Below are 142,312 nucleotides of genomic sequence, written 5' to 3'. Positions count from 1 at the left end.
CCATGCATTCCTTTCCTGTCTTGGAACATAATACCACATCACCCTCTGAAAAAAAAAACCTTAGTAAATTATTTTCAGTATGCTCATCCTTTTTCATCTCCTTATATATGTGTGTGGTGGTCCTCAATTTTCTCTCCGGGTATTTCTCACAAAGTAACTAGGTTTTGTTTTTGATTAACAATACATTTGTGTACCTGGCAACAACTTGATTTGTGATTTCTGTTGTAATATTGATTTGAAAGTCCGTTTGTAAAGGTGACAGTCTTACTTTTAATGTGACCTTATTGACCAAATTAGTTAGGGTGGTAGAGTGGAAATATTTAATTCCATGCCCTATTAAAGCACAAAGTTTTTACAGATTGTATTGGTTTGGATTTTAGGGGCATTTGATTTTAGGGAATGGGACAGATTGTGTATATACTGGACACAGTTTAGTAATTGGCATGAAGTCACATCTTTTTTTTTCTGATTACCCAGGTATAACCTGCCTGGGTAATTCGCAATGTTAATTCACAGTGGTAACAAAACATTTCATAAGATTCATGAATATCAATATGAATCCATGAGTTCTGATATCACTTAGTATGAAATAATGACTTCTATTCCCTTGAATGCCATTTCATTTCACTCTGCATGTACTGAAGGACACACTTTAATTTGTCGACAGTAATGGATGTGGAATTGGCATTTCTCTCTCGGTATAGGTCAAGTGGGTAGGATCCTGATGACCCACAACCACTCCCTGACAGATGGAGGCCTCCACTCTCATGTCCTTAATTGCAATCCACCATCCATCTTTACGAGGTCTCTTTGGATGCTGAGAATAAAAGACTTCACACACAGCTGGTTGTTTCCTCTTCCGATTCCCGGCAGTGTCCTGGAAATCTGTTGAGAGATCCCCCAGGCCCCTCAAAACCAATGGTCCAGGGCTCAGTACATCATTCCTTGCATTCCAACCTTCTCTTCTTCCTTTGCTTCCTGTTTCAGTCAATGAAGCCACCATCTGCCCAAATGCACATGCCAGAAACCTGGGGGTTTCTACAACCACCCCTGCTTCCCATAAATGCCATACAACCCACCTCAGGTTCTGTTGATTCTCCAAAATCATTCTTGCCATTTGACTTGTCTACCTCAGTTTTCTCCATAGTTAAAGCCCAGGCTACTGTTGTTTTCATACCTGGATATCCTAATAACACCTGGTCATGTATCTTTTTGTATATTTCTTTTTTTCCTTTTCCCCTTCCCACGTATATCTATATGCAAATATAGATATTTGCTATCTATAGCAAATATGTACCACAAAGAATGGAAAAGCTGAGTCTAAAGAATTTCAAAACCAGCTGTAGAGTTTTCCTAGCTCATGAAATGTGCGATGGGGGCTGGCAGGGAGAGGTTGTCTGTAGGATTCTGCTAGACAGCAATACTCTAGGCCTGGGTAGTAGTGCCTGGAGTATGAGGGTGATGGCAGAGATTTCCAGGCTTGTTGGTAGAACTATATTCACTCATCTCTCTGCCCTCTGACTTTAGGTTGTCTGTCAGCCATCCATTCAGTTCACCATTCATTCTGTGTCATTCCCACCCTCTCACATCATGATTAACCCATCTCTGTTGGGCCATGTAGACATGAAGTTCAGAGCCATCATGAGATGACTAAAGTACATCACAGGGCCCATTTTCATGGATTTTTGTTTAGTGCTCATTGCTTCAAGGGAAAGACACTGAGATAAGAGAACAGTAATTATTGATTTGGCTTGCAAATCTTTTTCAGAAGATTGTGGAAGTGGATAATGGAAAGGATAATTTTTTAAGTCAGAAGTAGTAGATGAGACTTTACTCCATAAAAAAATATGATCTCCTATCCCTCCCCCCATTTTTTAATCCACAATGTTCGGGAAAGAGAGAAGGGGAAAGAGCTGTGTGAATGGAATAGAGTGGTCTATTCAGCCTCCTGCGCCCAGCAGGCCACAGGGCTGCAGAATGGCACTGTTCCAGGTTTATATCAAGGGAGAAGGTACTTGTGGAAGACACCTGAGCCCAAGTGATCTTGACAAGCACTTGATAAACACAGTTTCATAAGGTATGAATGACAGAAGACTCGAAGTGATTTTCATTATGCTGTTAAGGAAATCAGTGTGTCCTCATGGAATTGTGGGAGATGGAGTGGGAGAGGAGGGGCAGCTATAGGGATTTTCCTGGCTCTCCCAGGTCCACTAATTCAGCCCATGTTGTCAGCATGCAGGAACAGTTGGTGCAGCTACAGGCTACAGGCTTTGCCTTAGCTCCCAGCCTCTCTTCTGATGTGTAATCCCTAGGGAGCTGTGGATTCTTCAGTAAAAATCACTGCTGAAATGAGTCACTATTACTGGTGGGAAGGTGTGAATTTTGCCCGCGTGTCAGAAGAAACAAGTATGCAGCCGTTACTATTGTGTTTATAAAGAATTAAGAATTATCTGATTCAAGTTTATCACCACTACAGAGTCAACATGGCTCTTTATACTCTTTAGTGGGGCTGCATTATATTGATTTTGCTATGGGAGAACCCGAGTATTTATTTTCAGTTAGTGTGTGTCAAATCATGAAAATACTGAATAAAAACAAAACTCGAGTCTTTTTATGCTTTGTGACCTGACCACACCCTGACTACTCTTGAATCTATATATCTGACTTAAATACTTACTGCATTATGAGAACACAGTGGGTAACTTATAGCAGATAATTGCATACCCCAAAAGTGTGAAATTAATTACTTAGTAATAATTATTGCTAAGTGATTCTTGCTTTTGAACTACTTGCTTATATATAACATTCATATGTGTATGCCTAAATATAACTTATATAACAATTATTTTAGATATATTTTGCTTTTGTATGCATGAAAAAACTAAGAGAATTATAAACTAAATATGTGTATGCAAATTGTAAACATTTCCTTCCAAACTACTTCCTTTTTTTTTTTTTTTTGGTCTGGGGCTTGAACTCAGGGCCTAAGCACTGTCCTTGGGCTTTCTCAAGGCTAGAGCTCTACTTCTTGAGCCACAGCATGACTTCTGGTTTTTTCTGTATATGTGGTACCAAGGAATTGAACCCAGGTCTTTGTGCATGCTAGGCAAGCATTCTACCTCTAGGCCAAACTCCCAGCCCCAAACCATTTCCTTTTATTGTGGATCCCAAATACTATAATACCCCTTCTCTGTGTAAAGTCCTAATTTTAGCAGTGCATCGTAAGTGAGTAGCAAGGTAGTTTGCCAGCCTTTGCCTGATGACGGAGACTCTGAGTCCCGGTGACTGTGCACCGCATCCACTATCTAGTATCGCTAGAGATAAACAGCCATTTAGTATAGAGACTTACTGTATATAATGTATGTCTATAGGGCTCTTTGTCGCTCTCTTTTTCTTTATCTGCCTTTCTAGGAGGAATATAGGGATAGTTCTTTTTTAAAAAAAATGTAATTTCATGAAGGTTCTTTTAAAAAAAAGAAGAAGAAGAAGAGCCAAGTCAAGATCTTTTTGGTAATTTGAGTGAAATGTGGATGTGTGGAAGTACAAATTACCAAAAACCCATGCCTAACATGAAAGCCAGCGGGATTCCTGGAGACAGTGAACACTACGTGGTGGCATTTAAAGACACAAGTCTGGTATTTGCAAGAAGTACAATTTAAGCAAAATTAGTCATGCAACTCTGCACCCATTTTTGCTAATGATATCCTGAAGAAGGCACACAAACTTAGTTTGCCTACGTACGTGGCTGGGAAATGAAGATATTAGCAGGGAGTTATGAGAAGCAAGCAGCACTAAAAGCAATTGTGTTGTTAATTGCCTTTGTTATAGTTCTGTGGTGAAAAGAGCAATGCTTTGAAAGCATAGCCTCAACTCAAAGAAGGTTTATTCTGAGTGGCTTTGACTCTGTAGTTTCTTTTTTTCCAATGGCTTATAACTACTCTTCAAGAAATGACTTTTGAAAGTGAGCCCTTTCTAAACATGTTCTCTGGGTCATTAATTACACCATAGATTCAAGGGATGAATCTCAATCTATTACTGTTTTGAACAGAGTCAAAAGAGATGAGAGAGAAGTTTCTGGTATTTTCATGAAATTTTCAAGAAATGATTTGAGTGTGTGAAGTTTTACAATGCACTCATTTCCATCATTCAGTGTCTTAGGTCAGAACCCTCAGAGCCTGAGCTGAGGCAGTAAAGCCTAACAAAGCCAGTGAGCTGCTCTCCCTACATCAGTCATAGGCTGTGGGTTGGTCATGGGAAATGTAAATACCAACATACTCCAGGTCTCTATACAAGGTAGAAAAAGGCTCCAGCAGCCCCAGAGCAGTTGGCTAGGTAGAGCCTTTGGAACAGCAGGTTTAGAAACACTACAAGGGTAACAAAAGGTCAAACTGAGGATATCTGCTATTCTCATAAACTACCATCAGTCCCCATTATCTGGGTTCTTCATCCTAAGGTGTAACCACCCATGGATCAAAATCCTAGCTGCTCAGGAGGCTGAGATCATGTTGAAGTCAGCCCCGGCAGGAAGTATGTGAGACTCCTATCTCCTGTTAACCACCGTCACAACCCAGAAGTGGAGCTGGGGCTCTAGTGGTAGAGTGCTGGCGTAGAACACAGTGCACAGACCTGAGTTCAAGGTCTAGAACTGACACACAAAGAAACTGGAAAAAATTGCATTAGTATTGAACACCTACTGATATTTTTTTTCTTGTCATTATTCCCTAAAGTGTACAGGAGAAAAAATATTTGCATACCATTCATATCATATTTGATATTATAAATAATCGAGAAATAGTTAGAGGGGCTGAAGTACTTAGATTATATGGAAATATCTTGCCCCTTTATAAGGGACTTGAGCATCATCAGATTTGAGTCTGGTTCAATCCCATGGACACTGAGGGGTGATTTTGTCCAACACCTATGGTATGTTGCACACTGCATATACTGCTGCAGATTCAATGGAGCTTATGGTTGTGAGGCATCCATTATAACGTAGGAAGCTAGATAATATAATAGGTACACTATCCATGCATAGTATGATAACAGAAATCCATGCTGTGAAGACTAGAAAGCAGGGCACAGAATTGAGAACGCATAGGGTTGCTATGTTAGATGGGGTAGTCAGGGAAAATTGCATAAACAAAATCTATAAAAAGTATATCCAGGTTTCCTTGGGACTCTTCCACCAGGAAGGACTGGCATTGTGCATTGTTTCTCTCAAACACTGGGAACTTGTTTCACATGAAGTTCATAGGAGGGAAGTAAATCTCTTATTTGAATAAGACCATCACAATAGGTATTCATGACATAGAAACAATAAATAAAACATATATTCTTCTCCCTAAATGTTACAAAGTCAACTATTTGAGAAAGGCAAAGAAATTTTTAAAAAAATGGCCTTATACATTAAGAATTCTGATAATGTAAATTGGCAATCATCTCAAATCTGATTAAGAAAATTTTTTAAAATGTAGTCTTTAGGGACAATAGATAGATTGTTCTTAGAACATCTAATTATGTCTAAAATTTAAAAATGGAAGTTTGTGTAAAATTGCAATTACATTGTGTAAAGCTTCAGTTAAGTTAAAAATCCCAGCCTGGCAGTGGCACCTTTAGTCCTACTACTCAGGAAGCTGAGGTCTGAGGATTTTAGTTTAAAGTCATCCCAGAAAAGAGGCCTGTGAGGTTCTTGTCTTTAATTAACCACCAGGAAAATGGAAACTGTGCTTTGGATTAAGTGGTAGAGCCCCAGTCTTGCACAAAGAAGCTAAGGGAGAATGTTCAGACTCTGAGCTTGACAAGTACTACCTCCCAAAATAAAAGTCCAAAATCCAAGACATTCTAAAGGACAAAGTAGACTTTAAGAAAAATGCGATGTGGGCCAGGAGTTTGGCCTAGTGGTAGAGTGCTTGCCTAGCATGCATGAAGACCCGGGTTCGATTCCTCGGTACCACATCCATAGAAAACGCCGGAAGTGGTTCTGAGGCTCAAGCGATAGAGCTCTAGCCTTGAGAAAGCCAAGAATAGTGCTCAGGCCCTGAGCTCAAGCCCAGGGAAAGAAAAATGCGACGGGGACCGAATGTTGTGGACAGTCAAGGTCCCGCTGGATCTATTTTCAGAGGTGATGCAACTCTTGTCACTGGGTCCTGCTGGAGTCATGTTTGTGGGGGATCTTTCTGGGACTTGCTTATTTAGAAATTCTTTTGGTTTAATCTGAAGCAACTTCTGGTAAATTTAAACTTTTTACTTCTTTATTTCTCTGATCTTTTGGGCCAGAGAGATGAGCAAGAGGCAGTGGCAGTGGGAACCAGACAGAATTTGTTAGTAGGAATAGATAGTAACTCATTTTCTCCTGGCCACTTCCTCCTCCCCCTCCCCCTCCCCCTCCGACTCCCCCTCCTCCTTCTCCTACCCCCCCCCTCCTCCTCCTCCTCCTCTTCCTCCTCCATCTCCTTCTTTTTTTATGGCTAGCACTGTACTACTTGAACCACAGCTACACTTCAAGCTTTTTGGTGAGTAATTGGAGATAAGAATCTCACTGACTTTCCTGTCCCACTTGGCTTTGAACCATGATCCTTGGATTGCAGCCTCCTGAGTAGCTAGGATTAAGACATGAGCCACAAGCACTTGGCTTCTCTTGAAGCAATGACAAATGGTTCAGGAATTTCCTAGTAGGAAAGAGAGAAAATAGGACATAGTCATAATGGTGTCACAATGTAATTTTTTTCATAAGGGCTACTTCCCATCTTCGTTTCATTTGAAAATATACTTTCCAGGTTAATAAATTAACTGGGTTGTAGATTTTGAAATGTCATCAATGAACACCACTTATCATAATGATTTTAAAACTATAAACAGTATCTAATCAATTGAATCGAATTGATTCTTAATAACATTCAGACAAATTGTGAGGCAATGCTCTACATTGCTAGCAGCCAGTACCGTGCTTCATTCTGTGCTGACAAAGAGACGGATTTGGAAAAAGTCAAAATTTCATTTCTCACAGTTCTGGAGCTGAAGAATCCAAGATCAAGTTCAATTGTCTAAGGGAGGCTTCTTTCTGCTTCCAAGGAAAGGCAGAGGGTATGTACGCTTCAAACTAGAAGTGAGGTCTTTTTCATAAGGGATAGAATCTCATTCCCAAGAAATTCCCCACTCAGGATTCTAACTTCTTAACACAGGGACCATAGCTGACTTTTAGAGAGGTCACAGAACATCACAAGCCATAAAAGCAAAGAAAATCAGGTACACACACTCACAGTCAGCCTAACTAAAAAGAGAAAGCTATCTGGGGGTTATGAAATCAGAGTGAAGCCAAGAATATGACTACTCAGTAGATATTTATTGATCATCTGCTGACCTAGGTGCTTGAGACTATATAGTAGTAAAAACCACAGTCAACACTGTGAGAGAAATGTGAAGGATGTCAGCATCAAAATGGAGTTGTCTGTGTCACCCCATCAACACCAACAACCTTTATCACCACCACTGCAAAAGTAAATCAAGTCAGAATGTTCTTATGCATGATTGCTAGAGAGTAACTGCCACAAAAGACTGCCAGCATCACAGCTCCTGCAGAGGCTACCACACCTTCTTTCTCCAAAACCATCTGCCCTATTCAATTTTGGCCTGATGTCACACTTCTTAGTAATCACTGTATCAAATGAACTGAGATGACTTTTGTCTTTAAAAAGTTCCTCTTGCTTTTAATACCTTCTCAGTTCATTATGGCATGTGTATTCCCACTGGAATATTCTCTTATTCTTACTTAAATAACTGTATCCTTTGGAAATAATTTCTGATTTTCTTTTATGTAGACTGACAACATTCTGCTCAACATTCTGGAACTTATATGCTAAGATATAGCAAGATATAGACACATGCAAATAATGAAAGTATTGTGGAAAATAAACAGCAATATAGTAAGGATTGACAATCTATTTCTGTAAGAGGCAACAAAATCAGTATTTTTGACTTCCTTATCCTACAAAATCTGTCTCGTGACTCAACTCTGTAATCAGCAAGCAAACAGATTGGAACAATATATGACCATGGGTGTTTTTCAGTAAAACTTTATTTATAAAACCAAAGTAAGCCCAAATCCCTCAGATTTGGTGTTTTAATTTGCTGACTCTGAGTGCATTTCAACCCAAATTCACCATGTCCTAGTACTGAGCATGAGAACGCAAAAGGTAGGACGTAGTAAATTTAAGTGAAGTATAATTGTTCGATAATGAGGTTCCTTGAATTTTAATTTATGAGATGAAAGATTTATTGATAGAAGACTGTCATCCTGGTGACATTTGAACATTTGCTAAGACAACAGGCAAGAAAGGATTTCATTGAGAGGTAGGAAAGCTGGCTGTACCTCTGGAATTCTGTCGGCCGGGCCATTGCTCACTTCATCAGCCAGCTCTGGGAGGCGTCGGTGGGGGAGAACTTGCCACATGACACCCCATAAGGCAGGCGCATCACTGGCCTGTGTGGTAGACGTCAGGAAAGCATGGCTGCTGTGAAGCATGCATTTCTGCCTGTCCTCCCAAAGGAATAAGATTTCTCCAAAATCATTTGACTGCATTTTACAGAATGAGATGCATTTAGAGATAATTACAAGCATCAGAGATGCAGATTGCAAAACCCATCAACAAAAAAAGTGCTCTGTAAAGTATATGAGTGTTTCCACCTTGATAGCCGCAGCCTCTATTTCTGTAGACTGGATGTGATATCAGTCCCCACCCATTACAGTGTATCTTGAAAATTACAATTACCATGGTCAGTCATCACAAGTACTGCTTGCCATACCTCTCACGATTCACACTACCTTCCCAGCAGTGCCACAGCCCTGGATAAACCCAGGTGATTGTGCAGGTGAATAACACCACCACCCCACAGCAGTGGAATAAATGACCATTCGCACCTCTATTTCCAGAGCGAATTTGCTCCTTTTCCTCCTCTTTTACGTGTGTTCTCGTTGGTTTTGAATTGAGGTATAACTGACATGTACTGAATTTCATTAAAAAGTTTGATGATGTTGAAATGTGTAGCCCACACGACCATCACTTCTAGAAAGTTCTCTTAAGTCAATTCCTATGGAGCCGCTTCCTATCCCTTCCTCCAGGCAACTATGGCTAGCATTTTTATCCTGGGTGCCTAATCACAATTTTTCCTTTCTCCTCCTACCTCCAAGAAAGCTTCCAGTCTTACTTCTGGGTGATGATCTTGTTTCAACTTCACAGCACAAATGAAGCAGCAAGAAGAGAATGTCCACGCTCCTGTCTCCATTTCTACACAAATCAGACAACTGGCTTCCACTTGGTCCCTATCCATTGTCCATAGCAGGACTCTCCTATCAATCTGTGTAGTCTAGGATCATGTACCAGCAATCCTTTCCTTCCCTCCCTCCCTCCCTGTCTTCCTGTCTTCCTTGTCTGTCTGTCTTCCTTGTCTGTCTGTCTGTCTCTTTCTTTCTGTGCCAGTCCTGGGGTCTGGCCAGGGCCTGGGTCCTGTCCCTGAACTTTTATGCTCAAATTCACAGCTCCACTTAAGACTTTTTGGTAGTTAATTGGAGATAAGATTCTCATGGACTTTCCTTTCCAGGCTGACTTTGTTTGGTGATCCTTAGAGCTCAGCCTCCTGAGTAGCTAGGATTACAGGCATGAGCCCCAGGCACCCAGCCTTTCCTATTTCCTTTATGTAGTTTTTTTCATACACCCATAACCCTTTATGTGTAAGTTATCGTATATCCAAGCTTAAAGGATGGACTTCCCCTGACCTCACTCCAATTATTCGCAATTCTTTGCTCCTCTTTGTTGCAAATCTCAAAGTATTTATACCTTCCCATTTTAATTCTCCTTCCCTATTTTATCCTAAGTCATCTAACCCAGGCTTTCCCTTCTGCCACTCTGTTAAAACTACTCAAGATCACCAAGTAACCTCATATTGTAAATTCAATGGGAAACTTCTCAATCTTACATAGTATTTACTTCTTTTCTCTTTCTTTTGCAAAGTGTTACTACTCGGCCTTCATAAATCTCCGGGGCTACCTCAATGTCTTTCACAGTCTCATTTTCTGGGGATACTTTATATTCCTTAACTCTGTGTTGGTGCCTCAGGGTCAGCCCTTGCTCTGCTACTTTTTATTCATGCTTAATCTTACTATTCACATCTTGTTCCATTTAAATAGCAACCTTATGACCAGGTTTTCCAGTCCAGATAGCTTATACCAAATCCCACCTTGTATCATTCATTTCCCTGCTTGACCTTTCTCTCAGATATCTGTAGATGGCATGATTAGAACATGGCCCATACTGAACCTCTAATCTCCTGTGACAAATTATTCCACTTGAAGCTTTAGCATTTGGGCAAATGACCAATACCATCTTTAAGGCATTCTTTTATTTATTTATTTATTTTGGTCGGTTGTGGGACTTGAATTCTGGGCCTGGGCATTGTCCTTGAGCTCTTTAGCTCAAGGCTACAGTCCTATCCCTTGAGACACAGCACCACTTCCAGTTTTCTGGTAATTAATTAGATATAAGTCTCACAGACTTTAGTGCCCAGGTTGGATATGAACCCCAATCCTTAGATCTCAGCCTCCTGAGTAGCTAGGATTGCAGATATGAGACACTGCACCCGGCTAAGGCATTCTTATTTATTTTCTAAATTATGCCTAGTAAATGTTCTAAAAATTGGAATAAGAATTATGTCTAAGTTAATAAACAGCTTTGCTGAAAGGATCTAGATGAGTAAGTAGAATGGGGTGAAGGGAAGTTAGCAGATACCACTGATCTTGGAACATCATGGCACATGGGAGAATTGGGGGGAGAAATAAGAGAGAGTGGGGTGCTCTGAAAACCTCAGGTCATTTGGAAGAGTAAAAAATAAAATCAGGACACCAGAAAAAGTTGCAGCTGACAAACAAACAGCATCTAAGCATATACTTTCACAATAGTGTTAGATACTAAGCCAATATTACAGTGACTGTGGTCAGGTCAGTGTCTTCCAATCCTGTCTAAGTATGCAGCGTAGAGAAGTTAGACTCAAGTGTGCCATCCTCTGCTTTTGGAGAGAAGAGATCTTAGAAAATCACCGTGTAGTAGTTCTCAAAGGATTCTTTCGCCTATGCTAAGTGCATCAGGAATATCAGAGTTGATGTAAAAAATGTAGACCCAAGGCCTGTCTGTCCATTCCCACTGAATCAGAACGGTGCGAGATAAGGCAAGATCAGATCTTCCTTTTAGTCAAACTCTTCAAGTAATTTTTATAAACAATGTAAATTGTGTCTAAGGACCTCACTGCTATTGTGGTACATCTCAAATGAATAAAAAGAAGTGTTCATTTTTACTGCTGGTTAAGGGGATGAATAGTTACACTGGAAATTTATTGTGTTTTGTGTGTGCGTGTATGTGTGTGTGCATGTTGCTTTCATTTATTTATAATTACAATTAAAAGAATTATCTTTAAGTAGTTGGTACAAAGGGGCTTAAAAATTCAACATGTCATTTTATGAGTACAGTGCATCTTGTTCTGTCTCAACCCTTTTATCATTCTCCTCCATCTCTCCCAATCTCACCATTTCCTCAAGTCACCTGATTCCATTTTCACACATGTACATTATGACTGCTTTCTCCCACCCTTCCTCTCTCCATTTGTCAGCTCTCCCTCCCCCTCCCCACCCCACACAACCCATACTCCAGCTTCCTGGTATTTATTTGCTTAAAACATAAGTTAGTTGTTCATAACATCATTGTTATGAGGGGAATTTGAATGGAGGATTTAGCTGAGTTTTATTAGCGGGAAAAATGAGGAGGTGGCATTCCAGGAGTAATGTGTAATGTACAGAGGCCCATGGCTGTAGCTTAGAGAAGAGACAGCTGTCCCCAGGCTTCAGTCACACTGCGAGACCACCCAGGAGCCAAGTCTTACATCCACATAGCCACCCTCAACCTCCCTTCCATGCCTAGGGTGACATTATTGAGGAAGGTACCACACAAAGCCAGTTCTGCTGTGAGCTTAACTGGCTGGCTTCCTGTCTTCTGTCAATTTGACTATTCTCTGAATTTAAGCAGAAGTATGAGATTTTATTTGCTCGTCATTCAGGGTTGATGTTTGCTCTTCTCATTATGAGATAACCACAAGTGAACTTCATCTTCAAATGGAAAGTGACACTCCCCACGCTACGGCTACCTTCACTCATGGCAGGGAACTGCAACTAGCGAGGCCAGAAGTTGGCCCTGGGGTGTCTCTGGGACTGTAAGTCATACAGCAGATCAGCTGTCAGAAATAACCCAAGTTCTGGGAACCAACTGTTGGGTGGGATGCCTCCCTTTCTAGGCCACCTGGAAGCGGTCAGTCAAGTAACAGCAAGCATTCAAAGGCTGACTGTGTGTTCCTCTCTGCCCTGTCAGTCTCCAGCCTTTATTTCTAGCTGATGCTATTTGAGACATTCGTGTCCCTGTGCATTCTGGGCTCTGGACTCCGTGCTCATCACCCAACTCCTTTATCCCTCCCCACCCCAGAAGTCCACTAAGGACTGACTCTAGCCTCCCTCACAGCCCTCCATCTGTGTGGTGTAGTAGTCAGAGCAAGGTGAGCTTGGGCAGACTGTGATTCAGACACAGTACAATGGACACCATAACCAGAACCCTCACAAGAGGTTATCGGTTAGAGGGCCCACCTACCCCAAGGCCAAGACCTTCTGGGGTGATCCATAACCAATGAACAGTTGAGGCAGATGTAGAAAAACCTGTCTCTTTGGTTTAAGATTGGCCAGTTTAGATGAGTCTTCTGATCTTGGTTTCACTCTTGTTCTTCACAGGTTATTAATCCTAAGGACTAAGCCGAAAAAGCACCTATAACCATCATCTCCCAAGATATTACCCCTGAATTTAAGCTTACGCCTCATGACTATGAGCCCTGTGACCTAGGAAGTAGTAATAAATATGGAGTAACTATATGCAAATATAGTTTGCATATAGTTTACAATATCTTGATATGAGAGAACATAGCTTAATGCTGGGTATAGAATAATAATTCATAAAATATTAGATATTACAGTTCTTGGGCAAGTAACATAACTTCTGTGAGCCTCAGACCCTTTCTTCAAAACTCCAAGAAGAAATACCACTTATATCTCAGGATTTTGGTAAGGTGGTGTGGCATAAGATATGTGTTATATACTAAATAGACAAGTCTCCTCTTTATAATTCCTTTAAAATATAGTACAGTGAATTTTTAAAAATCTATTTATTTTCTTTCTCCTCTATGTTTGTATCTGAAGGAAAAAAGCTGAATGCACAGCAGAAATGCGGGCCAGAGTGAAGCCCTGGTTTGGTGGCTCTGTGTTCTTCTTTCATGGACAACATGAATAACTTAGTTCCCAAAGAACTAAGAATAACTGGGTGTGTTGACTAAGTCAATACAGTTCACAAAGTACTCATGCAAACTTTGAGTCTCCTCTTGCCTTCCCTAATTTATTTTTGTGGCCCTTAAAGTGATATGTTTATGTGAGTTACACAATTTCTGTTTTGTATTTAAGCAGGCAAGGATGATGTCTTTTTTTTTTAAGAGAATGAGCTTAGCCAAATCATTCTATGTATGCTCCTTGGGAAGTGTCACTGGTTACTGCACAGGCACACAGTATTCTTGAGGAATTGGTTCTGTATCCCACCCCCCATAATTAAAATGCTGTGATAGTTATATACAACCTGCGAACATCCTCTTGTATACATTAAATGATCTCTAGACTACTGAACACCTAATACAATACATGTGCTTGTGTATGCATCTATTACCTCCATGCAACGCAGTATTGTACATAGTTGTCACACTGTGTTGCTTCAAGAACGCAATTGCAACTCCCCTTCACTATTTTTGATCTGGAACCTGAGCATGGGAAACTCACAGATACTGAGGCGAGGCAACCACTCTGCAACATGTCAGCAAGGGACAGTTAATCACTCTGAGGATCCCTGCTGGAACTGTTCCAGGAGGTCCTACGAAAGTGGCAATGGCCAAGAGCACCAGATGGGAGTCTTCTGAGTCTCTGGGGTTAGTTCAAAGCTATCATGTCACTGGCGTGGAAACTTAATGAAGACAAGCTTTCTCTATAGAGAATGATATTGCAGTGCTTATTTGGAAAATTTGTAGCTTCGTCTTTATTACATCTTTTCTTTTATAATTTGATGCTCTTTTTATATAGAAGCTTGGCCGATTCTAGGAACCTTGTCTTTTGCTGACACCTGCTGGGCAGGTGGAAAATAACAGATACCTTTAGCATAGCAGACTGTGTGTGTGTGTGTGTGTGTGTGTGTGTGTGTGTGTGTGTGTGTGTGTGTGTGTGTGTGTGTGTGTGATGTGCAACTAGAAGCAACTACATCTTTTCTTCTATTTTTTTTTTTTTGCCAGTCCTGGGCTTTGAGCTCAGGGCCTGAGCACTGTCCTTGGACTTTCTCAAGGCTAGAGCTCTACCACTTGAGCCTCAGCACCACTTCCGGCTTTTTTCTATATGTGGTACCAAGGAATCGAACCCGGGTCTTCATGCATGCTAGACAAGCACTTTAACCACTAGGCCAAACTCCTGGCCCCATACATCTTTTCTTTATTACAATTATCTTTAAAAAGCTTATCTTTGTTCTAAGCATTCCTTTCACTGTTTTTTTTCAGATTTTATATGTTCGAGAATAGTGTTTGTATTGCTAAATGCCCATAGTGTTTTACTGAAGAGTCATGGCAAGAATACTGAATATTGAATGATGAATAACCCACATTCTTCAACATGACTGTGGTTCAGTACTTCCCCATGAACTACTGACCTCGTCCTGAAAAAGCCATGGAGTCCTTATTAAACCTGGATTCCTCCAGTTGGAAGTTATTGTGATGTGGAACAATCTTTTTTAGGATGGAAGTAAGAACCATCCAAAATGAGTGACTTCTCCAGGGATTATAACGTTCATGAAATTCACTGGAATGCTTCATTATCCTAACGAGACTTTTGTTACAAAACCTTACACTGCTTCTTTTTTAAAAAATTCCCTTTTATTTATTCTTTTAAGGTTTAAAAATGGCTGGTCAGTATTCTGTTTACTAAAACTAAGAAATATTTTTAAATACATGAGTAGTTGTATTATATAATGACTCCTTTACCACCTCCTTTTTACTATACCTTTGTAGGGTTTTTTTTTAAATAATTTTTATTGTGATTAATAGAAGGGTTACATTATATTCACCAGATAGAAGGTGCATTACTTCACATACATTGATATTCTTTCTCATGACGTGGTCCCCATTTCCCGCCCCCCCAGCCCCTGCTTATCTTGATTTCCCCCTTCCCTATCCAATTTCAAATAACCAATTACGCACATATAAATATATCAGATAACAAGGTGAAATATTGTAACAATATGAGATAACCAAGGGATGGCAAAAGAGATGAGAGATAACATAGTACATTAAGGACAACAATCACTCATTATATGGCTTTTGTTTCCTTATCCTGGAGGTCCTTACATTTAGTGTCATACTATTTGGCCTAATGTCTCTAGATTTTGTTCTATTGTAAATCTCTGCTAGGAGAGCCCAAGGTTTCTACTGATTATAACAAATGAGGCAGACTATTGAGCCTATGTTCTTTTGAGTCTGGCTTACTTCACTTGATATTCTTTTTTTCTAAGTCTTTCCATTTCCTTACAAATGAGGCGATGTCATTCTTTCTGACAGCAGCATAGAATTCCATTGTGTATAAATACCACATCTTGTTGATCCACTCATCAACTGAAGGGCATCTAGGTTGGTTCCATATCTTTGCTATGGTAAATAGTGCTGCAATGAACATCATTGTGCTAGTGGATTTAGTATGTCCTTGTTTCTTGATGGTTGGGTAAATGCCAAGTAGTGGAATTGCTGGGTCATAGGGGAGCTCTATGTTTAGTCTTTTGGGGGAGCTGCCATACTGCTTTCCATAGTGGTTGGACGAGTTTGCACTCCCACCAACAGTGTAGTAGTGATCCCTCCTGGCCACATCCCCGCCAGCATCTGTTGTTGGATTTCTTGATCCTGGCCATTCTAACTGGAGTGAGGTGGAACTTTAGATTTGTTTTGATTTGCATTTCTTTTATGGCCAGAGATGTTGAGCATTTCTTCATGTGTCTATAGGCCATTCTTATTTCTTCTTCAGAGAAGACTCTCTTTAAGTCTTTGGCCCATCTTTTAATGGGATGGTTGTTTCTTTGGAGATTAGTTTTGGAGTGATTCAATTTTTTGAGCTGTTGACATATTTTAGATATGAGGCCTTTGTCCGTTGTATGGTTGGTGAAGATCTTCTCCCATTCTGTAGGCTTTCTAGTTAATTTACTAGCTATGTCCTTTGCCATACAGAAGCTCTGCAGTTTAATGCAGTCCCACTTATCCAGACTTTCTCTGATTTGTTGTGTTTCTTGGTCCTTATTGAGAAAGTTTCGACCTGTGCCAAGGAGGCCTACTGTGTCTCCTATTCCTTCTTGTAAAGTTTTCAGTGTGTTGGCTTTTACCTCAAGGTCTTTGATCTATTTAGAGTTAATTCTAGTGCAGGGTGACAAAGAAGGACCCAACTTTAGTTTTCTGCAGGTGCTTAACCAGTTCTGTCAGCACCACTTGTGGAAGAGGCTATCTTTCTTCCATTCTATTTTTTTGGTTCCCTTGTTAAAGATTAGGTGGCCATAGGTCTGTGGTTTAATATCTGGGTCCTCAGTTCTATTCCATTGGTCTTCAGGCCTGTTCTTGGGCCAGTACCAAGCTGTTTTGATTATTATAGCTCTGTAATAGAGTCTAAAGTTTGGTATTGAAATTCCTCCTCTGTGATTCTTTCTGCTAAGAAGTGTTTTTGCTATATGAGGTCTTTTATTATTGCATAGGAAATTTTGGATTGCCTCTTCTATTTCTTTAAAGAATGACATTGGAATATTGATGGGTATTGCATTGAATTTGTAGATAGCCCTTGGCAAGACTGCCATTTTCACGATGTTGATTCTTCCAATCCAGGAGCATGGGAGGTTTTTCCATTTCCTCAGTTCTGCTTTAATTTCCTTTTTCAGGGTTTTAAAGTTTTCATCAAAAAGGTCCTTTACATTCTTAGTTAAGATAATTCCTAGGTACTTTATTTTCTTTGAGGCTATTGCAAAAGAAGTTGCTTTCCTGATTATTGCCTCGCTCCTCTCACTGTTGACCTAGAGGAAGGCAGTTGCTTTTTGAGGGTTAATTTTATACCCTGCTACCTTTCCAAAGTTTTAAATCAGCTCAAGGAGCTTGGGAGTAGAGTCGATAGGGTTCTTTAAATACAGAATCAGGTCATCTGCAAAGATGGAAAGTTTCACTTCCTCTTTTGGAGGGTTTTTTTGTTTCATGTTTAAGTAGTTGTACAGTTTCAATTCAACCTTTCAGTTTATGAGAACAAGATTCCCTAAACAATGTCATCCCTTCTGTTGGTCTCCTGTATCTATTTTATTTTATAATTTAAACATAAAAATTCTTGCTACAGGGTTCCATACCTTTTTTCCTGGAAAAACATTTGTTTGGAGATGAAGCTAGCACCTAGAATTTGAGTGTTGTGTTTGTTAATTTATGAATGAGAGCTAAATAATCCTGTTGCTTCTCTGGGGCCTGGAGAAGGAGTCTGGGACTTGATACCTGGTTAGATAGGTCAGGCAGGAAATGACCTGGAGTTTGGATCGAGTTAGACCTAGATCTCACAAGCCCTTCCATTTACTAACTATGGTCTCAGCAGTTAACTCTGCTTTGCTACTTCTGAATATAGGATAAATAGCAATGCTACCTCCTATAGTGCTTTTGATAATTTTAATAGATAAATGATATGCTACTGGGCACATAGTAGGTACACAGTTACTCTTATTCTTGTTTATTTTTAAGTTTCTTTTTATTGTAAAGGTAATATACAGATCGGTTGCAGTGACAAACATCAGGTAATGAGTGCGTTTCTTTTTGAACAGTGCCACCTCTTCCCTCGTTTTCTCCCATTTTTCCCCTGCCAAACCTCTGCTCCCCTTACCCAGTTGTAAAATTCATCTTCAACATAGTGTGTAGTGAGTTTCACTGCTGCATTAGCTCACCCCTCCCCCACCATTGCCATGCAGAAAACAGAGAAACTTACAGAACAAGCTCAAAAGTATAGAACTCAGAGCAGCAACAGAAGGGGGAAAGCAAAAAACAAACAAAACCCAAAATCACAGAAAGTGGAAGAAAACTCTCTTGTTTCCATTTTGGGGGGGAGTTGATTTTGATAACCATTTTATATAATCATATGCAAACAGCTACAAAGCCTTTGGGATCCTCTCCCAAGACTGTCTTGTTTTGGTCTCACTGTGTGAAAATTTAGAGTCCTGCTTGATTTACCATGTCCAAGTGTAACTGTTTTGTCTTTTTCCATCCATTGTGTTTACTTGTAGATTTATAGGCCCAAGCTAATTGCTACAAATGAGGGAAACCATGCACCCCGTGTTTCTTTGGCTTACTTCACTTAATACAATTTTTTCCAGATCTTTCCATTTCCCTATAAATGGGGAAATATCATTCTTTTGGATGGCAGTATAGAATTCCATTGTGTATATAGACTATCCTTTTCTATTCTTGGCTTCAAAAGTAATACTCTTTCTTGTGTCTGGCCCTGAGTAGTTAGCTCACTGTAAATGTGATAATAAATGCATCTCTAGGTTTCTGAAAGACTCAAAACTTTCCTTCTTTAAGTTTTCTGGTTGTCATAAATGATCTATGCTTTATTTTTACACATCTCAGATATCCTTTAGTCTTCCACATTGTCTATATTCAGATTTACCGGTCGTGGGATTTATTGGTTTAACAAAGGTTTATTGGACTCTTTACAAAGCACTAGCACTAGAGTGAATACCACAAACAAATCCTGTTCTCACAGGTTTTCATTCCATGAGATGACAGAAAAGCAAGAAGATAGAACATGATTTGTCAAATGATTATAAATGCTGGGAGGAAAATAGGGCAGAAAGGATGATAGGGATTATGCGTGCATGCATGTATGAATGCATGTGTGTGTATATCTGTGTGTGTGTGTGTGTGCACACGTGCACACATGGTATGTATTTGAGGACGTACTTGATTGCGAGGCTGACCTGGGAACCTTGAGCTCTTGTGGTCACATAAATAGGTAAAAACTATGCTAAGGCCAGGTGCTCAAGTTATTCCTATCAAAGGTGTCACAGTAAATGAAATGGAGGGTTCTTTGATCGTGTATGGATAAGATTTTATCTTATCTGCTGAGCCTCTCTCAAGTTCCTGGTGGCAAGGCAGTAAGTAGTGACTTTTAAAATGTCCACAGCTTAATACTCAGGCCTGATAACATGGAGAAAGAGGAAAGGTAAGAGGAAAAGAAAAGATATAGAAGTATGAAGATATGCTACAGCCCATCAGCTGCTCTCCCTTGAGCAACTATTCTAAGATCTGATACCAACAAATATTGCAAGGAAATTAGTACACATTACTATGTGGCCTGACTAAGTGTGGAAAGTTTTCCCCTCAGCTTCCTGACTCCAACACGAGGAGCTGAACCTCTGAGTCTATTTCTTATTCATTTCTGTCATGAGAAGTCTTCCCTGTAAGATTCATTGAGAGAGAGAGAGAGAGAGAGACAGAGAGAGAGAGAGACAGAGAGAGAGAGAGACAGAGAGAGAGAGAGACAGAGAGAGAGAGACAGAGAGAGAGAGACAGAGAGAGAGAGACAGAGAGACAGAGAGACAGAGAGAGACAGAGAGAGAGAGTCCCTCAAGGTTTTAAGAACACATTATAATTATATCCCTGTTGGAATTTTGAATAAAAAAGAATATTTTAGAGTTTAGAGTTTTTATTTTTTTTTCTTTTCAGTTGACAGTTGACTTTGGAAGCAAAGAACTCGGGAAGGAAAGAGCAGGCTTTATTGATTGTTGATTTAGGAGTGAGATTGGATTTCTTGTATATGATCCAAAAACACCAGACTGGAAGGGGTGGATCTTACAGAGTTTGGGAAGAATGTGTTTGGCGGGAAATTTGCTGACCTGATCAAAAAGGTTCTCCCATTTTTCCCAAGGAGAGGAGGAAAAGAAAAGATGCTGGCAAGACCAATTCAAATCATCCCTTTGGGAAGACCCTGGGTCCCTCTAGAATGAACTAGTTGCTCCCTTCTCCGTTTCCATGTAAAGATAAAGAGCAGGCCAGAGCCAGGGGGCAGAAGGCCAATGACCTTTGGAAGGAGCCTCGATGTACACATGATTAACCTTTACTGAGTGTGTGATGGATGGATAAATGCAAGGATAAAAGAGGGGAAGACACATAGATGGCTGAGAAGAAGTGGAGGACCATCAGGGAGCCTGACTTGAGCTTTGGATTAACCTCACACCAGGGTCAAGACTGGATTCCTAATGAGGTTTACAAGCACTATGAAAAGAAACGTTCAGCAACATCCAACATGGTGTCACCCAGGCCTGATCTTGTCAGATGTCTCTTGTAGAGTCTCTAGACTTGTTGTATGGGGGAAGATACTGTGGACATAATTTATATGAATTTCAGAAAAGCAAACAAAGTCCCTCTTGATCTTTTTTGTTGTTGTTTAAAATGGTGAAATGACTTGGTAGTTTATAGAGTGAGGATCATTTTCAATGGATAGAAAGCTTTAATCAGATAGTGTTGGTGGGGATTATGGTGCTTTTCTATGAATAATGAGGGTTGTCTTGACCTACTAACATTGAAAAAGAAAATTTTGTTTTGAAATAATTATAGGTTCACAACAAATGGTTTTATATACAGTTTGTGCATATCTTGCTTAGGTTCTTAAAATTAGTGAGCTGGCTTTGGTATAATGTACAGTTTGTGCAGATATTGCCAATTTTATGGGTACTCAAGGTGTATGTATGAGTTTATGTATAGCTCGATACAACTTTGTTATGTGTGGAGGCTCATGTAGTCAACACCACAGGCAAGATTAGGACTCATTCCACCACAATGCTCCATCTTTCCATCTTCTATAGACACATCTACTTCTCCCCATCACTAGCCCAACTGCCAGTGATCTGTTCTTTGTCTCTAATTTCATTTTTTAAAATATTATATAATAGATTACATTATACTAAACTTTTTTTTTCTTGCCAGTCCTGGGGCCTGAAATCAGGGTCTGGGCACTGTCTTTGGACACTTTTTGCTCAAAGCTATCCCTCTGCCACTTGAGCCACGCACTACTCCCAGTTTTTTCTGTGTATGTGGTACCTAAGACTCGTACCCAGGGCTACATGCATGATAGTTGAGCACTCTATCCTTAGGCTACATTAGTGGCCCCAGATCTATTATTTTTCTGCAAAAAACCCACAGATTTATTAACCTCCTTTGGAGAAGCAAATTCCATAAATGGGATCTGTATTTCCAACTGGTTCTGTTTCTCTGGAGAGCGCTAAGGAAGACACCTGGATATGACACACATATATCCTTGGGGTTGTATGTATCCTTGGGGTTGGGATCTTGATGATTAAAGTTAAACCTCAGTTGAAAAAATTAAAGCAAAGATAGGCCCTTTTTTATCCTCTCAAACCTGATCAATTACTCTAGAAAACCAAACTTCTGCAGAGTAGGCTTTCTGTTATGGGTTGACCAAAATCCTCTTTGTAGTTTCCAGTCCATGGCTTTCTGCTCTGCCTGCCTGGATGATCCTACCACATGGGTAGGCGTCAAGTGCTGGATGATAGGTAGAAGGAGAGGGCAACTGGGACTAAAGAGCATCCAGGCTTAATAATTTAAATAAGTATGTGCTTCAGTTGGGAAGTCATGTGCTTTCCAAGTGCCTGCTCTCGCTCTCTCTCTCTCTCAGACAGTGGCATTTCCAGGAAGCTGGCTGTGTGTGACTGGTGTGGGGAAACTACATCCTGCTCTACTGTCCTTCAGCTTGCCAGGAACTGAGTCATGATGTTCCTGGAATTGCAACGGCATGGGCATGGCGGTTCAGAGCTCATCTGACACTGTGGGAGGAGTCTGACCTAAGCTTGCAGAGGACCGATAGGCTGTCTGATCACACCATCTCTAGAATGGAGAGCACTTCCTCCAGGGGTTCAGATTTGGTGGGTCCTTCGTGAAACTGGAGCCCTCCATTCCAACTCCTGGCTTTCTGTGAGTAGCCTTCAATTTAGTGTGACTGTCAGTCATTTAGGACGATTGTTTAATAATGCAGATCCTTGAGATTGCCATCCAGACAATCTGATTGGTAGGTCTACATGGGAGCCTAGGATCACATGTTACAGGCTGCTCTTGGCGCATGCTTTACTTCACAGAGAGTAATTAGTGACACTGCTTACCTGAGACTTAGGCTGGAGGAGCTGCCCTACAGGAGAGTGTACAGGACCCTTCCTTGCCCCTCTTTTAGCTGTATCTGTCCTCATGGGATGAAGAGAAGAAGGGCTACAGGGCATATGGCAACATGGAGACTGTGTTCAGCCTTCCAGATCATGAGCCATGCTCCCTACTCAAGCATTTTTTTCCCTCTCTGCTTTCTATCCTAGTACCTTCTGGTCTCCTGGTCTCTGGTGTGCTCAGGGCTTGGGATATCTTGTCTATCTATACTCAGTTCTCTGAAGATATCCAGAGAGTGTCATGGATTTTAAATAGTAAGGTTAAGTTTGTAATCTAGCCTTGAACTTGTTCAAAAAGAGGCGGATGTGCACTCGCTTCCTCACCTTCTCCACTCAGATGTCTAGCATGTCCCACGTCAACGTACGCAAAACCGAACTCAACTTACCTGTCACACCTGTTCATTCCACCTTTCCACTTGCTCGGGCTAAATATTTTGGAGTCATCCTCTCTTTCTTTCATACCCTTACGTGTTTTCTGTTGACCCTCTCTCTCCCTCCTTCTGAAGAGCGGGTCTAGAGATTTGATTTCTTATTATTGTGATCCCGTGGTCCATTCACCCTCACCCTGATAACCACGGTGTCTGTTTCTGAGGTGGCAGCCAGAGTGATCTAAGTGCCAGGTCAAGCACAGCAGGCCCTCTTCTAGAACCCTACCCCCACCAAATGGTTCTTTGTTTCAAACAGAACAAAAGCCAAAGTCCTCAGGAGAAACTGTGGGAGGTGGGAAATAGCTTGACTCCTAGATCTTGCTTCCTATTTCCCTCTTCCCCTTCTCACATCTGATGGCCAGGATTTCTTCCGCAAGCCATCGTTTTTGATGCACGTATTTATTCTGTTGATTGGTTCTCTATTTTGTGTGTCATCCAAGCAGAATGCAAGATTCAAGATTCTATTTTTTTTTTAATTTTTGTTTTTGGTGTTTTGCTTTGTGCAGAAACTGGGGCTTGAACAAGGGCCTGGGTACTATTTTCCTTAGCTTTTTCATTTAAGGCTGGGACTCACCACTATCACAGTTCCACTTCTGGCTTTTTGGTGGTTAATTGGAGGTAGGAGTTTCATGAACTTTCTGGCTTCCTCTGGCTTTAAACCTTGATCTTCAGATCTCACCCTCCAGTTCTCATTGGTGTTTTTATTTCCACTCTGTGGATGCTCAGTACATATTTGATGAATAAACGAATGGAGGGTAAACCAAAACTAGACAACAAAAGAAATTTGTTTGCTTGGCTAGGAGTATTGCTGCAGGAAAATATCACGAGGAAACTACAGAACCGTCCCATCCTCCTATCCTCAAGATTTATCTGGACATTATTTGAAACCTCTGGTGTGAAGGATGATGTGTAGGTTGATTGTTCAAGGGACTGAGTATGATTTATTACTAAATCTATTCAGTGACTAATCCTTGGATGCTTTTATAAAGCACTGAATGGAGGTACCCTTTCTGCAGTGGAAACTCTATATAAGAGAAGAAACTAGGAGCTGGTGGGACATTACAATGCAGAGACTGCAGAGTGACCAGTGTCGTCACTCCCATAGCGTTTCATTTCCATGGCATTGCCTCAGTTGGCCTGTGCATGTCAAGATCTATCTGTATCAAAAGAGTCTTTAAAACCATGTCTTTCAGAGCACTTCCCAAAGCTTTTAACTATAGAAGATCTGAACATTTGCTCTCATTCAACTGTTCATTTACCTGGCTTCCTCACTGGTCTCAAGTATCTCTGAAAGCACGTAGGCCTGAATCCTGCTAGAATTCATCCTTTAAAAATCTACCCACTGGTATTTTCCTATATATTTTACCAATCTTACGTAACATACAAACTATACAAATCAAGAGCTTATAAATAATTGGCCATTTGAATCTTCTTAAGGCAGTGCATTTTGATGTCTCAACTTCTATCTATGTGGAAAAAACCTTTACTTTACTAGATTATGATATTCTGGAGGAGTTCCTAGGAAGGTCTTATTCTGGGGCTAGGAATGTGGCTTAATGGTAAAGTATTTGCCTAGCCTGCATGAGACCCTGGGTTCGATTTCTTGGTACCACATAAACAAAAAATACAATTAATTTTTTGAGGGGTCATGGGACTTGAACTCTGGGCATGGGCACTGTCCTTGAGCTCTTCAGTTCAAGGCTACTGCCCTACCCCTGGAGCCTCAGCCCCACTTCGGGTTCTCTGGTGGCTAATTGGAGATAAGCATCTCATGGGCTTTGGACCACAATTCTCAGATCTCAGCCTCCTGAATAGCTAGGATTACAGACATAAGCCACTGCACCTGGCTATAATTAAATTTTTAAAAAGCTACATGAGGGGCCAAAAGTTTGGTCTAGTGGTAGAGTGCTTGCCTAGCATCCATGAAGCCCTAGATTCGATTCCTCAGTACCATATACACAGAAAAAGCCTAAAGTGGTTCTGTGGCTCAAGTGGTAGAGCATTTTTGCCTTGAGAGAGCTCAAGGACAGTTCCCAGACCCTGAGTTTAAGCCCCAGGACTAGAAAAAATACAGCTATCTGCACTCTATGAAACATAAGAAAGAGCAGCATAAAATATTTTTAAATACTCTTATTAGAAAAAGATCATGTGCATGAAATAAATGTACTTTGGTTTGTTTTTCTGCTTCAAAAAACTTAACAGTTCAAGGCTACTAGTATGTACTCAGTGGTATACAGAGTTTATGATAGTCAAATATTCTTTGTTTATTCATCTGGATTTAATATACACACATAACTTTATATTACCACCCAGGAATTAACCCCTCTAGACACTTACCCATTTATTTGGTAGGCATTCTGAGCACACTGATGGCAATGAATATATGTGACACATTACCAACTGGTAGCCAAATATGCATGTATATTTTTATCAGATTGAAAAAGTGGACACGGTAAGTGCAAAAATATGACATTTGGGATTCAATTCCCCCTAACATGAGTCTCTAATATGACAACATATTCTAACAATTTTCTATTTGTGGGGGAGAAAAGTCTGTTGCTAAGCCAAAATACCAATTAATTGGGAAGTTGTATAGTTATATTCCTATTTCTGAAAATCTTTCCCCAAATCCTTTTAACAAAAATAATTGCACAGCTAAGCTTATTAGATTTAAAAAGTATTTCTAAAATCAGACTAAATATTCTTATGGGTTATTGCTGAGATGATCCAATTATAAAGAATTAAAAACCAACAGCATTCTAAACTAGCCCATGTTTTGAGCTATGCAAGAGAAAATGAGCACTACAAGCAAACTAGATTCCTGATAGGCCAATGATTTAGGGATGTTAAAAGTTGTAAGAAACAGTGGAGATCAGTATAGCCCAAGCCTATGTCAAGTTTTGGAAACCAAGAAATCAGGTGTAACATGGTTATTTGATTTGTCAGCATCACATGACTCACTAAAAGCAGAGCCACACTAGAATCTGACCCTGGTTCCCAGGGTAGAGGCTCTTTATTAGATTTCCCATCCCAGCACCCAAATCTCAGAACCCCCTTTACCAGCATTCTATTCAAATGTGACTCCTATTTACTAACTGCCATGACTTTGCATAAAAGCATATGGATGGAAATCAAAGTCATGTAATTAGATATTGGACATCAAGCTATTAAGTGATTGTAAGACTTAGATAACAGTTAACGTCCTACCTTTCTTTCATAGTTGAAACTCCCTTTAGGCTTTTCAATGTATTCCTCAACAAACATCATGTGTATACATAGTCAAAAGAGAAATATTTTCACTTAAAATGACTCAGCAATATCTGTTGAGCTAATTAAGCTGGAGAAATAGTGATGTTATACTAAGATTAGCAACTGCTAATCTTTCTCCCTTCTACCTGCCACCATGTTTTAGCTGTGGGATCACTTCACTGTCTAAGTCAAGTAAACAGGCACACTAGTGACTTCTTCACCTCTAAAAACCACACTGGGGATAAATGTGGTAAAATGCCCTGAGTGTGTCATACATTCCTGAAAGGGTTAGACTAGGAGAATTAACATTTAGGCAACAATTTATTTATTTACAGAGCTAATGACTTCATTTTCCTATAATTATGACTCAGTGATTTTTCAGGAATTTCTTTCCAAGCCATTTTACATTTAAACCATTCTCTTGTTTAAATCTTAAACTTTGGAGATTGGACAAGTCACCTACTGATTTCATGTACCCCTCCTCAGAAGAAGTGCTGGTAAGAATTTCACTGTTGTCCAAGGTGGCTTGAGCAGATGTTTATCCTACTGAACAAAGTCTTCTAAAAGCATTCAGATCTGCAATCTTAGGTTGTTTTGTTTTAACAAAAATCTTGCATTACATAGATATCACTTATTCTCCCCCACACCAACCCCTGCACCCCCCCCCCCGCCCCGCATGGGGCTTGATCTCTGGGCCTGGGCGCTGTCCCTGAGCTCTTCAGCTCAAGGTTACCACCCTTGTGCCACAGCACTACTTCCAGTTTTCTAGTGGTTAATTAGAGATAAGAGTCTCACATTTTTTAGTGCCTGGGCTGGCTTTGAACTGCGATCCTCAGATCTTAGCCTCCTGAGTGGCTAGGATTACAGCCGTGAGCTACCACACCAGTCTACACTTATTCTTAAGTATTTAAATTCAATTAGGGTTTTCTCAACTTTTTAATATTATAGGCAGAAGATAATGTTACTGAGTGGCTATTATGTAACATTAAATGCTTTTCCCTAGATGTTTACCCTTAGAACTAAGTCTGTATTACTGTACTTAATTCTTGTGTCAATAAGACTAGGTAGTTGATCAAAGCTACAAGGTCCTCAGATAGACTTGGTTTTAGGTCTTTGGCTCTTACTACTTACTAGCTGTAAGCCTTGCAAAAGGTCATTAGTGCTTTTATAGTCTTGGCCTCCTTGTTTGTGAATTACCATAGTTACGATTCTAATGTATGAAGAGGTAAAGAGTAGAATGCATTTTGCCAGGAACTGGTGGCTCACTGCTGTAATCCTAGCTAATCAGTAAGCTGAGATTGGAGAACTGTGGTTTGAAGCCAGCTCAGGCAGGAAAGACCACAAGACTCTTACCTCCATTCATTACAAAAAAGCCATAAGTGGAGCTTTGGCTCAAGTAGAGCATTGGCCTTGGGCACGAAGCTTAGAAATATCACCCAAAACCTGAGTTTAAGCCTGGTGACTGGCAAATACACACACACACACACACACACACACACACACACACACACACACACACACAGAATAAAATTCACTTGAATATAATGCATGCCAACTATTCAATAAATGTTAGATATGTATATTATTATTAATGGTTTTTTATTTTCTAGTATCAAGTATAAAATCACACATTTGTACAAAGCAATTTCTTTATTTTGTGCCTGGTTTTTGCCTGAAGATGTATTTTACCGTTGTCTCCTCCTGTATCAGCTCTCTTTGTCCCAAATATTCACAGACATATATTCTATGATCTTCTTATTTTTGACAGAAACATTGGACAAGAACAGGCAAATCATAAATCTTTGGAGTTGCCATTCAAAATGGAGGCCAGGTCCAAAACAGTTTTCTCCTCTCCCCAGAGCTGTCTGAGCTTAGGCAGTTTCTCTACCCAGCTATTTATCTTTTCAGTTCAAGCTCATGAGATTATTTACAGTCAGTTATGAGAAGTAATTTATCCCTACTCCATTTTTCTTCCCGGAAACTTACCTTCTTCCCCAACAGGATCATTTTAATAATGCTGAAGTAATGATGTATTTTAGAGTTCATATTTCTCTTGTAAACACATTCCCTTGGGAACTGTTTTATTTTTTTAACCTTTCAAAGTCCCCTTCCAGAAGACCTTTTACATGAAAGTAAAACACCAAGGCCATTTTATCCCAGGGTGTCCTTCTTTCTACTTATTTTGTGTGTGATGCTGGGGTTTGAACCCAAGGCCTCAGACTCTTCCCCTTGACCTACACCTGAAGTTCTTTTCAGAGAGGGCCTGGAACTTTTTGCACAGGCTGGCCTTGGTCTCAGATTGTAGCACTCCTACCTATGCCTCCCGCGTAGCTGAGAGGACAGGTATGTACCACTGTGTCTAGTTCGTTCATTGAGAGGGGGCCTTACTATTTTCTTGCCAGAGTTGGCCTCAAAGTCTGAGCCTCCTAATCTCTGATTCCTAAGTAGCTAGGGTTACAAGCATTCTCCATGGTCTGTTTCTGCATTTAGTACCCCTTTCCTGTTGGACAAACTGAAATTGAGGATAGAAATTTCCACATTTATTCCTTGACCTTCTGAGGGTAAAATTATTATCAACATCATTACAAATCACTTTTTCTTTTGAATAATGAGTGCAATACATTCCCCTGCCCCAAATCTGTGTCCACTTAGGAACTGTGAATGTGATCTTACAGGAAATCAAGTTAAATGGAAATCACACAGGATTAGGGTGGGCCCTAAAACCATATGTGAGGTGTATGGACCCCAGGACACACAGATCCCCACCATGTGAAGATGGAGATGGATAGCGAGGATGGATCTACCAGTCAAGGAACGCCAAGGATTACAAACAATCACTGAATGCTGAGACAAGATGAGAATTCCTCCCTAGAGACTGCAGAGGGAGCACTACCCACCAACATCCCAACTTCAGACTTTGAGCAGCCAAATACAGACACAATACATTGCTGTTGTTTACAGCCATCCCGTTGGTGGTAGCCATTAGGAATCCCTAGGAAACAAATATATGCTGTTAGTGTAAAACCACTGTTAGTTTCAGGTGGCTAATGGGGTGGCAGTTCTGCTGCCTGTATTAGAAGACGGAATGGGAAGGTGGCAAAAACATGAACTGAGAAGCAGAGGGTCCACCCTCCAGCCTGAGCGCTAGCGCTTATGATTTGAGTGATTTGGGGACATAGTTGGTCTATTGCTCGTGACTTCCATAAAGCAGTGACAATACATGATTCATCCAGTAGTCCTTGCTGTGAGGGTGAAGTCATGTACATGGTTAGATACATTGTTTTTCCTGTGCTCTATTCTCTGAAAGGTACTTGCATTTCTTTCTGAGTCTATGTTCCTATAAGTTCTTCTATATTGAGATGTGTGTGTGTGTGTGTGTGTGTGTGTGTGTGTGTGTGTGTGTGTGTGTGTACATTCTGGTACTGAGACTTGAACTCAAGGCCTCTCACTGTCACTGGTCTTTTCACTCAAGGCTCCATCACTTGTGAGCCATACCTTCATTTTGGGCATTTTTGCTGGTGAATTGGACATGAGATTCTCTCAGATGTGTCTGTCTGGGCTGGTTTACCCTCAAATGTCAGCCTTCTGAGTAACTAGGATTATAGGCATGAGCCATTGGAGGCTGGCTCACTGTGCTCAGATTTTGAAAAATTACAGAAAATTGGATGGAAGCATACATAGTTAAAAGTACATTTAGTTAATAACTGTGGTATCTTAGAAAGCAGCTGGCATCTTTTATATTATCTCTGGTGCCCATTTTGTTACTATGATTATTATTCTTTTGTTTTTTTTCTCTCACTCTCTCTGGTTTTATTTATCTCTGTCTTTATCCCTCCTTATTTGTTTGCAACTGATTTCTTCCTCCATTCCACACAATTCAACAAATCAGTTTCCCATATTTTCTAGCAAAGATAGAAAACATATATAATATATTCATTTTAACCTTTTTCAAACAAAGGTCATTTTTCCCTAAAGACATTACAATATTCAAAGCCCAAAGAAACATTATAGTATGCTGTTGCTTCTAATTTTGATGATGACACGTGGCTGGTGGTGTGGAGAGATGACTTGATGTTTCCCTGTCATGCGCATGTGCTTAACAGCTGGGTTTGTAATTTGCAGGGCCTGAGACAGAGAATGGAGAAAAGAGCATCACACTGTTCACATCATCCTGTTCCTTATTCCCTTCCATGTGAAATGGGGTTCTTTGGAAGAGTTGTGTTAGGAGGCAAATGATGCCTTTCTTTACGTCATTCATTGTGAGGTAGAGATGCTTGATGATGCGTCTGACTGTGGGCTTCACAAAGTTGTGTAAGGAAATAATTTTTCCACATGTTCCTTACAGTTCTGCACCTTTTGTGAGTGGAAGCACTGTACTGTCTTTTGGGAGGGATCATCTTATAAAGGACATTTGCATAGCTAACTGCCTTGGAAGCTAGTATTTCCCCATGAGGCAGAGGTCAGATTTGGTGACTGTCTAATATGGTAAAGATGATGTTTTTCATGGGTGAAGATAGATAGGACAGGTTGGATTTTAGTCCTTATAAGAGACCAGAGTTTCTCAGCTGTAACTGAATGTGCTACGTCCACCCAGTTTGCCCTTGGGATTTGGTGGGCAAGGGAACTTGACAGGAATCTAGTGCTTATGTTACCTCTGTGCTCTGGGGGACAAAGTCCTTTGTCCCTGACCTAGAAGTCTTGAGCATTTGGCCAGCCTCTGTGAGCAGTAATAGATCAGTTTGTCAGCTTGTAAGTAGAGTATAATCTTAGATTGTTCGCATTTCTGGTCAGGCTGACCATTTACCACAGAGGACTCATATTTCCCAGGGTCATTGTTTACCATCAGAGAAGAAAACATGTTCTTGTTTTCCAGAGAAATAAAAGAAGAAACTTTGATCTTTTTAACCATATGCTAAAGTTTATTATTAAAATGTTTATAAATCTTTGATATTCAAGGATGTCATAACTAATGACTAAAAGTATTTTAAGATAAAATTGGACTCAAAATGACCAAAGCAATCTTGAGTTGAAAAAAATAAAAACTACCAAAAAAACAAAGCAAGAAGCATTACACCACTGGCTTAAAAATGTATAACTAAGAGATGGTAATTGCAACAATATGGTTTGAGGATAAAGACACACACATGAAAAATAAACCTACACTTTTTTTGCCAGTCCTGGGCTTGAGCACAGGGCATGAGCCCTGTCCTTGGACTTTCTCAAGGCTAGAGCTCTACCACTTGAGCCTCAGCACCACTTCCAGCTTTTTTCTATATATGTGGAACCGAGAAATTGAACCCAGGTCTTTGTGCATGCTAGGCAAGCACTCTACCACTAGGTCAAACTCCTGGCCCTAAATCTACACTTTTATAGTCACCTGACTTTGTTTGCTACCAAGGTGATAAGAAAACACATTGGATCATTTGCCAATGGCTTATGCCTGTATTCTAACTACTCAGGAGGCTGTGATCTGAAGATCACTGTTCAAAGCAAGCCTAGGCTGGAAATTCTGTGAGACTCTTATTTCTAATTAACCACCAAAAAGCTGTAAGTGGAGCTGTCACTCCAGTGGTAGAGCACTAGCCTTGAGCACAAAATTTCAGGGACAGCACCCAGGCCCAGAATTCAAGCTTCAGGACCAGGAGCAAAAAAGAACATGCATTGGAGAAGGGACAGACTTTCCAATAAGTAGTGAGAGGAAACAAAACAATTTTTAAAGTCTTAGAAGACAAATAACAAATATTGATAAACAAATTGGCAGAGAAACCAGAGCAAAAAAAACTAGATCCAAAATGTAACGATAACACCTGCTCTTTCCAGGAAACAGGAGGATGGTTCTAAAGTCACAATCCATGAATATAAACAATGAGGATCATCTGAAGAGATGGGACTATACAGCTGATATAAAAAGAGCATTCAGAACATGAATGAGTCCAGTTCCGGCCTCCTTCGTCCAGAAGTATACATGGAATGGTTAGAACTATGGCTCATCCCCCAAGTATCCACTCAGAGACAGTGAAGTAGAGGAGAGTTGTAAAAGGATGATAAGGATGTTAGGTTAGGAAACTGAGCTTGGACATCAAGTATCCACAACAAAGACTAAGGAAATGGACAAGAATGAAAATGTTTTTCCCTAGTGATTTCCCAAGCTTGGCTTTTCTGAACCATCATCCTGTTCATCAGCAGAATGACCATCCCATTGCACAGACATAGTGAAGATGAATGCTTAGCTTTTTCCTTCAAACACTGATGTTGTTTGAAATTATTTCCATGAACAAATATGCTTGTCTTTGGGTTTTGTAGATAGACATTAAGATAATAATTTCACCCGAAACACATGGTTACACACACACACACACACACACACACACATACACACACACACACACACACACACACACCTGGAATGACAGATGTCAAACACTGATGTTGTTTGAAATTATTTCCATGAACAAATATGCTTGTCTTTGGGTCTTGTAGATAGACATTAAGATAATAATTTCACCTGAAACACATAGTTACACACACACACACACACACACACACACACACACACACACCTGGAATGACAGATGTAAATATGTCAGCAGTGCTTAGTCCTAAGACAGTAAAATTTACAGTATTGATTTTCTTTCTTTACACCATACTGCATTATCTAATTTTGAGGATTGTGGTCTCAGAGATAGATTTAGGGCACACAAACATTTGCAATCCCTTGTCAAGTATAAGGCTTAAAACAAACAGTGATAGCCAGGCTCAGTGTTTCAGGCCTGTAATCCTACCTATTCAGGAGGCTGAGATCTGAGGATTGTAGTTCAAAGCTAACCTAGGCACTAAAGAATGTGAGACTCATTTTTTCCCATATATTTTTATTGTAATTAATAGAAGGGTTACATTATATTCACTAGATAGAAGGTGCATTACTTCACAAACATTGATACCCTTTCTCATGTCTTGGTCTCCATTTCCCTCCCCCCACCCCCGCCCCTCGTCTTGTTTACCCCCTTCCCTATCCAATTTAAAATAACCAAATACACATATATGCAAGATATTAAATAACAAGGTGAAATACTGTAACAATATGAGATAACCAAGGGACAGCAAAAGAGATGAGAGATAACATAGTACATTAAGGACAACAATCACTCATTATATGGCTTTGCTTTCTATATCCTGGAGGTCCTTTCATTTAGTGTCATACTATATGGCCTTATGTATCTAAGTTTTTGCTCTATTGTAAATCTCTGCTAGGAGAGCCCAAGGTTTCTACTAATTATGACAAATGAGGGAAACCATTGAGCCTATGTTCCTTTGAGTCTGGCTTACTTCACTTAATATGATTTTTTCTAAGTCTTTCCATTTCCTTACAAAAGGGGGGATATTGTTCTTTCTGACAGCAGCATAGAATTTCATTGTGTATAAATACCACATCTTGTTGATCCACTCATCAACTGAGGGACATCTAGGTTGGTTCTGTATCTTTGCTATGGTAAATAGTGCTGCAATGAACATCATTGTGCTACTGGATTTAGTATGGCCTTGTTTCTGGACAATTGGGTAAATGCCAAGGTGTGGAACTGCTGGGTCATAGGAACTGCCATACTGCTTTCCATAGTGGTTGAACGAGTTTGCACTCCCACTAACAGTGTAGTAGTGATCCCTCCTGGCCCCACCAGCATCTGTTGTTATTAGATTTCTTGATCCTGGCCATTCTAACTGGAGTGAGGTGGAACTTTAGATTTGTTTTGATTTGCATTTCTTTTATGGCCAGAGATGTTGAGCATTTCTTCATGTATCTATAGACCATTCTTATTTCTTCTTCAGAGAAGGCGCTCTTTAAGTCTTTGGCCCATCTTTTAATGGGATGGTTGTTTCTTTAGAGATTAGTTTTGGAGTGATTCAATTGTTTGAGCTGTTGACATATTTTAAAGATGAGGCCTTTGTTGTTTGGTTGGTGAAGATCTTCTCCCACTCTGTAGGCTTCCTAATTAATTTACTAGCTATGTCCTTTGCCATACAGAAGCTCTACAGTTTAATGCAGTCCCACTTATCCAGACTTTCTCTGATTTGTTGTGTTTCTTGGTCCTTATTAAGAAAGTTTCGACTTGTGCCAAGGAGACCTAGTGTATCTCCTACTCCTTCTTGTGAAGTTTTCAGTGTAGAATGTGAGACTCTTACCTCCAATTAATCACTAGAAAAACGGGAAGTGGGGCTGTGGGTCCAGGAGTAGGGAGGTAGCTTAGAATTGAAGAGCTCAGGGACAGCTCCCATGCCCAGAGTTCAAGCCCCATGACACACAAACAACAACAACAATGACAACAACAAAAACAATGCAGTGCTTGTGTTAGCCCTGGGCTCCTCATAAAGAACAAGTCTTGTCACTTGTGGGCAGTGCTAGAGAGGGGTAAACCCACGTACTTGCACAAGGACCACTACCCTTGGACAAGGATGACCATCGAGCCAGAAGTGGTGCTGTGGCTCAAGTGGCAGAGTGCTAGCTTTGAGTAAAAAGTGTCCAAGGACAGTGCTCAGGCCCTGAGTTCAAGGCCCAGGACTGGCAAAAAAAAAAAAAAAGAAGAAGAAAAGAAAAGAAAGGATGACCTCCGAGCAACACAAATTAGCACCAAGATTTCTAATTTGTAATGCTCATTGATTTCAATATGGATAACCCCCCATCCCCCACTCACAGAAGATTTGTGATTTCAGTAGCCAAGCTGCGAAGATGGGTGTACACTGCCCTGTGTAAATGGTCTCTGCACTCGGTGGAGTTGGGTTTTCTTGATTTAGTTACCCTGGTTTAATTTTGGCCATTTAGAGAGTAGGCCTGAAGGAGTAAAGAGCTAGCTTTCAGTTCTGTTTTCACTGAGCTGTGGAGAGTCTGCTCTCAAGCCTCTCACAGAAAGACAGCCTCTATTTTTATTTTTTTTATTTTTGTCAGTTATGGGACTTTAACTCTGGGCATGGGCGTTGTTCCTGAGCTCTTCAGCTCAAGGCTACCGCCCTACCCCCTGGAGCCACAGTCCCACTTGCCATTTTCTAGTGATTAATTGGATAAAAGAGTCCCTAGTGCCAGGGCAGGCTTTGAACTTCTATCCTCCTGAGTAGCTAGGAATACAGGACACTGCACCTGGCTTGATTTGTTTAAAAAAGCAATTGGAGTGCTTCAAGACTTTAGCACTTTGAAGATACAAGTTTGTTGCAGACCCAGATTATCTGAAGGGACTTAATAGGTGGGCATGTGGGTCTGAGAGAAGATAGGTAAAGGAAAAATGATAGCACAAGCGCACCTGTACTGAATTCCAAGAAAGGCTGTTTGCTCAGAATAAGTGTCTTCATCTTCATCAATTTGATTATGACTACAATGTATTCTGATCCTGCTTATCTTGCTGGGCTGCCTTTGTTTGGAAGGAAAGGGAAAATGAACTAAGCCAGAAAGTCAGGTCATCTGTGCTCTTCAAATCTATGCAAGCGGGAAATAAAAAATTAGTCACAATTCCCCTCCTTGCATGACGGGGTCAGTCAATGTATTGCTCAATGCCCTGTGGAAATCTCCAGAATCCCACTGACCTTGCTTCCCATGTCATGCCCACAGGACCATTTATACCAGTGTATTGGTTCTCTTCAGGTGATCACCACGCGTTTGTCCCTCATCATCAGCATTCTCTTGTCTCTGTGCTTTCTTCAAAGCACCAAAAGATGTGAGAGAAAATGAAGCTTACTGCAAAGCAGAAGTGGTAGGGGAGGGGTAGGACCTTGATTATTTCCACAGAAGGAAACCACAGGATTGACTTCTGAGGAGTTGTGGCTCTAGTGTACTGTATTTAGGTATCATTAAAAAAAATCACACATTAAAATGATTTTGGATCAACAAGTATTGTGCTAATTTTTCAAGAATATATATTTTAGAAAGGGAAGCATGGACATAAAGTTGATGGATTGATAAATACATGAATATTTATATAAATGGAAACTTTAAAATCTAAACATATATTAATTATATATGAAATAGGAATGTGTTTATCAATCAAATAAAAATAAAACATTTTATTCCTAATTTTTACTTTAGATTTGGGAATATTTGTCATCACTAAATGATCTAGGGAAGGGAGGAGGGAGTCAAGAGGCTTTTGCAGATTAAAAGCAGAATTCTAGAGAATAGCCGTATTTCTTTGCCACAGTAGAGCATTTTAGAAATGTCACAGTGAAAATAGCAGTGTGAGTTCTGAGTCAGCAGTCTGCACCCAGTTTTGCTGCTGAGCATGCAAAAGAAGTACTCACCCTCCCCCCACCCGTTTCTCCCTTTTTTTTTTTTTTTTTCTTTTTCTTTTTTTATCCTGCCAGTCCTGGGCTTAGGCTCGGGCCTGATCATTCTCCTTGGGTTTTTTTTCTCAAGGTTAGAGCTCTACCACTTGAGCCACAGCACCATTTCTGGCTGTTATTTTTTTCTGTGTATGTGGTACCAAGGAATCAAACCGGGGTCTTCGTGCATGCTAGGCAAGCACTCTACCATTAGGCCAAACTCCCGGCCCCAAATAATTTGCTTTTTTTTTTTGCCAGTCCTGGGACTTGAACTCAGGGCCTGGGCACTGTCCTTGGGCTTTCCCAAGGCTAGAGCTCTATCACTTGAGTCACAGTATCACTTCTGGCATTTTTTATGTACATGGTACTGAGGAATTGAACATGGGTCTTCGTGCATGATAGGCAAGCACTGTACTACTAGGCCAAACTCCCAGCTCTCTCTTTCTCCCTTTTAAGGAAGTGAACAGAGGAAAGTGGGAGGAATGTGGAGAAATATTAGAACTCAACTCCATCCTAAATGACAGAAGCAAAGACATTTCTATTGTATATTCGGATTCATAGGTACATATGAAATCATTTGCACATGTGAATTCAAGGCATTTATTAGATTTACTAGGTAGCTTGTGGTAAAACCCAAGTGGATCAAACAGGCAAGAAGCTACACAAGAGCTTCTGTTCTAGTTGAGTGGAGGTGGGAGGAGAGAATAAAGCGTTCCTGTGGTGATAAGGTTGGGAAGATGTAGCAGGATGGAGAAGGGTGGTTGGTTGTTTTAGTGCAAGGCCCACAGAACAGCCTCATGAAGTCAAACTGAATTTGCATAGATGCAAATAAAGGGACCAAATCGTGGGGGAAGAGCCTTCCTGGCGCAGGAAATAGCAGAAGTGATACATGGGGTAAACGGAATATATTTTAGTATGAGCCGTAAGCCAGTGTAGCCTCAGGAAACAAGACATAGCAAGGACTTCAGCCTTTAAATTTGTACTAAACTTTTTAAATTAAATTTATTCTAGCTAGGTGCCAGTGACTCATACCTATAATCCTAGCAACTCAGGAGGTTGACTCATCCTCATCATTCTGATTGTTGCAGGGCCAAAAATTTGCATTTTTCATGAGTCGCTGTATTATTTTGAGACTTATTTCTGAGTCCTCCATCCATTTTTGTTTTACTTGTAGATACCCAACTCCTTTTATTAAATATCTCTATGTTCAGCTTAACTAGACTAGTTTCCAATTCTGTTCTTTTGTATCTTAGTAGAGAGGGACTAGTTTGAGGACAATGGAGTAAGAAATTATTCTGAAATTCAAAACATATTTGGAGACAGGCAACCCCAGCGATGAGAGAGAATAGTGGTTTCAGTGGAAAGGTCTTTTGGAACCTGAAAAAATCCTCTGGATTAGGAGTGGCGTGAGGGAAAGAGCCTTTGGGATCCCCAGAAATCCTCCTGAGTACGTGGATGTTTGGATTGCAAAGATGGTTCTTGGAGGTCATGTTCTTGAATCAGTAGAGAAAGGTGCTTAATATCTTACTTCTTGTTTTAGACATTCATCATTTTGTTTCTAAAGTTCTAGAAGTATGTACTCCTAAGTATTTTATATATTCTTAGTATAATTATAATGTATTTAAAAATATTTTTCTGTTTCTTTCCTTATGTCCTCCATAGTTAGTAAGGAACAAGTTTATATAGCAAGCTCCTTTCACAGTCACATACTTATTTCCGAGTTTAATGGAACAAAACTAAAAATTACCTAGGATGAAGACTGACAGTTTCTAAGATTTTGAGTGGTACTGATGTCTCAATGCGATCAGATACAGAACTAGCAAGGGAGGCAAATTCTTGGACACAGTGTTCATGTACAAGCATGTAATGTGTGATATGTTCAAGTGTGTGATTTCTTGTACCTGTGGTACCTTGCTCTCCACCTTAGCCACCCACTCACAAGTCACACCTTAGAAGCAGGAATTCCCTGGAACTGTACCACATCTGCAGAATTTGCAGACACATCAATATAGGATTATAAACTTCTTCCTGGAAAATGAGCTTGCCTTCTGTTTTCATGAGAAATTAGATGTTTTCAGTTGAGAATTTCCTCTGCTTTTTTTTTTTTTAATTTTAGAGGGTGGACCTATTTATACTGACTTTTTGCATGTCTTTTACTCAGTTAAAAAAAATACATCTTTTGGAGCCGGGTGTTTAGCCTAGTGGTAGGGTGCTTGCCCAGCACGCACAAAGACCCTGGTTCTATTCCTCGGTACCACATACATAGAAAAAAAGCCAGAAGTGGTGCTGAGGCTCTAGCCTTGAGAAAGTCCAAGGACAGTGCTCAGGCTCTGAGGTCAAGCTCAGGACTGGCAAAAAAAAAAATAGATCTTTTTTGAGATGTAATATACACATAGTTCATCCGTTCAAAGAGCCTCTTTCAGAGTTTTGCAACCAATATCACAGTTCAGAACATTTTCATCATCATTAAAAGAAACCCCTTAGCTATCATCCTGTACAATTCTGTTGCCCCCAACCTTAGGAAAATATTAATCTGCTTTTCCCTCGTTTGTAGAGTTGCTTGTTTTGGGCAGTCATGTAATGGAATTGTATACATTATGACCTTTTGTGACTGGCTGCTCTTAGCATGTTTTATTGATCTCTAATTTAACATTAATAAAGATAATACTTTTATTTCAGCCACACGAATGTGCTCTCTATTGGGAAGAAGCTATAAGTGATTAAGAGGAAAATAACTTAGCACCCTTAAACCTGAACATCTTGGAGGTACTTGGAGAAATCCCAGATTCAAAACAGAGAGGAAGTCTTGATTTCTTGTGTAGTAATGAAGTTGAAGTTACCTTATAACAAACTCACAGATGTGCCTTCCTATATCAAAGGTAAATTCCTTGAAATCACAGCCTTCTGTTTCTCAAATAAACTTTCCTTAACCATTTCATTAAAATTGCTCTTGCCAACAACGCTAGAGAATTTAGGTTTTGTTGTTGTTGTTGTTGTTTTGTTTGTTTGTACCAAGGATTGACCTCAGGGTTTCAAGCTTGCTAGGCATGTGCTCTACCACGTGAGCCACATGTCTCAACACTTTTGCTTCCAGTTTGTTGTCAGATAGCATGCTTCTCCTGCAAAGTTTGTCTGGGCTTGAACCATGATCCCCCTACCTCCGTCTCTCAAACAGTTGGGATTATAGGCATATGTCACTGTTTTTGGTAATTCTATCAGCTGGGGTTTTTTTTTTTTTTTTGGTTGTTTTTTGTTTTGTTTTTTCTTGGTAATTCTGTCAGACCTTATAGACCTTAAAGCTGTTCTCTGTTCAAACTTCTCACTGTTGAATATCTTCCTACAACGTTACCCACTCCTTTTTGCTTGTTTTGTTTTCCATTAATACTACTATGGAAAATTTTGTTTTTTGAGCATGAATAGTGACCAATATACAACTTCATTGCTTAGATTTGGTTTTGTTTTTAATTCAATGGACTGTTGATGAATAGACAGATGTGTCTTTTGCTATCTTCCAAAGAGTCAACCCTTCTAAGCCTCAGGTTATACAGACACATGTACCTCAGACCCCAGATATCAGATGAAACTGTAACATTCAGTATATCTAGAATTGAACTTCCTTCTCTATCTGCTTTCCTTGTTTCCTATTTAGATACATGATCTAGAATCTTTAGTGTTATACTGTGTTTCTTTAATATCCCATTCTTAGCCTTCTATCAGTATGAATACCTCCTGATACCAGTTTTTAAATTTGTGTTTGTTTACTTTCTTGTTTATGTATTTACGTATTTATTTATTCATTGCTGGTACTGGAGCTTGAACTCAGGGCCTGGACCCTGTCCTTTAGCTTTTTCTGTCAAAATGATGCCGGAAGACTTGAACCACACCCTATTTCTTGCCCTTGGTGGTTAACTAGAGTTAAGATCTTCTAGCATTTTCGGCTTGGGTTACTTTAGGAAGGGCAGTCATTAGATCTCTGCTTCCTGAGTGGCTAGGATTACAAGTGTGAGTCACCAGCACTCAGTTACTAATTTCCACATGTATCTCATAGACAACCTGTCTATTTTGGCCCAGATGCTAGAGCCATAGTCCTCATCTGAATCATTAAAACACTCGTAATGCCTCATTTTTCACGTCATTCTTCTCTTCACTTAGATTTTAAACTACATAGGGAAGATAGATTTTAAAATCTTTCAACATACTTGAAATTGAAATATATCTTATTGATGGTGGCTTTTACTTATCTAGGAATCTGTTGTAACATAGTGATTATTGTCTGCTTGTATAAACTTGGTAGCTATTTAGACAACTTGAATAAACAATTGCAGCGCCTTGATTTTTTTTTTAATTTATCACTGAAGGCCATTGCCCTTTTAGTTTTATTTATTTTTGAGATAAAGTCTTGATTTATGTCCCAGCCAGTCTGGATTTTGATCCTCCTAACTTCCTGTCTATCTCTGTCTGTCTCTGTCTCTCTTTGTCTCTGTCTCTGTCTCTGCCTGTCTCTGTCTGTCTCTCTGTCTCTGTCTGTCTGCCTGTCTGCCTGTCTGTCTGTCTGTCTCTCTCTCTCTGGCCTGGAATGGCCTCAAACCACAATTCCCAGATTTCTGCCTCTCAAACATCTAGAAGTATAAGCTTGAGGCAGAAACACCCAACTCCGTATCTTAACAATTCATAAAATTTTAGATATTAAATAAAGTTAATGAGTTAACTTTGGCCTTTACTTGTATAGGGTAAAAAGAGGTATGTAAGAATGATCTCAAGGGCCAGGAGTGTGGCCTAGTGGTTGATTGCTTGCCTAGCATGCATGAAGCCCTGGGTTCGATTCCTCCATACCGCATACTCAGAAAAGGCCACGAGTGTTGCTGTGGCTCAAGAGGCAGCGCTAGCCTTAAGCAAAAGGCTAGCCTTAAGACAGTGCCCAGGCCCTGAATTTAAGCCCTAGGACTAGCAAAAAGAAAAAAAAAAGGAATGATCTCAAATATTTAGAAAGCATGCAAGTTGTTTCCAAATAGATGAACATCAACTTGATTGAAAAATTTCAATAATGATGGCTTGATTTTTCTTCATCTCTAGTGGACAGATATTGCAACTTGACTATTTGAATAATAACATCTGAAACATGATAATGGCATGGTACATAGTATGTGTTGACAACAAAGGTAGTGGTGTTATTTTTAAATGACTCGAAAGAATCTTTAATTGTCAATAGTCATGCATAGTAATTTTCTCCCTGCCCTTGCTCTGCTCAGATATCTTTGGCAGACTGTCTAAACTTTGTAAATCATCATGAAACTGAACATAATAAGCATATTAAAATAAATACTATTTTTGAACCATAGAAGAAAAGTTTATTTAAAAATATGCCGCTTTAAAATATTTTCTTACTACTTTTTATCTCCTGACAAGTTCCTTGTCCTATTAACTATGTCTATTAACTAAGTCGAGTGAATCCTCCCACAGGTGAATCAACACTTCCGGAATCCATGACTAATGAAAGCCCAGCCCTTGTGTATGCTTGACTTTCCAAAATCATGAGTAGCTCTAAGGACATAATTATAAGTACCACTGCTTCCAGAATGAGTAAGTTTGCTTGAGCTATGTTTATAAATTACACCAAAAAAGAAAAACCATACAAACCTATAAAATATAAACATATAAAGCATACATCAGACTTCAGTAATGATTGATTGGCTTTTTAAAAATTGTATTGACTGATTGGGTACCATGGCTCATAGCTGTAATCCTAGCTTCTTGGGAGGCTGAGATCTGAGGATCATGACTTGAAGCCAGCCCACACAGAAAAGTCTGTGAGCTTATTATTTCCAATTCACCACCAAAAAGCCAGAAGTAGACTCAAGTGTTAAGAGTTCTAGCCTTGAGTGAAAAGATCTCAGAAAACAGTGCCCAGGCCCTGAATTCAAGTCTCCAGGACCTACACAAAAAGGATTGTGTTGGCGGGGAGTTTGGCCTAGTGGTAGAGTGTTTTCCTCGCATGCTCGAAGACGGGTTCAATTCTTCCGTACCACATACATAGAAAAAGCCAGAAATGGCGCTGTGGTTCAAGTGGTAGAGCTCTAGCCTTGAGAAAGCCCAAGGACATGCTCAGGTCCTGAGTTCAAGCCCCAGGACTGTCCCCAACCCCCCAAAAAAGATTGTGGGGCCGGGAGCTTGGCCTAGTGGTAGAGTGCTTGCCTAGCATGCACGAAGGCCCAGTTTCAATTCCTCAGTACCACATACATAGAAAAAAGCTGGAAATGGTGCTGTGACTCAAGTGGTGGAGCTCTAGCCTTGAGAAAAGTCCAAGGACAGCACTCAGGCCCTGAATTTAAGCCCCACCACGACTGGCAAAAAAAAAAAAAAGATTGTGTTATCTGATTACTTGAGATTATAATGATGTAGTCTAAAAGATTAGATATATAGAAACCTTAATAGTTCTTTTCTTTCCTACTTATGTCTAAAAATAATGAGAAATATAGAAAAGGAAAGTGAGATGAAAAGGCAATGTCTCTGAGCATTACTTTGTCAGTTAACAATCTCCAAGCAGTGTTTGAAAACTCTAAAACCAAAGAGAAAGTTCTTCCAACAGCACATTTGTGTATATGTTATTGAATAATGAGTAGAAATCATGTTTTTCCAGCAGAGTTCCCAACTTAACTGATAGCTGTGTTCATAGAGTTCACTTACTCATCTCCTATTAGATAACAGTAGGCACAAAACTGAGAAGAGTAGTCCTGGAGCTTCACCTCAGAGCCTAGGTGCTTGCTTTTCCTTGTTACTATTTGCTCAAGTCTAACAGACTACCTCTGGAGCAATTGCTACACTTCTGTTTTTTGTGTGGTCAACTGGAACCTAAGAGTCTCATGGTCTTTCCTATCTGGGGAAGAACTATTCTCCTTAGATCTCGGCCTCCTGAGTAGCTAGGATTATAGATATGAGCTACCAGAGCCTGGCAAGTAGTGTTACCTTTAACTACCAGTCTTGTGCCAACTGATAAAGGAGTGAACAAGTAATGTTTCTCAGAGAAGCCTTCTTCACTGAGGCAAAATTTGCCTCAGTGAGTCTTTTCTCACATAAAAGCCATGACATTTTATGTGCATTTTTTTAGTCAGCTTCTGGAGCTTTTTCTCTTCTTTTAATGATGAACTTAGCTTTTTAAATAAAATCTTCCTAACTCTTTTCTAAGGTAAAGGAATACCAGACCTACAGGACTCCCTGCTTTGTTTCTTGGGTAGGTGTGTGAGGTGTAGGAGGAAGTATGTCTGTCAAACAAGATATTCTACCACCACTTCCTGTATCTCATTTCCATCATGTTAGTAAATATATCACCACCTAAACATGTGCTAGGATGATAGCCCATGCTCCTTGCTCTTCAACTCTCTCATCCTGCCAACACTGTTGATTCTTTTGTCCACATACCTCCCAAAACTGTCTTCTTCATTTGCCTTTGTTTTCACTGCCTCTGTTCAGGATCCATTGTTCTCTTTACTCTGTTATTTCTTCATGCTAGCAGTGCCTCTTTCAATTTGTCTTCTATACTGTTGTCAGAAGGAATACTTAACTCTATAGTCATTTCTTACTTTAAGGCACCCTAAACCACCCTTCTGGTGGTTTTATGAACAGTTAGTGTGTTGTACAACTCACACTCCTATTATTCTTCTCTTTGTGTACTCTCTTGCCCCATCTCTTGTCATTCTCTGTTTGTCCCATACACATTGTGACATGTAATATGTTCTTGTATATGTTGGTCCCTCTGTCTGTCTATAGTGTTTCCTTCTCCTTCCATCCTTCCCTTGCCATTATTGACATCTGTATAGCAGGAAACTTCATATTAAATCCACAGATATACTATTTTCTTGAATGACTAAAATTTAGAAAACTTATGAGAGCTAGAACATTTATATATTATTGGTAAGAAAATAAAATGGTTCAAGGTATTGGAAATTGTTATCTATGGGAGCTGAGCATATTTTAAGCCATTTATTATAAAATTCAGTTCTGGTTAGAAATAGGTGTTAATGTCATGCTCCCATAGTACTTAACTATGACATTTGTCATACTTTATTATACCTGTTTATTTTCTTTTTCATTTTCCTCTCCAGACTTTGACATTGTTCAGAAAGAAGGCTTTCCCCCTGGCTCATGTTTGTGCTGTGAGAGAACATAGAAGAAAAGTAACTACCAGTCCAATTCTGCACATAGTCAACATTTTAAGGAATTGCAAGTGTCTAGTAAGATAACACTCAAAAGGTTTTACTCACAAGCACCTTATTTCCAGAAACTAGTAAAGGATGTATTCCACTAAATAAAACAGGGACCAGAAAGATGATTCCTAATGATTGCAGTAGCCGGAGACACCAGACCTAAGAGAGAGAGGAAGGGAATTTCCTGGCTAGTGGTAACCAAATCATCCAGGATGACACCAGAGAAGCAGCACGAGAAGCTTGATGAGGCCAACTGGGAAGTTTCTAAGAAGTAATAGAACTGAAATTTTACCCAAAACATGCACAGTTTTCAGTATGTGCTGTTCCATGGAAAACTCTACATAAAAATGAAAGGTATACACAGAAAACTGAACAAGCAAGAAAGAAATTATAAATAACTCCAGGAAAACAAAATACAACCAAGTGAAAGAAAATAACAACCTTACATATTCAGCTGGAAATAATAGTCACAAAGTCATGTAACATCAATAGAAACTATTGCTTAAACCATAATTATGACATTGGTATTAGATATTGGTTTGTATTAGGGGATGTGTGTACATGCATGTTTGTGTATGTATGTGTTGTGTTTGTCGTGTGTGGTATAAGGATTAAATATCATTCTTGCATTGGAAAAAATCAATTGACAATAATTAAGTTTAAAGAATAATGAAGATTATAAGGATATTATTCAGAAATATGGTAGTGAGATTATAAGCATATTATTCAGAAATATGGTAGTGATTACCTAGATAATAACTCTAAGCAGAAAACGAATCTCCCTCACCACAAAATTAATATAAACTTCTACTACTTTCCATAGGGAGCAAAAATTTGGAAAGGAAAAGATAATATCTGCAATTTTGATATATTTTAATTTTTTGTTGGATGGTTTGAATCTTAAAATTGTGTCATCATTTGGTTGCTGAGCAACCAAAGGGGAAAGCTTGAGGGGAGTTAATTACTCTGCTTAGCAAGTGAAATGTGGACAAACTGAAAAAGAGATTGAGGTCATAGAGCAAATGTATGCCTTGCCCAAACCGCAAAGGCTGACAAGTGAATACAGACAGAAAAAACAATTACAACTTGCTTAAGCAGAAATATCAATACGAACCAGTGGTGGGGTAGGAAGTACTGGTGGAAGGTTAGAAAGGATGAATTAGTAGGATAAACCTCAGGACAGCCCAGTCATCAGGGGCTTTCATAGGTATGTGACTGTCAACATTTTGCTATTCTACCAGTTTGTCATAGGGAATGAAAAAAAATTCCCTCAATTTCCCACAAGAGGGTGGAGAAAGGGAATAATGATGAAATAGGCAGAGAATTTTGTTCTTCTTAACAGTGTTCTTGCAAGAGATACAACTACAGCTTAACATACTAGGCTATTATTACCACAGCCTAATTGAAAGGAAGACCCACTCTAGCTGCCTTTGGCTATCCTGATCTACCGAAGGGCAGGGGAGAAAATTTGAGCACCATGTGTGAAGTTCACAGTCTGAAAACCCAGAATCACCAAGACTGAGATATGATTAATCATGGCATTGGAAATGTGGCTTGATGGTAGAGTGCTTGCCTAGCATGTACAAGTTCCTGGGTTCAATTCCTCAGTACCACACCGACAGAAGAAGCCAGAAGTGACATGGCAGCTTAAATGGTAGAGTGCTAGCTTTGAGCAAAAGAAGCTCAGAGTTCAAGCCCCAGAACCAGCCAAAAAAATTAACCATAATGCTGCTAACATGCCTTCCTCCCCAGACCTTACTAAAGCCCTATTTGCATCCATTCCTTTAACATCATGTCTGCTATCAACAAGAGATTACAAGACACAGTAGAAGGAATTGGGGTGGGGGGAGAAGAGAGAAAGAGAGAGAGAGGGAGGGAGGGTGAGAGAGAGAGAGAGAGAGAGAGAGAGAGAGAGAGAGAGAGAGAGAGAGAGAGAGAGAATTTCAGAATTAGACTTAAATATGGGATTGTTGTTGGAGGTATAACATAAGACATCTAAAACAATTATGATTAAAATACTAAGGATTTTTATAGACTAATAGCAATGCAGAACAGAGAGGCAATGTAAATAGATAGAAATTCTTTCTTTTTTTTTGTCAGTGACTAAGATAAGGCACTGAAGGCCTTATCTTTTTTTCATTGTTGGGATAATGTGTAGAGGGGTTACAGTTACAGTTATATTCATCAGGTAGTAGGTATATTACTTCTGGAACATTGATACCCCTTCTCATGTTTTTGTCCCCATTTCCCTCCCCCCACTCCCTCCCAATCATCTTATTTCCCCACTTCCTTTCTCTATTTCAAATAAACCAGGTAACAAAGTCAGATACAGTAACAACATGAGATTGACCATAAAGGCAAAAAAAAAGAGAAGAGAAATAACATATAGAAATTCTAAGACGACAAAAAAGAAGTACTCCAGTAGAAATGAATAATGTCTTTCTAAAACATTATGGGCATCATCAACAGTTGTGCAATGGGGCTTTTTTGGACAATGACACATATACTACATAATACCTACATTCATATTATATATAAATACCAATTGATATAAATGTGTGTGAATATACCCATATATATATATATATATATATATTTCTTTAACCATGCCTACCCCCTTGTCACTCTCCCTCATCCCCTTCCTTTTCCGAACCAATTCTACAAGCTTCATTGTTCTATTTTCACACAGGTGTACATAAAGGAATTTGACTAAATTCACCTACCTTCTTCCTCTCCATTTGCCCTTCTCCCTCCCACTAGTACTCTCATCCCAGACAGGACTATTTCACATTTCTCTAATTCATTTTTACTATTGTTCAAAGGGTTTTGCCATGTTATTGTATACATATAGAGTATGTTAATCAGATGGACCCCATAGTGAGGTAAGCCAAGTTCAGAAGAACAAAGGTTACATGTTTTTCGTCATATGTGGATGCTAAACCTAAGAGATAAACATACATAAATGCATGAAATGTGCCTGTGTGTGTGTGTGTGTGTGTGTGTGTGTGTGTGTGTGTGTGTGTGTGTTAGGCTTGTAATCATGGTACTGTTAGGGGATGGGGTGGGAGATGAAATAATAGAGGCGAACATTGCATTGTGAATATTGAATCTTGAGGATAGCAAAATGAAAGTCACTGAAGGCTAATGAATTATCGGTAGTCTTCAATGGGCTCTTTATTAGACTGAACAGAGCCAGGCAAAGAACCTCAAGAGAAATAGAGAAAGGAGAAAAGGAGAGGAGAAAGAAGGGAAGGATATTATATCTAAAACCTTTACGACAGTTCCAGAAGTTATAATCCATGCATAATGTGAATGCCAGAAGAAGGAAATGTACAGAGGAAATACCTGAAGCATTAACTTACAATTTACTCCCAATTTAATTTGAGTTACCGAAAGATAATTAGAAAACTAAGGGACTATCATGCAGGCTGAGTGCAAAAAAATAAATAAATAAAACAGATATATCATTTTCAAACTACAGAAAAATTCCTGAAAGAAGCCTATGAGGTGGGATAGAGTATATGACTCATTTGTAGTGTCAGATAAAACTACATCTGACTTCTCAGAAACTAGGTGAGCAGAAAACAAATTGCATAATGTAGTTGAAATTTTATGTGGAAACAGAAACTCTATCAACCTAGAACTCTCTATCTGTGATATTATTTTTCAGAAGTGAAATAAAGTCTGTCTCAAACAAATAAAAATTGAAAGGATTTATTGTCAGGAGAGCTACCTTGCAAAAAAATGTTAAAAGAAAAATCTTTAGAAATAGGATGTGAAAAAATTCATTTTTAGAGGTACTGTTTAGAAATTTAGAGTTATCCAAAGAAAGGAAGAAGAATAGAGAATGAGTAATGTGAGGCAAAATTAAAACTTTTATTTTATTATTTCTCATGATTTTATTAGCAAATATTAGTTGTACAAAGGGAGGAGTTAATTGTGACTTTTTCATTCATCCATCCATCCATCCATCTGTCCGTCCATCCATCCAACATACCCTGATCAAATTCACCTACTCCATCTCTTTCCTTCTTTCCCGACTACTCCTTTCTTTCTGGTTGTTGTCATTCATGGGGCTTGAAGTAGGGCGTGGGCACTGTCTCTCAAACTCTTTTGCTCAATGCTAGTGCTCTACCATATAGAGCCACAGTACCACTTCTGGTTTTCTGATGGTTAACTGGAGATAAGAGATTCACATACTTTCCTGGCAGAGTTGGTTTTGAATCTCAGTCCTTAGACTCAGCCTATTTCTTTTCAAACACTGTTTATGTGTACATAACCATTATACCAGTGTTACTGTCCTTGGCATATAGCTAAGTTTTATGCTTTCAAAGATATATGCTCTTATTGAGGAAAGAGATCTATTAAGTGTTCTGTCACATTTTATGATTTTCAAATAAGTTCCTTTTCAAAATATAAACAAATATCTTTCAAAGAATGTTAAGAATTATTTTTCCAGAATTGTATTTTCAGAATATGTATCTTTGGGGATATTTAGATTTCAGGGATTTTGGAATTCAGGGGTTTTGATCTTTCGTGGTCTCTCCATCCAGAATTGTTTTGGGTTAACTTTCCTACAAGCTTACATCATGTCTATTCCCACTTGACTTGGTGGTGTGTACTGCCTTGCACTGGAAGGGTTCAGTGCTGAAAACAGTACTAATGTTCTACCATGGTCGCTGTTCTTTTCAAAGATCTTCATACATCATTGCTATTCAAGGGCATTCAACTTTATTCCCAAGGGCAAAGTCTGGCAGACCAGCCAGGCAGCCTTTTTTATTAAACATATCCAAAGGATGCACAGTTGAGAATGTCTTAATGGACTAGCTCCTCACAAAAGAACTTAGCATTTGAACATAGAAACACAGAAGCATGAAAGAGTTTGGCTGAATGAAAATAGGTTCCTGGAAACTTTACTCCATTTCCTTTCAGTCTCTTGATTGGCATTCTTCTACTACAACAAATAGAGGTTAAACTCAAAATGCTATGAAGATTAGACTTCCTCTGATTTTTTGTTTTTGTTTTTGTCAGTTGTGGGGTTAGAACTCTGGGCCTGAGTACTGTCCCTGAGCTCTTCAGCTCAAGGCTAGTGCTCTACCACTTGAGTCACAGCATCACTTCCGATTGTCTGCTGGTTAATTGATGATAAAAGTCTCACGGACTTTTTGTTCCTGGACTGGCTTTGAACCGCGATCCTCAGATCTCAGCCTGCTTAGTAACTAGAATTACTGTTGTTAGCCATCAGCTTTGGGCTAGACTTCCTCTGTTTGAGGAGACATAGTTACTAAACCTACAAGACTGACTGGAAATTTTTCTGCTGTTTGGTGAACCTAAGATTTAAAAATCTTAGCTGACTAAATCTTTGTCACTTATAGATTTTCTTGGATGTTTTGTGGAGAGCATCACTAGTCATAGTTCTTAAAGTTTTGTTTGTTTTGTTTTTAAGCTAAGAAGATATTCACAAATATATATTCTAAAATTGTTGCCCATTCTAGTGGTTTTCTGTTCCTTGATTTTCCTTTCAAGGTCATGGAGATCAAACATATTTTTATGCCTCCAAATAAAACACACATCAAAGGAAAAAATTCTATTCCTACTAACAATTTTTAAAATCACTGAAAAAAATCTTCATACAATCTTAAATTCATATGGAACACTTCACAAAAACTGTTGGCCAGGAGAAAAGCATATAAGGAGACTTTTTTTTTTTTTTGGGTGGATCATGGGGCTTGAGCTTGGCCTGGGTGCTGTCCCTGAGCTCTTTAGCTCAACGCTACCACCCTACACCTGAGCCAAGACCCACTTCCCATTTTCTAGGGATTAATTGGAGATAAGAGTCTCCAGTCCTTTTGTGCCCGAGCTGGCTTTGAACCTTGATCCTCAGATGTCAGCCTCCAGAGTAGCTTGGATTACAGGCGTGAGCCAGCACGCCCGGCTTAAAACAGAAGGGGAATAACTACAACTTTGTGGAGATTTTTACACAGAAAGCTGAGTTACAAACAGAGAAGCTCTGTGAAAGGTACGTGGAGATCTGAAATTTGGGAGAGAAAGATTACTAATGGGTTGATACCAATGAAAAGGTCTACATAACACATAATGGGATGTTTCTCAACATGTCAACCATGACCTGCTTCCTTAGAATCCCATGGGGTGCTTGCATTGAAGGCAACTGCTCATCCTAGACTTACTGACTGAGGGTATGTGAAAAGAGGGGTCCACTAGTATATGTTCCACAAGTTCCTCTAGAGATTCAAATGAACATGGAAGAAAAGAAACTCTGACAGTGAGACATGTGATGGTGGAAGGGAGAAGGAGGGTCAGGGAGAAGAGGGGAGAAAGAGCTAGAGAAACCTGACCACTATAAAAACAAGTTAATATTTGGTATTACTCTGGAAACCTGAGGGAGGAAAAAGTGATTGTTCTACATTTTTAAGAGAGAGGCCTATCTAAAAGATTTATATGGTGTATCTGAATCCCTTCCTTAGAATGCTTGAATTCTCTACAACTACTGAAATTGCTTCTTGATAATTCATAAACCATATTCCTTAACATGGTCTTTTGCACAATGCTGTGGATCACACCCAGATCCTTGTGCATGTTAGATATCCAGTTTTATCCTTTTGTTAGCCATAAAATTATTTTAATCTAAAGCTGGGTGATAGTAGCTCAGACATAGCTATTTAAGAAGCTGAGAGCTGAGAATTGCAATTCAGAGGTAGCCCTACGAGGACAAATCTAAGATACTCTTATCTCCAGATAATCGGCAAAAAGTAAAAGTTGCAGCATAGTTCAAGTGGTAGTGCATCAGCTGTGAGCACAAAAAGAAGAGAGGCCTTGAATTCAAACTCCAGTATTGGTGCGCACATGTGCATGCGCACGCACTCGTGTGTGGGCACACACACACACACACACACACACACACACACACACACACACAAGTGAGGAATTTTGAATTCCTCTCAGGCCTATTTAGTCTCATTCTGCAGTTGATCCCTGGTGCTCTTCCCCATCTCCAGTACAAGAGCCTTGTTTAACACATTTCTTTCATATATTTTTTATTGTAATTAATAGAAGGGTTACATTATATTCACCAGATAGAAGGTGCATTAATTCACATACATTGATACCCTTTCTCATGTCTTGGTCCCCATTTCCCTCCCCCCCACTCTCACCCCTCATCTTTGTTTAACACATTTTGAAATGAGAAGTCTTGGTTACTGACAGCAGCTAGCCTTTCCCATAAAGGAAAGGCACAGTCTGAAATATTAGAAGTAAAAATGCCAAACTGGTGGCCCTGAGCCTTTTGCGAACTCTGGGTCAACAACAAAACGATCAATGTGTCCAGATTGATTCTCCAAATTTTGCAAACCACCAATCCAGTTTAAAGCAATTTCCAGTAGAAAGCCCAAGTTTCTCAGCTCTGAGGCCCCCAATAGCCTTCAAATGCTTTTCTTTTTCTTTCCCTATCTCCTTTCTTTCTCATCTCCTTTTTTTGCCAATATCCCCTCTTCTCTCTGGTAAGAATTTAGAAAGAAGCAATGTAATTATTTCTTAATATACTACCATTAATACAAATTAAAAATAGATCAACACAAATATTGTATAAATCATAAAACGTAGAACATATCATTTTTTCTCCCACAGCAAAACAGAAATATATATTACAAATCTAATGAGGACAGTCCTCCATCTTATGGACTGGACATAAAGTCCATATGTAGACACCATCCTACAAGAACTGGTATATTCACGCATTTGTCATTGTCATGAAGTCAGCTGGCTTATATTAGATCAAGTCACATATTGCTCATCAGGTAGACCATAATAGCAGGAAGCCCTCTGTGGCATTAGTAAGAACAGGTATTAGTCATCTAAATGGAAGGTTGGGTGACCTAAAGCAGCCTTTTAAGGCAATTCTGCTGCAGCATCAGAGGGATGCCATTGGAGGAAATAGAGGCCCGACTGGTGCTCAGTGTTTCCTGCACTGAGAAAGAAAGGAGACGGGGAAAGCAAAAGGAAAAAACTGAAGGCTATAGAGAGAATCGGGGTGCCTCAGAGCTGAGAAATTTGGGCTCTCTACTGAGCCACTGGTGGAAATTGCTTTAAACTGTATGGATGGATAATTTGCAAAGTTTGGAGAATCTGTCTGGACATATGGATCATTTGTTGTTGACCTAGAGCTTGAAAAGAGCTCAGGGCCACCAGTTTGTCATTTTTACCTCTAATATTTCAGGCTGTGCCTTTCCTTTATGGGAAAGGTGAGACAAGAAAGCACATTGAAGTTTAGGTATTCTCAGATACTCTACCTTTTGTGATCATTGAACAAACTGTAACTTCATAGGCATTTTGTCAATCCTAAGACAGTTTTCCAGACTTAGAAATATTAGAGAATTTTAAGGAAGGTCTTTATTCTCCCCTCCCCCAATGTAGACAACTTACACATATCAATACATATGCATGTGAAGCTGAAGAAGAGATCAATTATTTGGATTGCTGTAGGATCCAAGTTTTTAAAATGTGAATATTATGAGTAGTGATATTGAATACTCCAAAAGTTACCTGTTAAATGGTTAGCAAATTTATATATTCATTCAACAAATATTTACTGAATGACTTATACCAAATGCTCTGTTAAGAGTTGAAGAGTTTGCCAGGTTTGCTGGATCATGCCTATAATACTAGCTACTCAGGAGACTGACATCTGAAGATTGCCGTTCAAAGCCAGCCCAGGCACTGAAGACTGAGAGACTCTTATCTCCAATTAATCACTAGAAAAATGGAAGTGGGGCTGTGGCTGGATTCGAATTCCCCAGTGGCTCAAGTGGTAGAGTGCCATCCATGAGCAAAAGAAGCTCAAGGACAGTGTCCAGGCCTTGAGTTCAAGCCCCACAACTGGCAAACTAACTAACTAATTAAATGCCTTGATTTGATGCTTATATACCATCATTTCAGAAAGAAATATTAACAGTGATTAGAACAGGGGAATTTTAACATTTGTGTTGCAATTTCAACTTTTTGTTCTGAGGCTGGATTAAGTACATGGCCTTACATGTCTGCAGTGTTTCTTCCTTCCCAGTGTCCTAAAAAACCCTTTCATTGTTTCTCTTCTGATTAGAGAATTTTCTTTAGCTATTTTTTTAGAGCTTGTTTGCTGACAGCAAATTATCTATTTTTTTCATGTCGAATACTTTGATCTCCTCTCTGTTCTTAAATATGCTTTTCACGGGATATGGGAATTTGAGCTGATAGTTCTTTTCTTTCAACACATGAGAAAGGTTGAGCAACTTTCTTCTGTCCCCATGGTTTCTGGTAGGAAGTATGTTGTCACATGAATTGTTTTTCTTTTAAAAGTCATACACATACACATACATTCTTGTGTGTGTGTATTTTTTTCCTGGAAATAGGAATTGAATAAAGCGCATTTTTATTCAAGCTGATTTTATTATTTTTCCTTTGTTTTTTGATGTTTAGAAGTTTGACTACAATGTATCTGATGTGTACTATTTAGGGTTTGTTTGCAATGGTTTTTGAATCTGTAAATAGAATGCCTTTAGCAATTTTAAACATTTTCAGTTCTATAAGTGCATTTTTCAGTCAATCTTATTTCTTTCAGATTTCTAATGATATATAAATCTTACACTCTCATTTGACAATTTGTTCGCTATTATTATTTTTTGTTCTTTTCTCATTTTTTATTGTAATTAATAGAAGGGTTACATTATATTCACCAGATAGAAGGTGCATTACTTCACAAACATTGATACCCTTTCTCATTTCTTGGTCCCCATTTCCCTTCCCCCAGCCCCACCGGTCATCTTGTTTCCCACCCTTCCCTACTATTTTAAATAGCCAAATAAGCATATATTCAATATATTAGATAACAAGGTGAAATACTGTAACAATACAAGATAGCCAAGGGACAGCAAAAGAGATGAGAGATAACATAGTACATTAAGGACAACAATCACTCATTATATGGCTTTTCTTTCTATATCCTGGAGGTCCTTTCCTTTAGTGTCATACTATATGGCCTAATGTATCTAGGTTTTGCTCCATTGTAAATCTCTGCTAGGAGAGCCCAAGGTTTTTACTAATTATGACAAATGAGGGAAACCATTGAGCCTATGTTCCTTTGAGTCTGGCTTACTTCATGTAATATGATTTTTTTCTAAGTCTTTCCACTTCTTTACAAAGGGGCGACATTGTTCTTTCTGACAGCAGCAGCATAGAATTCCACTGTGTATAAATACCACATCTTGTTGATCCACTCATCAACTGAGGGACATCTGGGTTGGTTCCATATCTTTGCTATGGTAAATAGTGCTGCAATGAACATCGTTGTACTAGTGGATGTAATATGTCCTTGTTTTTGGACAATTTGTTCACAATTATTCACCTTTTTTTTAGTTCAGTTTGAAAAATATCTATTGTTATTTATTTTACGATTCATCATTTTTTCCTTTCCTGTCTATTCTACCCACTCATCTTACTTTCATCTTCTACTTGCTACTGTCTCCTCATTCTCCTTTTGAAAGTAGTAGGGCTTAAACTTAGGGCCCTGTGCTCTTGCTCAGATTTTTGGTTTACAACTGGAGCTCAACAACTTGAACGACACTTCTATTTCTGGCTTTTTAATTTTTCTCACTTCTGGTTTCCTTGTATACAACTAAAGAAAACAAAATTTTGTTGGATCTTTTTATGTTTATATTTGTCAGAATTTCAGAGTCTGAGAAATGTGTGGAAAAGAATGAAAATATCAAACCCAGGGAATTCATTGCCATGCCCTTTTGGGGGTTATAATGTAACTTGCTTCTTCATTCTATTTTTCAGCATTCTGATGTCTTATAATTTATGCATAATGTCCTGAGTTTTAAAATTGTAATTTTCAGGAAGAATTGGGGAAAATACAAATATTCTATCTTTCTAGATGGAGAAATTCTGTTAGGTCTATACAGTTTTTATACATTTCACATTAACAGTTTTAGAGCATAGCAGAACTTTGAAATGACTTTTGGGTATAGTGAAGAAGTTGACCTGTTATTTGATATGTCATGCTATATTTAATATTATTTAAACTAGAAAGTAATGCTAGCTCACTGCACTAAATTGAAAATTTAGAATGCTGAAAATAACTGTGAATGACCATAAGACCTAGATGTTAGTTTTCCTGTATTCAACACTGTGATCTTGGACAAAGCTCTTGGTGTCTCAGTATTTTCATCTGAATGAAAAAATGGACTTTAAATATCTTTATATGACTTTCACAGTACAAAATATAATTTTATAGTATTTTGCATACTTTTATAGTATGAAACATATCTTTTATAGTATCCCTCTAGTTACCGTTTCTTTCTAATCATATTTTCTTTCACCAATTCTATTATTCTTTTCTGAAAAAAAATCTAGATTTTTCTGTAATATAGGGCTTGAAATATGTTGACTATGTAGGACAAACCAAATAAAGTACTCAAAATTAGGTAAGTCAAATAAGGATAGCTATAGTTTATTCCAGGTACTATAGTGTATTATGAATATTCTCTAACCTTCAAAAACATCCACTGAAGTGAGGTTACATCGATTTTTAAGATGAGAAAATTGGGACTCACAAAGGTAAAAGAGTGTCCAAAAAAACTTTGTTGTAAAGATGTGCCCAATTCCAAGTCTACTTGCTGTAAGAGCAGATGATCTATACCCATGCATTATTTTTTTTTACTCTTTTTGGTCACTACTTAAGTAAATTATAAGAATCTAGGACTACATTTATCCTAATTTCTTTTCTTTTTCTGTGAAGAATGACATCTATTTTAATTTCTTTTTAATTTTTTATTGTTGGGGTAATTTAAGGGTTACAGTTACATTCATCAGGTAATGGGTGCATTACTTCTCGAACATTGATATCCCTTCTCATGTTTTTGTTCCCCTTTCCCTCCCCCCAACCTTCCCAATCATCTTGTTTTCCCCCTCCCCTTCCCTATGTCAAATAAGCAAACAAACATAACAAAGTCAGATACAGCAACCATATGAGATTAACCATAAAGGGGAAAAAAATAGCTGCACATAATACATTGAGAATAATAATCACAAAGATAAATCTCTTGTTTCCATATCCTAGAGTTCATTTTGTATAGTCTTATCCTATATGGGCCATATGTGCATAGCTTAATTTCTTTTCTTTTTTGCTGAAGTCCAGTGAAGTCCTGGCTTACTTTGTGAGATTTTCTATGTCAGTCTGTAGGAGTATTCCAATAGAAGTTATTAAGATTTCATATTACTGTGTGTTCTCAGAATTATCAAAGGAACTGATTGTGAGGTAGTTGTTGCAATACAATTTTCTTTTTTCTTTTTTGCCAGTCCTGGGCTTGAGCTCAGGGCCTGAGTACTGTCCTTGGACTTTCTCAAGGCTAGAGCTCTACCACTTGAGCCTCAGCATCACTTCCGGCTTTTTTGTATGTATGTGGTACCGAGGAATCAAACCCGGGTCTTCATACATGCTAGGCAAGCACTTACCACTAGGCAAAACTCCCGGCCCTGCAATACAATTTTTATAAGGAGTTAGGCAACTTATAATTGGCTGAATAATCTTGTTCTGAGATCACAGTATGCTTTACTTGGAAAATAATTTTCTCTTCTGAAAGTGACAATGATTTTAGTAGCTAAAACACTGGCTTATGGTCAGGAGTTTTTGCCCGGACCTATTATGTGGAGAGGATGCTATGGTCTAGATAAACAATTGGCAAATTATTTTTGTTTTAATTTTTATTGAAACTAAACAAAATGTTATGTGGCTCAAGCAAATGTCATCAATGTTCAATTAAAGATTAAAACCTGCCCAATCCTGGGTAGAGAAAAAGTAAGAATAAAGGTACAGTTTTGCCCTTTGCCTTTTGCCTCACTGATGCATAATACATTTTCAAAGGAACTCTAAAGTCAGGGCAGCATGACTTGGAAAAACCACTGGTAAATTATATACAACCGTACAGTAAGTGTCCAAAGAGATAGCATGAACCTCTTTGGGTCTAAATTTCTTCATCTATGAAATGAGTAGATTTGATTAGGTCTTTTCCTGCACAAATATGCAAAACAACGATCAGCAACCGTAGCAACTGTAGGTAAACCTCAAAACTTCGGTACTGTATATTCTGCGGCAAAATAATATACTTACTGAAGAGTAAAGTTTTATGCCTACCTCAAAGTTCTGTCCTTTTTTAACCTTAAAAATGCCAGAAAAATTTTGGGTTGAGTGCTTGCCTAACACACGTGTGGGCCATGTACTTAATTCAGCCTCAGAACAAAAGGTTTAAGTTGCAATATAAATGTACAATTACCCTGTTCTAAGCAATGTTATTTCTTTCTCAAATGGTGGTATTCCATTGAGTCACCAGGCAAACATTAAGTACTTATTACTTGACAGGCACTTGAGTATGGAGAACGAAAGGATCACAAAACAATGTCTATAACCAATCTCCCTTTCCAATAAAAGGAAGTGAGTTCTTAACAAATAGGCTCTTAGCCTTATACTGGGAAGATGGTGCTTTCTTTCTAAATAATAGGGACAATAGGGAGGGTGCTACATAGGAACATTTGATAACCTTAAGTCAAATGTGAGGGGCACTACACAAGAACTATGCATTTAAAAATCGGGATTATTTTTCTAAGTACAATAGCTTTGTTGCAACTGATTTCTGATGTACTCAAGTACAGTATTTAATTTCATTGAGTACAAAAGGGCTTTGCTTTTCTAATTACCAAGTATCTCTTAAATAAGCAAAGCTGACATTGCCCGACTGTTTACTGTTTTTGCGGGATAGCTTTAGAGCCAAGAGGATTACCAAGATGCCGAAAGAGTTGGACTTGGTGAGGACGGGTGTGAGGCCCATCCCCTCTAGACTTAACACAAATCCTTTGCTGTTGATGCCTGGCAAGTCTGGGGGCTTCCTCCCTTTGTTACTTAGACCGGTAGATCTCCTGGCTCCATCCTCTACTGCACCCCACTCACAGTCCAAAACGGAGCCCACCTGCACCCCTTCCTTTAGCCTCCTGTACCCCACCCAACTGTTGATGGGTTCGAGGGCCCCAACCACCACACATGCCAACCAACCAACCAACCAAACCAACCAACCGACCAACCAACCAATCAACCAACCAACCAACCAACCAACATCATCTTCCAAGGAACTGGCCAGTCCCCCACGAGGCCACGCCCCTCTTCGGAACGTACCCAATGGGTGGAGCCTGCGCGGCGGGTGGGCGGGGACGGAGGCGGGCACCTTTAAAGAAAGGCGGAGGGCAAGAGGAAGCGAGAGAGGAGAAGAAAAGAGAGACTGGGGGAGGGGAGGTGCGAGGCGCCGTCCAATGACAAAGCCCCGGGGTGGGCGCCGGCCGCCATCTTGAGCCGGGCGGCAGGATATCCACCGCGTCCTCCGCCCTCGGAGGGAGGGGAGGGGCGGCGGCGGAGGCGAGGAAAGTAGTGAGTGAACGAGAGGCGCCCGCAGCGGCGGTTGCCGCGGAACTCGACGCGGACGCGGGGAGGGAGACGGCAGTGACGGCTCCGCGAGTGCGGCGGGCGGCTCGGAGCGGCCTCCGATGCGACGCAGCGTGAAGAGGCGGCGGCGGCGGCCCGGGGCCGCCTGGGGCGGCGGCGGCGGCGGCCCCGGGGCCGGCGGCGACGCGGGGCCCGAGGCGCGGGAGGAGAAGGTGGTGTACTCGCGCTCGCAACTGTCTCTGGCCGACAGCACCAAGGCGCTGGGCGACGCCTTCAAGCTGTTCATGCCCAGCAGCACGGAGTTCATGAGCTCCGAGGCGGAGCTCTGGAGCTTCCTGTGCAGCCTCAAGCACCAGTTCTCCCCGCACATCCTGCGCAGCAAGGACGTCTACGGCTACTCCTCGTGTCGGGCTCTGGTGCCGGACCCCGCCGACCCCCCGGCCGCCCGCAGCCGCCCGCGCCGGCCCGGCCCGCGCGCCGCGGCCAGGAGGAGGCGCCGCGGAGCCCGCGCGGCCCCCGTGACCGGGAGGAAGCCCCCGCCGCCGGCGCCCGGGGAGCCGGGCCCCGCCCGGCCCGAGGAGTCAGGACCCTGCAGCTTCGGGGGTCGCAGCCTGGAGGAGATCTGGAGGGCCGCCACCCCGACGCTGACCTCCTTCCCCACCATCCGCGTCGGCGACGACGTCTGGGGAGAACGCAGCCTGGCGGCGGCGCGGCGCCGAGCGCGCCAAGTCCTGCGCGTGGACCTGGAACCCGTGGTGAGACTGCGCCGCTTCCCGGTGCCCCGGACGTGAGGGGCCGCGGGGTCTCCCGCGCCGCCCCGGCCCCGCAGGGACGGACTAACGTCAGTCGAGTGTTTACAGAACGGGCCCCGCACCCGGTCTTCAGAGCACTTTACAAGACCCAGCTCCCCCCGGCCCCCCCCCCGCCCGCCGAGGGCGCCTCCCGCACGCCGGGCGCTCCGGGCCGCGGGCGGCGGGGGGGCCCGGGGCAGGTGTGTGCCCTCCGCCCCCCGCGGGCGCCGCGTCTGCGGGAGGAGGAGCCGGCCGGACCCCGGGGGAGGGCCCTCGGCTTCCCGACTCCAGCTTGAGACGTCTCCAGGACTACAGGGGCAGACCCGATTTCTCCCTCTTGGACTCTACCTCACTGGTCTGGAAGTCCTCCGAAGAAAGTCTTTTTTTTTTTTTTTTTTCTTTCCCCTCCCTTCCAAAGGCATCTGTTGTCGTGTGCTTGTGTTTAAAAAAAAAAAAAGCCACAATTTGACTTGCTCATTCTCCTCTCCTGACTGTCGCCACCCTTCTCGCCGGATGGAAGATCGGATATGTTTTGTGCTTGGTGGACTAGTTTGTGCTCAGGGTATTCTGAATTACACTCGTTTTTGCTAAATTTATTATTACTGTTGTTTTTTTGTTTTGTTTTTGTTTTTTCCTCTCTCTCTCTCCTGGATTCCAAAGCCTTGATCAAGGATATTTTCTAAGAGGTTCAAGTGTATGGCTGATAGGAGTGCAAGAATTTCTGTGAATTCAGTAACTTTTACAAAGAAACGCAGAAGTATAACTTTAAACATTTATATAAAGGTTTTCTCTTGAAGTTTTATGTTGTTACTGAGCTTCTAAACAAAATGGTAGAATACCATTCTCAGGCTTTGTTTGGGAAAAATTGACTTGTCAAATTCTTTAATTGAATAAAATTTTATGTGTTTGGAACCACATCGCTTGTGATAAAAAGTGAATTGTGAACAACTGGCGTTGGTGACAGGAATGAGTGGAATCCAGTTGGAGTTACTTGGGCCTCGTGTTTTGGTCTAATGTAAAAATCCAGGAATGTTCAAGGGAAGAATTGTAAAACAAGTTGCATTAGAGAGACCAATGTATATGAACATCGAATGAAGCGATAAACGGAATACCCATTAGAATTCTCAGAAGGGATAATGATCTACAGGAAAGGGTGGGGGCATTTTTTGGTATCACATAACTGGTTGAAGTTGTAGACAACATAAATATTTGTTGTTGTTGTTGTTGCTGGATACCAAGAAATGCCCAAACTACTATTCATTGCCTTTATGAACTTCATGACAATTCATTGTTTTTTGTCCTGTGACTTTTTTTTTTTAAATCATCTTTCTATTTTAATTAAGCTTGCAGTCTTTGACAACTAAAGGCCACAGGAATCAAATAGGGAGCAACACAGAGCACTGACCCTTCTTTACACTTTTGTAGTAGTGTGTATACCATACGGCCCAGTGTGGAATTCTTGATTAATCCAAGTGCCTTTGGTCGTTGGTGGCAGCAAGACTTAATAGTTTTCAGCCAGTGGTGCCACAGCCAGCTTTTACCGCAATACCTAAAGGGTCAAGTGCTTTTGTGTTAGTATTTCATATTTAAGTATTCTGCCATGGAATGACCATACTGGGCTGGAACTTGACATGTTAAATCCTCAATGCTAAACTTTGTCAGCATGACAACTTCTTGAGAGAATGAGTTCCTGTTTGACCCTTATGATACTAGAATTCAAATGTTATAGCTTTCTGAAATGATTATTTTAAACGTAGTAGTTCATAGAGTGTTGTGACTTTTAAGTTTAGTGTTGTTTTGTAAAAAGAACTATATATATATACACATATATAAGTACATACATATATAACTTTATGCCAGTTTCACAATAAGCCTAGTCTTTATACTCAATACATTGTTACAAATGCTGTCACATGAATAAATAAAAAGTGAATAATCAGGAGAGAGTTAAGTTATAGTTGTGTGATGGGAAGCTAAGACATACTCTATCAGTCTTTAGCCTCCTTGCCAAATGTATTTCAGATACAAAAGATTTTATTCCCAGAAAATATATTAACTTTCATAGCTAACCCAGCACCTGAGGAAAATGTATTTGTACCACTACACTATTGTACAGTTTTATAACAGTTGAAAACAAATCCAACGGCCATATTAAAATTTAATTTCAAGGTGTAGCTTATCTAGTTTTCTGGAGGATTTTGCAATTAGGCTTAGCTGAGAGAATTAACTTCTTTCTACACACAACTAAACAATCCAGTGACACCAGGCATTTCTTTTAACAGATTCTTGACAGTATTTTTCTTATGCCTTGTTACTTTAGTGCACTTGAACTCATGTAAGTGAATACTTGGCTTCTTTGTGCTGATGTCAGTTTGGATCTGATTGCCTGTCTGAATTCAATATGGCCCATCTGGGCTTCTAAAATGTCATGCCATTTCTAGTTTGTGGAGTAAGATGTAAACAAAACAAGAAAGTTTATTTTTGTCAAGTTTTCTTCAACAGAACATGTGAGACAACTCCTAAAATGTGAAGAAAAACATCTAATGCACTTGATTAATGTATTAATAGAGTGAAAGTTCTTTGTGGGTACATTTGGGCAGAATGTGAAAAGAAACTTGGCATAGTGGCCTTTATTGTGAGGCATCCATTGTTGTCCTATAAAGTGACTTTAGCTTAGTTAGTGTATAGTTTTTCAAAGAAATCTCATAACTTACTTGTTCTCTAGCTTTTATTATATCTTATATGGCACAAGTATAGAGAGGGACATCTAGGAAAAAATGCTTACTGCCTGCCAATGCTTTCATTTAACGTTTGATTTTTGAGTGCCTAAATGTGGTGACTGGCACCTGACATGACCTTTTGAGATCCTTGATGTCATTTTTACTTTCCTCTCTGTCAACCAGCAACTTTTACTTTGTTAATAACATGATAGCAAGCTTCATTGTTGATAGTGTGAGGTGTTGCTGTTGTGGTGTGTGTTTATTTTGTCTTAAGTTTGAATACATCATTGGACAAGTATAACAAGCTGGTGGCTCAAACCTACTGATTTGTTATGTGCAAATGATAGTGCTATTTTTCAGAAATCTCTTCGATAAAAATTTTTGAATACAAATCTGAACAATTTTGAATGCATATGTTTTTTGTTTTAAGGGTTGCCACAGCAGTCTTTAAATAGGTAATTTTTAATGAACATATATATATAGTTAACATTTACTTTATTGGTATGTTAAAATATTTTTTAATAAATGGTTATGTCTTAAGTGCATTAGAAAGCAATTGTAGTGGAACTGAAGTGTTTCTCTGGATGGTTTAATGTGCATATGATTGTATTTTGCTTTTTAACTTATTAATTGTAAATAAATTTTAGAGAATACAGTGTCTACTTTTTCTAATAATGCTGAAAGTTTTTGAAATGAATTTTTGTTTGCATGTGAATGAGAAAACACCTTAACTTACAGTTGGATAATTTTTTACTTTTTGTGAACTTTAAACTCTTAGATATCTATATTTGTGTTGGAAGTCTATATTTTGTCAGTTCTTAAATGACCCCATGAATCTCTATAATGGTGTTTCAAACCTTCATTACCCAGCAGTAATCCCTGTTAAGAATGCATCAGTATTCAGGGTTCTGATTCCTGACCCTCTTCCCCAAGCCCATATGTGGTGACAAAGATCTAAAACTCCCACTACTTTATGCAGTGATGGTCTATATGATTACTGAGATAGAATTAATTCGTATGAAGTTTCTGTGCCAGGTACCAAGGAAACAAAATGAGTAGAGGAGCAGTAAAGACTTATGCTGAATAAGGGTAAGGTCAACATTTTTACCACAATTTATAAGGCAGACATTTTCTTGATAGTAGCAAGCTGTAGCAAGGGCATAATTCGATGTACAGGGGCCGAATTCCCTGTGTTCCTGATCTTTGGTGGAGGTAGCTTGGCAGTAGTTATGGAGTCAAATGGGCTGGGATGGAATTGTCATGCCTGGCTTCATGATATGTAAATGTTGGGACTCTAGGTAAATAAAACTGTCTCAGCTGCCTCTACTATCAAATGTGGTAGATTGAAATGAATGAATGAAAGCTATAGAGAAGGGCTGTAAATAGAGCAATGTAGGCTGAAAATACCTATATATACACTGAGAGAGATCCCTCAGGCATTTAGGCCAGGGGATTTAGGCCTTTATCAGGCTCCCAGCTAAGAACTGACTGATCTTGGAAAAGTATGAAACAAACTTAAGTGAAAGCCAGTCAGAATGAAAAATGACAAATTGTTTTGTAGCTTTTGGAAAAACTATAAGGCATGAGATTCGATTTAAGTTAATCTATGACAATTTTCACTGTTAGAAATTTCTTTTAAAATCGTATCTCTGAAAGGCATTCCAGGTGTCAGAATTTGCAAAATTGTTATTCGCCTAACTACTTGTAAAAAGATTTGCACTTAACTTTCACTTGGAGTAATTTTGGCAGAGATAGTTCAAGAACCCTGTTTGGTTTACTTGTACCGAACCAAGATAGAAGTAGTTTGTATGAAGTTTTTACTTCAGGCACTAAGGAAAACAGCTATGTTTGAAACATGAAGTTGTCACAAAAAGTAATATCTTTATATCTGAAGCATTGACAGAGTTTTAAGTGTTCCATATAAAGCCAGTAATTTGTCTTTGAATTCTCTTAGCACAGAGACTAACAGACCATAGTCTTAAGTTTGTGAGCAAGTTAAAGTAGTAGTATCTAAAGCTGACAGAAAAGAATTTCCTGGAAAGGCCATTGGAAGTCACAGGTGCAGCAACTGTAAAACTGAGCCTGACTGCAGATTTCATCAAAAGTACTTCTTCCTGTCAGTACTTTTTTCTTGTAAATGTGCTAAGCCCCAACATAGTAAGCATACCCAGAGCTCAGGTTGGAGATGGATATTATAATGATACCAAACAATTGGATTAGCCCCACAAATTGCAATCAACATTCTCCTGGACTTATTTACTACCTTCTGGAATTATTTATAGACAAATTAAATTCTGCCTATAAATTGTCAATTAGTGAAATTAATGGTGCAAATGTATGTGTATGTTTCCTAAGATTTTTCTCAAGTACATATTTTTAAAGAATATAGGATTTCCATCATAGTCCCAGGCCCCCTGAGACCTCATATCGTCTCCCAAAGTCCCCCCTCAAATCCTGCCACATCAGAGACCCACTTAGCAGTCACCCCCAGCCTCCTTCTTCCTATTAGTATATGAGTATGCTACTATTAGAATATTTCTGGTCTGTGGGCTTATCATAAACAATTTCACACCAGTGGTTAGTGGAGCTGGGTGAGGCCAGAGGAGGTAGGTTGGTGCAGAGACTTCCTGTGGAGAGGCGATGGGAAGCCTACACAGGGAGGCAGAGAGGTCAGCTCTACAGATTCATAGCCCTCCCCAGTCGGGCTAGGTCCCAAAAGGTGTTTCTAGAAGTGTCCCACAGCTGTAGTCTGGAGGACATGTTGCCAAGGAGTTTTAGTATGATGCTTGAAGGAGTAGGATCTTCCCGAGAAAGACAGAGGTGTGAGGAGCTCTGGCCTCTGCAGCTGTATCAGGAGTGATGGTGTTGTCCAGGTGATGACTTTGTGAGGCAGATGCGTCCTTGCATCTTGCTCTGGGGCAGTGGTGAGCAGGTTTCCCTTGTCCTCCACGCACTCTAGCAGCCTCATCCCCACCACCTGCTGAGGACCATGCTTAGGTGCAAGTTTCCTGAATCCAATATGAGGCACAGTGGGATGCTGCGGCATAAGTACATGTTGTGCCATCACTGCTTCAGGAGAGATTATCCAACATCTGAAACATTTAGCAGATTTTCAATCTGTTCTTCTGTTTGGAGTTACAGAGTACAATAGGGTTGACTGTAAAGAGCCCTAGAACTCAATCCATTAATTTTGCTTCCATTAATTAGCCTCACTCTCGCTGGCCCTCTTCCCCCTTACTGGCATCTGGAGAGCACTATTTGCTTCCCACGTCTAGATGGGTATTTTCATGGAGATTCTGTATGATTGTCTATGTCTGGTGTGTTTTACTTCACATCATGTCCCAGTTCATCCATGATGCTAAAAATGACAATTCTGTTCTCTTATGACTGACTAGAACTGCTGCTTTGGATGTGTGCACCATATTTTCTTCTTCTACTCACTAACTGGTAGAGGGTTGATTCCATATCTCTGAACAATGCTACAGTGATATGGGTGTTTAGATATCTTGACACCTTTAACTTCCTTTCCTATGGCTATAAACCTGGGTATAGAATTTCAGTATTACACAATAGATCCATTTTTAGGTTTTGTTTGGTTGTTTGTTTTAAGGAATCCTTCACATCAACAGTGTGTAAACATTGTTCTTCTTTCACATTTTCATCAGTACCTGTCAGGTTTGCTTTGGTTATTATTAGTACTAGGGTTTGATAGGGAAAACAAGCTAGGGTCTTATTTTACGTCTGTGTTAGCCTAGACTATGATCCTACTATTTGTGCTTCTGGTGTTGCTGGGATACTGGGCCTAAGCCACTGCATCTGGCTAATTTTTCTCTTTTTGACCAGAAGGAATGCTACCTCACTATAGTTTTGGCTTACATTTCCCTGGTGGTTACTGGAGTATCTTTTCATGTTCCTGTTAGCCATTGGTATATCTTTTAAAAAATAGGTTTTCATATCCATTGCTTTTTCTCCCCTTCCAGTATTGGAGTGTGAACTCAGGCCTTGCACTTGCTTAACTGGTGCTCTCTCATTCAAATTGGCTTTTTGCTAGTTATTTTGGATATGGAGTCTCCTAGTTTTTTCTGCCCAGGCTGACTTCAAACCCTTAATCCTCGGGATCTCTGTCTCCAGAGCAGCTAATACTCCAGGCATGAGCTCCAGTCACTGGGCTCCCCTAGCAGGTTTGGTTTCCTTTTTCTTTTAAAATTTTATTGTTGGGGCTGTGAGTTTGGCCTAGTGATAGAGTGCTTGCCTAGCATACACGAAGGCCCGGGTTTGATTCCTTGGTACCACATACATAGAAAAAGCTGAAAGTGGTGATGTGGCTCAAATGGTAGAGCTTTCCTGAGTTCAAGGCCCACAACTGGCAATAAATAAATAAAATAAAATAAAATAAAATTTGATTGTATTGTCAGGGTGATGTATAGAGGGTTACAATTATGCAGTTTTCCCCCACTTTTCTTCCCCTGCCCCCTCCCAAGTTGTAAAGTTCATTCCCAACATATTGTCTTGTGAATATAATGACAATCTGAAAAATAAATAAGAAAATTCCACCAAGTAGCTTATCAGAAAGGACAAAATACGGGGCCAGGAATTTGGCCTAGTAGTAGAGTGCTTGCCTAGCATGCACGAAGACCCGGGTTGATTCCTCAGTACCACATATGTAGCAAAAAGCCAGAAGTGGTGCTATGGCTCAAGCAGTAGAGCCCTAGCCTTGAGAAAAAAATCCAGGGACCATGCTCAGGCCCTGAGCCCAAGCCCAGGACTGGCAAAAAAAAAAAAAAAAAAAAAAAAAAGAAAAGAAAAAAAGGACAAAATATGTAGGAATACACTAAATTTCTATATTGTTCCATGCACTCTAGAGATTCAATGTTATACCTATCAAAATCTCAGTGCTATTTTTGTGCATAAAGAAAAACACAAAAATTTCTATAGAATCTGAAGGGATCCTGAACAGTCATGAAAAGAAATACCAAAATTAGTGGCCTTACATTTCCTGGTTTAAAAAAATACCACAGGAAAAATAATAGTAATCAAGATGATGTGGTACTGATATAAAGACATATCTAGACCAATGAAAGACACAGGGATATGACCAATCTTTCTGTAGAATACATCTTCATAAGTACCGCTGTAGTCTTTCCACAAAAGTTAAGTGTCCACTGACGGGATTCAACTAGAACAGAGTACAATGCTAATAAAGAGTGCCAGATCCTGAGAGTGGGTTTAAATCCTGCGTTGTTATTTTATAGTGGTATCTCTTTAGCTAAGGTATTTATTGTTCTCAAGTCTCAGCTTCTCTAACTGTATAATGCATACAAAATGGTGCCACCATCTTGAGGATTATTGGAAATATTGAAACAGATTATAAGGTATATAAAGAATTGAGCAGTTGGGAAGGAGTAGGGGAAGGAAATGGGGACAAAAACATGAGAAGGGGTATCAATGTATGAGAAGTAATGCATCTGCCCTCTGGTAAATGTAATTGTAACCCCTCTATACATTACCCCAGCAATAAAAAATGAAATTTAATTTTTTTTTTAAAAAGGAGTTGAGCTATGTATGGCATAAAATGTAGTAAGAAAGCTGTTCAGTCTTTCATTGCCTTGTAGGACTCATTGCTTCCAAGTTCTTCTAGGTGCCTAATTTCTGCATGATCTTCATAAAACGATGCCATGTACAAGATAACTTTGAAAGAAGTAAAGGTTTGTACTTTTTTCAACCAGCAGGTCATACCCATTCCCTCCCTAAGCCTGCTGTGCTCTGCCCTGGGGAACTAGTTTTTCCTATCAGCCTTATGCTCCTACTTCCTGGTGGGAAGCCTTTGTGCATCAGAGCTGGGAACCAGTGGATCCTGGTCCTACATTCTCTTAGGACTTCCCTACTTCCTTCCCATTGTCTCCAAAGCTCTCGTTCCTATCAGGATCTTCACAGTTTTGGAGTTGTTCTAGCCTGGGTATTTTGCCTGTATCTTAATAGTGCCACTTATCAGGCAAGCCACTTGATCCTCTGAGCTTTCATTTCTTCCTCTGTGAAGTGGGGACATATAACAGCCAATTACTGTAAGGTCTCAAAGTGAATATTTTGCATAATAACTTAAAAAAAAGAGTAGAGAAAAATTGTGTGGTGGTTTCAAAATCTGTAGTTCTAAATCTCACAAATTCAAATAAGCATAGGAGCAAAATAGATGTACAAATCCTATATGCATTGTAAGTCTTGTAAGCATATAGTTTAATAAACTACAAAAATATTACTGATATTTCCCAAATGCTTTTGGTAGTCACTACTATCTGCTTATCTGGCCCCATTCAAGATAACCATTATTCCAGCTCTCATAGCACGGATAACTTTGGACTACTTTTAGATTTTTATAAAATAGATTTTGCATCCTATCTCTAGCTTCTTTCATCTAATTGTAGATCACTTACTGGCTTTTTGAATTCCGTGGTGTGACTATTCCAGAATACATTTATTCCACTCTCAATCAGCATTTGAGTAGGTTCCACTTAGGGGGAACTATGAATAAAACTTCAGCGAATATTCTAAGACATGCCTTCTGGAAAATGTATTCATGTATTCAGTGGTGTTTTTTTTTAAACATATAAAGGAGAAAATTTGCTAGGTCACATGAAATGACCAGCTTCAATATATATTGACAAATTGTTTTCCAAGATAGTTATACCAATTTACATAAAGTATCATGTTTTCTTTTAAAAAGTTGTTTTGTGCATTGCTATTTTTCCTTTCCACTTCAAGGATAAAAAGACATTGTATTCTACGTTTAGCATGAAATGAAAATATATATTTCCCCTTCTTACCATTTTAAAGCTGAGCTAAAAACCACCTCTATCATATATTACTTCTCTTCCTACCATCCTTTCCAAAAAACAGCTCCAAAAATGAGCGTAATGATTTTAGTTAATATAAGCCCTGAGAACTTAAATTGTAAGAAAATCAAGTGTTTAAGGATACTGAATTCACCGTTTACAGTGTTCCATTTCGATTCTTTGGGCAGGATTACATTGATTATATATCAATATATATGAATATATATTATACATATAATCCATATATTAAGATTGGTTTGAGAATAAGGGAAAGAGGAGGAGGTAGAGTAATGGAGGAATTGAATCTGATCAAGGTATATTGTATGCATTTATGGACATATCAAAATGAAACCCTTGTGTAAAACTAACTTATGCTATAATAAAAATATGAGAGAGTAAGAAAAGCCTCCTTAGCACAGTGTAGACCCTTTGGATGAACCTAACTGCATGAATCTCTTGTGTTGGTTTCTTAGGAAAGTAGGTTGAGAGGTTGGCAGTTGGGTGACAGGAGAGAGAGAGAGAGAGACACTTTGAAGAAGTACAGAATACATAGGTTTGCTTAGAAGAGACAAGTTCTGTCTTAGGTGAGATTGACTAAACCAGGGATAAGGTTTGAATTGTGGCATTAATGAAAAAACTGTGCTCTTCAGAACTCTTATGAAAGATACCCCCATAAATAAATTTGGTTCTTGTTCTTATTAAGCAAAAGATGTTGGAGGTTATCTCACTCTGGCACATCCATAGTATTTCTCCACATTTGTTTCTGCTAAGTCTTGATAGTCACCTTATGAATTTCTTTTAGATGGTAAGTTTCTATTGGCAGGATTCTTCTCTTCCATCTTTGTATCAATACAATGAAAATGATTAAATTTAGTGAGTAAATGAATTGGAACACTGGCTTTCTGAATGTCACATAAGTAATTATGTTGTTTTGTATCTGTTTGTCTAGTACCAAAATTATCAAATAAGCTTTTGTTGAATACCTACCATTTTGTTATCCAGCGAAGTGGCTAAAGCCTTGCATGCATCTAGTCTGTCATTGTACTTTTATTGCAATCCCACTTTGTCACCCCCACAATCCCCACGGACTCCCTCAGCCAGGTGTGCAGTGTTAGGAAGATGGCTCCATGAGCCATGCTGGAGCCACCCTCCCTACAGTCCTACCACCAGACCTTTAGTCAAGTTACACACCCTTTGTTCCTGAGTTTACTCAGCTGTATAAACAAGCACAGTATAGCACCTACCTCATAGAGCCCTCATGAAAATTAAATGAGGTAGCTCATGTAAAACTAGACTAATGCCTGGAACCTGGGCAGCCACAGTCAAGAAATATATTAGCTATTTATTGGTGGAAATGTAAACAACTTAAACAAATCTCCATTTGCTCACTTGAAATTTTTATATAGGGAAGTGTTGAAAGTAAAGAACAACAGGTGAGGTCTACAAAACATCCACTGAAGTCCAACTGGTGTAGGGGAATGAGGTCAAATCCACTAGCCAGGGATGTTACAGGTAATGGAGGACCACAACAGTAATGGAGGCACAGTTCAAACTGGCAGCCAATCATCAGATGTATGTAAGAGCAATAAACTGATCTTGATTTCAGTCCTGCCATGCTCCAGGTACTATTCCAGTCACTTTATGCTTGCTGTCCTTTCTAAAATAAAACATAAGCCACGCATAAAGCATAAGCAAGGCGTAAAGGATAAAGCAATGATTTTTTTTTTGTTTTTGGCTTACTGTTAAGCTACCTAAAATAAATTTCCCAAAGATATGTACATGAAATGCATTTATTTTTAACAAGAAGCGTTTTCAACCTGTGGAAAATTAGTAGGTCAAGAGACAGCCATTTATGCATCTACCAGGTAGCAAGCAAAATTCAACATCACATGAACCACATTGAATAGATGAATAAACTAAAGCTTTGGAGAGGTTAAGAAATGTGCCAAATATCATGTGTCTACACAGCAGAGCTAGGATTTAAAATCATAGCTGTCTTATCTCACTTCCCCCACTAATCCTTCTAAACATTTTTAAAAATTGAATCAATCAGTATAAGGGTCTATTCTAAGGTAGTGAAATTCCAAAGTGGGAAAAAAATGTAAATTTACAAATCTGATTTTGTTCACCATTGTGGTTTTTTTAGATACATTCAATATCAGGGAAACAAATAAGTCTATGTATAAATAAATAAAAGCATGAATTCATTTGTTCCTGTTATTAGATCATTTAGTTTGATGGAGGGTCTCAAGGCACTCTGGCTTATGGTTAGAGCCATTGTATGTGTCTCCTTTTCTAATTGTCACAAGCAGCTGGAGAAGGTTATTTAATATAACCATGTGTCACACATCATCCTCACATCCACTCATTGACTTCTTCCATGATTGATGTCTCTCTATTCCAATTAATGTGTAGCTTTTCTGGGCCTTGAATTGTGTGGCCTAGAGCAGCCTCTGAAATCAAGCCATAGCCTCCTCCTTTCCTTTACAGCAGAGAAAGCCAGTGGACTTTACCCAGAGTTGCTCAGCTAAGGAGAGCTAGAGCTAGAATGTGAGGCCACCACACCTTTGATTTTTTTGTTCAGTATTTTTGCTGTTGACTTATTTGCTGGATAGGCATTCTTAAACTGTAACTATATGTAGTGTTTTGGTTGTAGCAATCAAACACAAGGTAGGGTTTTCTGACAGCTGAAGCTGGAGAAGGCGAGAGACCTGGATCCTGCAAAGAGAGCAGACACCAGTGCCAAGAGTAGAGAGTGGGCCTCCAGAACATTTCTGCTTCTGTTAACTTTGCTTTAGGCTGACCTTATTAAAAATGTCTAAGGAGCCTGGTCTTGAGATAGTGTGTTTATCTGATTTATAGCAGACATAATGTGTTTGGGGGTAGAGCAGTACAGCCTTGGGAGAAAGGACATGGTTTTGTACCAAATTCAACAGTTGTCTGGTGGAAGTTAATGCACCAGCAATGGCATTGATGACACATGGTAGGTCCCTTGGTGATATGTCTATTAATAATCTATAAGAAGTGTGCATGTGTGTGTGTGTGTGTGTGTAAAATGAAGAGACAGAAGAAAAGAGGGTCCTAAAAATATTTCTTAGATTCTAGAAGTTGGCTTTGTTTGCTTATAAATCCTGGAAGATGTAACGGAATATTAAAGATGGTTTGGAATAGAACTTTTATTGGTATGATTCTGATTCATTTCACAGACTGAGTATTCTGGCAGGAGGAACCTGACATGCATAGTCAAATGTGTTACCCCAGCCAACGTGGAATGGAGAGCCAGGCAGACTAGGACAAGCCCAGAGAACTCAAGTTCATCACCACTACAGTTGCAACCTGCTGTGAAGTTTGGGCGTATCAAGGATCCTTCTGTCCTGAAATTGTATGAGGTGTGTGACTTTACAGGAATCTGTAAAGTCAAAATTCATATATACATGAATAATTCAGGAAAGAGTGCTTCAGAATGGAACTGTTCAGTCAGGCACTGACATCTTTCAAGTCTATAGTGGAGAAAATGGTGATTAAAACTACAGGATCACATGATCCAAGTTCAGGAATTTTATTTCTTCTCCATGATGATATAAAAGTAATTATAACATGGCTAAGATGAAGTTCATTTTCTATTTTGGTTACTTTCTGGCTAATTGTTAGATAAGCAAAGTGTTTATCTTAGTTCTGATAGAATTGTGTGAGTAGGGATGTTATTAGAAAATTAATGAGTTTTTTCTGTTTCTATTGTAAATGAGAATCTTTTATTAGTGTTAGTGATGTCTTTTAATAAAGAGATCAACATACAAAAGAATGTTGTAAGTTTAGGATTCTGATAACTTATATATAGCATTTGTAACATTGGATTTTAATGAAAATTCTAATATTCTTATTTGTTTCAGGCATTAATAAGAGATGGGGGCATCTTAGTTGAAATAAATGATTGCCCCTGAAAATAGAAGTGTAAATAGGAATCTGGTTATTGATTTGCTAATTGTTCACCTTCATGCAAAGTAATGTGTTATAAATGGAAAAACTAATCTTTCTCCTAAAGGAAAAATATGCAAGAAAAAAAAATGTTGAGACAGACACAGGTGGCTCATGCCTATACTCCTAGCTATTCAGGAAGCTAAGATTGAAAAAAAGAAGAAAGAAAAATGTTAATTATGGAGGGCCACTGGAAATTTTACAGGAGGCTGTCTTTCCTTAGATTTATTTTTCCAGTGACCCAGACCTTTCCCTGATATTTTAGCTTGGTGTACCAGATCTGAGAGTTAGGATGCTGCCCCTCTCAAACACTTTTAGTAAATCTCTTATGTTATTGCTTCATGTTAAAAAGTAAATTTAGATGTTCTGTTATAGGCTCACTGTTCAGATGAGAGGTATGTAAGCTGTGTCTACTTTTTGTAGGAAGCAAGTTGTAAGTAATCAGAAACTTTAGCTTCTGCTCATATCTTTGGCTCAATAATTTCATACCTGGGAGTTTGTTCTAATATTGAGATGAAAGACTTAGGTAGTATATGAAGATAATTTGTGTAAGAATATTTGTAAGAAAACTGAAACAAGACAATGTCCAATATTAGCATCATACTACAATATAGCCACAGTGTGAAAGGTCATCATTGAAGTCATATTTTCATGGCTTATTTAGTGTTCTCATGCTAAACAAAAAGAAAAGCAGTATATAAAATATTAGAGAAAACAGGATCCCAGTTTTATTTTATTTTCCTTTTTTATTTATTTATTTTTTTTGCCAGCACTGGGCTTGAGCTCAGGACCTGAGTACTGTCCTTGGGCTTTCTTAAGGCTAGAGCTCTACCACTTGAGACTCAGCACCACTTCTGACTTTTTTCTATGTATGTGGTACCAGGGAATCGAACCCAGGCCTTCATGCATGCTTGGCAAGCACTTTACCACTTTGCCAAACTCCAGGCCCACCCAGTTTTATTTTTAAAAAGTCTAGCATATCCATGTATTGTTTTATTTACCTATAGTAGACTTATTTAGTTTTTATAAATAAACAATTGTGGTCATCACCATCATCAAGATGGAGATTCTTTTCACTGCCAGGAAGGTTTCCTAAGTTTGTTTTTGGCAGTACTTACTTGCCTTCTGCTGCAAGCCCCTGGTATCAGGGGCTCCTGGGACACTATCATGGCTTAGACTGGGTCATTTATAAACAATAGAAATTTATTTCTTGCCGTTCTTGAGTCTGAAGATCAAGGTGCTGGCAGTTTTGAGGTTTGGAAGAAGCCTAGGCTTCATAAACAGCAACTTCTCACCGTGTTTTCATATGGTGGAAGCAATGAGCCAGCTCTCCTTTATAGAGACATTATTTCTCAAAGGCCCCCACATTCTAATAATATCATGTTAGGAATTAGATTTCAACATAAATTTGGGGAAAGGGGATCACAAGCATTCAAACTCTAGTATTGGCAAAATATAATTTTGTATTTTTCAGAATTTCAGACAATGGAAATTTTTTTAAAAAGTGGAATCGTACATGTGCTGTTTTTTGAATCTGGTTTCTCTCCCTGTTGAAGGTCACTGATATTTGTATTAGTTCTCCATTGCTTAGATTGCTGAGCAAGCAGTACATTGTAAGGATGTATCACAGTCTATCATTTAACCAGTTGCATCATTTACAGTTTCTGATGATCATGAACATTTATGCGCAGATTATAATTTGTATGTAATACATGATATATATATATATGTACACACAGAATATATATAGATAGGTGTTTTTGCAAAGCATGTGTCTCATTTTGCAGTCCTTCCAGCAATGTATGAGAATTTTAGGTGCTTTGCATTTTCTCATTGTTGTTAAAGGAAATATCAGGACTGCAACCTCCTCCCCTTTTTGCTTCCTGGCTGCCATAAGCTCCCTCCAGTATGTGCTCCCATCATGATATTCTGCCTTGCTTACCCAAAAGCAGTGGATCTAACTGACTATGAATTGTTATCTCTGAAGTTATGAGCCAAAAGAAACTTCCTCCTTGAAGGTGCTTTTGTCACAATGACCAACGGGGAACTAAGACAATGAAGCACAGTGTGTCATGGCTAAAAACTCTTGGGCTGATGATTTATAATGTTACACGTTACCTCTACGAGATGAGCTATGTGACCTTGGCAGATTACAAAACCTTATTAATTAAGCTTCCGAGTCTCCTTCTGAAACAAGGGTGACACTTTCATCAAGCAATGTGCCTGGAATGTGCCAAGCGCTGAATAGCCATGATGTTTTCTCATTGCTCATTTTTGTTCCTCAGCAATAGTATGGGGGCCTGAAGGCTTGTGCTCAGGCTTGAATTTCCTGCCTAATGGTTCGATTTGTGGCAAAGGCCTCATGTTTCCCTGAGCCCTCAAACCACCCCATCTGTTTAGCCATCTCTGTCTCCTTGTACTTTTTCCTTCCTTTTTTTTAAAACCCTTTAATTAGCTTTGGTGATAGAATGACCAGCACCACCTGAGTATCTGCTATTAGCAAAAAAATTGTGGGCCCTCTGGGTATCCATGGCATGCTAATGGTTTCTACACAAAGGGGATTTTCTTTTGCAAGTTTGATTAAATACTACATTATACCAGTGCATCATTTACAATTCTTTTTGTCTTGAATTTATTCAACTCATGGCCAGCTAATCAGTTCAATACCTGCAATAATATCAGAATAAAATTCCTTTCAACCTTTTCTCATTTGGTTTTAAACTTCTGTGAATTTTTCCCCCAGCCTCTTATTGAGAATATCTATAATATTCTCTGGCTCCTGTTTCCTAAATAGCCAATTGATTTTTTTATCAGCTGTTATCCCTGAAAAGTCGTGGCTCTCCAGGTAATAGTATTGTGCCAAGTATTGTGACATGTTAAATTGTTTCACTGTCTCTCTTTCTTGGGTCCCATGACAAAGGTGACAAGCCAAGGGAGCAAGTGAATTGAAAAAAGTCAGAAATCCAGTCCAACTAGAAGCAGTACAGCACCAGCTGGAACCTGTTGTCATAGAGGGTATGTCGAGAGATGCAACAAAGAGCCACAAATGAGTTAATCTGTGAACTTAAGAAAACCCCATTTCTAGTAGGATAGTGAAGGGTAAACTATGGCATGGATGTGTAGTGTAATACAAACAGTATCATTCTGAATACTTTTTTAATTTGTATGTCGAGTATTAGTTTGGAAAATATTATAGGGCATGATGCATACGTCCAAGAGAGCTATTCAGATCTGGTTTCGTATTTCTTTTGTTGTTGTTATTGTTGTTTTGTATGTATGAGGTACTGAGGAATCAAACTCCGATCTTCCTGCACACTAGGCAAGCACTCTACTGCTAGGCCAAACTCCCCATGCCAGATCTGGTTTCATATTTCTATGTAATAGAGATATTTCATAATTAATGAAAAGAAGGTTCAAAGATTGTAAGTGTAGGGAACAGCTGGAGATCAGTTACAGTCATCCAAGAGAAGTAAACATGGAGAGGAGGCAAATGGGAGAGGAAAGGGCTGCATAATAGAGTGATGGGAAAGACTTGAAAAAATTTTAAGTAAGTGTTTTTAAAAACATATGATAACATGCTGCAACATTAAGGTTTTTGGTAGCAGTGCTTTGAATGTGAGCATTGTATAAAGTTATATAAACACTTCTTCAATCCAAATATAGAACATTTCCAACACCTCCTCTGAGTTTCTCATGTTCTTCAGAGTGAACCCCTCCTCTACCTCATCTCTGATAGACACTAAGATATATTCTGTAGTTTTGCCTTTTCTGCAATATCATAGAAATGGAACTTTGTGATGGGTAACTTTTTGAGACCATGTTTTTTCATATAGCAGAATGTCTTTGAGATACACCTATATTATTCTTTTTGTAAAGAAAATTATTTTGTTATCTAATAGTTATACAGAGGGGTTACCATTAAAAAATCAGTTTATAAGTATAGTGCTTATTATTTCTATAATAATACTTTATTCCTTTGTGTGTGTGTGTGTGTGTGTGTGTGTGTGTATGTCTTCTGAGTAGCATTCCATTATATGAATGTTGCAATGTGTAATAATTTTACCTGTTGAAGAACATTCATAAAGAAACTATTTTTAAAATAGGTTCATTCTGAGATTGTGGGTAAACATAAATTTTGAGAGTTGGAACTCAATACATTTTATCAGTGAAAGGATGAAATAATCAGAGGATATTTGGCTAAAAAGTTTCAAAATGCATAGCTGAATAATGCTTCCCCAGCCCATCTGACAAATATCCCATTTTAATCACTAAAACGTGAATCTGTAGCCTTTGGTGGCAAAAGGGACTTTACTAGTATGACTGAGAATCTTGAAGGTGATTATCCTAGATAGTCTAGATGTATCCAATGTAGTTGCAAGAGGTTCTATAAATGGGAGATAGGAGAGGCAGAGGCAGAAAAACGCAATGGAATGATGGAAGCTGAAATTGGAATGATGCACTTTGGAAATGGAATAATAAGTAATGAGCCAAGGAATGCTGGCAGCTCTAAAGCTGGAAGAGACAAGGGAATAGCTTGTCCCTTGGTGCTTCCAGGACACATAGCCCAGCTGACAACTTGATTTTAGTTCCATAGAAACCACTTCAATGTCTGGTACCCAGAACTGTACAAGAATACAATGAGGTTTTCTTTCATTCACTAATTTGCCAAAATTTGTTACAGCAGCAATAAGAAGCTAGTACCTACTTTATGTGCAAAAGATTGCTTTTGTGACCCAGTGGATACCAAACTCTGGATGCTCAGGTTTCTTATGTTGAATGTTCTAGTGTTTGTGTATAATGTAAGCACATCCTCCTGTGTACTTTAATCTCTAGATCAGTGCTATATAATATTGCTTGGAGAATAACAACAAAGTATGCACAAAAGCATATTCTGTACAAATGCCATTAGTTGTTCAAGTATTTTTGATCCATGGTTGATTGGTTGAATTTTTTCCATAAAACATGTTCCTATTCCTACAACAAACGAGGAAAGACTTGGAGGATGAAGCCATGGATAAATGAGAGAAAAGACTGATGCAAGAAAGATCATGTTAGGATGAGCGCATGTATCTACTCTAAGCAAAAAAACCAGAGGAAAGTTGTGTGTGCCTGACTTTCTACTAGAGTATGTTGGATAGTTGATGATCTAAAAGTGCAGATACATTTTGTTTGGGGCAAAAAATTAAGTAAATATGATTTCAATTTGTAGAAATGAGATGTTTTTAAAAACCAGTGGTTGAATTTGACACATATGAACAATTACTCAGATGAGAAATACTGCCAAATCATCTCTTGCTTCTAGATGATCCCTCAAGACTCTCTCTTACACTATCCTCACAGTGTTTTGCATCTACTCCGAGTTTTACATCTGGGAGTAAAGCATTACAGATTCCCCGCTGGCTTGAGCGCTAAGAAATATTTGTAGCTAAACAAGTGTTCGATAGGCTGGGGTCTTTCCTGAAAAGAATTATTTGCCTGGGACCACAAAAAATTCTAGACCAGTATAAAAGAAATTGGGTGTAACAACTTATTATCAGCCTGGATCAGAATCTCTAGGCTAAAAATAAACTATTTGCTACTTAGCTCACTGGGTTGTGACCTTAAACTTCTCAGGAAACAGTAATGCTAGAACTATTTCTCACAGACCAGGCAAGTGGAGAAATCATGCTAAAGGGGATTTAAAAAACCTGATTCCCAGAAAAGGGCTTCAAAACGAGTTAAAAAGTATAAGCATAATCTTACACATTTACTTTAACATTTTATTTATTTAAAATGAGGGGAAAACTACTTGAGAGGGCTAGGGAGATTCTGGAAATATGTCCTTAGGTATTGTAAGAACAACAAGATAATGGCACCTCTATCTTTCTGGCATAGATATAGGAAGTTGCTGCTTACTCATAAGTGAGCAGTCTGGATTAGAGCATTTCAAAACTGGCTGCTCATGGTTTTGGAGTTCTTTACTCTAGCTACACAGCTGGTAAAAAACTAAAGAGTCCACTGTTGCTCAGGTCTCGAATTTTGGTACTCCATTTGTCTGAGACCTCATTAGATGTTAACTATAGTTTCCTTTTTTTTTTTTGCCAGTCCTGGGTTTGAGCTCAGGGTCTGAGCACCAGCCTTGCACTTCCTCAAGGTTAGACCTCTACCACTTGAGCCTCAGCACCACTTCTGGCTTTTTTCTATGCATGGGGTATTGAGGAATCGAACCTGGGTCTTCATGCGTGCTAGGCAAGCACTCTACCACTAGGCCAAACTCACGGCCCCTAACCATAGTTTCTTTCATTGACAAAAGTTTATATTTATCATCAAAGCTTTAGAAACTTTAGGGACTTGAATTTTTTTTTTTTTTGTGGGTCATGGGGCTTGAACTCTGGGCCTGGGCTCTGTCCCTGAGCTCTTCAGCTCAAGGCTACCACCCTATCCCTTGAGCCACAACCCCACTTTCCATTTTCTAGTGATTAATGGAGACAAGAGTCTCACATTCTTTAGTGCCCAGGCTGGCTTTGAACTGCTATCCTCAGATCTCAGCCTCCTGAGTAGCTAGGATTACAGGAGTGAGCCACCACGCCTGGCATGACTTGAATTCTTTAACAGAGTTCACTTAGTAAATTATTACTACATACACATGAAATGTGCACCCCTACTCTTTAGAAACTCCAATTCAGTAGGGCAATAAAATACATTAAAACAACAAAAAAATATTGCTGCATCACACATGTCAGCATAGAACTGAGTTTAGACAGGTAGCAAAGAGACAGGTTAAATGAATTCAGAGATTAAGCAAGGTGGATGTAAAAATAAGGGAAGGCCCTGGTCTCAGCTGAGATAGGAGAGTCAATCAAAGCTTGCCAGATTTGCAAGCATACATAGTAATTCTTCACCCAGTGCATAAGAAATATCATAGACAATGTGTCCAGAAGGTCACCATGAAAATATAGAGAAAAAGTGGGAGTAAGGAATTGGCAGAAATACCAGAAAGATGGGAGGGGAGACTGGAGAGTCAAGATGGCTCCAAGGAGTTGTGAAAGACCTTTTCTCTTTCAGGCTTTGGGAGGCGCATGTGAAACTGGACATTGGTGTCAACCGCATGTTTAGTCCCTGGGACAAATACTTGATTGAAACAACTAGAAGGAGGAACAATTCATTTCAGCTATATTTTCAGAGGAGGTCCACGGTGAATCAGAGAGCATGGCAGAGAGGGTATGTTGGAGCATATCTGTTCCCCTCATGGCAGCCAGGAAGTAGGGCCTGCTAGGAAGAGGCCACCACCAAGAAGTACCAGACAAAGCTATGCCCAATGCTATCCAATTCCTCTAGTGAGAGTTCATCTTCCACTGTTCCATCATCTTCACATAGTGTGAATGGATCAATGGACTCGACATTGATTAGGTCAGAAGTCATAAACTAATTGTCTCTGGAAATGCCCCTGCAGGCACACCTGTAGGACTGTTTTCCTGATCTCCTAGTTGTTGCTAAATTGAGTTAACTTGACAATCAGAATTAATCAATCATCTTGACACTTAATGGAGGGTTTCAGGAGATGAGCCATGATCAGATTCGCTTATTTGCAGGATTTCTCCAACAGCCCAGGGAAAATGTACCTAGTTAGGAAGCCAGATGAGTAAAGAGGCTGTTTCTAAATCCATAAGACAGGAAGGGATAGATGCAAAAGATGGAGGAGGCTGAATGAACCAATAGCTGGCCAGTGGATGCAAGATTAAGGATAGGGATCCTAAGCTGACTTCTGTTTCGTGTTTTTGTTGTTGTTGTTGTTGTTGTTGTTTTTTAATTTGGCTGGCCAGATGGCTTAGGACATTTGCTAAACATTGCAACACACTACACTAAACATTACGCCACAATATATTTTATAAAACCACTCATACAGGAACTGACATCTTGAAGCTTGGCTTGGAAACATAGAAAGCAACCATATTCTGTAGCTCACCCCCTACATACCCTTTGGCTATGTTATTGCAGAGTTCGAGCTTGTGGACATGTGGTATTCAGAGTAGAATATGATAACCAAGCAATGGCCCTTTGCTCTGAATTTCATTAAGTAAAGCTACCATAACCCTTGAATTATCCCCTTTGGTTAAGTGGCCTGTGAAGTATTCTAATATAATGTATAACAGTGCTCTTGCACTTGCCTTTTCCTGGTCTACATATCATTCCCAGACACTGCTGCTGCTTTATTGCTGTGTCCAGTATGGCTCTTCTTGCCCAGAATTGTGGTTTATTTTTGATCTGCTGCAACTGCCATTAAGTGAAAGTGATCAATGTCCTCTTCCCCTGGAAGCCTCTCCTTCACCAAGGTCCTTAATTAACCTCTGCCTTGCAATTAAAACTGTCACCGACTATTTGACACAGAGAGAGGGCCATAAAATAAGATGAAAGATAATAGAACTGGGCTACACTCCAGTACCCCTCTTTTCCACAAGAAGCCTGTCTTCTTACTCCTCTGCTGAAATAAATTCCTTCTACATATTGTCCTGGAGATGAAAGAGTAGTCCTTGGCCTTGCCCCCTCTCTCACCCCCCCCACACTTAAAAGACTGTGCCCTGGAAGGGGCTACCAACATCATACCATCCAGACTCTGCATGGGAAGCGAATTGGAATGTTTTTGTGAAAAAAAACCCTGGTGTGCTTACTCAGAAATCATGAATTCACAAGAATATAAGTGAATGCCATCCTTTTTTTCATATATTTTTATTGTAATTAATAGAAGGGTTACATTATATTTACCAGATAGAAGGTACACTACTTCACAAATATTGATACCCTTTCTCATGTCATGGTCCCCATTTCCCTCCCCCTCTCCCACTGCTCATCTTGATTTCTCCCTTTCCCTATCTGATTTCAAATAACCAATTAAGCATATATAAAATATATGAGATAACAAGGTGAGATATTATAACAATATGAGATAACCAAGGGACAGCAAAAGAGATGACAGATAATATAGTACATGAAGGACAACAATCACTCATTATATGGCTTTTGTTTCTATATCCTGGAGGTCCTTACATTTAGCATCATACTATATGGCCTTATGTACCTAGGTTTTGTTCTATTGTGAATCTCTGCTAGGAGAGCCCAAGGTTTCTACTGATTATGACAAATGAGGGAAACCATTGAGCCTATGTTCCTTTGAGTCTGAAAGCCATCCTTCTTAATCCACACTTTTATTTCATGAAACATTTAGGCAAGATTTTTATTAAATCTAATACAGAAAGGACACAGTTTTGAATGACATATAGGTCCTGGAAAAACATGTTTCTGTAGTAGGTCAAAGAACAACTTTCTGCATGCCAGTATTTTACTCCTTACATGCTCTAACTTAAGGTAGAGGGCTGTGTTGATTTCTTTTGCATATTGGTGGCTGCTGGTAACCTTTGGCACTTCAAGCTTATCTCAGTGGGATCCCAAAGGCTTCTTCCAACTTCTTATGGTAGTCTTGATGTCTCTGTATTAAATCTCTCTCTCCTTTTCCTTAAAAATACAACAATCCAATTTTGGACCTGACTAAATCCAGGATCATCTCAGCATGAGTTCTATTCAGGGAATAAGTACCTATGCTTGTATTTTCCTAAGTTTTCCCATAATAGTTTTATATTTTCAGGCCTTATATTGAAGTCTTTGATCCATTTGGAATTGATTATTGAACAGGTAGAGGTCTAGTTTCAGACTTTTGCATGAAGATAGTCAGCTTTTCCGCTCCATTTGTTGAAGTTCTTTTCTCCAGGGTAGGTTTTTGGCTCCCTTGTCAAAGAACAGATGGCTATAGCTATGTATAATTATTTCTGCATCATCTTCTATTTTGTTTCATTAGTCTTTGTATCTGTTTTGTGCCAGTACCATGCTGTTTTTGTTACTATGCCTCTGTAGTATCATTCAAAGTCTAACATAATGAAGTTTAACATCGCTCTTTTGCTCAGGATTACTTTAGCTATTTGAGGACATTAGATTGACATCTCTAATTCTGTGGAGAATGAATGTATATTGGGATTTTTTTTCTTTTTTTCTCTTTTTTTTTTGCCATTCCTGGGCTGGGCTCAGGGCCTGAGCACTGTTCTTGGTCTTTCTCAAGGCTAGAGCTCTACCTCTTGAGCCACAACACCATTTCTGGCTTTTTTCTATGTATGTGGTACCAAGGAATTGAACCCGGGTCTTTGTGCATGGTAGGCAAGCACTCTATCACTAGGCCAAACTCCTGACCCCCATTGGGATTTTGATTGGGGATTTACAATGAATCTGTAGATTGCTTTAGTAGGGAGGCCATTTTCATGATATTAATCCTATCAATCCACGAGTATGGGGCGTTTTTCCATTTTCTGATGTCTTCTTCCATTTCATTCTTCACATATTTATAGTTTTTATTCTAGAAATCATTTACCTTCTTGAATAAGTTTATACCTAGGTGTTTTACTTTTTTTGAGGCTATTGTGAATGGAATTGCTTTCCTTATTTCGTAGTCTGTTTATTGTTTATATATAGAAAAGTCACTGTTTTGTGTATACTGATCTGTTGCCTGAAGTATTTATCAGATATGATTTTTGGTGGAATCTTTAGGGTTATTTAAGCACTGGAATCGTTGTTCCTTCCTCACCCCTCCCCTCTCTTTTGTACTGGGACTTGAATTTGGTTCCTTGTATCCTTGCTTGGCTTTTTTGCTCAAAACTGGTATTCTACTATTTGAGCTATACCTCCACTTCCAGCTTTTTTTCTGGTTAATTGGAGATAAGAGTCTCATAGAACTTTCTGCCCAATCTGACTTCAAACCATGATCCTCACATCTCAGCCTTAAGAGTAGCTAGGATTAGAGGTGTGAACCACCAACATCCAGGTTGAAATTTCTTTGGATTAAAAAAATTCATTAAGACTGACGTCACAGGTGTGGCCGGGCCCTGTGCGGAGCCATCTGGCCTTGAGCTGTTGTCCCTGATTAAGGAAATGACCACCCAGTACCGTATTCTCTTCAAACAGGAGCAAGCTCATGATGATGCCATCTGGTCTGTTGCCTGGGGGACAAACAAGAAGGACAACTTAGCAACCGTGGTCACTGGGTCGCTGGATGACCTGGTGAAGATTTGGAAATGGCACGATGATAGGCTGGACCTGCAGTGGAGCCTGGAGGGCCACCAGCTGGGCGTGGTGTCGGTGGGTATCAGCCACACGCTGCCCGTCGCAGCCTCCAGCTCCCTGGACGCGCACATCCGCCTCTGGGACCTGGAGAACGGCAAGCAGATCAAGTCTATAGATGCCGGGCCTGTGGACGCCTGGACTCTGGGCTTCTCTCCTGATTCTCAGTATCTGGCCACGGGCACTCACGTGGGAAAAGTGAACATCTTTGGCGTGGAGAGTGGGAAGAAGGAGTATTCCTTGGACACTCGAGGGAAATTCATTCTTAGCATCGCATATAGCCCCGATGGGAAAGACCTGGCCAGCGGCGTCATCGATGGAATCATCAATATTTTTGATATCGCCACGGGGAAACTTCTTCACACACTTGAAGGCCACGCCATGCCCATCCGCGGCTTGACCTTCTCCCCTGACTCTCAGCTCCTTGTCACAGCCTCTGATGACGGCTCTATCAAGATCTACGAGGTGCAACACGCCAACCTGGGCGGCACACTGAGCGGCCACGCCTCCTGGGTGCTCAACGTTGCCTTCTGTCCTGATGACACACACTTGGTCTCCAGCTCCTCAGACAAGAGCGTGAAGGTGTGGGACCTGGGCACGGGGACGTGTGTCCATACCTTCTTCGATCACCAGGACCAGGTTTGGGGAGTGAAATACAATGGCAGTGGCTTGAAAATTGTGTCTATGGGGGACGACCAGGAAATTCACAGCTATGACTGTCCGACCTGAGTGGGGACCCGGCCCAGCGCAGGCCCAGCGCAGGCCCAGAGCTCTCCTCGCTCTCCAAGACCAGCCATGAAGAAATGCAGAATCTGTGTGAAGATTTAACTTTTGTACATACGGTATAAACACGTTCCTGTTTCATTGGAAATGCCCATCATACTTTTCACATAAAACATGAATGCACATGCAAAAAAAAAAAATCATTAACTGGTGCTGAGGCTCAAGTGGTAGAGCTCTAGCCTTGAGAAAGTCCAAGGACAGTGCTCAGGCCCTGAGCTCAAGCCCAGCACTGGCAAAAAAAAAAAAAAATTCATTACCTGTAGTGAAAGTCATATTTAATAAATCCACAAACAATATAGGATTATTGTATATCTTTTTTAGGCTCTTCTTTGACCCATTCTTGGGCTTTTCTTTTTCTTCTTAGAAATGTTTCAACATATAGCATATGCTGGCCTGGATCTAGTGACTGTTCTGCCTCAGCTTACTAAATTATGCAGACATCTGCCACTGTGCCTGTTGAAAATTTATTAAATTTTATCTTTGGAATTTGCTTAGAATAGATGGCATGGTATTAACCCATGGTATTTCTGTCAGCTGTCCTCTAGAATACAGTGATTCAATATAGAAAATGTGGTCAATTTGAGTAGCTTAAGGTTCAGGGAATTCATTTATCTATCCATCTATTCTTCCATCCGTGTACTCATCCATTTGATCCTTCACAATTCTATAAACACATTGAGTGTCTGTGATGTGTTCGGGTCTTTCGAAAATGTGAAGATGAGTGTGAGGTGTTGTAGAAGTCACATGCCTTTCAACTTCAGGGTCCTGTGAGTGTAGAGTTTTCCTTTTAGCCATGCTTAAGTGTTGACTACTGTAGAAAAAGGATCTGACATCAAGACAACTGAGTTCAAAGCACAGCCTCATCACAGACTGGATGACTGAACAAAAAGGTTTCTGGGCCATGGTTTCCTTATCTTTAAGTAAGCCATAAGCCCATGTTTAGGCGGTTAGTGAGTAGATTAAGTAAAACACGACTTCTAAATATATTTTTTTCTTAATTCTTACAAGACTGTTACGACTGTTTTCTTAATTCTTATATGACTGTTACTTCCCTGTAACAGTCATATGACTCTCTAAGATAGTCTATGATGTTTGTAATTTTATTTTAATGACCATAAAGAAAGGTATTTAACTTGCAATCTTAGCTACTCAGGACACTGAGATCTGAGGATCAAGGTTCAAAGCTAGACTGGACAAAACAAATCTGAGAGACTCTTTTCTCCAATTAGCCAGCAAAATGCTGGAGGCCTATGTGCTAGAATTTTTCTTGAGCTAAAAGCTATGTGGGATTGTAAGACCCTGAGTTCAAAACCTTCTACCAGTAGAGAGAGAGAGGGGGGGGGAGAGGGGGAGAGAGAGAGAGAATATATTCCAAACAAGGTGAACCGGGAGCAGCACCCCCCCCCCCCCCCCCCCCCCCCCCCCCCCCGCCCCCTACTAATAACTACATTGTACCGTTCTCGAAAGACCAAGTTTGAGGAGGTTTTGAAGCTCCCAGGAAGTGTCCTGCTTCATGGCTGCTGAAGTTCTCAACCATGCTGCATCCCCGGTCAATGCCTACAGTTTTTTGTTTTTGTTTTTGTTTTTGTTTCCAGTCCTGCGCTTGGGCTCAGGGCCTGAGCACTGTCCCTGGATTTTCTCAAGGCTAGAGCTCTACCACTTGAGCCTCAGCACCACTTCTGGCTTTTTGCTACGTATGTGGTACCGAGGAATTGAACCCAGGTCTTCGTGCATGCTAGGCAAGCACTCTACCACTAGGCCAAACTCCTGGCCCCAATGCTTACAGTTTAGCCTACCCCAGTGTGTTGCGATTTCCAGAGGAACACCGCTGCTCCTGCTCACGCTTAAGCCTGTGTTCACCAGCCTGTAAAGTCAACTAAGTGACTCATAGCGAGGAGTCATGCGTTTCCCAAGAATGTGGGTCAAAGGCTATTCTTAGCATTTGGGCCAGACACATACTATTTACAAACTTGTTTAAATTTGTTTATAGGTTGTTTAAAATTCTAAAATCTCTCTAACCAACATTTGAGATCAGAAAACGTTTACTTCTGAATAAAATTCATTATTATCAACTTGATTTTTTTGTTTGTTGGTTGGTTGGTTTTGACATCAGATCTCATTATGCAGCCAAGGCTGGCCTTCAACTCAGTTCTTTTGTCTCCACCTCCCAAGTACTGGATTACAGGCCTGTCATTACCATGTCTGTCATTCATACATCTTTATTATGCTGCATAGTTCTTAAAAAAATAAAATGAGCATTGATTATTGGGAGATAACAATAAAGGTAGAAGTCCATAATGTTTTGATAATTTCAGAGGTTACATTGGGCAACCTAGGTTTTTTTAAGTACTTATTCTCATATTATTTTAGAGTTTTATTTATTTTAGGATAAAAATATTCCATTCCTAAAAAAAATTCCATTCCTACTTAGTGGGTACTGAATAGTACTTGCATTCAGGATTATTGTGAGGGAATGGATGCTTATAAAAGATGTGGCAGAAAACCAGGTACATCACACTGAATAAACACTATGTTGTTACAACTTTGTCCCTAGACTGGTTTTTCACTACTTTTGTATGTTACTGTGTCTCAAAGTTGAGGTCTCTTAAAGATCATAATGCCACTTGTATTGGATGTAAACTATCTAAACAGCCCTAATGGCATTAACAAACCAAATCCAAATGATGCTAAAGATCAAATATAAGGAAACTCCTGTATTTTCCTTTCTATCTAATATGTACTTTGCTTCCTTTTGTTTGTAGAATACAAATATTGTCCCAAAAGCTGAGCCATCACCTAACCCAAACCCTAACCTGAACTGGAGAACTACCCCTAACCCTAACCCTAACCCTAACGTCCTATAAGTCTCTTCAGAAAACATCTGCTTCCCTTTCTTGCACCATTGTTCTTCTCCTGTCTGAAAAGTCCTCCTACTTCTTGCATCTGCCTACTGGTGAGAAACCTTTGCAGATAACTTGCTCTACTGAGCTTCTGATCATGCTTGGCCTTGCAATCAAATCCCCAAATACCATGATAGAGTCTTACGGAAACAAAATAATTTGTAAAAAGCCAGTCATTTGGTCAAAGTTTCAATATTATTTCTTGGTCAGAGGGCCTAAGTTCCTGTCAAATCAAGTTGAGTAGGAGGAAGAACTATGTATTTGGGGATCAGGTGAGGACCTCAAAACAGTTTCCCGTTGAAGGCATTTGACAACATGACTATATAAAAATGATAATAACTTTATAACATTCTTCATGTGTGACAAAAGAATCGTGTTTATGGCCTCTGGTTTTGCCTATCTACCAAATGTGTTTTGGTAGATTTGCAATTGAAAGCAAAATGAATTTTTAGAGCTTTGTGATATTCCTATGCTATTTGTTGCTATACTTTCTAGAGCCAAATTGCCATCTTTTTCCCTTTTATTTTCCGAAATACATTTATCAAGACAGGTCCTGGGCATGGGTCCAAAAAACAGTTTCAAGAAGCCAGAGAATTGAATAGTACCAAGCAAATGTTCAATGCAACAATTAAATGGATCTCATTTCATTCCAGGCTGTGATCTGGACCATGGAGAATTAACTCTTTCCTTTTGAAGTCTTAACACTTATACTATCAAACTAATAGCTGTCTAAAAGTCTGATAGCCTTATCTCCTACCAGATTATGCTAAATCATACAACATATATTTTCAAACATGTCCACAGAAATTTTCCTTTGAGGAATTTTTTGAGGTCAGATACAACATCAGAAAATCAGTATACATAATATTTCCCTTTAGGAAAGCGAAGTTAAAAAAAATGAAAGAAACTGGGCATGATGTCACATGCCTGTAATTCTAGCTACTCAGGAGGCTGAAATCTGAGAATCCTGGTTCAAAACCAGCCCAAGCACTAAAGGCTCAGAGATTATTACCAATTAATGACCAGAAAACCAGAAGCGGCATTGTGGCTCATGGGGTAGGGTGATAGCCTTGAGCTGAGGAGCTCAAGGACAGCGTCCAAGCCCAGAGTTCAAGCCCCACCACCGACAAAAAAAAAACAAAGAACAAACAAGTTAATAAGGACATAACCTTTTCATTTATTTCCTTCCTTCCTTCTTTCCTTCCTTCCTTCCTTCCATCTGTTTGTCTTTTTCTATTACTATTAATACTAGGGATTGAACCTAAGGACTCAATGTGTTTGGGGAGTACTCTTAAACCATGGCTAAATCCCTTTACATTCACTGAAAATTCCCTCAAGTGGACTATTCCTACTCTAAGGGTTTTTTGTTTTGTTTTTGAAGAAAGTGGATTTTTTTTGTTTGCTTTGGTTTTGGATTTTGGGGAAGCAGGGTCTGGCTACAGAGGTTAGGCCAGCCTTGACTTCCTGATCTTCTTGCCTTCTGAGTATGGGGATTATAGGCATGGACAAACATGCCTGATTTGCATAGCTATTAACTCAAACTCAGGTCCTAATGAGCCACAGAACTAGTATATTTGCATTAGTGTGATTCTGAAGTTGTCACAGAATAAAACCAAGAGAGCAATCCAACAATTAACATGCTGTGATGAGTATGCTTCATTCTAAACACATTGAGACAAGAATATATATACCAATCATCATATAATTCCAGTCTAGAAATCATAGAATCTTGTGCGAAGGATATATCACTAAATATGGCATATTAACACAAGAGAATCGAATATAGCAATGAAAATAACTGAGTCACTGTTATATGAAATATCATGGACGAGTCTCAGAATGTTGTGAAAGAAGTCAGATATAAAAGAATGTATTCTGTTATTGTATTTCTATAAAGGTCAAACACAGGCAAATCTCATCTGTAGTTATGAGTCAGGATATTTGTTAAGTTTGAGGAATGAACTGGGGTTAGGCAGTGATTACAATAGATTCCATGGTGCTAGTAATGTCTATTTCTTGAACTTTGTAGAAATTAGAGGCTAGAGGTTATATGAAATAAAACAAAATTTTGCTTTATAATCTCAGTATGTTCCAAAATCTATATACAGAATAATTAAAGATTTTTACTTATGATACAAACACTTTAATTTTTGAGGAAGATATTCACTTGAAAATATTAAGAGATTGTACAGTGATATTTCATTATGACTTTTGATTTTCTGTGAGTTCTTGGTGTGTGGTGTGTGTGTGTGTGTGTGTGTGTGTGTGTGTGTGTGTGTGTGTGCTAGTCCTGGCACTTGAACTCAGGGCCTAGCTGCTGTCTCTGAGCTTCTTTTGCTCAAAGCCAGTGGTCTACCAATTGAACCACAGCTCCACTTTCAGCTTTTTTGAGTAGTTTAATTGGAGATAACAGTCTCATAGACTTTTCTGCCTGTACTGTCTTCAGTGCCCCTCACGTACTCCTGAGTGGCTAGGATTACAGCCACGAGCTTCAGGAGCCTGGCTGTGTTCGTGATCTTGTTATATAATCAAATTTCTTGAGATAGACCTAATTAGGGTAACATTTTGAAGTTAATACATTAAATGTGAGCCAAGATCAATCTCATCATTTAATTCCGTTAAAAAGCATGTAACCTGTAACATAAAGCCACCTATTATTTTAACATCTCAGATTCATATTGCAATATAGATCTTCAAAGAGTTAACACTGAATTATTTTAAACTTGCTTAATATCTTGAACATACAACATTTATGAATTGAAATATTTTATTGAAGATGAAGTGTACCTACTGAGTTACTTAATTCAATTCTAAATGATATTACTTTCTAGAAGAGTTTCATAATAGAAATAGAATTGACAGTGCTTATAATGCAACAGCTTAGAGGTAATCATTTTAAAAAATTACGGCATATTCCTCTTTGAGGGGAGAAGGACGTATAGAAGCATGATTTTAAACAAAGTTTTCTCCATAGTATTGCTCTCCGTTTTCCCATTTAGTGACATAAGCACTTTCCTAAGTCCTAATGCTCTGTAGAAGTGTGAATTTTAAAGGTCAATTTCTTTAAACTCATATATTAGATATCTGGACCATTTCCATTTTCTTGCCTATATTACATGTTAAGAATGGGCTGTGCCTTGTTTTGAGTAGCAAAAAGTTGAAGACTTAGGTCAGGAAATGTGAGGGGAGAGGAGGAAGATGCAGCATAGCCACGCTCTACTGTGACATTCTTGTGTCAGTGTCTTCTTTTCTCTCCTGATTTCCCCATCTTTCCTCTTCCTTGGTGTCTACCAGCACATCAGCTTTTTTCCCGCCTTCTAGAATTCTGGACTCCTTCTACCTGGAGTTTGCTTTGCTCCTGTTGCCAGTGCTGCCATCAGTTTCTTGAGGTCTTCATTCAAATAGTGACTTTTAATGGTCACCCTGTCTACCAATTTGCATAAAAATCCCTAATTTTTTGTCATCTTCCCAAATTTAATTTCTTTTGTCGTTTAGTATCTAATACCATTGTCAACATAAAATAAAAACAGTGAGTGGCTCTTTAAAAAAAGATATGGACATGGTGTTGGAAATATAAACACAACTAATAGTCATAAAAACTTATACTCTATAGACATAATGTTTTATTACATAGATTGTTATGTATCCATGATATACAAACCTTCAGCCTAATTTTGATTATGTGCTAAAATCTAAGTGCCAGTGATTGTATATAGAGATTCCCCTCTTGAATACCTGTTTGTTAAACACTTCATTTGAAATATGATGTAAAAATCAATGTTAGTAAATTCTTTAATAAAAAAAATTAAAAAAAGAAAGAAAGACGTCGAGCTACAGGAAGGTGGCTCATGCTTGTAATCCTAGCTACTCAGGAGACTGAGATCTGAGAGTCTTGTTTCAAAGCCAATTGGAGCAGAAAAGACTCTTATCTCCAATTAACCATCAAAAACTAGAAGTAGATCTGTGGCTCAAGTGACAAAACACTAAACTTAACAAAAAGCTTAGGGCCAGCACTCAGTCTCTGAGTTCAAGTACTGGTACATACATACCAAAGTTCAGGACTGGTACATACATACCAAAAAGTTTTTTAGGAGTGACTCAGGGAATTATAATGCAGGATATGTGTTCTATGATGGATCAGAGGTATGTTCAAGAGGGTTTAGACAAGGGGGCACTTTTTAAGGCAGAAAGGAGAAGTACATGTAAGTTGTTCTGAAACAAAAGTTTGGTGGTATACCACTAGTCAGACTTTTTGTCACTGTAATGAAATATACAAATGAGCAATTTAAGGGACGAAGAAATTATTTTGGATCATAGCTTATTGTTTCAGATATTTCCGTCCATTATGAGCAAGATATAGAGAAAATACATGTGCTAGCAGATTTTCTCTTTTTTTTTCTCCTTTATTTCATCTAGACCCCTAACCTATGTAGCACCTACATTGAGGGGGAAGTCTTCCTCCCTTAGTTAATCCTTGCTAGAAACATTCTCAAAGATACACCCCAAAGTGGCTTTACTGATTTGACAGGCATCTCTCAACCCAATCAAGTTCATATTCTAGGTTAACTATCACACAGGGGCTTATCATAAAAAGCAATATACATAGGTTGTGAGAACTGGGTGTGCTTTTTTAAATGTTTTATGCTATTATATTTAGACAGTTGTACAGAGGAGTTGCCTTTTAACGATGTAGTTTATGATCAGTGTTTATGATCAAGTAGCTTCATGATCAATGTCATCCCTTTCATCATTCTCACCCATCCTCCGTCTACATTCCTCCCCTCCGTCTTGTTAGTTTTGTAGAATGTACATTATTTTCTCCCCATCTTCTCTTCATTCATCAACCCCTGTCCCCTTGGCCCTACCTTATCTCCTTTCAAGTATCTGTGTTCTAGTGTTTATTTTGTTGAACTTTGACTTTGTCTTCCTAGGGAATTATGCTGTTTGGGTTCTTCCTTGAATCTACCATATTTCAGTTAATTCATTTGTGAATACTTGCTTACCTCCCCAAATATCTACTTACATGTTTATAAGCTAATTCTAGCTTCCACATAGAAGGGAACCTTACTTCTCTGGGCACAATTTATTTCACTTAACATAATTTTCTCCAGGTCTTTCCATTTCTTTACAGATGGTGCAATATCATTCTTTCTAATGGATTAGCAAAATTCCATTGTGTGTATGTGTATATTTATATATATACGTATGTATATACACAAAAGTATTTACATGTTTGTTTGCTTTCTTTTGCCTCTTTTGTTCAACACTGGATCCTCAGTATTTGGACTATTCCTGTGTTATTCTAAATGCTCCCAAATGAATCAGAATTGTCATTACTATCATCAGCAGTTCATAGGAATCTTTATTACTGAATAAGCTAAATGGAAAATTATGGTCTGTTTGGAGTAATCATGGACTTCTTAATATATTCCATTATCTAAAATGACCCAGAAATGCCTCCTCAAACAAATCAGATCATCCAATCAAGTTAGTTAGTCTCTGTTCATTCATGTCATTCAGTGTAGCAACTAGATAACATGAAACTGAAAAAAACTACTTCTGGTGTATAATTAAGCAGATTAAAACAACTTAAGGACCATTTGGAAAAGACAAAGATTAGGAAACTTCATAATCTTCCCAATTCTTGCAAAGCTCACAGATTAAATTGTGATGGCGACCAGTTTATTCTCCTTATTTGGAAGACTGAGACAGCTTGACCTGTTCCAACTGGAGCACCTCTGCTAATCCCCAACGTGGAATCCACTAAATAAGTCATTTTCTTTCTTCCTCCTTCTTCTCTAAGGTAATAAATGCTATTGAAGAGAACTTTGTTCCCAGCTTCATTGTAGGTATGTCATGTCAACCTCAGACAGGTTCTCATCTCTGCTTACAAGCCTTGAAATGAAGTAATTCTCAGTGTGGTCTCAGGCTTCTTACAAAAAAATAATTATTGATGGTTTTACAAAACTTACATTAGTATTTATCATATCTATATATTATTACATTAAGTATTAAAACTAAGATATTTCAAAGAAATTTAAAATGGAAATATTTAAATCATTTCTAATTAACAATAATAAAGTATGATAACTAAAAAAAATCACTACATGTTAACACAAATAACATTATATTAGGAAAAAAATGAATACTTCCCCAAACCGAAAGTGTGAAGAAAAGCATTGTCTCCTATTTTTGCTAGTATTTTTGATAAGAGTCTTAATAAAAGGCAGATGGATCCTCACATTTGCTTCTGTACTCAGTCTGTGGATATATACATGCTATGTGGTCCCTGGAAAACTCCACTGTCCATTCATGAGAGAATGAAGAGACAGGTAAGCAATGCCTTAGTATTATTGTTTAATTTACTCTTCATTCTACTTTAACCTTGCGTGTCTTTTCGAGTCCTTAATAATTTTGTAGTTATTGGCAAAGCCAAAGACAATTTTTATTGACTGGGGATATCGAGGAAGGCTTTGTGGGCAAGGAGGCAGATACTAAAGAATATCATTATTATTAATAAAGGCAGGTGTGGTTGTAGCTTAGATGAGTAGGAAATGTTTGGAACAACTTCTGGAACAGGGCATTGTAAAAGAGCCTCACAGGGTGAACAATCAGGACATAGATGAATCCACATTTGGGAATTATAAGGCCACCAGAGAAGAATACCAAAAGGATATTTCTTATGAATAGAAGCTGGCAAATACGATCCTATATGGTCCTTTGGCTCTTTCACTTAATGTAATGATTTTAAGGTTCCAACTTGTAACATGTGCCAGGACTTTATTCCATTTTAATGCCAAGTGATACTTAATTTTGTTGACATACTAGGTTTTATCTACTCATCAGTGATGGACACTTTGGCTGCTTCCATTTTTGGCTATTATGGAAATTGTTACTTATGAGCAATATTTTTGTGGATAAATGTTTTCATTTCTCTTCTCTTGGGTCTACATATGGAAACTGATCTGCTAGTTCTTAGACTCACTTCATTCTTTGCATTTTGCCCATCAGCTGTTTTTCAGACTGACTATACTACAGTGCTTTTCTTGTTTGTAACCAGCAGATACGGAGCTTCTAATTCCTTGACGTGTGTGTGTGTGTGTGTGTGTGTGTGTGTGTGTGTGTGTGTGTGTATGTTACTACAGCTTCAATTAAGGGTCTTGAGCTTTCACTTGGTGTTTTTGCTCGAGGCTGGCTGGTACTCTACTACTTGAGCCACAGCTCCATTTGCAGCTTTTGCTGTTTTATTATAAGTAAAAGTCTTACAGTCTTCAGATCACAACTTTCCAAATAGCTAGTATTATAAGTATGAACTACTAGGGCCCAGTTTCCTCAACATTTTTGTTAATCTTGTTATTATCTTTCTGTTAGAGCTATCCCTTTGACTTTGACTTTCCCTAGGAAGTAATGTTATTACATACCTACTAACACTTTACTGCTACTTTGCTGATGCCAATTTTCTGGTTGTATTATTTAGTTTTTAGGGATTTCTTTGTTTTTTTAATCTGTACAAGTTAGAAAGTTCTTGCAATATTCTAGATGCAAAACTTTTTATCAGATGTATGATGTTATGTTTCCTCTAAGTTTGTGGAGTATCTTTTCATTGTCTTAATATTCTCTCTCACAGATATTGAAACCTATTTATTATTGTTATTATTATTTTTGCCAGTGCTGGGCTTAGGCTCAGGCCTGAGCACTGTCCTTGGGTTTTCTCAAGGCTAGAGCTCTACCACTTGAGCCACAGCACCACTTCTGGGTTTTTTTCTATGTATGTGGTACCGAGGAATCGAACCCGGATCTTCGTGCATGCTAGGCAAGCACACTACCACTAAGCCAAACTCCCGGTCCCATTTTTTATTTTTAAAAAGTGCCTTGCTTCTAAGTGCTCTTCATCTAACTCTAGCTTCTGAAGATTTTTTCCTATACTATGCTTTTTTATTTCTTAAAAGTTTTGTAATTTTACATATAACGTATCTATCTATGGTCCATTGAATGTTGAATTGAGGCTAAAGGTTTACTTATTTATAACTTCGACCTTTAAATTTCACATTTTCTAGTAACGTTTGTTTAAAACGTCTATCCTTTGTTCCCATTGAATTGGCTTTGTAGCTTTGCCAATTCTGGCTGGCTGAATTTAGGTATAGTGTCAATTTAGGTATAGAATCAGTTTAGATAATTCAGTCTCTCTTATATCTCACTAATCTTTTAATTTTCCTTTTATTCCACAAGCCATTGCTTTAATTACTGTAGCTTGATTGTGTTACAAATGATTTATGTGAATTCTTCCCCTGTATTGTTTTGCGGTGATATTTTGGCTATTCTGTTTTCTTTCACTTTCTATATACATCTTAGGATCATTGTTTCAATATCTGTAAAAATATTCTGGAATTGTGATTGCATTATATTGACTCATCAATATGGAGAGAAGTGATATCTTAAGTCTTCAGTCTCCCATCTGTGAGCATGGGATATTTTCCCATTTATTTAGGTTTTTCTTGACTTATTTAATGAATTCTGTAGTTCTTAGCCTTTGAATTTTATACTATTTGTTATGTTTATACCTGTTATTCAGTTTCCAATGAATTATTTTAATGGTGCTTTGTTTAAAAATTCACACTGTAATTGTTCCTTTCTAGCATATAGAAGCTTGAGAATGATTTCAATATGATTTTGATGCTAATTTTGTATCTTTATAAATTGATTTTATGAAGTTATTAGTTCTAAAACATCTTTGTATATTCCTTACTTTTTTTCGGTAGATGTTAATGGCATTTGTGAGTGGAGAGTGTTACATTTTTTCTTCCCCTTTTATAGGCTTTTCTAAACTATATTTAGTTTACACTGTGTGCATGTTCGAAGAAAATACTGAGATTTGTGTCAATTCACAATCTTCAATTCTCTTCTTTGGTTCTCTCACTTTTTGAGTTTCTTCCAGTCTCTACATTTGAAGGGTCTCCATTTCAGTTTCTTTGCCAATGACTCAGATTTCTTTTGCACTTGTAGCTGGACTGCTACTGCTTGACTCTCATTTCTCAAAACACAACAGCTAGAAAATAGCAGAAAATATGAAGATTCCTCTTCAATACCTTGTGGCATGAGGCCTCTGTTTTTGTTTCTTCTAGCCATGAATATAGTTGTTCTTTTGGGTTTGGGGTATTGTTCTGTTACTGACTCTGTTCTTAGGACTGGGCAAAGAGTAAAAAGGTAAAAATAACAACAACAAAACATACACACACACACACACACACACACACACACACACACACACACACACACCCTGCAGGTTTCCTTGCCTTCTTGGCTGATAGGAGCCATTCTTCCCAGTTTTCTGGCCAAGAAGGTGGGATTCCTCTCCGTTCTTTTCCCATGACCATTTGGCAGTTCCACAGTTGGACTACCTTCAGGTAAACCACAGAAGATGAAAGAACGCACAAATGTTTCAGCATCTAAAGTTCATGCTTCAAGTTGTTTTTCTTCCTTTGTCTGCTGATGTTCATTTCCAAGCTTCTCAGGGAATTGGCCTTTACATTTTGGCCATCTTCTAGCTATGATTTGTGAGAGAAACAGGCTTTCCCGGGCACATTCCATATTGGCCAACCAGATGTCTGAAGCAGCTCTCTTTCTTTTTTTTCCATATATATTTTATTGTAATTAATAAAAGGGTTACTTTATATTCACCAGATAGAGGGTGCATTACTTCACAAACATTGATACCCTTTCTCATGTCTTGGTCCCCATTTCCCTCCCCCTCCATCTTGTTTTCCCCCCTTCCCTATCCTTTTTCAAATAACCAAATACACATATATACAATATATCAGATAACCAGGTGAAATACTGTAACAATATGAGATAACCAAGGAACAGCAAAAGAGATGAGAGATAACATAGAACATTAGGGACAACAATCACTCATTACATGGCTTTTCTTTCTATATCCTGGAGGTTCTTTCCTTTAGCGTCATACTTTATGGCCTTATGTATCTAGGTTTTGCTCTATTGTAAATCTCTGCTAGGAGAGCCCAAGGTTTCTACTAATTATGACAAATGAGGGAAACCATTGAGCCTATGCTCCTTTGAGTCTGGCTTACTTCACTTAATACGATTTTTTTTCTAAGTCTTTCCATTTCCTTACAAATGGGGCGCTATTGTTCTTTCTGACAGCAGCATAGAATTCCATTGTGTATAAATACCACATCTTGTTGATCCACTCATCAATTGAGGGGCATCTGGGTTGGTTCCATATCTTTGCTATGGTAAATAGTGCTGCTGAAGCAGCTTTCTAAAGTACATCGAAGTTGAAAGAAATTTTGGACCCATAAGACTCAAATGGTAGATAGTTCATGAGTATAAATACTGAAATCCAGATAATTGATAGGTATATGGGCAGCAAAGATCAATGTTTTTCACTAGCATATAAAGGCGATGACAGGGACAAAGGATAGATTGAGCGAGGTATAAAAATAACCAGCCTTAATCCAGTGCTAGTGGCTCATGCCCATCCTCCTAGCTACTCAGGAGGCTGAGATCCATGGATTGTGGTTCAAAGCCAGCTCCAGCATAAAAGTCCATGAGACTCTTGTCTCTAATTACCTAAAAACAAGAATTGGAGCTGTGGCTCTCCATTTGGGTAAAAATCTCAGACCTTGAGTTAGAACCCCACAATCAATGAAAGAAAAGAAAAAATGGCCAGCCTTTAGTTGGGCTCATGTTACACATGAGCTTCAGCTTCAAGGATCATGGTTTGAAACCTGCCCAGATAGATAAAGCTGAATGACTTCTATCTCCAATTAAACAATCAAAAAGCCAGAAGTAGAGCTCCCAAAAATGAGAGTGTGAGGTCAAGCACCATTACGGGAAAGTGCATGTAAGTACACACACACACACACACACACATATCAGCAGCAGCACACACATATACATACAAATACATACCATCACCATATACACCTACACACACTACACACACACATATACACACACACACACACACATGCCATCATCAGCACATACATATAAATACAAAAACACACCATCAACACACACCTACACACACTACACACACACACACACACACACACACACACACACACACACCATGGTCAGTCTTGGAGGCCCACAGGATTTGTTCAAAATGGAGCTCTAGTAAGAATACACTAGAATCCTAGGTGAAGCTTCCCTCTACTTCAAGGAGAGTAGGAAGCTGTCCTGTGAGAGAGATTTGAAGGAAGCTATGTTGTGCAGGAATAAGGTTTCAGTGCGAGAAGGTACTAAGGGAAAGGAAAAACCTAGCATGAAAGTATGTCACACACTAGCTTAATAATGACTTTACAGAGCCCTTGACAAGAGGCTCCCTCCCACAGTGGGTGGGAACACGCCCTTTGGCATAGGCGAGGACACGAAGCTCCTCCTGGTCACAATGCTTCCCTTTTTTTAATGATCTTAGACAGGTTACTTAACCTCTCTGAGCCTCAACTGCCTCTGCTGTGAGTGATAGCTAATGCTATCGTAATTTTAACTATCTTTAATTTTAATTGAGAGGTGAAATAATCTTCCTGAGGTCAGATACTTACCTGGTGAACGTCATGTACTCTGACTTAGATGCATCCATTGAGAGGGAGCACAGGGTTTGGAGGGTTGCATGAGTAGAAGTTAAGTAGACCACTAAGCTGGTCTTTTTAACTCCAATTTGATAAATAAATTTATCTGTTTGCCTTTAAGACATTCTTCTTGTTTTTTAAAAAAGCATGGACTTGTCTCTGGGAAAGATAGTCTACAGAAGTCTACACATAATACTGTCAGACAATGTGAACTTGTCCTGGGTCATCTTGCTTAATCCACTCAAGAAACTGTCATGTAGGAGTTCTTACTCCAGTTTCCCTCACAGGAAATGGAATCATGGAGAAGTAAAGAGACTTTCTCTAGATCACAGAGCTAGTCGTAGCATAGCTGGGATTATAAGTGTAAATCCCTACTCAATATCCAATGTGTTTTCTTTTGTACTACAGTTAGCTGTCATCCTGAATAATGTTTGAATAATCATATGGGTAAAGTAGGGTGGATGCATGTGTGTATACACAGAAAACTAAAACCACACTAAACCACAGATTTTCAGAATTCTAGATCTCAATAAGGTATTCTTTTCTGGGTGTCTGAATTTGTCACTTAGTTGGTCTTTGTCTTTCTGAGAAAAACAGATGATACATTTCCACTGAAGACAAATTCGGATTCAAAAACAAACTCTTATTTTGTCTTTGTTGGATCAGTAGATATGAAGCTCTCTGACCACTGAATTCACTTAGTTAAGTGAATGGCTTCAAGCCTTAGCAGCCACATATTAGGCCTGTTAAAACTAAGAGATAAGCGCGGTGGCTCAGGTGTGTAATCCTGGTCACTTAGGAGACTGAGATCTGAGGATCATGGTTCAAAGGTAGCCTGGGCACAAAAAGACCTGAGACTCTTATCTCCAATTAACCTCTAGAAAACAGGAAGTGGGACGTGGCTCAAAGGGAGGATAGTAGCCTTGAGCTGAAGAGCTCAGGGAGAGCGCCCAGGTGAGGTCAAGCCCAATGACCCACAAAAACAAACAAACAAAAACAAACAAACAAACAAACCTGAGATAAGATTTCAAATGGCTTTTGATAGTCTCTATCAACAGCATTCCCCACTGCGGGTTATCATTTCATCTCTAATTCATTCCCCTTTCACTGATTTTTTAAAACTGTTTTTCCCATCTGTTTGCTCATTCCCTTTAATTTCTCTCTATGTCTAGCAATTGTCATTCCCCATATGTTCACATAAAAAAATCTACATCTAAGAAGGGGAAAAAAAAACACAAAAAAAACTAGAAAAGTAAATCTCAATATTAAAGTGTAATTTGGTGTTAACACTTCCACTTCCGACCAAAATACAATCACAGAGACCAGATTTACATTCCCATTATAAAAACTAAAAAGTTTTCTTATAACATTGGTCAATGACAGGCACTGGAATATAGGAAATAAAGCAAGGAATAGTGGAGTATGTTTGGAATTCCAAGAAGACAGAGGTAGGGGTACCTGTGAGTTATATACAGACTAGCCTGGGCTATGTAGGGAGACTCAAAGAGAAGGGCGAAGGGGAGGAGCATGGGTCATTTCTACAGTTGACCTAGCTAGCTTCCTGACTGAACAAAGCTTTTGGGCCCTGGTAAAGAAAGGAAGGGAGAGAGGGAGAGAGGGAGAGAAGGAGAGAGAAAGAGATTAACTCACATGTCACTATTCACTGAATAGTTTTGTTTATAATAGAGCAGATAGGCAAATACTCCAATGCTCAATAATATATTAATAGATAAAAACAACAATAAAAATGACTGTTAATGCATACAACATTTAGAGAGAGAGAGAATGTCTTTTAAAGTGTTAGAGAAATAGCAAAGGGGCAAAAGGAACTTTTTTTTTTAACACAGACAGGGGACATTATATAAAATTACAAAATGGCATTCCCCCTGTCTTTAAAGATATTGTCCTATGTCCTACAGCTTTGCGAAAGGAACTTTTTAAAGGTGACAGAAATTTTAACCATGATATGGTGATGTTTACAGTGGTGTACACATATGTGAAACTTGTAAAGGTAAATAATTGAAGGAAATTTGCTTCCCAAAAGCTGCTTGCAATGAAAATAGTAGATTGACCCTTAAACTCAGTCAACTTTCTTAATGATACCTTGGTTTTAGGGAGGTTACAAAACCATTTAATGGCCAGGAATTGGTGGCTCATGTCTGTAATCTTATCTATTCAGGAGGCTGAGATCTGAAGATCGTAGTTCAAAGGCAGCTGAGACAAGAAAACCCATGAGTCTCTTATTTACAATTAACCAACAAAAAGCTGGAAGGGAAACAGAGGCCCAAGTGGCTTTTCATTGGCCTTGAGCTAGCAGCTAAGGAACAATGCTCAGGCTCTTGAATTCCACCCTGAATACCTGGACAAAAATAAGCAAATCCTTAGTGGCTCAAGATCAGCATGGTCTAAAAATAAAATAGAATCGACTTTACAATACATACCTTTATCAGAACATCAAGATGTATGCACTAAATATTTATAATTTCTCTTAATCAACTATAACTCAATGAACCTGAAAACATTTTTTAAAAAGGAAAAAGAAATATATTCTACTTCATTCGGGTAGGTTCTATTTCATGAATTGTTTTATATATTTATGTTGGATGTGTGTCCTTATACCAGATCTGATGAAGTGGGTAATTCTTATAGTACAGCAAGGCCAAATAGCCCAAGATAATGCACATTACTGAACTTTCGGACTCCATTGTTCCCAGGCTGTGGATAGGATATAGGTTTAGCCAGTCAGACATACTTGCATGAAATTTAGGAAGATAACTGTGATGTGCTGGCTGGCTAACTTTACATGCCAAGATATTTAGCTGCACAATTGTTCTGGGTATTTCAGTGACTGTGTTATTTTGGATGCTAACATTTGCATTGTTAGATATTAAAACAGATTGCCCTACCTCATGTGAGGGGTCCGCATTCACTTAGTTAAAAGCTCTATTACAACAAAGATCAACCCTGTCCTGAGTTAGAGAATTCCCCCTGCCTCAATGTGGCATCAATAAAGGAGACTAGTGAAGGAAAGTCATGGAGGAAAAGAAAGGGGACTTTCCAGGTAGGCCATGCCTGACGTGAAAAGCATGTTTGTTTGTTTGTTTTTTGTGAGTCATGGGGCTTGAACTCAGCCTGGGCACCATCCCTGAGCTCTTCAGCGCAAGCTACCACCCTCCCCTTGAGCCAAGCCCCACTTCCCATTTTCTAGAAGTTAAATTGGAGATAAGAGTCTCAGGTCTTTTTGTGCCCTGGCTGGCTTTGAACATTGACCCTTAGATCTCAGCCTCCTGAGTAGCTAGGCTTACAGGCATGAGCCACCGCACACGGCTTGTGAAAAGCATGTTTTAAAAGAGAAAGGAATCCAATGGTGCTAAGAGGTCAAGCAGAAGGGGGCAGAATGAATGACCCCTGGATTTTACATCATGGAGGTAGATCAGCAGCAACTAAGAAAGGTAGTTCCTTTTGCAGAGGGGAGAAGCCTATGTGGGATGTGTTCCACTTGAAGGAGGTTGGAACTGTAGACTGAGTAGACAGTTCTTTTATGAAATAAAAGGAGAAAAATGAGACATTTGTAGGGAAGAAGCTGGTTGGAGTATGGTCAAGAGAGGACGTTTTCTTAAAAGTTGAGAAATAGCATTATTGTAAGTGGAGGACATGATTTGGCAGAGGAAAAGTGTGTGCGGTGATGTTGCTGAAGTCTCACGTCCCATGAAGAGCTGGCTTAGAGAGGGATGGACAGTTCCCTCATGCTGAAAGAACACAGAATAGGTCTGGTTGAGATTATTGATACTCTCTTGGATGTTCTCTTCCTAGTAGTTTTTTTTTCTTTGGTTGTTTTTGGTTTTTTGTTTTTAGTGAAATCAGCAATATGATCAGATTAAAGGCAAGAAGGGGCTGTGAGCTGTGGAGTTCTACAGGAGGAGGAACTGCCACATAGTCGTGTACTCGTGTGAGCAAGTGGCCTGGTAACCTCCTTTAAGATCAGTGGCCTTGAAGATACTGTCCTGTGTGCTTCCCATCACACTGAGTGCTCATCCAGGTGAGAGGTGAGAATTTAAGTTGACGTTCTTCCAGTTTCCCTGTGCCTTTACCTTTGTCCCACGTGCCAGGGAGACTCCATTCAACTTGCTTGTTTATCTTTCAACTTCAGGCTCAACTGCAACTTAGAAGCCTATTAGGCTGAGTTAATGACTCCCTTCTTGGAGTTACTGAGGCACCACATGCATGCCTTTATTGTGTAGTTGCTATGTTACAATACTTTACTTCCCTGTCTTTCTAGCTAGTTTGGTCATTCTCTGAGGGTATCCGTTTGACAATATGCATTCCTGCTTGGTGCATGGCTCACAGTGGGTGTTCATTAATTGCCTTTTGAATTGAATTCCATGGAGGGAATCAATCAGCAGTAAGGGTTGGCTGGCAGGAGATGAAACATGGTGAAACATAGAGAAAGAAACATGGTGACATTTAGAACCAGGCATGGCTGCTCCAGGAAGAAGTGAAACTCCTTTCTCTCTCAGAAGGAACAGCAGCTTCCATAAGTACCCCTTTCTAGATGGGATGGAAATGGGCCTTGAACCTGACAGGAGTTCACTCACTCTTACGGTGTTGGCTTGAAAGATAAAAAGAATCATGTGTCTTGAAAGGTTTTCTAAATGAAAATATACTATATAATCCAAGGTATATATATATATATTTGCCAGCCCTGGGCTTGAGCTCAGGGCCTGAGCACTGTCCTTGGACTTTCTCAAGGCTAGAGCTCTACCACTTGATCCTCAGTACCCTTTCCGGCTTTTTTCTATGCAGGTGGTACCAAGGATCAAACCTAGGTCTTCGTGCATGCTAGGCAAGCACTCTACCACTAGGCCAAACTCCTGGCCCAAGGTATATATGTGTTTTTATAAAATTTAAAAATGTATTGAAGGCATTTGTTGTACTCAAACACAGACAATATACCAGGGGAAAAGAGAGGATGACTTAAAGGTAATGGAAGGATTATAATGTAATCTTCTCACTGGGCTTTTCTACTTTTCAAAATGTCTGTGGAAGATTTTAATCACAGATTCTTTCTGCTGCAGTGTGTGCCAGGGCTTTTTGTTGTCTTTGAGCCAAGAGTCCTGATGTGACCTACTTTGAAACCAGATAGCGTCACAGACAGACCAAAGTGCCAGCAGCGCTACAGGAGGTGGCGGAGGTGGCTGTGGATCACAGGTCTGGAAAAGTGACAATATCAAGAAGAGGCCAACCTTCTACAACATTCCAACACAATCAACATTAACAACTCCAATGCAATACACTGTTATTAGATCGTTGATGTTGACAGGATAAAGTATCACTTTAACACAGGTTCTGACTCTTACTATAAGATAATCACTCAGACCTACATATTTGTGCTAGTTCATCCTTAAGTTAAAAATTATAAGAAAAAATTTATTAGCATAAGTTAATTGGACAAAGAGGTTTCAATGGGAAATGCAAGCAATGTACTTTGTTCATGTTCACTGCAATTATATTACTCTTTCTTAACCCTTCTTGAACTTCCTCCCTCCCTCTAATACCTTCAGAGGTCTCATTTTTGTAAATATGTCTTTGTATACAATGCATATGTACCATATTCACTCTCAACTCTTAAGTTTCTTAAGGACCAGAACCTGCCCTCACTGGACGTACACAACCTCTGAACATCACTCATAATTCTCGAAGCCTTGTGGAACCTGTTTTTCTTTTCTTGCTGGAAACTTCAGAATTCTGGCACACTACTCCAACAACATTGCTTTGAAATTTATAACTTTCAAATTCCACACCCTTAACTTCCAGGTCTCTTTTGCCACTCGTTTCCATGGTTGCACTCTGTCTCTGTTGCCATCCAGAAGAGGACCAACTCCAGAATCTCAAATCTAACATCCTCCTCCCTCAAAAGAGCCTCCACTGATGCAGGTGTCTCTCTGTCCAACACCTCTTCCTTTTGCAGATTCCTAGCTTCTCTTCTTGTTTCTCTCAGACCATTTTTCCCCTCCTGGCTCTGTTTGCTTGCCTTCCTGTTTCAGTCTAGATCCCATGATGTCACTCTCTCAACTCTGCTGAATCTGCCTTGGAGACCTCAAATCCTGAGTATATTACCCACATCTTCAGCACTTCTCTCACTCACACATACTAAAATAAACTACAGCTGCTAGAAGAACACACTGCTGTTGGAGTCACTGCACTGTAACGCTATCATTGCTGTATCAACAGGACCCTTGGGCTCCTTCATAGTCTTAAGTTATTCTAGCTTCTCCTCCTCAGCAATTCTTTCAAACTTCAGCCATTCTTCTCAACTCCCTTTTCGCTCAGCCCCTAATAGCTACTGCCCTCAGTGCCCTCTAATATTCCTGCTATTGTCTTAAGGGAAAGCAGTATTCTAATTTTTTCCTACTTAATACTAAACTAATGAGTTTATTCAACAATCATTTTTGGCCTTGTGAACGCTGTGCTGTGTGCTTGGGATAAAAAAAGAACTTGAAATCATCTAGGAGAGAGGAAGAGAGAAAGAGAAAGAGAGATGTGATTATAATTTAACTCATATAATGATAGACATAATCACAGAACATTCAGATAGTGGAGGAGATTTCTGCTATTTCCAAACTTCATGAGAAAGATCTGATGTATCAGAAGGAACATTCTAAATGGGGCTATGCCGGAACTGATACAATGCTTTTGAAGACTTTGGATATTAGTCATGTGGAGTTGAACTGGGAAAGAGATATAAATGCCAAGGACTGGAGTCCAGTGAGCCTTGAGGGAGAGAAGGAGGGAGAAAGAAAGAATTGTATGTAAGTAAAATCATATAGTTGAATCCATCTAAAAGTACCCTCAAACTCAACACAGTGGTTCCAAATTTGTACTTTTTGTTCTTTATTATAACATGACATCATTATCTAATTGGTCATTAGAAATAAAGGATATTTCTTTGTTCTTCTATTCCCTCACTCCCATCCTTCATGAGTAATTAACTTCTGTTGATTCCATAGAAGCAACGTTTCTCAGGTGGTCTCACGATCTATCACCTCACTCTGGTATTCCTTCTATACTGATCATTCTGACATGTGCCAGTGATTATCTCTTATCATTCACTGGCCATTCCCCATGGCCAATATGAAAACTAATGTGCCTTATTATGCCATGCTTATGGGTCTTCCTCTCACATGTACATATTATGTAATATTTTTATATTGGTACATTATAGCTGCAACCTAAGGCCATATAGACATTTAGTTCCTTTATTTTTTTATTTTTAAATAATGACAGGCAATATTAATGTATTCTTCCACCTTTCTCTTGATTTTCTCTAGGATGATTATGATGCTAAAAATCTACAGGTTGATTTTTCCATTCTAACCTATTGATAGTTGGAAGTTACCTTAGTTGTCCTGCTTTAAGTTACGCTATTTCTGCAGCTTTATTTCCTCCTTGTTTCATTGTCTGTTCAGCTCCCCTGCCCTGCCCCCCACATTTACCATTTGTCCTCATCATTTGTCACCATCCTCTTCTTCTCTGTGCCCTGACTCTAAAATCTTTGTATTCACTTTGATTGGTGTCTTTTACACTTGTGTGCCCTTCTGTAGAAATTAATTTCTGTGAGGGTAGGAATCATTCAGTTTTTTCTAACTTCTAAAACCTCTTACAATTTCAGAAAGAGTGTGTTCAGCATTAATTGATGCTAGGTCAAATGAAGGAAGGAAGCAAATACAAAAGCACAAATCTTAGCCAAATACCCTGTTGCTTTTGAGTTTATCCCAAAGCAAAATGAAAGTTTTTAAATCTAACTACACTGTCCTTCCCCACCCCCACCCCCAACAAAAACCTAGACCACTTCACTGGATTCCAATAGTCACAATCTGAGAAAGTAAGATCTGTTAGGGTCCGTGATCAAAGGAACGAATCTGACACAAAAGCAGAAGTTGGAAGTTAAGTTAAACAGAGTTTTATTCTGTGCCTAGCATCGAGAATCATACTGACCTAACCGGTCAGGGCCGTCTCTAAGATGGGAGTGAGAGCGACCCTGCCTAATCTTACAGGCTACTTTTATAGGCCCCAGCCATGTGGTTGGGCTGGCCATACACAGGAGGCCAATAGAATTCAACATGGTTGATTGATGGCTGGGGAAACCACTGACACCTTTGCTGTTTGAAGGGGCCTCTCATCTCTGTGGGCTTCTGTCACACTGCTCTGACGACAAAGGAAAGGGAAGGAGTTTCCTGGCAGGCCAAGTGGGGTAAGGTGGGGAGGAATTGGGGAAGTCCCTTTCAAGATCTTGCTGAAATCTGAAAACTAGCTTAATTCATTAAAAATCCAGGCTTTATAAATATTAAAATAATTAAGTAGGAAATCATTAAGTTGCCTTCTTATATAAGCAAACTAAAACCTAACTCAGGTAAAAGGCCAAAACTAGGAAAACAACATGTAAACGTGGCTAATGAACTAAAAATCAGAAATTTCCATTGGATTAGTTCAAATATGGCTATGGTTCCATTTTAACCCATTTAATATTCTCTTTGCCTTTCTTACTTATTGATCCCTAAGAACCTTTCTTTTCCTCCTGCTCCTCTACAGAGCCCCAAATTACTTCTGTTTATCTCTTTCATTGAAGAGAGTTAACTTGTATATTGCTGGAATCTACAGTTGCCTTTTTATTGATTGATATTACTTACCACTGTGTTTTATTTTTTTTTTTTTTTCTTTTATCTGGGCCTAGGCGCTGTCCCTAAGCTCTTCAGAAGAGCTCAAGGCTAGTGCTTTACCTCTTGGGTCACAGCACCACTCCCCAAACGACTTCTGGTTTAGAGCTGTTGACAGTGCCCTAGAATAACAAAAGGATGACAGTCACTTAAAGTCCAAGTTGTACATGGAAGGAAAGGTACAGAAGGGCATAAAGTGGAGAGGAGAGTTGAATTCCAAATACATAATGGCATTTCATGTGATTCTCTATATATTTCCTAAGGAAAGTCATAGTTTTTCCCTATTTTTTTCAAGGTAATAGTTCAAAAAGAAATACTAAAATTTCATGGAGTTTAAATATATTCGGTGTCCTTTTCTAGACCTCCATTATTCTTCCCTGGATTAACCACCCTTATCAAGTTTAGTCTTCTCCCCATAATCTCCAAGCATATAAATATACTATATACATATGTATACATATACATACTTGCAAACCCATTAGCTTAAAGCCTAATTTATATCCTGTCATTAAGAGCTCTATTTTAGCTCATATTTACACGTTATTATTATTATATTGTGATAGGAACACATGTGAGACCCACTTCTTAAAATTTTAAGTATATAGTTCAGTGAGGCATTATTTGTAAACTTCTACATAATATATCTACTATAACTGCAGGATATTTATTTAACTAGTTTCTTGCTGATGAATAAGTAATTATTTTATTTTATTTTATTACTATTTTAAGCAATACTTTGGTAAAAATTCCTGTATATTTGTGATTAGCCCAAGTCCAGCAGAAGTAGATGGCATATCAAAAGCTTAACTGAAGAATTTAATAATGGTGAGACTATTTACACAGGTGCTGGTAGGATTAACACAACCAATAATAGACAGTTCAACCCTCAGGAATTAGCCACAGTGAGAAGCCTATTACCTAACAGGGACAGGCAAATACACAGTGTTAGCAAAAGCTGATGAGACTGTCGCCATACGGTGAAGAATGAAACGCTGCTATACCTACATCTATCTGATTTGGAGCAAGAATACATAACCCAACCGTTGTCTTCTCTTGGTTTTTGGTTCTTTGATAGTATTTCTTAGTCACTGAGTCCAAGTAGAAGCCTGAGCAGAAAGAAACCCAAGTCAGACTCCAAAGCTCAGAACAGGCTGAAAGGGCCAGAAATATTGAAGAAAGGGAAAGGGAAAATAATCCATCTGTTTTTGTTTGTTTGTTTTCTTGCTTTTTCTTTTTTCTTTTCTTTTCTTTTTTTGCCAACATGCCATAAATCTTTTGGACATATTCCTGGAAAAGGAATTGCAGTTTCAGCAGGAAGGAAAAAGTTTGCTAAATTTCCCTCTTCTGAAGTAATGCAATGTTTAGTCACAAATATGACTATTCAGAATCAGACTACATTTCCCTCACTCCCTTGCAAGAAAAACTGAGGTAGGAAGAAGTGTCATAGGGTAACTTCTGAGAAACCTTTTGAGCCTGTGATTCATTTAAATTTAAGCGAAACACGATAATGCTTTATCAGTCTTAAAGTATATACTTCTATATGATATTTGTTTGGCAGAAACATTAACTTTCAACATGCTATTTCCTTTCCTGTGTAGTGTAGCTGAACCTAATGTTAAGAAATATTGTATGAACATTTTGTATTTTTATGGAGGTTGCCAAATTTGAAGGCTGTTTTAAATTTAAAATTTTACATTGAAGTTTAAAATTGTACTCATACAATATGATTTAATATACATATGCATTATGTATAGATTGTCATAGTAATAAATAAATTAAATAACTTACCCATCATTATTCATGGTTTCCTCTCTCTCTCTCTCTCTCTGTCTGTCTCTCTCTCTCTCTTTTTCTCTTCTGCTGTTGTGGTGTTGGAAAATTCTGAAAATTTCAGCACCTCTGGATTTGAATCCCCGTTTCTCCATTTACTAGACATGAGTTCCTGAAAAGTATGTTAAGCTATGTTTCATTTTCTTCTATGGATAGATAACAATAGAATCTGCTTCAGTTTCATTTTTATGAGGAGTAAATTAACCAAAATACCTGAAATATATAAATCAATGTCTTTTGATTATAAAAAATACTCAGTAAATGTAAACTATTACTTTTATTATCACTTTTACCATTTTAAATTGACCTCAAAAAAATGTACCAACTAGTCTTTTCCATGTGAGGTAGTGGGTTTTTTTTTTTCCATCTCTTCCCTCATCTGTACCAGGTATTAGCTAAGATTATCTAAAAATGGGTAATGCTGTTTCATTTTATTTTAATTGCTTTCTAAGATCATGAAGTTGAATTTCTTTTCAAATTATTTAAGCCACATTTCTTTTCTGGTCAACTTCCAATTTGTGGTCCCTATTCATCCTTGTTGTGGCTTTTTTGTTTGGTTCTTTCAAAGCTCTTTAATGTACTAATAAAATTGGCCTTTGTTTGCTATGGTAATACAGATGTTTTCTTTTCATTTTCCTTTTTATTTTACTTATCCAAACATAAATTTTAAATATAATACAGTCAATAGTCCTCCTTATTTCCCATCAAAACATCTGAGTCTAACACTTTGATGCCTTCTTCATAGATTTTTCTCATTCTTGATTATAAAGCCCCATGACCAAAATTATATATACATATATACATATCTATATATATGAAAGACCTTTATGGTTCTCAGTATCATGTCTTCTCCTTAGAAGAGATAGTTTCACTTACATTGAAAGTCTAAAATTTGTCTGGTGCTGGTGGCTCATGCTGGTAATCCTAGATTCTCAGGAGACTAAGATCTGAGGTTTGGAGTTCAAAGCCAAACTGGACAAGAAAGTTTATAGGGCCTTTAATCACCAATTAACCATCAAAAGGCCAAAAGTGGGAGTGGAAGGCTCAAGTTGTTGAGTGCCCAGCTTTAAGCAACAAAGGAACAGCATCCAGTCTCTGGGTTCAAGTCCAAGTACAGGTACAAATTGAAAATGTAAAATGTATGAGAAGTTTAATCACATGTAATGAATACATAACATTATAATAAAACTCAAGATGATTCTAAGAAAAAGCATTTTAATTTTAAAAAGTCAGTATTTGAAAAATGCATTTGTTATAAAAGGTCAACTTTGTTACATACTAAATTTTCCTATGTGTTTGAGTCTAGTTCTGGGTTTTCTGTTATGATTCATTTATGTAGATTAATCACACTGCTTTGCAATATACTTTATTATCTAGTAGAGCTGATCTAGCTCATTAATTTATCATATTTTCAGATATCTTTCTGGCTAATCATAGATTTTCTATTTCTACAAAAATCTTAAAACCAGCTGCTCTGATTTTTAAAAGTTAATTAATGTTTTCTTGGGATTGTGGCAATTGTACATTTTCTTTTAGAGAGAAATAACAACCTTATAATATTAGGGCTTCCTATTCCAATCAAAGGAATAGTCACGCTGTTTTTCCTTTTTAGTGTCTCTCAGAAGAGTTTTGAAGAAAACTACATAATGTGTTTATGTAATTCTTATACATTTATTATTAATTTTTTTGCCAGCCCTGGGGCTTGAACTCAGGGCCTGAGCACTGTCCTTGGGCTTTCTCAAGCCTGGAGCTCTACCACTCAAACCACAACACCACTTCTGGCTTTTACTGAGTCTGTAGTACCAAGGAATCGAACCCAGGACTTTGTGCATGCTAGGTAAGCACTCTATCACTAGGCTATGTTCCCAGCCCCATCTTATTAAATTTATCTCTGCCTTCTTTTCTAAATTTTTCTCTTTCTCTTTCCTTTTTTCTCCTCCTCCTATGGTACCAATTATTTCATTTTATGGGCTGGGAGTTTGGCCTAGTGGTTAAAGTGCTTGCCTAGCGTGCATGAAGACCTGGGTTCGATTCCTCGGTACCACATACATAGAAAAAAAAAAAAGCTGGAAGTGGCGCTAAGGCTCAAGTGGTAGAGCTCTAGCCTTGAGAAAACCCAAGGACAGTGCTCAAGACCAGGACTGGCAAAAAAAAATAACAAAAAACCAATTATTTCATTTTTAAACTACAACTTTCTAATTGTAATATAATTGTGGATTACAGTTATTAATCATCTTTTTATGAACTTAGATTCTGTGATTAGATATAGAAAAACTAAAGAAAAATTTCTAATCTCACCTCCCTTTTCACAAATGTAAGGGTCATAGGTTGTAAGGAGATAAACTAAGGTGAAGAACTCTTTTTTTCAGAAGAGATCATAAAGGAGAACATGGCTTAGGAGAACAAATGAAGAGGAAAGGCCATTCTGAGGCTGAGAGATTGGAAGAGCACTTCTAAAGCATGCTGACTGTGAAGAGCACAAATAAGTGGTTAATATTGCTGAAACTGAACACAGGCAAGTTTGCAATGCTGGATACTTTCCATTCTTTTAAGTGATTGAATTAAAACTAGATAAAAGAAGCATTAAATTCTACTCAAGAAGATAGAAATCTACTTATAAAACTGAAAAATAATAGCATTTGGAGATAAGTAATGACTACTTTCTTGGGGAAAATATTCCAAATGAAATATCTAAAAATCAAAGCTAGCATTTGGGGGGGAAGGTGGCGTGTGTAATGGGGTTTGAACTATGGGCCTGGACTCTGTCCCTGAGCTCTTCAGCTCAAGACTACCACCCTACTCTTGAGCCACAGCACTACTTCCCACTTTATAGAGATTAATGGGAGATTAAGAATCCCATGGCTTTGTAATGCCAGGGCTAGCTTTGAATGCAATCCTCAGATCTCAGCCTCCTGAGTTGCTAGGATTATAGGCGTGAGCCACGCACCCAGCAAAGCTAGCATTTTAACAGATAATAACAGCAATGATATGCACTGGTAACTAAGTTGAAAATGGACTATGCAAATTGTGGGGGGGATAGGAGGGAAAAACTGGGAGAGAGCAAGGGAAGAGGTGACAGTGTCCAAAGGAAAGTGTACACTTTACCTTTGTAACTGTAACCTCTGTACATCATCTTTCTGCTAACAATAAACGAGATAATAACAGAAGAGAGCCTTTGATTATCAAAAATCTATGCAATTATGTGAAGAATAAAATAGGAGTGACATTTGAGAAAATGTGAATGGCTAAGATTGATTTAAGAAAGCTGATGTGCAAATAACAAAGGAAAAAAATGTATAATTCAAGAATCTCCTCCAGTAAATATTCAGGGGTCAGCAGTTATGAAAGCTGCTTAGGAAACTTTATTTCAAAAACCTAGCATAACATTGATATTTAAGAGGCAGTGATCAAATCAGGAGCCAGATTGCCTGGACAGGGTCTATTTAACAAACACTTACTTCATTCTTGCTGAGTGCCAGGCAAGGACCAGAGATTTCACAAATATGAATTCATATTCACATGTGAATCGTCCTAACATTCTGTGAGGGAGCAGTAACTATTCTTCTGAATTTCACAGATGAGCAAGCTGAAGAAGAGGGAGTGAAGAAACTGGCTCCTCAGTGTTACACAGGTGGCATGCAGAGGGATAAAGATGCATAAAATGCAATCCTGACGCATGTCAGCCCAAGTTCAAACCTGGGCTTGCTCATGTACAATGTTGCCAAGACATCCAATCCATTTTGATTCCGTTTCCTAAAAGAGAGCAAAGGATACATTTTTTTAAAAAAAACATCATTCTAAATGATGAATACAGTAAAAGAATTATCCCTCCAGCCATAACCCAATTGAGTTAAAGTTGGGAATGCAGGGATTCTTAATTCACTTTATTTTAGGCAATGACAGCTGGATAAGAGGAAATACATCTACAATGCTAGTTCCTTGGTTTGGGAGGTATAAATAGGAGGATCCTGGCTAGAGTACACCACAAACAAAATATTTACTCTATCTAAAAAACAGGCAAAAAAGTGCTGGGGGTGTCGCTCAAGTAGTAGAATTCTTCTCTGAAGACCTGAGTTCAAATCCCTATTCTATCATATACATACATACATGCATACATACATACGTCTAACAAATACAAAATATAGAATGCAAATATTTCAAAGGATTTTTGCTGTATCATTTCTAAATTAAAAAAATAAATGTAGACAGTGAAGGACAGCAAATTTATCCTAAGCATGTGATTATCTGTATTAAGGAAGCATCCAACATCACCTTACCTGGAAATGAAAGTCTCCACTCTAGACATAAAAACCACCTGGAGGGCCTTTCAAAATTATTGATGCCTGAGACCTAAAGCTAATGAACTCAGGCTCTCAAGGGGTAAGGACTCTAGTAATTAAGTAGAAATTGCTGTTCTAGAAGAATGAACAAAATTCAGAAATTTATCAGGATACATACCAAGGCCATTTTTATGAACACTATTTTGGAAACTCTGATAATAAGCCAAAATTTGAAATAAATAAGAGATGGAAATATCATCCAAGAGGAGACAAGAATACTTTCAGTATTGCAAGTTAAAAGCTTGCAAGCTTTTATTTTTTTTGGGGGGGGGGTGGTGATTGTTAACTGTGTATTTTGTGGATCCCTACATGAAATCAGATAGATCTACCTCAGTTTTGTTCATCGAAGCTGCTTGTAGAAAGTGGTTGAGTCTGAGTTGAAACTTTTTCCTCAAGGCCCACGTCATTACTGGGGTCAGTCCAGTTCCTGTTTCCATATTTTCTTTATTAGTAAGAGGGATTCCTCTTGGGCTCCTTTCCACATCAACTGTGTAAACTGTTATATGCATGGGTCTTTCTTTTAATGGTTCAGCCTGAAGTGTTTTAGTAGCAGTAGACTTTCTGAGCAGCAAAGGTGCTAGTGGTGGTGGAGGAGGAGGAAGGGGAGGAGGGGGAGGGGGAGGGGGAAGAAGATGGCTGACTGGCTTTGGCCCTGTGGAGGGGAGTGCTGCCTGGGATTCACCAGGGGTAGCAGGAGTGCAGGCAGAAACATTAGTGAGTGTACCACTCATGTGACATGTTTAACAGTGGCCTGGACAAGAGTTTTCTGGCACAGTCTTCAGTGTTTCCTGAAGCTTGCAAAAACTCGTTTTCCAAAATGCATAATTGTTTTTTCAGACTTTGAAGTTCTGGGTGGTAGATTGGAGATGGGAAGATGGTATCTTTCGGTACTTCTAAACTCTGGGCTCTGCAGCTTTGGCACTAACTATATAGATACCATGCTTTATTTGTCCAATGTTTGATTGCATCTTTGATGCTGGGAAACTTCAAATTGCAGGATGGTTTCAACCAGTTTCTACTTTGGGGTATGTCTGTTGAAGAAATAACTACTTTTTCGGATGAAGGTGGTGGAGAAGGAGATGTAAGCTTGGAATGGAAGTGAGAGGATTTGTTCTTCTTGAGTAATCTTTTGGCTTTGGCTTTTAGCCTTCTTCTTCGCTGTTTGTCCTGGGGCATGATTTTAGTCTAAAGGATTACATGGAGTCTGGGTAGTGGCCTCTTCCAAGCCATAAAGAAAAATTCAAAATTAAGTTCTTGTCATGGAGAAACCAGTCATAGGCCTAGTCCCCACATGATTACTTTTATTTTTATCTTTACATAGTTATGTACATAAATTGCCATTCAACAACAAACTGCATTCTGAATCTTGACCAATATCATCCCTTTTTTAAAAAAAAAATGAAGATTTTTAAAGAGAATTTATTCATCTACAAAGTGAGTTTTCCATTGCATCAACAATACAAATTAGGAGATATGATACTAATGGCTTTATTCTAAATATTAACAGAGAAAAAAATATGTGGACCCTGGGTAAAGGATGTCATAAAACTTGGTTTTGATAAGTTTGGATCAGTGGCTTTCAAACTGCATTCTCGAGTCCAAGCTGAAGGTAACCTAGGGGGCAGTGATAAATGGGGTTATAAACCCCCAACTGGCTTTAATGGAAACAATTCCATTTTGGGGGTTTTTATTGATTGCCTGATGCATATGGTTTTGCTTAAAGACCAGCTTCAGCCACTAGGAACAACTTAATGTTTAAAACTCTCAGGCCTAGACCAAATTTTCCTTCAGAATATTGAATTCTCTTTGCTGTCCAATGGAAGTCAGTTCACTCACTCACTCCTTCTATGTTTATCAAGTACCTACAACATCTGAAAGTTACCAGCATTTTCTGAGCATCAACTAGATGCAGCCACTGTGTGCCGAGTTCTTCCAATGCTTCACCTCACATAATCATTGCAAACAGAAGCTTGAGGAAGGTGTCAACCCACGTTACCATAAGGAACAACATTCTGAATTCACCTGGATACCTTGGCTCATACACCCTCTGTGCAGAAGAGAGGTAGGTCTTAGAGGGTAGAAGACATGTTTGAGCCAACGAAGGAAAGATGGTGAATAAAAGGACCCAGGTTGAAATTCTGTTATCACAAAACACTGCTTGGTAGACCATTTAACATCCGAGATATACTTTCTCTGGCTGTGGAAGTTTTTAGAATTTCTCTGCCACATCATTTATTATTTTGAGGGTGGCACTAGAGTTTGAACTCAGGATCTTTGCTACTTGACACACAAGTGCCAGTAGACAATGCCTCTGGGGTTTTTTAAAATAAATGCATTTTTATTGTTACTGTAAAGATGATATACAGAGAAGTTGGTTATATGAGTCAGATAAAGAATACAGTTCTTTCAGGACAATGTCAGCCCTTCTTCACTTCCTCCCAGCTTTTCCTTTCCAACCCCACCCACAGGTTGTATAGTTGATTTTCAACATAGTGTCCAGTGAGCATATCTGTTGCCGTTTTTCATCATTTGTCCCTCCATTTCTGTGCACCCCCTCTCCTCCCAAACAAGACAAAAGGAAAAGAAAATGAAAGCAGCAACAAAGGGGAAAAACTTATTGTTTTCATTTTTTAGAGTTCATTTTGATAAATATTATTTTATATGGTCAGATGCATATTGATATTATGCTTTTGTGTTTCTCTTCTAAAAATATCTTCCTTTGGTCTCACTGTATGCAAATGCTTAGAGACCTATATAATTTATGTCCCAGTGTTTTCTTTTTAACATCCAGTGTTAACTTGTAGATTTATCAACACATTCTAGCGACCACAATGAGGGAAACCAGGAAACTTAGGTTTCTCTGAGTCTTTACTCAATAAATTTTTTCCAAGACTTTCCATTTCTTTATGGATGGTACAATATCATTCTTTCTGATGGATGAGTATAATTCCATTGTGTATATAATTTTCTTGATCCATTCATCTACTGAGGGGCATCTAGGCTGATTCTACATCTTGGTTATGAGAAACAATGCTTCCATGAACAATATCTCTGTTCTGAAGTGCAAAGAATGGAAGCAAGTAGCCTAAAAGGCCATTCTGATAAGTGACTGCATTAGCCTGAAATTAGGCAAGACACAGCTTCTCACACTTGATGGTACTTTCTGTTACAGTTATTGATACACAACTGTGCCAGGGCCTGATCTTTTTGTTTTTGGGTTTATATTGGGGCTTGAACTTAGGGCCTGGGCACTATCTCTTAGGTTTTTTTTATTCAAGGCTGGACACTTGAGCCACAGTTCCACTTTCAACTTTTTAGTGGTTAATTGGAAATAAGAGTCTCACATACATTACTGATAAGGCTGGCTTTAAACCATAATCCTCAGATAGCAGCCTGAGTGTCTAGGATTATAGATGTGAGCTACTACTAGCATTCAACTTTGGGCCTGGTTTCTTTAACACTACTTCATATTTATTTTGCAAATATAATTTTTTTGTTTATCCAAGGAAACTACTACCTTATATTTTTCAATATATATATATATATATATATATATATAAACTATCCACTGCAGTTGTAGGTTCATAGAACTGAGTCAGTAAGTCCTACCTTATGGTACCAGTACCAGAAGTGAGGACCCTAGCACATCCTAAGATTCTGCTAAAGGGAAAGCTCCACGCCATCTTCCTTATAATACGACCCAGTCGGATTATGGAGTACAGTCTTCTGATTAAACAGTAATACAAAACAGAAAACGTATCATGGTTTATGAAATAAATGTTACTTTTAATAAGATCTTTCCTCATTTGGAGCCTGCATGAATTTGAAATAAGAATATAATTCAAGAATGTGAGAAATGAAAGGTAATCAGATGATAGATCTTGTGTCCCAAATAAGACGTCCTAATTTCAAAATTACTCATGTACTAGAAGAACAGAATAAATTCTCATCCTAATTAAGAGTTGCGGGTAAAATACCAGTAAAAATGCAGAACACGCACCCAAATTTTGATCTGGAAATAGATTATTAGCATTATAATTTATGCAAATAGCCTCCCCTATTTATGTGAAAGTAATTTGTATCTCCTAGTCTTATACTATTACATAAATAGATTATAAACATGTGAGGGGATTTTATTTTCTAACTGAAATCCTACTTATTTAAAGAGCTCAGTATTATATCACACAAGACCACGTGTTAAGGTTTGGTAGGAGTAAGATAAGATTAAAACCAAGTGGAAATTCCCAATATTGGTCATAGTGTTGTCATAGAGGGAGAATGGGCATAATGTTCTCAAACATTATGGGAATATCGGCATCCCTGACTGAGGAGTTCCATCTCCAGAATTCTCACTTAAGTTGGTCTCAGCTGGGGCCAATAATTTCCATGTGTAAGGAATTCCCAGGTGCTGCTGATGTCCTTGAGATTGGCACCACAGTTTCAGTAGCTGGACAGGAGTGCTGGTGTCCCAGACTGAAAGGACTACGAAGTGTCTGGACTCGGTTACCAGGGCCCCATCTCCTCCCGGTGAGTGGGTACAAGTCATGTGAGGTGGTCTTTGTTAAGGCTTTGTCTTTCCTCATGGCAGGTGATCTAGGAATCGTGTCAACCAGGGATTTTCATGGTATTGATTCACTTGTTTGCTGGCTCTAACCTGAGTGAAGGGAGGCCTATCAGAACAAATCCTACAGGAGCTTTTTGTCTTCAGCCCAAAACCAGACTGAGATATTTGCAAGCATCCCTTTACCAGAGAACAGATGTTTTTGTTTTGTTTTCTAATTTTTTCTTCCCACTGAGTTTCCAGGTTGTTCCTTCAGCTTATATGCTGTGTTGTTTTCTGTCAATTATTACTTTTTATGAACTTTTTTTCTTTTTTTTTTTGCCAGTCCTGGGCTTGAGCTCAGGGCCTGAGCACTGTCCTTGGACTTTCTCAAGACTAGAGCTCTACCACTTGAGCCTCAGCACCACTTCTGGCTTTTTGCTATGTATGTGGTACCGAGGAATCGAACCTGGGTCTTCGTGCATGCTAGGCAAGCACTCTCCCACTAGGCCAAACTCCCGGCCCTTTTTATGAACTTTTTAAAGATTTTTATTGGTGGTTATTTGATCTCTCAACCTGGTTCCTTAGCTCACTGAAAGTTTAGCTTTCTTGTGTAATACATTTAGTAGCAATGGGCTCAAACTTAGCCTTATTTGTCAAGTGGCTTCTCAAACTCAGACTTCTTGTTTAAATACTCAGAACTGGCTGAAGCCCTGGGTTTCTGATACCTTGCAGTTTCTTCTGCTCAGGATTGTATTTATGTGTCATCTCATACTAGATCTTTTCAAGCAGGAAGCATTTTGGGATATTCTGAAATATAGCTAAAATTAGTAGTCTAGAAGTAACACTGACAGATTGAAGAACACAGTGATGATACCTGTGCAGCCCAAAGTTCAGTGTCTGCCAGACAGGAAATTCTTGGTGAATATTAGTTACCCTTATTGTAATATTTACATACTTAGATCCCAGAGGCTTACTAGTGGCAGAAAGAATGAATGAGATAATATAGGAAGGAATAGTGACAAGAGGATCATGGGAAAGATTATGATAACAAAGATTATGCTAACTGATTAAGGATCTATTGTACATTCTTAATTAGACCCAGAAAAGTGACCAATTAGATTGAAATTCTTGATGGAGAGCTTGTGAATTCAGGTTGAGCAAAATATAATTGCCAAAACTTGGCAAGTAAACTCCATGGCATGACCCAACTGACCAAGATGTCACAGGGGCTGCGAGCAGACTGAGGACATGCTCCAAAATTAAAAAGGATGCAGAAACTGGCTTTGATGAGATTATTCCTGAGGGCTATCAATTTAGTGAAACTAAATAGAAAGTCTTTCTGTAAAAGTCAGAATATTTCTGGAGGTGACTGAAATCGAGTTAAAACCTCTTTCTTTTGTAGTGTGTGTGTGTGTGTGTGTGTGTGTGTGTGTGTGTGTGTGTGTGTGTGGTGGGGTTACTGGTACTGATGTGCATCAACTCTTCCAAGAAGCTTAGTAAATGGTTTCCAAGGCTCAGAGGACAGATGCATTAATCAATAGTTTCAAAGAAGCAAGGCTCCCCGCAATAATCAGGAAAGACATCTGTCAAATGGTGAGCTGCTTGATGCGAGCAGAAAACAGTATCAACTTGCCAGATCAAATGATTCCAGAAATCTCAGTGCTGGAGATGCCTCATGCTTCATGTCCCTCTTGATATGGAAAAATGCAAAGAGAAGCAATTTAACCACTATCAATGTTCTATTGTTACTTTTTATTGCTTTGTTTTGTTCTGTCTGTCTCTGGGTTCTTATCTTACTTTTTGTCTCTATTTTGCTCTGTCCGTCCATCTGTCAGTCCGGCTGTCCGTCTGTCTGTCTGTGTCTCTGTGTCTGTCTGTCTGTTCTCTCTGTCTGTCTGTCTCTCTTTCTGTCTTTCGATTCTCTGTTTCTAAATGTGTTACAAATGTGTATGTCTCTCACAGTTAAGGATTCCGGAAGTGGAATGTGTATGTCTCACAGTGAAGGACTCCGGAAGTGAGACTAGTTTGGGATGTGATAGGTGAACATTGGAGCAATAACCGGGGGTAAGTGAAGTCAAGGGCCTGCCTAGGATTCCTCTGCCCTTCTGTATTTTGTAATTACATGGGGGGTGACATAGTCTCTAGGAACACAGTCCCCAGACCCCCCAGGATAAGTAGGTTAGATTGTACTGGAGTATGGATCTACCCTCCCCCACTTAGGGAATGACTGAAGCCCTAGAAAGGGAGACTTGCTCTCGGATGCAAATGTAGGGCACCGTCCTTGGCCTAGACAGCCTTCCCTTCTGCTTCTGCCTTTGCCATCAGAGAGGCTTTTGTGCACTAGAGATAAAGACATACACCCCACACTCACTTGGAATTTTGTTTTCTCTAGAAACAATGGAATAAGTGAGACTGAATACAGAGAAGAAACTTCAAGGACACTGCAGACTAAAATATGTTCTGTTTATTCATCTAGAAAAAACAACTATCAGAAATAAGTCTTTGTGAGGAGTTGCTTTCTGACTCACAAATGGATGGTATATAAATAGAATTTAGAACTCAGCCCATTTGAAAACTGGGAAAAATTGTCTTTTCTTTCAAAGTGCGTTACTCTAAAATCCCTGCTTGGACCGGCTGGCTTTGCTCTTGTTAGGAGAAAGAGGAACTGCTTTGAAATTAGGAAGAGTTGTTGAAATGTAAGGTTTTGTCTTAAACTGGTTTCTTTTCAAGATGGAGTTAAACACCCCTCAAACTTCAAGAAGTAGAGGATGTGGGTATATTTTGAGATTTTTTTGTATACAGTTAATTTTATTTCAGTCACCTTATATAAATATAGTCACCCTATTCAAACTAGCCAACCAGCAGAAGGTTGTGACTCTGAGCTCAACCAATCTGAGCAGAGGGGCGGGCCTGCTATCTTAGGGGAACAGCCAGCCTGCTCTATGTGCTGGCTTGCCAGGGTTTTGGCTAGTGGCACACCCTTCTGCAGAAGCTGAGACAATTGTTTTTGTGCCTATCACTGACTCCAGTGGTTCTGGGAGTACAGCAAAGAGATGCCCTTCACTGATGCACAGTGGACATTTGCTATGATAATATCTGACTTTCTGTGACATAGATGGCTCGTTATCTTCCACTTCCATAGTAATCACTTAAGCTAAACACACAGCCTTTCCAAGTACTGATTTTCTCTCTGAGTCTTCCTGTGGCCAGATGCAAGTTGGTCAGAATGGTGGTTTTGATACTGCTTGATAGTGCACAGATGTGGTGTGCCTTACAGGAGGGCTGAGGGGGGAGTACTCTGTTTTTGTTTCCTCTATCTTGATGCTTGAAATGTAGGTCTTGGCTCAAGGGATCAAGGTATCTACAGCAGGACACTCAAAAGAAGCCTGGGCTCCTGGCAGCATGAGCCATTCACTCATGAATACCTTTCCTGGATATTGATATTTGAAAAATAGGCAGCAATTTTGTTTAATGTACTGTTATTTGGGGAGAGGGCTTGCTGTCACTCACAGTAGAACCTAATTCTGATTAATAAACATGTATTATAACTTAATACTGTAGCCCTTCTATTTTGGTATTAACTTAGGAGCTACATTTTTAGTTTTGTAAATTAGCCTTGCTAATTTACATATAATGCATGCATATATCTGTTTATTAAAAACTAGTTCCATGAGTAAGGTCTTTGATGAGAATGCAGCTTGAATACTAATTTTTGTTATGAATTTCTTTTAATTGCTAGGAATCCTGGAAAGAGTTATCAATTTGGTGAGGATATTGATTCTTTTGAACTGATCCTTAATGTCAAGAAAAATGTGAATTCTTGATTCTTTTTCCCCTTTGGGCTTTTTAAAATGTGTAAGTAACTTGAGGGACTGGTGTGATTGAAGGTAGAATAAAACTCCCAGAGTTACTGCGTAAAGCAGAGAAGCAATTTTTAAGTATTCCACCTGTATCCGATAGCAATTTCTGGGGCTGTCTGTGTTGGATGGCCTTACATTGCTGGTGGTTGGCTGTCTGTCAGCTGAGTCAATAGGTGGTGGAGCCAGGGGTCTTTTATTATCCAGCAGGCTAGACTGCGTTTGATTACATAGTGGTGGCCTGGTTCCAAGATAGAAATACTGCAAGGTCTCTAGAGGGCTAGGCTCAGAACTGACACAGTATCTCTTTGAACACGTTCTGTGCCAGAGTGTTAGTCTAGATTCAAGAGCTGGGGAAATAGACTTCAGTTTTTGGTAAAAAGAGCCAGTGACACATTGCAGTGGGTGTGGATACAGGGACCATGGGATGAAGAATTGCAGCCATTTTATGTAGCCAGTCTAACTCTGTAATTCTTGCTTCAAAAACTCTTTGATCATGGAGATTAAATTGGATAGGATATATCCAAGAAGACAAATCAATTCCTGTCTGGATTAATGAGGAGAGGGGAGTAGTTTTGATGTCTTAGTTGAGTCAGAAGATTATAGCTCCAAATCACTGTCATCTTTTCTAACCCCTCTTTTAATTTACTCTCTTTCCACTCAAACCACATCATCCAGATAATGACAACCAAGAGATTTGTATAAGAGTAGAACTGATCGTTATTGGGACCTTAGTATTCATTCAGCTAAAATTTGCGAAACTAGCTCTCTGCTAGATTCAAAATGAGTTAATACTCAGTTCAACACCTGTGGGGCCATGGGAGAGAGGCAGGGAGGGAAGGAGGGAGGGAAGGGGGAAGGGACTAAGAGGAAGAGAAACAAGCTAGAACAAGAGGGCACAGGTAACAAAAGCATACACCAGGAAGAAAGATGGCACAGGAGTATGCCCAGTGGAGACAGAGAGAGGGGTGGCATTTCCAGTATCCCTCACTATGGTCTTTCATAATAGCCTTATATACTGAGCATTGTGACATTTAAGAGTGTTGACTATAGGTGTTAAACATACAAGTGTGTTGACTTGATCCAATACTTATTCAGGCCCATACTTCCCCACACTGAAAAACAACTTTCCTAAACCTGTTCAAGCCAAATTGTTTTTAAGAGACCCGGAGCATGTGAGGAGTGTTTATTATTAATGAGGCAAAACTCCCTGTGCTAGGCACTGGAATACAGAAATGAACAACTGGACCAGGAAATCACATTTGGATACATGCTTATTAAGCACTCATTACAGACCAGCCGGACCATATACCAGCACCTTGTCCTCATTATCTCTCTTAATTTTCATGAAAATTCTACAAAGTAGGGGTCATCATCATACAGGCAAAGAGCTGAGAGGAGCCACTGGGTGATGAAGCAGAGGTTTAAACCCAGGCACATGACAGAAGATCTCCTCTTCTCCATCCCTGTGTAGACAATTCTACTTGAGCCTCAGAGACAAAACTCAGCTTGCAGATGTATTTGCTTTGGCTCATACATGCCTATGTTTTACAAAAAATATTAATCAGAATTACTTAGGCTCTTCAGGTCAACAAAGTAGCCACAATTGCCTATCCTTCCAGCTCCACCCTGATTCTTCGATTGCTGGCCTGAGAAGGTCTTTGGACTTAGATTTCTACACATTTCTTTTTTTTTTTTTTTTTTTTTTGCCAGTCCTGGGCTTGAGCTCAGGGCCTGAGCCCTGTCCTTGGACTTTCTCAAGGCTAGAGCTCTACCACTTGAGCCTCAGCACCACTTCCGGCTTTTTTTCTATGTATGTGGTACCGAGGAATCGAACCCGGGTCTTCATGCATGCTAGGCAAGCACTTTAACCACTAGGCCAAACTCCCGGTCCCGATTTCTACACATTTCTGCGATTTTTATAGGGTAATTTTGTATATCATTCTGTGAACTGCAGTCCTTAGATCTCAGCCTCTTGAGTAGCTGGATTACAGGCTTGAGCCACTGATGCTCAGCTTTCTTGATTCTCAGCTTCATTCACTATACCTCTGATGATATCTTCTTTTGTCTTCTTATATTTTTTTATTTGTCTATTCTAGGGCTTGAACTCACTCGGGGACCCATAGGACTCTTGTTCAGCTTGGCTTGCCTTCAGTTGGCACTTTACTTCAGGAGCCAGTCTGTCTGGGTGGGTTCTTCTGACCAGGCTGGCTTTGAACTGTGATCTTCCAGATCTGTCTCTGAGTAGCTAGAATTATAGATGTGAGTCACCAGCAACCTACTCTTAGATAACTTCTTTATGACTGAATATACACATACACACATACACACACACACACATGCACACACATGCACACAATTTTCCTCCTTCCCATTCTGATTTAGCTTCCTATCAAGACTTTTATTTTTCTGTCTTTGACCCCTACAGCTCACAGTCTGTGACTGTGGCTGATATTCCTCAAAATGCTACAGTGTGAAGAGAAAGTGAAAACGAATATCATAAGTAAATTCCTGAAAAGTTAAAGCCTTTAAAAAATCCAATATATTCCTTCAGAGTTCAAATGAAGCTAAGTAAACAAAAAGACAGAAGCTCAAGACTTCTGAACTTTCTTCTCCATTAAAATGGCATTAAGGAGAAATACGAAGTTTGATGTGTTTGAGGTGCATCCTGGTAGGAGGTTTTAGACTTTGGGGGTATACCTTGGAAGGGAGTGCTGTCTCTCCCTTTCCCTCTTCTTTGTTCTTGACTCTCAGCAATTGGCTTTGTGCTACTCTTTCCTCACAGTGATTTGCTGCCAGAGGCCCAAAGCAGGGAGGCCTATAATCATGGGCTATAGCCATGGACTTAAAGAGTCAAATAAACCTTTTCTTCCCTATAGGTTGATAATTCAGTGTAAGTACTATATGCTTGTGGCAGCAATGGCAAACTGACTGACACATTCTATTTTGTTGTTTTGTTTCGATCATCATGTCTCTAGGCTTGCCAGGAAAGCAAACTAATTCTAACTTTTGTTTTGTTTTGTTTTTCCTGAAAAAAAAATCAAGTTTTGAACAGTTGGCTGACAACTGCAATCCTGAAACCATTTTCAATTATTTCTGGGCAGTTTTTCAGCATTTGAACCTTGTCTTCAATGGAGTTGTGAATTCCCTTACACTTCCCACTTGGATAGTCTGAAATCTCTGGAATATGCAAAAGGAGAGACACTACTGACAAATTCTTAATTTGCTTCTTATACCCCATCTTCCTCCCTTCCTTCCTCCCTCCCTTCCTTCCTCCCTCCCTTCCTTCCTTCCTCCCTTCCTTCCTTCCTTCCTTCCTTCCCATTTTAGGAGCCTTGCTGAGATGAACATACCAAGTCACTGATGAGGACTTCTTCCTGAGACATTCTGGACAAATTCAAAACACTGTTTTCTTTTTTATATGAAGTTCAACAAGACAAAACATCAACATCTACAGCTGCCAGTGTTTAACATGCCTTTTTTGGTAATTACTAACCACATGTAGCAGTTGAAATATGGCTAGTTCAAAGCAAGATGCACCATAAGTTGAGATAAATGCTAAGATAAAAAGACAATGTTAAAAAAGAATACAAGCTATATACAGAAGCATGAAATTAGACTCATTCACACTGCATATAAGAAAAGATTTCAAAATGGATTGAAGACTTGTCCAGATCTAAGACTGTGAAACTACTAGAAAATATAGGTGGAAAATCCATGATATTAGTTATGGGCAAATATTTTGGATGTGAGCCTAAGAATACAGGAAACAAAAGCAAAAATAAGACAGATGGGGTTGTATCAAACTAAGAAGCTTCTGCATAGCCAATGAAACTGACAGATGAAAAGATAGCTTATGGAACAGGAGAAAATACTTGCAATGGATACATCAACTAAAGGGGCTAAGCTCTAAACTATATAACTCAATAGTAAGACAATCTGACTTTAAAAATGTGAAACCTGTCATGCATTGGGGGCACCTGCCTGTAAACTGCAGCCAGGGAAATCATGATTCAAGTTAGTTGAGGCTACATACTGAGAGCCCATTGCAAAAATCAAACAAAAATAAGACATTTCTCAAAAGAAGACATGTTTGGCCAACAGGGATCTGCAAACCTGGTTCTGTATCGCAGTAGCATTAGGAAAATACAAATTAAACTAGGATGGCATTTCATTTCCCACTTGTTAAAATGGCTGTTATTGAAAAGGTGATCCCGGTGCTGGTGGCTCAGGCCTGCAATTCTAGCTTCTCAGGAGGCTGAGATCTGAGGATCACCGTTCAAAGCCAGCTCAGGCAGGAAAGTCCATGAGACTCATATCTCTAATTAGACACCAAAAAAGTCAAAAGTGGAGCCATGGCTCATGGAGTAGAGTGTTAGCCTTGAGAGAAAATGCCTAGGAATAGTGCCCAGAACCAAAGATCAAGGTCTAGGACACATACACACACACACACACACACACACACACACACACACACACACACACACACTCTCTCTCTCTCTCTCTCTCTCTCTCTCTCTCTCTCTCTCTCTCTCAATAAAAAAATAACTTTTTTAAAGGTGAAAGATAAGTGTTGAGAATGTATGTGGAGACAAGGCACCCCTCACGTACTGTTTGCAGTAATATAAATGGGCACAGCCTTTATGGAAAGCAGTATAGAATCAACTCTAGCATTTGTCAATGGATAAAGAAAATGAGGTACACATCTTAATGGCATATGGCTCCTCCTCAAACAATGGCCACCAAAAACGATGCGGGAGACATTATATGAAGTGAAATAAGCCAGGCACAGAAAGACAAATACTCCAGGATCTCACTCATTTGGAATGTAAACATGTTGATCTCATAGCATTGGAGATTAGAAGGGCTTTGGCTCCCTAACTCCATGCGGCCTCCTGCTGCACCACAGAGTTAATGGATACAGAATGTCAGAGTGGCAAAAAGTAAACCATTAACTTTAGATTTTATGCTGTAATCCCAAGAGAAAGCTTTGAGTTCGGGTTTTTTTCTGTCTCAGTATTCCCTGTTCTAAGTCCAACAGAGAAAAAAGTGTCAAAACTTTTGTAAATACTGCCATTGCTCTTGTATCACTGTATTCATTCACTACTTTGTTATATAGCAACTCCTTTGTACAACTACTTAATTTAAAAAAGAAAAAGAAACAGAAAAAAAAGAAACCCACATTTAATGACCAATATTCAGACCTGGGGTATAGCAGGAAATATGGGAGACTCAAAAGCAGGAGCAGGGGAAGGAACAGAATGATTTTCCATTATTTAATTGTTTGCAGAACAAACTAAAAGTCAATTGCTGTTAGCTCATGCCTATAATCCTAGCTATTCAGAAGGCTAAAATCTGAGGATCATGGTTTGAAGCCAGACTGGACAGTAAAGTTTGTGAGACTCTTACCTCCAATTAACCACCAAAAAAGCTGGAAGTAGAGCTCTGGATCAAGTGATTGAGTGCTAGCCTTGAGCAAAAAAGTTTAGGAACAGCACCCAGGTCCAAAATCAAGCCTCAGGAATCACACACACACACACACACACACACACACACACACACACACACACTCCGGATTTGTGCAAACGTTATATTGACCGATCAGTTATCAGCTGCCTCTCCAGTGAAGAGAATCAAGATCATTAGACTTTTCTGCATCCATATGGCAAGTTCCAGAACAAGGTCTAAGTCTTCATTCCTCCCAGAGGGCCCAGGTCTTGTCTGAGGAAGGAACAGGAACAGGAATAGGAAAATGCTTAAGCTATATGTGTGTGTGTGTGTGTGTGTGTGTGTGTGTGTGTGTGTGTGTGTGTGTGTGTTGCCTCCAGCAATTTAAAAATACAACTTAGGAAACAAGAGCATTGTCTAGTGGTAAAGGGATAGCTCAGCATGCATGAAGACCGGATTTGATTCCTTGGTACTACACAAACAAAAAAGCTGGACGTGGAGCTGTGGCCCAAGTGGTAGAGCACTAGCCTTGAGGAAAAATCCAAGGACACTGCCCAGGCCCTGAGTTCAAGCTCAGGACTTGCAAACACAAACATACATACACCCAGCTTAAGCATTTTCCTATGAAGAACATTTTTACTTTACAGAAAGAAAGTAGTGTCTAGAAAGTAGGCCAGAGACTATTCTTAGCTCAACCACTAGGTCAGAAACAGCCTTTGCAGCATCCTAACCCAATATTTCTGATGTTGATAGGAATAAAACCACTAGTCATGGCCCGCGAGTTTGGCCTAGGAATAGAGTGCTTGCCTAGCATGCACAAAGACCTGGGTTTGATTCCTCACTACCACATACATAGAAAAAAAATGCTGGAAGTGGTGCTGATGCTCAACTGGTAGAGTTCTAGCCTTGAGAAAATCCAAGAACAGTGCTCAGGCCCTGAGCCCAAGCCTAGGACTGGCAAAAAAAAAAAAAAGAAACAAAAAACACTAGTTGAACCTTGGTGTCTAAGGGAAAAAGAATCCTTGAGATATTCTAGGCTAACATCTTGCTTTTAGATACAGAAAGACAGACACCAACCTACATATCTGTAGTCTTATCAGTGATTATTGGAAAGAGAGCACAACCCTCTGTGGATACCCAGGCTCATCCACTTGGGTCCAATCAGTAGCATAAGGGCTAGCTTTGATTCAACCAGCAGGCTCTAATAGAACAGAAATAAGGAAATGAAGCCTAGTCATGGACCATAGACATGCCAGGCCTGATTTGGGCACGGCCACAATATTCTGATTTACCTTCTATATGAACTTCTTGCTACCAGACCAAAAAGTGCTTTCAACAACTTAAGTGTATTATCACGTACTTCTGGAGGTCAAGAGTCAGACAAGGGCTCAGGAAAACCATTCACCTGTGTTGCCATCCTTCTTGCATAGAATTCTAGCATACACTTTCAAGGAAGCCACCACTCCAAGGCCCAGGCCTTACAAAGGGGGGTGGGGGTTTTTGGTCCAACACACCTTCTTTGGTGTGTCACTGGGGAAGAGTGGCCGTATCACCTTGGGCTGTGTTGCTCAGTGGGATCTTGTTAGATATTAGTTTTAGAGAATGGACAGTGGTGACACTGTCAAGAGTTTCTGTGGGCCTGGGGTCAGACTTTAACTGACCTTTGGGACAGTCACCTAGGGGACAGGTGCTATGTGACCCGGGGTGACACCTAATTCAAATGTGCTCTCTAATCACCAAATGATTTTAGGCATTTAAATTCCTGCCAGCAATTAAGCTGCTATGGAAGCCCAAGCAATTACTGCATCACCTCATATTTATTTCAAACAGTATGTTCAATCCTAGTAGTTATTGCATCAGCTCAGAACAACCCGCTCTTCCAATTAATTAAACTCCAGGCACTTGAATGCATAGGTAGGACCTACCATTAAAGCTTTGGTTCATTTCCTACAGCTGCCTCCCAAGGATCTGGCTGAATGCAGTGCCTTCTAAAACTCAATAGCCCACCCCCAGGCTATCTGGTCTCTAAAGACATGGCCCTGTGAATTTGGGGAGCATCCATATTATGTTTCTACCAGAGAGTAAAAACCTGTTGTTTTAAAACCACTGGTGAAACCAGTTGCTTTCATCTTAGGATAATATGAACAATGGTCTCTGGTTGATCCCATATGTTTATTTTTGTTATCCCAGTAATGCATTAGAGATAAGCAATGGGATATATTGCTAGGGAAAATGAAGAATAATTCAGCTACTATATCTCTTTACCTAAAAGCTAATGTGGCTAAAATGTTAAAAGCTCTTCCAATCAAGTTTTCCTATTCTCACAGGTTGCTAGAAAGCCAAATAAATAAGAACTTAATGTTTTACAATGAGAAAATATATACTGTATAATAGGCAGAACTGGCCCACATAGGTCTCTATTGGGAAGAAAATGACCACAAACAAAAATATTGCAACCATTTTCTACACAATACAGAAAAATCCATTTCATACACACTAGCTCTTTCATTGTAAAAGTGTAGGTTCATGCCTCTAATCCTAACTACTACTCAGGAGGCAGACACCTGTAGATTGCAGTTCAAAGCCAGCTTGACCAAAAGTCTTTAAGATTCTCTCTCTAACCAGTGAGAACCAGAGATGGAGATGAGGTTCATGTGGGAGAGTGTTAGCCATAATCAACAACAACAACAAATGAGAGAATACAGCCCTGAGTCCATGGCCCATTACTCAAAAACAACAAAGACAAACAGTGAAGATATTGTTTAAGAATCTAGGATGCCACATAGTGCATCCTCTCTCTATGTGGGAGAAACCTTTTAAAAGTAAGAGTAAAAGCCATAAAGGAAAAATAGTTCCATTGTTTTTTTAAATGATAAAGCAAATAGGTAAATGATACATAATGGAAGTGACAATGCTGATAACTATAATCGAAACATGTATTTGATGGGAAAAGGACAAGATAGAAAAAGATGCAAAGAGGATAGAAATAAATAATTCACAGAATATATCTAGATGGCCAGTAAACGTATGAAAAGATGTTGGAATCCATTAGTTGTCAGTATACAGTAATATGAAGGATGGAAGACCCTTCTTTTTTCCATATATTTTTATTGTAATTAATAGAAGGGTTACCTTATATTCGCCAGATAGAAGGTGCATTTCTTCACATACATTGATACCCTTTCTCATGTCTTGGTCCCCATTTCCCTCCCCCCCACTCCCACCCCTCATCTTGTTTCCCCCCTTCCCTATCCAATTTCAAATAACCAAATATGCATATATCCAATATATTAAATAACAAAGTGAAATACTGTAACATTATGAGATAACCAAGGGACAGCGAAAGAGATGAGAAATAACATATGGTACATTAAGGACAACAGTCGCTCATTATATGGCTTTTGTTGGAAGACCCTTCTATACCTAGACTAGAGGAAGGCCACAGGATTATATGCTAGTGGGCTGAGGAAGAAGAAAGAAATGCAGATGTGCTCTGGAACTTGGCTGGTGAACGGTGATGTACTAAAATCCTTTGTGAAAGAAATTGGATAACATTTCCTAAAAGTATAGGCAGGCCTTGATCCAGCAATGCCATCCTTAGGAGGCTAGCCAATGGAAGCCAGGCAATAGCCTCAGGGAGTTTTGCTGCAGTGTTGTTCCGAAGAAATCAGCAAGAAAAAAGGGAATGCCATCAGCTGAGCAGGTGCTTAATAATTTTTGCAATAGCTCACACAAGGAATAATTCTACTATCAGTAAAAAGTAAATCCTGTTATCAATAAAACTAAACCACAAAATGTAGATAGAACCTCATAAGATCCTTTTGAATGAGAAAAGATCGAAAGAAGTCCATTAAATACAATCCTATTTTTGAAGAATAAAACAACAAAAATTGTGTGTGTATGTATGTATATGAGCATGTGTGCACATGCGTGTCTATCTGTATAGGTTATAGAAGTATAAAGGCATCTGAAAGACATTTATTAGGTGGTTAATATTGGTTACTTTAGTCAGGGAAGAAAGGAAGAAGACAGAGGGACAAACTACATAAAAGCAAAACCTCCTTAAAAACAAGTGCAGATACAGCTATAAAAATGTATCTGTATGTTTTATGGCTTGAACTGTGTCTCCTGCCAAAACATATATATTGACATCCTAATCGCCTCTACTTAGAATGTGATTGTCCATCTGGAAATAGAGCCTTTGCAGAAGTAAGTTTAAAAAACAGGTCCTTAATATTCTAATAGGACAATCATCCTTTTAAAGAGGAGAAATGTAGAGACAGCCCATACATATAGAAAGGAATATGAGAAACACATGTAAGATCACTCTGTGAAGATGAAACAAGCCCACAAACCCAGTAATACAAGATTACTGGAAAGCCAGCAGGAGTGAGGACAAGAACTACACACCCTTCTCAAAGGGAGCCCCACCCTGCCAGCACCTTGATTTCAAACTTCATCTCCAAGACTGTGAGACAATTACTATTGTTTTAAGATACCCACTTTGTAATACTTTGTTGTATCAGCTAAAGGAAATGTTTTTCCTCTCCCTCTCTTTCTCCCTCTTTCCCCTTTTTTTATCCCTTCTTCTTCCCTTTCTCTCCATATGCACTAAAAATGGTTAGTTAAGATAGACTTTTAACATTCTAGGTGGGCATGGTGCTCACGCCTGTAATCCTAGCTACTCAGGAGGCTGAGATCTGAGGATCAAGGTTCAAAGCCAGCCTGGGCACAATAGGACCTGAGACTCTTATCTACTAGAAAATGGGAAGTGGGGCTTGGCTCAAGGGTAGGGTGGTAGCCTTGAGCTGAAGAGCTTAGGGACAGTGCCCAGGCAGAGTTCAAGCCCCATGACCCACCAAAAAAAAAAGGTTCTGTAAGTTCAGAACCATATTTGTACCTTAGTCCTAATGAAGAACATTAACAGATTTATTTTTATCTTAGTTCCCCCTCCCCCAAATTATCTTGAATGATCAAACATCTCTGAAAGAGAAAAACAAGTTCAGGCTCCACTTCCAAGTTCTAGTTCCAGTTTACCCATGGCTAGTGATTGCTCATTTGACAGGAAAGAGGCAACCTTCTGTTATTCTCCCATCTGTACTTAAGCCAACTTGAGTAGATTTCAGATTTTATGATTTCAAGAAAGAACCATGACCTGGGCATCAGTGGCTCATGCCTGTAATCCTAGCCAGTCAGTAGGCTGAGATCTGAGGATCACGGTTCACAGTTCAAAGCCAGACTTAATACAAAAGTTCTTAAGACTTTTATCTCCAGTTAGCCACCAGAAAACTGGAAGTGGCACTGTGGCTCAAGGAGTAGAGCAGGAATCTTGAGCTGAAGTGCTCAGGAATAGCGACCAGGTCCAAAATTCAAAGAAAATCTTGTTGGATGGTGAATTGTGAAGTTAATGGTTGCATAGTCAAAGGATTGAGTTTACCTTATCTTGACTTAATCAATGTAGCTACCACTACTGACAGTGTATGAGGAGTCACACATTAAGTAAGAACAAACTTCGTTTTGTGTGGGGGGGGGGTCATGTGGCTTGATCTCAGCTTGGGCGCTGTCCTTGAGTTCTCCAGCTCAAGGCTACCACCCTACCCTAGAGCCAAGCCCCACTTCCCATTTTCTAGAGGTTAATTGGGATAAGAGTCTCTGGTCCTTTTGTGCCTGGGCCGGCTTTGAACTGTGATCCTCGGATCTCAGCCTTGTGAATAACTAGGATTACAGGCCAAACTTTGATCTTTGTATGCAAAAATAATTTTTTTAAGTAGTAAAAGATGACTCAAAGGAAAGCTATCCTTTGAGGCTGAAATTTAGAAGAAGCAATATGTAAGAAAGTCAAGTAACAGTAGAAGTCCACTTTCCTGAAGAAATTTCTGGCTGGAATGACAACTTGTTAAGGATACATTGCATGTGCTAGAATATTCCAGTAGCTTCCCAAAAAGTCTGGAGCAGAAAGACAAACATAGAATGTATATCTACTTTTCAACACCTCATCAGAGAGAAAACCTTGACTACCTGGTCACTCATCGATTTGAACATGCCAAGAATTTAAAAATCAAGGTGTCTGACAAAATTTGAGGGCATTTGTCATTAACTCCATCAAAATAACCCCTTTGCTCAGACTTAAGGTTCAGCCAACTCTTTCTGGTTGTAAATCTGTCCAAATAGGTCTCTGCAGGGAGGAAGGGGCACTGGATGTCTTGTAGACATCCAACCCACTATGCAGTTGTATTTTCTCAGAAATGAATTGAATGAAGGGGCATTTTGTAAGTCAGAGCTGGTAAATCAATCTGAGTCTACTCATACACAGGTAAATTGACAACACAGTTTCTGGCCAGCTGTCTCCCAAGGTAATGGCTCCAGGCACCCCTGTTTTATCAGATTGTATCATGTAGCAGATGGGTGAGTGGAGTTGTAAGTATCCAAAGGCAAATTGTTCAACTATGTAGAAGAATTATCTTGAAAAAAATCAAGATGATGGTTTTTGGCGGGGGGGGGGGGGGGGGGGGGAGGGGGGAGGCGGAGAGTGTGGACTGTGTACTCTAATGGTGGATTGCCTAACTCCAACAAGGAGACAAAATTCTACCAACATTTTGAACATTGACCTCAAAGCTGCCTTGTTACAGACATAGTAGACAACACAACTAAGAAAATCTACACATTTCAGTTTATGAATTTGGGTGCCTAAAACCCCAAAATTACATCAAATAAGATTCACCAAATAAGATTCTCTAATTGTTGTCTTTGGCTAAAAGGAGATGGACCAAGTAGGCCAACTGAATAAAATTTGTTTCCCTAGATCAACATGCTCCTATTGGCTGATAAAGAATCAGATTTAAATATTCTCTTAACAGACAAATGCTAATCTCCTGAGCCATATTCACTGTTGCCAGAAAGCCTCAATTAGAGTTTAATGAAACTTTATTGACTCATTTTGTTCCAAAAGCAATGAACACACCAGGCACTGGTGGCTCATCCTTGTAATTCTACCTACTCAGGAGGCTGAGATCTGAGCATCCTGTTTCAAAGCCAGCACAGGCAGGAAAGTCAGTGAGAGTCTTATCTCCACCCAAAAGCCAGAAGTGGAGTGCTGTCTCAAGTGGGAGAGTGCTAGCCTTGAACATAAAAAGCTCAAGGGCAGCACACTGAGTTCAAGCCCTAGGACTGACATTTAATAAAAACAAAACAAAAACAAAGGAAAAAAAAACACAAACAACAAAAAAGCTAGCAGAAATCGCTACCAGCCATACATAGTGTGACAGGCTTGGTTTATCCATACTTGGTTTATTTCAGTTCCAGAGCTCATTTTACTCTCAAGGTCAGTATGCCCTTGAACTCTACTAGTTCTGACTGTCCATTCTCAGAGTGCTTCCCATTCCATGTGGTGGTTCTTTCTGTATTCTCTTGGCTTTTGGGAATCTGCATTTGAGAAATCACTGAGCTGAACTTTCTTCTTTTCAGAATTTTCTCAGAGCACAGAACAAGCCACATGGTTTAGCTCTTGGGTCTCTGTTCCCTTACATCAGAACAAAGAGCCTTGAGGATGTACACCTTCCTTAAGGTTGTAGGACAATAAGTACCACTTTTTTGGTCCTGACATGACAGATGGCATTATGAGCCCCAGACTCTCTTTTAAAAGACTCAAAGGAAGGTGAGTTTAAGAGCTTTTTGTGAAAATGGTCTGGGCAAGCATCCAAATTAGATCCAACCTGTAACCTTAATTACATAAACAGTATGAAGAGACTTGGTGGGCCCAAAACTTGAAAGGCCTTAATCTTACTGTGGATCTCTGTAGGCTGAGTATGTGTGACTGACTCTTAGAAGATGCTACACTCGCTGTTTTGACATTTAGGAAAGAGAGTGCTATAATTTATTTGTAAAAGTCCCCCGTTTACTAACATGCAAGCATTCTGGGATTCTGGTCCAATGCCAAAGTTTCTATGCAATGTGAAAAGAATAAAGAGAGGAAGTTCCTTAGTGTTTCTGTGTAATTGATTTTCAGGTTTAATTGTGTATTCCCCACATTCTGAGGACTGTGTGGGGAGGGAGTATGACTGCTGATTTCAATTACATCTTAATCTAGTTAAATCATGATCATTTGAAAGAGCATTTAAGTCAGACACAGCCACCATAGCTGTGTGCAAGAAATGTTACAAGGAAAAGAGATGGTAGCCCTCTTGTAATGATGCAGAATCAACATGAGACATGCCTGCTCTGCGTCCTGAGTGACTGTGCCTTTCTGAACGGGAAATGACAGCAGTACCACAGTAGCTAGCTGCATCTCTGGGAGCTTCACTGAGTGTCTGCTTTAGAGTAGAGACAGTACATTCAGGATGGAGAGAAACCACCAGAGGGCAGAGGAATAACTTACACCCTTGGCACTTAGGGTAGGGCCTTAGAGGATGAAAGGCTCTGTGTAGAACCTTCATAGTCTACATACAACTTACTTGGGGTCCAGTGCTAGGGAAGGAGCTAGACCCAGTTTTTTCTACAATCTCTCTCATAATCACAGCTGGAATGACCCAAACTAAGCTGACCTATGAGAGTGGATGTGACTAACTGAAGCTCCAAGCATCTGATCTTCTTTGAGTCCATTTTCCTGGTTTCTTGGATATAACACTAACGCAGAGAGAAATCAACCCTTTGTCTCTGATTTTCAGCAGCCATGCATTACTTAGTCATGCGGGTCAGTTCTGTGGAATTTGGACTGATAAAAGTAAGATGGCTCCAGTAATAGGTGACTACTCGTCTGGACCATTGTAGACCAGAATGCCATTTTGTGGTGCATAGCTGTCATCTCTCTGATTGTCAAGTTCAATATCTGATGCTCTCTAGTCCATTATATTAGAATGGATAGCATTTCCTCTTTCCTGCCTAGGTGATTTCCTCCAAAAGAGGGAGGAACCTGTGGGATGACAAAATGAAGGAGCCAGAAAAGAAAGAAGGTAAGATAAACTATTCAACATTTAATTCAGTAAACGGTATATTTCCCATGCCAGACATTGGAGAAAAATCAAAGCTACAATTATAAAACATAGATTCCATCCACCATCAAAGAATTTTTATTCTGGTTTGAAAGACATAATGCACAAAGAAAGAAAAGAAAAAGTAACCTTTTAGCTCATCACTTACAACAATGCATATGAACTCTCAAATATGTATTATTTATATACTACAGGGTTTTAAACAGAAATGGTATACTGCTGTCTATGTTTTTAAATTTAGCTTTCACTTGACAATATTGCTTTCCATGTCATTATGTGATGGTCAAAAATGTTAACTGTTTAGAGTGGTATAGTTGGTTTTCTATTTTGTGTATCATATATAATCATTTTTCCATTATTTGGATGAATCATTTTAGTGTTTTGAATTATAAACAGTACTTCCTGAAAAAAAACTTGGATTTTTTTAAATCTTCTTATATATGTTGAAAATCCTTAATTTAGAAAGCTCTTTGTGTGGGGGAGTGGGTGGGTAGGTGGGTGAATCCTGGGGCTTGAACTTAGGGCCTGGGTACTGTCTCTGAGTCTCTTTGTGCTCAAGGCTAGTGCTCTACCACTTGAGCCACAGCGCCACTTCCAACCTTTTCTGAGTAGTTTGTTGTTGTTGTTTCTTTGCTTTTTGTTTGTTTTTTTTTTTTTGTGGGGGAGTGGATACGAGTCTCACGGACTATATTGCCTGGGCTATGAAACACAATCCTCAGATCTAAGCCTCCTGAGTAGTTAGGATTACAGGAGCCACCAGTGCCTGGCTTAGCAAGTTCATTTATTTTTTATTCTTTAGCAGTACGTGAGTGTATACTACAGCTGAGTGTTTACCAACATTACTATAAAAATAAATCTTTCTCAAGATACTTACCACTTGAATTGCATATATCTAAGTACAAGAACAAAGTTTTGCCAAGGTTATTGACTTTCTCCTTTGCTGTTATTCTTTTAAGTATTCTACTAGTGTTTTAAATGATGATTAATAAAATTTTTTACTATATGAAGGACATTGAATTTTTGACAAAAATTACAAAATACTTTCCAAGTTTGTCATTTTTCTTTTATCATATTTTTATGTACAAATATTTAATGGGTTTGTGACATAGAATCACTTTTCCTTTGTAACTTTTCTACCTAGAAGGGTCTTTATACCTTCATTTTTCTAATATGTTGTAAAATTTTTAAATATATCCTGTAAGAATTTTATGGTGAATTACTTGAATCCTATACCATTTAGCTACTGTTCCTTATGTGTAACAAATCTCCAGACACTTGACAGCATTCAAACAATGAATTACCTTATACTTTGGAAAAATGTCTTACTTGGGTAATGTGGATGTGGACAGAGCTGCATGTCTTTCTGGAAATGTTAGATTCTGTTTGCTTGTCTTTTTCTAGTTTATGAAGACTGCCAGCATTCTGCCACTCCTCTCTTCTCCTGCTTCAAAGCCAGCAATCTCCAGTCTCTCTGACTCCTTTTCTGTGGTTTCATCTTTATTTCATTCTCCTCTCTGTTGTAAAAGCCAATTTCTTCCTAAATGTTTATTTAAACACATGTTTCCATGACCAATGTCTAATTCTAGCATGATAATTCAACTTCTTTTGATGCTCTTTGTTGCATTTCATTGTAAATAAAACAGACAGGGAACCTTTTTCCTGCCAAAGGCCACTGGATGTCTATAACACCATTCCTGGAACATACAAAATTATCAATATAGGCAGATGGTGTAGGCTGCCAGTAAGCCATGAACATACCTATTTCATCTTATACCAAGTGATTTTGCAAGCCACAGGAGACATACATTCCTCACCTTTGTGAGCCTAGGGGACATGTTCAAATTCAAATTACAAACAGCATCCTAGATCACACATTTTGCCTTTTTGATAATAGTCATTCTAACAGGAGATACTTTACTGTGTTTTGACCTGCCTTCACCTGATGATTAGTGATGCTGAATACTGTGATTCTGTGTGAACCATGTTCATAACGCATTCATTTATCTTCTTTTGAGAACTTCCCATTTAGTTCCTTTTTCCATTTTTAAATATTTTCTCTTGCTAAGGAATCATTTGTGTTCTTCATGCGTTTGGATATTAACCCTTGATCTGATGTACACAATGCAGACAATTTCTCTCATTTTGCAGGCTGTCTCTTTGCTCTGTTGATTGTTTTCTTGGCCATGTCAAAGCTTCTTAATGTGATATGGTTCTGTCTGTCTGGTTTTGCATTCGTGGCCTGTGGTTTTGAATGTATTTCCAAACAATCATTGCCTAGATCAGTCATAGAGCTTGCCTCTGTGCCATCCTTTTTGTTTTTTGGAGTTTCATTTGAACCCTTCAAAGGTATCTTTTATTAAATGTCTTTTCTTTTGTTAAATGTCTTCTCATTTTATTTTTGATAGTATTATTTGAAATACTAAATTATTCTGCATTTCATTTGGTTGTGTGTGTGTGTGTGTGTGTGTGTGTGTGTGTGTGTGTGTGTATGGTGTGTTTGGGCATGCAAGAACACTGCTCCTGAGCCTTGAATTCAGGGCTTGGGGACTGTCCCTGAACTTTGTTGCTCAAGGCTAGCACACTACCGCTTGAGTCTGTTCCACTTCCAGCTTTTTTGATGTTTAATTGGAGATAAAAATTTCATAGACTTTCCAGCTCCTATTTGCTTTATACCAATGAATGATTTAAAATAAGACATAAAAATTATTCCTAAATATGGAACTAATTATTCTATAGTATTCTTCATTTTATCATTTATATTTCTATTATAATATCTATTACATTTCTATATATTTATATTTTGATTTGAAATGTCATCTTTGTCACTGTATCAGAGTCACTAGGTTTTGTTTTGAGCTTTCTTTACTGCTTCATCCAGTGCATATTCTTTTACAAGTGTGATATGATTTTATTACTAAGGATTTAGAATACACTGGAAAGTTGCCACAGTAAATCCACTCCACTGTTCTCTCTTTTTTTTTCAGGTTTTTCTTTCTTTTTATTCCAGCCACACTTAAGAATTACTTAGTATAACATGTCCTTTTGTAGCTTATGAGTTAGACTGGAAACTCTTCAAACTTACATAATTTAATTTAAGGAAAACTTTAATTAAATCAAAATTTTAACTAATCTTGCCTTGTCATCAAGGAACTTAATATCTGTCTCTATCTATTTATGTTTCATTTGAGTTGGTTCTTTGGTATTTTTATTTGTTTGGAGATTATGAGAATCTGATATACGGACATCTCTTTTTCTCTTTGAAATATTTTGTAGTCGTTAAAAGAAATGAACAACTTCTGACCTCTCAAGGGGCATTTTTCTCTTAATAGGCATTTCTTCAAACTTGGTTGAATTGGTCTGCTTAATTAATAATTACCCCTCAAAGACCTTTTAGAAAAATGTACTCACAGATGCCAGATCTGGATCCCAGTTCTCCATCCACCTACTCCACCCAGGGAGAGTGGTTTGCTAGATCTGCATTGTTTCGTGGTCTTCAAGGCTTCATGACCTTCTAAACTTTCACATCCTTTCCACCCCTCGAGATCGTGGTCCTAATTCAGTGGTCCTCAGCCCTCCCTGTGTAAAATCCCCTCTCCACTTAAGATTCTGATTTTATTCATCTGGAATAGAATCATCTATATTTAAAAAGAAAAAAGCAGTTCTCTCCAAAGAATTTAACTTTCTGGTAGACTTGAGAATCAGTATTCTAACTTGTTATCCATAGACCTAATGTAGAGTTCTTGTTTTCTATAGTAATCACCTCTGGTGGCCTCTTTCCAGGCGGCTTATTAATGGGCTGGAGAAAGGTGCACGCTTCCCTTTAATTCCCATGAGTGAAATGTATGGTCAGACATGGAGATTCACTGGGGTGAATGGGCTTGGGAGGTAGCTATGCAAAGGGAATGTTTAGGGTCAATCTGAGAAGCCAGAACCTTTATTTGACACTAGGAGTATAATAAAGGCTGGGAACTCACTTCCATTTTTGAAAATCAAACCTATGTTTGATGAGTGACATGGTGATTGAGGGGCAATGTGCTTTCATTGTCAGGTCATCAGATCCATCACCATAGTAACTATATCCCAATGTTTTGAGAAGTGTCCCTTCTAAGGGTTTCTATGTTACAGTTCTGTATAAGGTACCTTGTGAAGAAAAGAAAAATTCAGCCTTGTGGCAATTCTCCACTGAAAAATGGCTAAATATCAGAATAATTTCTATTCTTTAGAATGTCTTATCTAACTTCCTTCTGGTCTCCTCTTCCTTCTTCCATATTAAGTCCTAAAAACTTTTCTTTTTTGCCTTTTTCCTGGATCATGAATTTCTTTTCTAGAATTTCTTCTTTCTCTGGGTAGAAGCCACCTGAGTTAGCTTTTCCAAATCGCCATGATGGTGATTTACTTGTTCTCCCAATTAACTCCATGTCTAACAGAAGTTTCTAGACCTTGAATCACACAACAATTTAGCTCTTGCTCATTCTTTCTTTTCTTTTAGCTTTCTGGTTTATATTTCCATTCTGGTTAATGGTATGGATTGATTTTCCATTGTGAGTCTTCTTTCTAGTCACTTTATTCCTAGATGGACTTGAGAGAATTTATCGCGCTGACTTCACTCCTAATACTGCTCACTCACTCCTGGACTTGGCTCCAGGAAAGATACAAGCAGATTTCTGACAAGTAGTCAGGATCTATTTGAGGCATTGATGGTATGATGTTTTGGATTTGTGATTTCATGAATGAGTGAACAAGCCAGGAAAGATAGTCTCTGGCAATCTTCAGGTATGGAAAACGCTAATAGCACTTCATGATGTGTCTACTTTAGG

At 39.1% G+C, this 142,312-nt stretch overlaps 2 protein-coding genes and 1 pseudogene across 10 annotated transcripts; 2 read left to right on the top strand and 1 right to left on the bottom strand.

The window, feature by feature from the left end:
* Positions 1-58,881: 58,881 nt before the first annotated feature.
* On the top strand, positions 58,882-63,709 carry Ccdc71l (coiled-coil domain containing 71 like). 2 transcript variants are annotated; one of them, XM_090332981.1, is made up of 2 exons: positions 58,882-59,799; positions 63,591-63,709. In XM_090332981.1, the coding sequence occupies exons 1-2, from the start codon at positions 59,146-59,148 to the stop codon at positions 63,612-63,614; spliced, it is 678 nt and encodes a 225-aa protein (XP_090189107.1). In that variant the 5' UTR covers positions 58,882-59,145; the 3' UTR covers positions 63,615-63,709. The 2 variants fall into 2 exon arrangements, with proteins under 2 accessions (XP_090189107.1, XP_090189106.1); XM_090332980.1 differs by lacking the exon at positions 63,591-63,709 and having other exon boundaries at positions 58,882-59,923.
* An 8,972-nt stretch (positions 63,710-72,681) lies between these two features.
* LOC150063274 (uncharacterized) lies at positions 72,682-121,764 on the top strand. 8 transcript variants are annotated; one of them, XR_016535519.1, is made up of 7 exons: positions 72,685-72,771; positions 76,278-76,372; positions 110,385-110,439; positions 112,690-112,835; positions 116,520-116,722; positions 121,166-121,267; positions 121,596-121,764. XR_016535519.1 is itself a non-coding variant. In XM_090332978.1 (4 exons), the coding sequence occupies exons 3-4, from the start codon at positions 80,546-80,548 to the stop codon at positions 85,223-85,225; spliced, it is 897 nt and encodes a 298-aa protein (XP_090189104.1). In that variant the 5' UTR covers positions 72,685-72,771; positions 76,278-76,372; positions 80,402-80,545; the 3' UTR covers positions 85,226-85,519. The 8 variants fall into 8 exon arrangements, 2 of the variants coding, with proteins under 2 accessions (XP_090189104.1, XP_090189103.1); XR_016535520.1 differs by lacking the exon at positions 110,385-110,439; XR_016535518.1 differs by lacking the exons at positions 76,278-76,372; positions 110,385-110,439 and having other exon boundaries at positions 72,682-72,771.
* On the bottom strand, positions 114,966-115,836 carry LOC150063275 (proline-rich protein 11 pseudogene; annotated as a pseudogene).
* Positions 121,765-142,312: the final 20,548 nt, after the last annotated feature.

The sequence above is a fragment of the Megascapheus bottae genome, chromosome 5 (assembly GCF_031878675.1).
Source record: "Megascapheus bottae isolate mThoBot1 chromosome 5, mThoBot2.hap1, whole genome shotgun sequence".
NCBI lineage: Eukaryota > Metazoa > Chordata > Mammalia > Rodentia > Geomyidae > Megascapheus > Megascapheus bottae.
Note: the sequence above shows the minus strand (reverse complement) of the source record. Positions and strands in the feature narration are given on the sequence as shown.

Coding starts and splice junctions, on each gene's coding strand:
- Ccdc71l (XM_090332980.1), top strand. CDS start 59,146: ATGCGACGCAGCGTGAAGAGGCGGCGGCGGCGGCCCGGGGCCGCCTGG.
- LOC150063274 (XM_090332977.1), top strand. CDS start 84,308: ATGACCACCCAGTACCGTATTCTCTTCAAACAGGAGCAAGCTCATGAT.